The sequence below is a fragment of the Hordeum vulgare genome, chromosome 4H (genome assembly GCF_904849725.1).
Source record: "Hordeum vulgare subsp. vulgare chromosome 4H, MorexV3_pseudomolecules_assembly, whole genome shotgun sequence".
Lineage (NCBI taxonomy): Eukaryota > Viridiplantae > Streptophyta > Magnoliopsida > Poales > Poaceae > Hordeum > Hordeum vulgare.
In genome coordinates, this window is record NC_058521.1 from 210,986,578 (window position 1) to 211,130,756 (window position 144,179).

The 144,179-nt window shown below is 45.4% G+C and overlaps 3 protein-coding genes, 2 long non-coding RNA genes and 1 pseudogene across 6 annotated transcripts; 4 read left to right on the forward strand and 2 right to left on the reverse strand.

Moving 5' to 3' along the window:
• The first annotated feature begins 7,033 nt into the window (after nucleotides 1–7,033).
• Nucleotides 7,034–7,585, forward strand: LOC123450402 (protein BOLA2-like). Its single transcript, XM_045127678.1, has 3 exons — nucleotides 7,034–7,158; nucleotides 7,267–7,289; nucleotides 7,384–7,585. Exons 1-3 carry the CDS (start codon nucleotides 7,072–7,074, stop codon nucleotides 7,583–7,585), a joined length of 312 nt encoding a protein of 103 aa, XP_044983613.1. The 5' UTR covers nucleotides 7,034–7,071.
• A 13,814-nt stretch (nucleotides 7,586–21,399) lies between these two features.
• LOC123448401 lies at nucleotides 21,400–22,481 on the reverse strand. Its single transcript, XM_045125259.1, has 2 exons — nucleotides 22,389–22,481; nucleotides 21,400–22,314 (listed from the first exon to the last, which is right to left on the reverse strand). The coding sequence occupies exon 2, from the start codon at nucleotides 22,305–22,307 to the stop codon at nucleotides 21,630–21,632; it is 678 nt and encodes a 225-aa protein (XP_044981194.1). The 5' UTR covers nucleotides 22,308–22,314; nucleotides 22,389–22,481; the 3' UTR covers nucleotides 21,400–21,629.
• Nucleotides 22,482–23,103: 622 nt separating this feature from the next.
• LOC123448402 lies at nucleotides 23,104–24,553 on the reverse strand (annotated as a pseudogene).
• Nucleotides 24,554–24,957: 404 nt separating this feature from the next.
• LOC123448404 lies at nucleotides 24,958–25,846 on the forward strand. The gene is made up of 4 exons (XR_006631731.1): nucleotides 24,958–25,037; nucleotides 25,154–25,258; nucleotides 25,598–25,729; nucleotides 25,816–25,846. It is a non-coding gene; the product is annotated as an uncharacterized LOC123448404 (long non-coding RNA).
• Nucleotides 25,847–27,221: 1,375 nt separating this feature from the next.
• On the forward strand, nucleotides 27,222–72,922 carry LOC123450403. The gene is made up of 3 exons (XM_045127679.1): nucleotides 27,222–27,471; nucleotides 71,647–71,830; nucleotides 72,648–72,922. The coding sequence occupies exons 1-3, from the start codon at nucleotides 27,222–27,224 to the stop codon at nucleotides 72,781–72,783; spliced, it is 570 nt and encodes a 189-aa protein (XP_044983614.1). The 3' UTR covers nucleotides 72,784–72,922.
• Nucleotides 72,923–73,117: 195 nt separating this feature from the next.
• LOC123448405 lies at nucleotides 73,118–77,482 on the forward strand. Of its 2 annotated transcripts, none has more exons than XR_006631733.1 (4): nucleotides 73,118–73,207; nucleotides 75,849–76,014; nucleotides 76,382–76,485; nucleotides 77,441–77,482. It is a non-coding gene; the product is annotated as an uncharacterized LOC123448405 (long non-coding RNA). The 2 variants fall into 2 exon arrangements; XR_006631732.1 differs by having other exon boundaries at nucleotides 76,382–76,470.
• The last annotated feature ends 66,697 nt before the right edge of the window (nucleotides 77,483–144,179 follow it).

Sequence of the window (144,179 nt, forward strand, 5' to 3'; positions counted from 1 at the left end):
CATTATGAATCACGATGAAGATCTTAAAATGATTGGTACTTATCCTATTGAATCTTTGTTTACTTCTCTGAATATTAATGATAAAGGGACTGGAAATGAGTCAACCCTAGTTAAGAAGCGTCCCGTTTTCTTGGAGGGTGATGATTTTAATGCTAAAACTGAAAAACGTGGGTTTAGATCGGCCAAAATTTTACTCGTGATGTGCCCACTGTATTGGATTACAAGGACTTTAACTATGATAATTTCTCTTTAGTATAATGAATTTCCTTGCAGCAATCCATTATTAGCTCACCCAATGCTTATGAACAAAACAATGCTTTAGCATATAGTAGAAGTTATGGTAAAAGCTTATGATGAGAAACTTGAGCTTGAAGTTTCTATACCGAGAAAGTTGCATGATGAGTGGGAACCTACTATAAAAATTAAGACAAATAAGTCTGAATGCAATTCTTTGTGTGGCCTTGGTGCTAGTGTTTCAACTATAGCTAAATATTTATCTGATGTGCTTTGTCTCACTAACTTTGAAGAGTGTTCCCTAAACTTACATCTTGCGGATTCTACCATTAAGAAACCGTTAGCTAGATTTAATGATGTGATTATTATTACAAATAAAAATTATGTGCCTATAGATTTCATTGTTCTTGATATTAATTGCAATCCTACTTGCCCCATTATACTTGGAAGACCCTTCGTACGAACTATAGGTGCAAACATTGAGATGAAAAAGGAAACATAAGGTTCCAATTTCCATAAAAAAAGGAATGGAACACTTCCCTAGAAAGAGAATTATACAACCTTATGAATCAATCATTGGAGCCACTTATGGGTGGAATGTCAAATATGACAACACTTGAAACTATGCAATAAGCCTATCTAGGGGCCTAAAACAATAGCGCTTGTTGGGAGACAACCCAATAGTTATCTTTATTATTGTCATTTACTTCCTGTTTGTTTGTGATAACATAATTACTTCCTCAACACTTACTGTGTTTTTATGTTTTAATCAGTGTTTGTGCCAAGTAAAGCCTTTGGGATGATTTGTATGATGAGTAGAATTGGTACGGTGCAAAAATAGAAACTTTGACGTCTAGTGCAGAATTTCTCTCATTTCACTTGTTTGAGGCAGATTCTATTTTTGCTAGCATAGTTTGCTTTTTTGATGATGCGATGGATTGTATCGGGGGGTATAAGACATGGAGAAGTTAGAATACAGTACCCTATGCTAAAATAAAATAAGAATCAACCTATAACACTACCTTGAACTATTTGATATGTTGCCTATAGTAACGAATCTCACGAAGTTTTGTTGAGTTTTATGTGATTGAAGTTTTCATGTTCTTGGGTATTATCCCAATGGACAAAGGAATGAGGAGAAGCAAATGCCTAATATTGGGGATGCCCAATGGACCCCAATGTTATATTCTAGGAAGAATCAAGCGTCTAAGCTTGGGGATGCCCCGGAAGGCATCACCTCTTTCGTCTCAATCCATCAGTATGTCACTAAGAGCTACATTTTTATTCGTCACATGATATGAGTTTTGCTTGGAGCATCATTTTCTTCTGTTTACTTTTACTTTCAGTTTGTCAAAATCATCGTTTGCTGTACACACCTATTTGAGAGAGGTACACCATCATCATAATTTGTTAGAATACTTTATGTGCTTCGCTTATTTCTTTTGAGCTTAGGAGTTGCTCTATTACTTCACTTATATCTCTTTTAGCATGGTGGCGTGTAGATTTTACAGAAATACGATGCTATCGTCCTTCACTTATAATTGGTTGAGAGTTAAATAAATAGTGATGATAATTTGCATGGTTGATAATAGTAGATAAAAAATAATAGGTGTTCAATGAGTGACAATTAAAACGATCATGTACCACATATACAGAAATTATGGGTTAAGGATATTGATGTGGCGATATGAAAAAGGTGTGAGTGCATTATTATTAATTTAGAGAGGTGTCGATATTAAGAGATGTTGAACTTCTTGTTCATCTAAAAAAGTAAAAGGGCATGGTGATGATGTGTGGGCATTTCTATTCCTCGTTGAAATCCTAGTGTTGTTTCGAGTCGGAGTAGCGCGATGGTTAATTTCTACCAACCCTCTCCCTCAGGGCATGCGAGCAGTACTTTGATTTGTGATAAAACTAATACAACTTTGCAATAAGTATATGAGTTATTTATGACTAATGTGACACCATGGACACACGCAATCCCACCTCCTCATATTTGCTAGCCTCTTCGGTACCGTGCATTGCCCGCTCTCACCTCGAGGACTGGTGCACCATTCGTCGGTGCATCCAAACCCCATGACATGACACGCTCTGTTGCACATAAGCCTTATTATATGTTCCTCAAAACAGTAATCATAACTACCTATCATGGCATTTCCCTAGCCATTCTGGGATATATTGCCATGCAAATTCCATCATCACATCACATGACTAGTTTGTTCATCATCATAATAATTTGCATGATCATATAGAGATGGCATAGTATTTGTGGCAAAGCAACCGTTCATCATATTTTTGATACATGCCAAGCTAGATCTTTGCCCATCTTCGTACACTGTCAAAGGCATTCATACAGAGTCATATCGTCCTATCAGTTTTCATAATGAGTTGTAAGCTAATAAAGTTGTGATGATCATTATTATTAGAGAGAACGAGCCCAAACGATCCCACCAAACGAGCCCAAACGAGTGGTGAGGAAATAAAAATGAGGGAGGCCAAACGAGCCCACCATAAAAAATTAATAAGAGAAAAATAGAGAAGGGACTTTGCTACTAGCCTTTACCCCACTTGTGCCTCAAAGTGGCACCTTGTTCTTCATATAGAGAGTCTCTTGTTATATCATTCATATGCTAGTGGGAATCACTTTTTCATAAACTTGGATTGTATATTCCGATGACGGGCTTCCTCAAATTTCCGAGGTCTTCATGAGCAAGCAAGTTTGATGCACACCCCACTTAGTTTAAGTGGAGCTTTCATACACTTATAACTCTAGTGCATCATTTGCATGGCAATCCCTACTCCTTGCATCCATATCTATCAACGGGCATCTCCATAGCTCGTCGGTACGCCTAGTTCATGTGAGATTATGTTCTCCACTTTTTACCCCTTTGAAACCTACCACCATATTATATTCCACATATATGCTATGCAAAATTGTTTATGCTCATGTATTGCATGAAGAATACAAAGTTGACGCATATTGAAAAAGTACGAACCAGTTGCCTGACTTGGAAGCCCTCGTGCTTGACATTTGTATTAATGTGGTGAAGGTGGAGCCATGTCTTGCTAATATAATAAGATGAATGGGGTAAAACAATCTTAGAGGATTGTACACTTTGAAAGATTAATGATTTTGCTACTTACATCTATAAGTATTTCTCTATTAATGTTTTTAAGTTCAGCATCTCTCAATGAGCATAAATGCATAAGGTTACATTATGATAGCATGTCACATAAAAAAATATGTTCTTATCATTTACCTACTCGAGGACGAGCAGGAATTAAGCTTGGGGTTGCTTGATACGTTTGTGACGTATCTATAATTTTTGATTGTTCCATGCTCATATGTTCTCATTCTAGAATACTTATTGTGTATTTAGTTACCAATTTATATTATTTTTGAGAACTAACCTGTTGACCTAGTGCCGGTGCGAGTTGTTTTTTTCTTCATGATTTCACTTTTCAGGTTTACCATACCAAACGAAGTCCAATTGGCATGAAACCTTTTTGACATTTTTTCTGGACCAAAAGAAGACCAACAAGCATCGGAGGAAGGCAAGGGCCACATGAGGGCGCCACAAGCTAACCTAGTGCGACTTGGGGGTGCTTTGTTGGCTTCTGAGCCCCTCGAGGTCCTCCCAACTCTATTCTCGGGCTTATAAATTCTCAGTTAACCTAAACACTCCATAAGCAGTCCCGAGACACTTTTTACGCCGTCGCAAGACTCTGTTCCGACGGCAGTTCACCACAGACCTATGGGTCCATAGCTAGTACCTAGATGGCAATATCTCTCTCTTGATTTTCAATACAATATCCATCACATCTTCTCTTTGAACCACATGATGTAATTTCTTCTGTGCGGTACGTTTGTGGGGATCCAATGAATGTTTGATTTATGTTCAGATTATTCATGATAAATATTTGAGTTTTCTCTGAATACTAATATGATTCTTATGTGCGTGATTATTATAGCTTCGTAATTCCTGCGTTGTGCATGGTCCCACTCGCTGGGGGAGAGGAAGCGACGCGAACCACAACCGCCTACGGTCCTGGCTTGACGCGTGACATCCAACATGGCGTGGGACCCTTCTTCCCCCCTATGCTTCGGGAACCACTCTAAATGAGTTAACATGTTGCCTGTGCGCAGCGCCGATCATTATTGCTCCTTTGAATGACGCTACCCATTTCCGCCATCCGTCTCGTGGAAGATTCCCACTAGGCCTGTGGCACGCACGGGGCAGGTCAATAGTGGATTGGGGAGGCATGAGCTCCAGCTGCCCATGGGCCAGGCCTGGCACACGACACCCAACGGGGAATTCATCGCCTCCACCCTTAGTGGCGCCTCATGGGCCGTGGATGTGGTTATAAAAACCACCACACCGTAGTGGTGGATCCACCAGTGCACCGCTCCTTGGCTACATTCTTTCTCTGTTCCCTCGCCGTCCTTGAGAAAAGTCAGCCTTCACTTTTTCCATGGTGTCTAGTGGATATGCTACGAGCATCATAGTGCGGGCAGGGTGCAGGATCAGCCCCCGAGGTTAGTCCTAGCGAGCAGGCGCAGGATCGCCAGTGATGAGTAAGTCTGCCGTCGTTATTGCCTCCCCTCGCGTATCCTGTCTGATCTGATGAACCCGATCACCGTGCTTTTTAGGCCGCCTGAGTCCAAGAGGCCCAGGGGTTCCGCGCCCGGGGTACTCCTCCGTGGGCCACCGGTTGGCGCAACTTCTACTTCAGCGCCCTGCCTGGCAGGGCCCGGGGAGCCCTCATCCCTAGCCGGGGCAACGATGAAAGCCGGGGAGTGTGCGACCGTGGATGCCACGCTTTCCCTTCAGGGCCTTGTCTGCGGGGCGGATTTTACCCTGAGGGAAATGACGTCATCTAGCGGGAGGCGATCGTGTCTCATTGTGAGTGGGAGGCCACCCAGATTGCCCGTAACCAGGAGGCGCAGTGCGAGCGCCTCGAGCCCTTGGAGAGGCGCGTCCTCACCGGCAAGGCCACCCTTGTGGCTGCACGCGAGGAGGCCCTGGCCAGTTCAAACGCGAGGGTTGCTCGTGAGCGGGAGGCTGCCTTGGAAGAGTAGCACGAGGAGCTTGCCTGACAGGAGGCCTTCCTCCAGCTCCAGTACAACGCACTATAAGAGAAGGCGAGCGTGCTCAGGGCCCACCTGCGAGGGGCCCAAGATGCCCAGGAGACCACCTCCAGAAGCGACGGGGAGGCCAAGGAGGAACTTAATTCGCTCCTGGCCCAGGCTGGTGAAGCCGTTGATGCTGCGCATGCGGCCAAGGATGACGTGGCGCACGCGTGTCGCATGGAGGACCGATGCGTCCAGCGGTCCCAGGAGTTGGCCCTACGAGTGGGTGCTATTCTTCACCGCTTCATCAGGGACGCCCGTGCGCTGCCGCGAGCTTATGGTGACGGGGGCCACCCCGACTTTCTCCTCACGATGTTGGAGGCACTAGTGTCGGGCGCTTCCGAGGTGGAGGAGGACGTCGAGTCCAGAGCACACGACCTCCTGGGCAACGCGCTGACATGTGACTTCTCCAACCTGAGCCACTACAATACCGCGTTTGACCTCTCCCGTGCGTTAGATCCAGTGCCCGCGGAGTTCCGGGCCCCCCTTAGGGACGAGGTGCGCGGGCATGTGGATTCCTTGGTCGGACAGTTCGCCGAGGCGGTGCCTCCTGAGGACCATTGCGAGGACGGCGCCTCCTCCATTTGAGCTTCCTCACCCTTTATCTGCCGCACCAAAGAACCCTTGGCCATGTGACAACGTTAGATACTTTGTAACTTACTTTCATTCCGAGTAATGGTTGTCTGCTGTGCTTGGGGCGTATTTCTTCCTTCTGCAACATTCTCCCTTTTTCCCGTGCGTCACCTACATCCCGGCCGACAAGAGCCCATTGCGCACATCTCCTGAGGCCTCATTCCTGGTGTGCACCTTGGGCGCGGACCAGCAGCCCCTGAGCGCTGACCAGGTTCACGTTCCCTCAGCCAAGGTTGTTTGCGCGAATCTCCCGAGGCTGGTACCCTCACGAAGGCCCCTCCTTGGATATTGGGCGGAGGCTTTTCGGGAACTCGATTCTCCCTTCCTTCAGACGGTCTCCTCTCGTGGTTGCTTCCATGCGCCGTGGTGCCAGGTCCGAGCCCCCGAGCGCTAGAGCGAGGGCCCTTGAAGCGCAACACTCGGAGGCTCACGCCTGTGGTGGCTGCTCGTGAGACCCGTCTTGCAGGGCCCCTCATGGGATGTCCTGCACAGAGAAAAACACCAAGTATCTATGGCGCATACTTGCCTGCTCCCATTTGGGTGTCCCCGCATGCATATGGGCATGGTAAGATAACAAGAATCAAGGGAGCTCGACAAAACTAGCAAAACTAAGACCTCCGCTACAAAATCCAAAGCTAACTTCTTCAAGAGCCGAAAAATGATAGGTACACTACTAGGAAAAGGGCTATAGATAATATAGACACTAATGGCGCACCAGACAAGTGGTGAGCCACTACTGTATAGCAGTGGTGCACCATGTGCAGGTGCGCCATTAGTGTGATGGACACTAATGGCGCACCACACACACGGTGCGCCACTACTAACAAACTTTATTTTTTCCAAACGTACTAATGGCGCACCGGGGCAGAGTGCGCCATTACTAGTTTAACTAGTAATGGCGCACCACTCACCCAGTGTGCCACTACTATATATATATATATATTATTTTTTTGCAAAACTACTAATGGCGCACCACCAGCTGGTGCGCCATTAGTAACCAGGGTTACTAATGGCGCATTTGTAGGTGGTGCGCCATTAGTAACCTGGGACCAGCTAGATATTTTGGACAGAGGATGGGGAGGCAATCGCCGATAGCCATGGGTGTGACCAAGGAGGACGTCGAGGCCGCCGTCGGCGCCGTGCTCAGCCCCACCCACCTCGTAAGCCTCTCTCCCCTCTCTCCAATCCCCCTCCGCCCGCAAATCCGTCCATGGCCCATCCTCTCCGCCTTAAACCCTAACCTAACCGGTGTGCTCCTATGATTTCAGGTGGTCACCGATACATATGACGGGTAAGCAGCCCACAGTTTGTGCAGCTTCTTTTTTCACCCTGTAGTAAGCTTGTTCGATGGATTGATTGGTGGTCTTGATTGATTTGGTGCCAAGCTGCAGCGCGAGCTACGAGATCGAGGTGGTGTCGTGCAAGTTTGAGGGGAAGCGGCTGCTGGAGCGCCACCGGATGGTCAACACCGCGCTCGCGCCGCTCATGGCCGAGATCCACGCCGTCTCCATCAAGGCGCTCACCCCCGCGCAGGCCCAGGCCCATTCCCAGCCGTCGCCGCCCGCCGTCACCGCCGACAAGGCCTGACTCGCTCCCAAGGAAGCACCAGTGCCGACATCACAACAATTAGATGCTGGGAAACTTGCATCATACAATACTCTCTGCTTGAATAAATGAATGAATAAGTGAATCTGTGAATTGGAGGATATGTTCTCACCTTCTTAATGCTCACATCCTCTTCCCTTTAATTTGAATGCTACTTAACCAGCTTCCATTGCCAGCAAATGAAAAAGTCTCTGGATCATTAGACTATTCTGGGTCATTTTATAGTGTTAAATTGATTTAAAGGCAAACCTGACCAAGCAAAACTAAACCATCCGACTATTATATTAAAAGATTTTGCACTTCCGATGAGAAATGGTAGAATTTTAGCTTAGTTACTTAGTTGATGTCTTTTTCATTGGATAGGTTTGGAGCTTGCGTCTACTTTTCTCTAAGTTAGAGACTTAGCTCCAAACAATTTATAATATTCATCTCACTTATTTATAAATTTAGCATATAATTCTTCTCATTCAATGATATTTAAGCCTCTTCCATATGCCAATTAATTTGGTTATCGGCTGACCCGGTTAAAGGTTTCATTTTTCATTACGCTTTTTATGCTTGGAGCCCTTTTTATTTTCTGCTGAAGGCATCTGAATTAACCTGATTACTGTCCCAAACTGTGCAGATGTTCCACAGATGGTCCAATGGTGGATAATGAGAAGAGAATTGCATTAGGAGATCTTGTAGATTGTGATAGCTTCCAGGTTATTGAATTGGAAGTGATCAATGCTTTTGTTGCATGATTTCTTTCATATGTGGTTATTGATATATGGTTTCCATCTGCCCTTGATAGTGTTGACAATGCTCGCATGAACATAAAAACATTTTAAATCGGTTGCTGTGGGTGGCGGTGCTCTAGGGGTGCAAGGGTAGCGTGGGACACAGCTCCGACTGTTGAAGACACTACGACACAACCGCGTCGGTCTGTGTGCAGCCCAAGTTCTTCAACACCAACCTGACCTTCCATAAGTGGGCGTTCGGAGGTTTGGCGCCCTTGCCTATCCATTCTCTAATTCGGTTTGGTGTGGTGGAGATGTAAGTGTCTGATAGTCTTCAGTTTGTCAGAACAAAGGGTACGAGGTAACTACAAGATGCATTGCTTGCAGGTTTGTTACGATATTTGACCTGATGGGAGATAAGATGAATTACTTGCTGGTTTGGTATGATATTTTACCTGAGTGGAGATAAGATGAATTACTTGCTGGTTTATCTGAGTAACTGGGTTGCACTAATACTAAAAACACATGTTATCTGTTTCTCCCTTGCTATTTCTATCTAGGGAAGATTATAGTTTGGCCATGGAGTAGAAATCAAATGCTTCATATTGGAAAGTTTGTTGGATAAGAAGGTACAAAAGCTAAACAGTGTTCTCATGGCTTTTCTTCTTTATGTTTAGTGTTCAAGATACTTATGCCACCATGTAAAATATTTATCTAATAACTTCTCTCTTGGTGTGCAGCTATATCTGAACCTCTTGATAATGAAGTAGATGAGCTTTGTAATATCTTCTAACATCTTATATGAACTAGATACTCGCTAATTTAAATTGTATGGTCATACTCAAACGCCTGAAACACGAAGTATTCTGTTGTAAGGTGAAAATTTGTGATGTCACATTTCTATTTCTCGAAAAATACACTATACTGCTATCACATTTATTTGTTTATTTTGTTGTATTTGTGTATTATAACACAATGGTCTGTTGATCAGCGTGTTGGTAACCTTGCTCCCTAACACATGCCTCATCACTGATGGCAACGACATGGAACAAAACTTCTGTGCGATTAGTACTGGAACTTTGAGAACTGAAATTATTATAACCAGTGTTACAAATGTTTGCCGAGGAAAAGTCCTTCCAGCAAAAGAAGAACCAGAGGCAGGCTTCCTATCTTGACCAGTATTTCCTTTTGTTCCTAATTGTTCGCTCTTTCCTATGGAAGCTCTAAAAAAATGAAGTGGCCTAAAAGTAAGGTCTAATGCTTTTGACATCTGATTTGAGAAAACTGATTTACAGAATATAAGTAGAAGGTAGATTGTAGCATTCATCATTGCTATCTTATACATAGACAGTTGGCGTCTAGAGTGACGCCTCGACGAGCAAGTCGGCGTCTGAGAAGCTTAGCTGGGGCCATTCCAGCTCTTCCAGAGTCACAAGGAGAGCCTGAAGTCAGGGTACGTTGAGTCGAGCACACTCGCTTCTTTCAGAATTTATATATAATCATTAGAAGTTTAGAACGAGTCATGCCGTAGTTCTTAGTGGTATGTTGTACAAGGCGCAATGTCGGTTTGCTGTTGTTTAATTTTGGTTCAAGCTGATTTGTTGTTTGGTTTTTGTTCTAGCAACAAGAGAGATTTCTAGTTGTGAGTTTCCTATTTCAAACCGTTGGCTTGGTTATGCGAATAAAACTGCAGATTTGTAGAGTTTCAGTTTGTGTTGATAGTAGCAATTGATTTTAAGGCTTGCAGAGTTTCATGTGGATGCATCTCAGCCTTCTACCTTCGAGCAATTTTCTTTTGTTGCTTCATAAAATTTTACACATGGAGGGACTATAGTAGGCGTCTTAGTCTTATATATTATCTATTTGATCTTTTACCAGGTGGTATTGTTATGCTTTGGGTATCGCATACTTGACCCATTCCCATGTGTTCTGTTGTGCACAACAAAGATAATTTGGACCATGAAGAGTGACTATCTTGTTGTGAACATCTAGTCTCCTACATTTTCTAGTCATTAAATTCAAATTATATCTCTAGATTTTTACTTTTTTTTCTTCCCGTGAAATGCTTGCATACATTACATTCTTCGATAAAAGCAAGTAAAGCACAATCCTACCCAACAATGGAATTATTTTAGATTAATAATTCTATGAGTTCCTCTTGACTCTAGGTTAGTTCCTCCTTTTATAAAGGGTGTTGCTGCTGCCTCTAAGAATTTTGGCGGTGATGTCTCGTTCATGCCAAGTTCCCCCATGGAAATAATGGTTCCTAAACTTGCTATCTTCTCTATTGTACTATATATTATGACTGGAAATGGTGCACAATTCTTTTGGCCAATATTTACACTAGTTCACTCGTTTTCTAGTGTTCATCATGAGTTTCATTTTGTTCAATGGTAATGCATTTAGTTGATGTCCATAGTTGTTGTCTAGATCAAGTTAGATGTTGCAATATCCGATTCCAAACCTTGATGAAACAGGTTTTTCTATAGCTTTGAGTTTTAACCCATTGTTCTTGTCAATGAGTATGTTGAGCTTGTTGTACTGTTGTGTACATCAATATTGTTTGTACTTATAGTTTTTTTGCTCCACAGATTCTAGACAGAAATCTTTTGATATAACCAGATGCACAACATGTTGAAAACTACTCTAACGTTTGATATGCTATTTCTTTCTTTGATATAGGCAAGTAAGCCTCCAATCCTTCATGGCTGGATACTATGTCTCGACAGACTACCTCCTCCTCGGTCACCACCTCATCTTCCCATGGTAGCATGATGAGAGTGGTTCAGCAGTCGTGGCCGCCTCCGCCTTGGTTTTGGTGAGTCCCTGGTCTCCTCTTTCTTCCCATGCCTTGTAATGCATTTGCCAACGAGCCATGATTGACTGTGATGCCGTCCATTGAGTTGATGATGTTGTTTTTAAATCTTGTTATTGCGGTCTTCTTTTCAATGAACTATGCCACAATATATGTGTTTTGCAAGGTTCTATGGTTACTAAGTTATGTTATTTGCAGCTCATAGATCCTTGTTGGTCTATTATACAATCTAAAGAGCCATGCCCTTTTTCACTTGTACAGTCAGCTCCTTTGTCTTGTTTTGTGCTCATTAGAGAACATAGGGCTCATTAGAGAACATTGAGTTGATGATTGGTCTATTATACAATCTAAATACCGCACGCCCCGCGCACTCCGCCCTACACCCCTGCCCCGCCCGGCCGCTCTTTGCCACACAGGCTGCTGCTGCTGACGCGACTGGCCACCACTGGTCGTGGCTGCGCCGCAAAGAAGCTAGGTTTTCCCTCCACGCCGCCGCAAAACATGTAAGTAGAGATCATTTGACCCATTTGAAGATCAAATTTATAATTAGAGACCATTCTTGAAGATCTTCATGATTTAGAGTGTTAAATTTGAGATGTTGATGATTTCATCTTGTAGGTTGCCATGCGGATGCTCTTTGGACTACAATATGGACATGAAGGCATTTGTTTTAGTGCCAAGTATTACTTACTAATGCCCGCAAAGTATCATTGTGTACTATATTTGCTATGGAGCTATGTATGTATGGATGCTATGGAAATATATGTATATATGGATGCTATGGAATTTTCGATTTATGGATGCTATGGAATTTTGATATATGGATCATGAAATTTGTTATGCAACTTTGCATATATGTTATGTGTTGTGGATCAGTAAAACTATTGGGCACATATTATGTATTATATATTTGATATATATGTTATGTGCTGTTGAATTTGTGGTTTTGAAACAAAACATATATATGCCAGAATCTTTGATGTCATGGGGCTCTCAGCAAAGATTTTATGCTCTCAGCAAAGATTTCATACTAGTGGCGCACCAGTCAGCACTTTAGTGGTGCACTGCAAAAAGCACACTAGTGGCGCATCGTCAACTAGTGCGCCATTAGTAAGCCAGAGCACATGGGTAAATATGGCCCCCTGGGAGGCATACTAATGGCGCACCATGGGCTATACTAATGGCGCACTGCCTGGTGCGCCATTAGTATACCAGATACTAATGGCGTGATGCTAGTGGCGCACCTGTAGTGCGCCATTAGTAGCGAAAACAGGTGCGCCACTAGCATGCCTTTTCCTAGTAGTGGTAAAGCTGTCGCGCTCAATGCAGGCCAGCCCGACGAGCTCGTTCGCAAGTCAAAAACAGGGACAAACAAAAGCGGACGCTATGCCTAGAACGGGTAAACCTAAAAATTAAATGTGGACCCTATGGTGTTTCCTTCATCTTCTTCCCAAGCGCAGAACATGAGGACTGCCACTAAGATGTGGGAGGGGGCCCCATCGCAGCCACGACGCGGCTCGTCGTGGGGTTATGCACAAGAGACCCCCGGGCGTATACAACCCATTCATTATTACCTCGGAGTGTCATGGGCTTTTTCCCTAGCACAGAGCATGCGGACTGCCACTAAGATGTGGGAGGGGGCTCCTACCGCAGCCGCGACACGGCTCATTGTGGGGTTACGCACAAGATACCCCCGTGCGTATACAACCAACTCGTTATTATGTGCGAGTGTCACGTGTTGGCCTTCGGGTGCCCGGCTCCAAGCTCCCACCTCTTATCCCGAAGCAAGTGCCGCGGGGCCTGGGGACACGTACGGTCTTCTGGGCCCCCACCCTCACACCCATAAGTGTGGGTTATGGCGTGGGGATATGTGCGATGCTGATGGGGCCCCCACCCTCCGTCTCCAAGCACGCAACGTCCATCCTGGAGACATGGACGCCCCTGGGGTGTCCTTCCACATGGGCTTCTTCTACAACACTTCCCGCCACTCGGCGAGGAAGCGCATACGCTGGCTCATCGCTCCCTTGACTCTCACAAGAGAGCTGTCATGCTCCACACGACCTGAAGAGTCCAACCGCAAGATGACAACTTGGCAGTAAAGCCTAGCATTTAATTCAAACAACACCATTTCAAGTGAAAGCCAATCAAGCTCGTTACATATTCAGGAAACACTCGCTCGAGGCAGTACAAAATACTAGGGACCGTTTTAACCCGGTAGGTCCAAAAAATCACCTCACAGCCTGATCATTACGAGCGCGTCCATCCGCCGCCATCATGTAGTACGGCGGTCCACCCCGCTAGCGAGTGACAGCTGGGCCCCGAGGCTGCTGGCCTGTGGAGCTCCTCGAAACCTTGGGATCCCGACACCTCGCGAGGCGCTTACGCCCCACGTCCTTTGCACCTTGTCGAGCTCCTGAATGGTGAATTCCCATGACCTCGGCGCTCGACACCACTCCCCGGCCCACTCCACGCCGTGGCGACAGCACCTGGTGCGACACCCCTCCACTGGGGGGTCGTGGGCATGACGGCATGGCATCGTCATCCGGGTGGCGCACATCGTGGGTGAAAGCACATCAAGCACTGTCTTGGGGATGGCTGCTTCCACCGTAGTTCCGGGGTCGGCGGGCATGGTCACCGAAGTCTCCTCTACGGTCGGTGGGGATGACGCGGCCTCGACACTGAGCGGTGCACTTTATTTTGAGGATCTTGACTGCCTGGAAATCCTTTGTGTTGTGGGTGTGCATGTTGTGGTGGACGCACAACTTGTCATCGGCCCTATGAGGTGCGTCGTTGCAGGGGACCGACAGAGGTCCAAAGCAGGTCACCGAGGGGCAGGAGCACAACATGAGGCATGGCCTGCTCGGGCCCCTCGGGATGCGGGCTGAGCGAGCCGCTACGCGGGGGCGACTCATTGGTCGAGCCCCCTGCCTTTGATGATGGGGGTCGAAGTGGGGCGTACGGAAGCAAGGCCCTCCTGGGGACGGTGACGATTTTGGCGAGATGGTCCGCCCAGGCGTCGTATACTCCGTCTGTGAGGCAGCGGCGAAGCAGTTAACTTGCCATGAGCAGCGCGTCCTACGTGTTTAGGTCGCCCATGTGAAAGCAGGCCGAGGCAGAGGCCATAGGGGACGCAACAGGGCAACCTCTTTGATGCTGTGGTGCACACATGAAGCCCTGATGCAGTGCACGGCGGGGGCAAAGACGGTGGTGGACACAACGGTGGCACGCCGGTAAAGAACGTCCGGCGCCGAGCTCCCGGGGCGCGTGCAGTGAGCGCCAGCCATGGGGTCGGTGGAGCTAGGGCGAAACTAGAGTGGGAGAGCGGATGTGCACCCCTACCTGGCGCGCCAAATGTCGGCATTGGGGCTCCGGAGACCCAAGGAAAGGTTCAAACATTGGGGTGCGCTCGCTTTCCTACCCAGTTATACCTCGTGAATTCATGGCGAGTCTCCGGAGGCGCGAGCTAGGAAGATGATATGAAACACACGACAGTTGACCCAGGTTGGGGCCACCTCGCGGTGTAAGACCCTACCCCTCCTTGCGATGGATTTGCTTGAGGTGGAAGATGAGTACAAAGGTGGGTTCTTGCCCTAGCCGGGGGATGAGATTAGATCCCCTTCTACGGAGGCCGGGCCTCTCCTATATACTAGCCTTGGTCCTATTCCCACAAAAGCATTGGCGGGAAGGGTTTCCACAACGACCATTTTCAATAGGGGATAGGACTGAAGTCCGCCCTGACAAAGGTGATGTTCGCCACCAAAAGATTCACTTCATGACGCGCTGGTGGGATCGGGGACGACCTCCATCCTGGGCAACCTATGGTTTTAGTCGCCTAGCATCAAATAGGAAACTTTTGGGAGTCGCTTCGAGGGCACACCAATTGTCCGGGCTTACTCAGCACGGAAGGGGAAAGCCTCCCTGTATGCGCCCGCTCGAACCGCTCCTGCGGTACCTCCTCAGCCGTCCTCACCCACACGAAGGAGCTGGGTCATGGGTCTCTACCAAGTTGCTCTCGGCAGGCCAACTCTGCGAGGATCTCAGGGGGAAACCTCATGGCAAACGCCACCCGAGGCCCTTGGTTATGATCTTCAAGCGCTCGCCTCGCAAGGCGAGGGCCCTCGCAAGGGTCATCCTTGTCGGGCTCGTCGATGGGCCAAACCAGGATTAACCTGCTGCCACGTCCCCGGGGCCGCAGGCCCATGGGCCTGGGTACTGCCGGTTCGAGGGGCCCGACAACTACCCAACATTAAGAGTGCGACCCTATGTGTTCAATAATCACGTACACATGACCTAGACATCTCTATGATCAATAACCGATAGCATGACATAGATACCCATATTGGTTCCTACATATTCACCAAAGATCTTTATCACTTGAACCATGATGTCGATGTTTGAGTTAATCCCATATGCAATTCCCTTTGTCCGATGATATGTTACTTGCACGAGATTTGATCGTCGGTATCTCCATACGTAGTTCAATCTCCTTACTGGCAAGTCTCTTTATTTGTTCCATAATACAAGATCCCATGATTAAACCATTAGTCACATTTCTTGCGAGCTTCTTGTGATGTTGCATTACAGGGAAGTCCTAGAGATACCACTGCATCATATGGAGTGACAAATCACTAGTGCAGGCGGCACCTATACAAACGGTTTTTACCTCCTTTCCGTGACACAATTTTAAACTACCGCCTTCCCTGTGTGGGTCATAGGAGGGCCTATCCCACACGACATATAACAGTTGTTGGCGATACCTTTGTCCGGTCACACATGCTAGCAAAAAAGTTCTTATGCAATCGGAAGAGCCGTCACAAACAGACATATCGTCAAAGTCATGTGATATGTTTCTTTTTGTGTTGTACATTACACACATTTTTTTGTATAACATCGTTTGTGTTACGGGTGCCCATCACCTACAGTACCTAGAAAAATCTGTTTGGTGTAGGGTTGTCCATCACACACACTTTTTATGTGAAAACGTTCGTGAAAGGGTGGCCTAACGCGCAAAGTTGTCGACCAGAAGTCGTGTGTGTTTGTTCACTGATCCAACATGCGAACTTTCCAAAAACCATGTGATTGTTCTCATGGTGTTGTCTGAGAAACAGTCTGCAATAGAAAACCCCAATAAGCAGCATAATCGCTCTATTATTTATAATCCAGTCACTAATCAAATTGACACTTCATATCAAGCACACAATATATTTCATATTCGTACTACGGTAACCAAGATTTCATAATTGAAATACATCAAAGTACAACATCATATAGACATATACTACCTAGCTACATAATTACACGACAAGCCCAAGTTTCACATGCAACATCTAAAACCTTTGCAAAGTAGAATCATAGATGGTAAATAGACAGATGAATCTTGTCTATAAAATTATTGAAGTGGAAGGCAAATATTGAGCCTTCACTGAAGTCAATGTTCCTTGCACCACTAGGCCAGTACATGTGGATGGTTGCACGCCCATCCTTCATCGTCTTGAGAAAGACCTCAAGATTATACCATGGGTGTTTTATGAATATCTTCCTCGCCTATTGACCATACGGGTGGTTTGAGAGGTACTCATCGATGAACACCTTTGGAAAGGGTTGGAAACAAAGATATTCATAAATTTCATTTCGAATAATTGAAAAGTCACGAAGGAAAAAATACAAGGTAAAAGAGATCGTATCATCCTATAGTTGAATGATGTCTTCTTAATTATGCACAAATTTTTGTTGTTGTTTTTGGCCGCAAGTTTGTTTATCTTCATAATCTTTGTGAATTTATTGATTTGACTTATATTCATGAAGCTCTCATTTACTCACATGCAAAATGGGTCGAACAATGGGTATAAACCTCTTATAACAGGACCTACATGTCGAAGACAAAACCATTAGAAACTTAAATATTATAATGATTCCTGCAATCGCACAATAATGAGCTATTAGCCAAAGGATCGTGAATGTGCAAACCTCGATGGTAAACTTTAGTGCCTCCCATTGTTTCCTCCTGTAACATATTTAAGATAGATATTGATCAGGTTATAAGTGAGATTTGGCATGCTATCTATAAAAGATGTTAATGAAAAATAAACGCATTGCAGACCCAACATATTAATTTCAGCCACATGGAAAAGCCAAGTGTGCTAAGAACTATGAAATATAGCAATTGTATGTTTCACATGTGTTTAGTATATCCAAATATGATTTACTTATCACATGCATAACAATACAAAATTGTACCAACAACAATCGAACATCACATTGCAGATGATCACCACAAATTAACCAAACAGTTAACTAAGCATCACATTGCATAATAGAACATACTAGAAGGTCATATTGCATAGTAGCATTACATTCGATATTTCACTAGAATTTTTGATGGAAAGGAAGGAGCAACACATGTAATAGGTAAACGAAACATGCTAAACATGCGTAGCTAGATGAACATATGCCATTAGTCATTAAGCTAAAAACAAGATATTCCTTGTCATCAAAGATATCGATAACGATGAGCTTGGAAGAGGGTGAGGCCTCCACATCCTAGGTGCCCTCCTCCTAATGCTGAGTGGCCTAAGCCTATCCGGGCATGAACTTGTCGGATGTAGAGCTGTGGAAAGCACGGGCATAGCGAGAAAATAACTCGTAGTCTTCGTCGAAGGCACCAGCGGAGCCCACAAGAAAACACCATGAGCTATTGTTTAGAGGAGCAACCGCGTGGGGGCGGCCATGCGTGAGTTGTTGAAGATTGCCTCGACGGTGAGGTGCTGCTCCAAAATCTAGGGGTCGGCACTGATACGTCTCTAAAGTGTATATAATTTATGAAGTATTCATTCGAATATTCTACAACTTTCATATACTTTTGGCAACATTTTATATTATTTTTGGCACTAACGTACTTATCGAGTGTCGACTGTTAGTTCTTGTTTGTTTCTGTTTTTTGTTTCCTGGAAAATACATATCAAACAAAGTCCAAACACGAGATAAAATTATGGAGATTTCTTCTGGAATATATGCGAATATTGGAAGAAGAATCAACATAACACGGTACCCGAGGGAGGCACGAGGTAAGAAGTCATGACCAGGGGGTTGGCCGCGCCCTGTTATCTCGTGGCTCCCCCATAAGTTGGTTGGGACCCTTCTTCTTTTCCAAGAAATATATTTTTTCTATAAAACTCCCGTAAAAATTTCAGCCTGATCGGAGTTACGTATCTACAAATATTTAAGAAACATTGAAGGGGTAGAAAACAACACCGAAAACATGAGAGAAATAGAAAGAGAGATCCAATCTTGGAGGGTTGCCATGGAGGCCAATGACCATAGGGGAGAACCTCTCCCCATATAGGGAGATCCCAAGGTCGGAGAGTGTAACAGCCCCAATGCATCCTTTCCCTTTTTGTATCTTTCCTTGTATGGAAAACTATTATGTTTAAGGAGAGTGGAATAAGATTGGTCTTGACTTCATTTCTGTTGCATCATGGCATCATGCATAACATCATTTGTCTTTTGTCTTGTTCTTCTTGAGTTGCACCTTGGTGTTTCAAAGATATTGAATGTGTGAGTGTGACTTCGTGAGTGTAGTGTGATTGGGTGCAACAAGATCTCAACTCAAAACCCCCTTCTTGCACCATAGTTTGGAAATCCCTCCTTTCCAAATTATAGTGGAGGCAGCTTTAAAGTTTCTGTTTTTCCTCCATCAAAAAGTTCCTTCCCTTCAAAAAATTATCTTGTTAAATGTGGAGTGCATCCCCTCGGGTTTTATTTTATTTCCCTTTTGGTTTTAATTTAAACAGAGCCTTATTTCAAATAAAAGGGATTTATTTTTGCTCTCCTAAAAATGGCCAATGTATTTTTATAAATTGTTTTTAGCAGACCAAATGTATTTTTCTTTTCTTCAAAACATTTTCTAGTCAGCCCCAGTAATTATTCAAAAGCCTCTATTATTTTTATTTTGCAGAAAGTATTATGCAGAGAGAGAGTAGCCGGCCCAATTGCTGTTTGATTTGGCCCAAGGCCCAGCTGGCGACGCCCTTCTTCCTCGTTTTGACGTCGGCACTGTACGATGCCATGGCAGCCACATATCGTGCTTTTCCGTCGGTTAGAGAGCCCCTGGCTTGAGTCTCGAGCTATAAAGCAGCCCGTAGACTCCCCTAACCCTAGCCTCGCCGTTTCCCTCCTCCTCTCCCACTTAGCACCGTCGGGGGAGTCCCGAGCACCACCACCGATGCCATGGCCGGCTCCTGCAGCAACTCGTCACCAGCGTAGCGTTCTCTTCTTCCCAACTGGACCAGGAGCACGCGGATGTCAAGGGGGTTCCGTTCCCATGAAGATCAGACGCCAAGATCAACGTCCACTACGTCCCCGACGATCGATTCTTCTTCCACCTCTCACGACCTCTTCTTCAGCAGAATCATGCCGTCGATGCTGCCGTACCTCTCCATCGTGCGAGCCCTCTTCTTTGACATCTCTGTGAGCGCGCACCCCCGCTTCCCCTTGCCTCCTTTCTAGCCGCCACCGTGTTAGGCCGAAGGACACCGGAGTTGTACTGTTGTGTAGCCGGAGCTGCAGCCGATAGGGCACAGCGCTGCATGCATGCATGCTTCGGCTAGGTAGAACCCCTCTGCATCATGGCTGCGTAGCATGGCGTAGTAGTTCCCCACATAGCACCCGTGTGTGTGTGCCTCCGTTGCACTGACGAGTTCGTCGCCAGCTCCTCTTTTCTAAGTAGGGAAGGCACCCCCTTTATTTAAGGCAACCAGGGAAGAACCCCCTTTCTTGGGCGATCCACCCCACTAGCCCGACTAGTCGAAGCGCCGCGCAATGACCGTGAGGTCTTGGGTTCGAGTCCCACACGCCACCCTTTTAATTCTGTGCTTTTGTTTCTCCTGTGTACTAATTGGTACGTTTTTATAAGTGGAGTGGTGCCCCTGTTCTAGCAGAAACACTACCCTACCACAATGGCAGCCGAGCCACCGCAGCGTAGTAAGTCGAGGGTTCGAGCCCCTTTTTATTTGGGGATTTTTCCTTTCTTAAGCTTGCCATCATAGATAGCATAGGTACTGTTACTCCCCTGCTAAAGATGCCAACCGAGCCTAGCTTAGTGGTGCTTGCCTCTTTTGTGTACACAGAGGTGGTGGGTTCGACCCCCACTACTCCCTGGCCACTTGTCATGCACTAGGTGGCCACTGGTGGCTATGACCAGTGGGACCCCTTGTCATATTAATATGTTTGAATTTTTGTTTGTTTGTGTGGTATTTCCTATTTGGAATATATCCAGGCACACGCCTCTCTTAGAACCCTAGTATTTCTTAGAACTGGTCATATCAGACATGCATTCTATTCTATGCAAAATAAAATATAAGTGAAGACACCATATCGCACTATCCTCAAAACCCATTTCGCTAATCTGCAACCTCTGTAGTTGTGATCAGCGGATAAACATTGTACAGAACTATGGAAGCATAAGTAGTCAAACAAATATGATTACTTTTGTCATGGTCATACATAAAGTACATGGTTAGAGAACGAAGATGTACCGTGCTGCACCTAGAAGTGAAGTTTGAATCATTTTCACGGGTCAATGGTACAATCCTTAATCATATGAACATACTTCTATATAGTAACCAAAATGCAAGAGTTAACTACGGAACCTCTAAAGATTATTAAATATGAAACATGATATTTGTACTGCACTTCAAAATGAACAGCAGGGACACAACTGAAAAGAAAACCTATTGTTGCATCGTAGACCAAACTAAGATTGTCATGTTCCAAGCTTCCTAATAAATATGGTGATCAGGGGGGCTGCAGAAAATTAGGAACAATAATATATGGATTAATAGGCCCGAGACATTAATGGGAGAGCACATACAACATATAATCAGGCTGCAAACAAAGTTATAAGAAAGATGTGGAGAAATATCTTTAAGATGCTAAAGGAAAGTCTAATTACGTAGAAGAAACAATACACAATAGGAAAATGATCACAATTCACTCTCGTGCACTGAAACAACAATGCATACACATCTATTCCTCCCAAATCATAGTACCTTAATTTCAGAAAATAATTACCATTACATCTTATTTCAGAAAAGGCAATGCATACGATCCTTTTCATTACAACTATATAATTTTTACATTTTATGAATAAATCAATTAAATATTAAGCATCCTAGGCTACATGAGAAAGAGTGGCCGACACAGCTTTATACACAAGAACAAGTACACATCTTTTGAAATAAAATGAAAAGAATAACAGGCACATGTGATGAATGATAGACACATCTGTCATTTCATGTACTTACACATTATGTAAGGCAGAGGTCATGATTTGCACATATGGTAATTAACTTTAGGAACTTTATAATCCATCCATTTCTAGATCATGCACTCAGTTACACTTACCTGCCCACATTGCATTAGTAATTTTTGTAGACATATTTAGTTATCTCAGCCTTATCAGTCAAATTTAAACTGCACCATCTAACTCATCTGATTAGACTACTGACAAAAGTGATCGTCTCGACCGCTGCCCCGAGGTTGAATCCCCCAACTGCGCTCCGGTGCCAAGGTACTGGTTCATAAGTCTACTGTTCAGAGATCCATATTTCTTAGGTGTGTGCCTGATCATTGCACTCGCGCTGGGTGATGGTTCGTCTTTGTCTAGACGGACTGCTTCGATCTTGTCGATCAACGACGACGAAGACCATGACGCCGAAACCGGGGGAGATTCGGGCAGTGTGTGGTCAGCTGCCGACCTCATCTTCATTGATGGACTTGCCAAGGTTCGCTTGTTGCCGAATAGGGAGCTCACCTTGGAGTACCTCTGCCTCAGCGGTGTCGGGGTAGTCTCGACATGGCTCCATCTCTTGACGGAGTCCACCGAGGAGGTGTCATCGTCCGATTCCCTGGAGAACGAGGTCGTTCTCGTTCTCGTTCTTTCACTGACGCCTGACGCATCAATGCCCGCATGGAGGAAAATCTCAACATATGAGATTCTGAAAGAAGTCCCCGGGCTGCCCACAATGTGGTGCATCTTCAGTTGAGAAGCAATGGCGGACCTCTTCTCGTGATCCCTCGAGTTCGAGATCCCGCCGGCCAGAATCAGCTCCTTGATGAGTATCTCAGACGATGCAGTGTGCGGCTGCTTCTTCAGTAAATCCAGCGGGGTCATGCCGTTGCTGTCACGGACGTTCAGGTCAATCGATGGCATGGTCATCAGGAGCTCAACGAGGCTGGAGTGCAGATTACCAACCACTGCTAGGTGAAGCACGGTTCTTCCATCGTCGTTCTGCACGTTGATTACATCGTTGACATCCATGATCGATCCAGAGACCAGATGCTTCGTGAGCTCCATCTCACGATTAAGCCTCCGGAAGCCAAGAGTTCTGAAGCCAGTCAATGCCATATGGAGGAACGTGTCACCAACTTCATTTCTAGCTGATATAAGTGATGGTGATGTAGTCATTAGGGCTTCCACCACCGGTAAATGACCTCGGAACGCTGCTATATGCAACGCTGTATTCCCTTGCTCGTGTACATAGTTGACGATGTCGAAAGCAACAATCTGATACTTCACAACCTGCAGTAAGAATGTGTTAGTACTGTGCCCAGCAGTTGCTAAAAAGTCCATTAATAGGTTCAATGACAAATGAACGTGATGTTGCAGCAAAAGAATGATAACTCTCACGGTGAGACACCATATGTTTTAGGCTTTGTTCGGTTCCACCGAAAATAAGAGGGATTGGCATGGATTAAATCCCATCTAGTACAAATTCCACCCATTCCCCTCCAATCCACCTCAATCCACTTGGACAGTGGATTAACCGAACAAGGCCTTAGAATGATAATTCCCACGGTTAGATACCGGCACGGACTATAACTATAATAGTACTTCTAAAAACTTGTTAGCAACTAATCTCAGAGTTAAATGGATTTAGCCCTGCTCATCGCCACTTCGAGTCGATTAATGCTGTTGAACTCCCCCTTAATTCAATAGTTAAAAATTACGTATCTATATATATTCTATATCATGAATTTTAATTTGAGGCCTCTTATACAACAGAGAGACAAGTAAATGGATCACTCATAGGAGCTGTGGTTCAGCGAGTCCGGTGTGATGCTTAAGGGTTTCTGTCCAGATGGGGCTTCTTTTCAGCGTGCACCGAGCAGCGTACACGGCAGACGCTGCGAGCAGCGAGGGGCGCACGGTGACCAGCTCGTATTCCATGAGAGCCATCTCGGCAAAGAAGAATATCATGTTTGGAAGCTGCATTCATTCACAAGAACAGGAGGAAAAGAAGTTCAGCACTACGTAGGACGCAAATTCCATGTCAGACAGGGACAAGTTCAGAGATCAGAATCAAAATCCATGACCAGTTCTTCTCACCTCCTTGTCGCCCCCAGCGGCCTTGGCAAACCGCACCAGGGACGGGGTGGGCACCGTGAGGTTTCACGCCATGCTGTTCAGGATATTCTTCTCCATGGACAGGATCTGCTGCCTCGAGTAGGAGTTATCGGCGATGGATATGAAATCGCCTACCTGCAGACAACAGATACTTCAGATTCAGAGTTCGTTCACAGACAAACATGAACATATACTCGAACGAACAGGCGATCGATGGATCCAAGGGGGGTGAGAGAAAGTGTTTGGCCATACCTCGGGCGCCATATCCCCTCGTACTTGCAGGCGATGAGCATGGCCGCGATGCCGACGAGCTGCAGCTCCCGCCGGGCCACCCCTGTATCCACTCGTCGGCGGCGCTAACTCAACCTTCCCTAGATTCTCTAATTGCTTGGATGTGAAAAAATTGAAGGAGGAACGAACCTGTGGTGGTTGTTAGATCCAGGACAACACCTCCTCTGCGTCGCCCGTCAAACCACCACCCGGCCCCGGCACCACCGGCAATAGCCCGACACCGTGATGCCCCACCCAAGCCCCGGCGAGGCGGCCTCCATCCTCGGAAGCGAGCAAGCCGACCACCATGTCGTCCTCCGCCCTGACGCCTCGGCCCAAGCGAGCAAGTCGGTCGCCGTATCGTCCTCCACCGCGATGCCTCGCGCCCATTCCCCATTCCTGAGCTCCTTCGGTGCAAACTCCAAGGCCTGCCACGACGCCTCGCCCCATCCTGGGCTCGGGCGGTGCGTACGCGCGCCATCGTCCCGGCCAAGGCCACCTTCGGCGACTTCCTATTCGCTATGCTCTCCCCGGCCCACCTCACCGCGCCCCTGCACGCAGCCGAGCCACTTGATATAGGCCCCACCGCCGTAGGATCCGCGCGGGGGCTTTGCCCGGAGGACGCGATCCGGCGGCGACGAGGGGAGGAGGAGAAGGGGGCGGCGCGGTCGCTGCACAGACGAGATGACAGGGGTGTGTGGGAGTTGTGGTGCGGGATGTGGGTGGGAGTCGTGGGGCGACGGGTGAACTGATGTGCTGGTTTCCTGTTTTTTTATTTTTTCGGTGCGTTAATTTTTCGGGTTTCATTAATGATTAACGAAGGCAATTTCATTAACGGAGTTTTGACCGTTGATTATGTGATTAGACGCTTCAGATCTGTAGTTGGATATGCCCTTTCGTGCTTTTATTAGTATAGTTTAAAGTGGAACCTTGCTTATGCCATACAAACATTGATTTTCTAGGTTGAGGTTGACGAGGATCCTGCTAAAGTTAAAACAGAAGATGATGGTGAAACCAAAAAAGAGGTAACGTTGTAAACTCTAAAAAAGAAGTCATTTTGCATCTCTTTCCTTTGAGCAATATTCTTGCCCAAATTGTACTTCATTCTTACATGTAAAATTGGAGATAATTTCTATATTGCAATGTTAACAGGTTAAGAAGAAGACAAAAACCGTTGTGGAGAAGTATTGGGACTGGGAACTTACAAATGAAACACAACCTATTTGGGTGAGAACTTTGAGACTGTTTATTGTGCTGCTTGTCTTGTTGATAATTTATAAGTATGTTTTTTCATTTCCAATTTTTCTTTTGAGAGAGCCTGAAATTATTTGTGTTGTTGCCAGCTTCGGACTCCTAAGGAGGTATCAACTGAGGAGTACAATGAATTTTACAAGAAGACCTTCAATGAGTATTTGGATCCCTTGGCTTCCTCACACTTCACTACAGAGGTACATCTCTTTGCATTCGATTGGTTCCCTTTCTGTTGCTTTTTATTGATTCAACAGTCGTCACCTTTATCACATCATGGTTGGTGTATCACATAATATCTGCAGTTGCTTTTACCTAAATAATATTCAGTCTAATTTTGTATCATGGAACTGCCAAAATTCAGCTACCCGCATAGTTGTTTTTTGAAATTATAGTAGCACTGCTATTTTTGTAACATAGTCTTGCGAGAGGCAATAATAAACTCTTATGTGAAAATGGTAATTCAATTGGTAATGTGATGGATAAGGATCTTCACAACTCACATTCAAGTAAATTGTGCTTGATCAAATTTGATACAGGGTGAAGTAGAATTCAGGTCAATTCTGTATGTGCGTGCTACAAAGAAAGAGGACATAACTGATAGGAAGACTAAAAATATCAGGCTTTATGTCAAGCGCGTGTTCATATCAGACGACTTCGATGGAGAACTTGTATGCATCATACTTGCTGTCTCATCATGGTTCTTTGTAAAACTTTTAAGCTGTCAATCTAATAGCTGAGATTTGTGATTCACCAGTTCCCAAGTTACCTGAGCTTTGTGAAGGGTATTGTTGACTGCTGCTGGTCACTGTCGGATGCTCGCCGCGTGTGCAACCTGTATTTCTGCAGGAAGAGAATTGTATTTCTGGTAAATGTTCTGATGCACATGTGGTTGGAAACATGGAAAATTGTAGATTAGATTGATGAATGAACAGACAGAAGTTAATAAGAACAAACCTGCAGGTGGCTCTTGACCTCATCATTCGTGAGCCCATCCACCTTCATCATCTCCCTGATTTTCTTAGGAGTGGCGACTGCATCCATCAATAGCAAATAAAAATTTCAGCACACCAACCACGAAGGAGGAAGAACATATATTGCTCAAAGAATTCCAACAATAAATGTGATTAACAAACTGCCCAACACCCACCTTGCGGGCCCCCGAGGTGCTGGAGCGCGGCGACAAACCAGCGGTGCAGGTCTGGCGACCAGCACCGCCTGGCCTTCCGCTGCGCCCACTGCTACTGGCTTTGAGCTCCAGCGTCCGTGACAGCGCTGCTGTCGGCACTCGGGGCGGCCATGCAGGGGGCGTCGATTGCTGGAGATGAGAGGGACAGCTCCGGGACTGCCATGGCCGCCGCCGCTGGCCTCTCCGATGATTTTGCTAAGTTTGGCAAGCCATTCAGTGGCATGAACGCATTGGCCACCTGATGCAATTGAGATTGACAACACAAGTTAGAAACAAGAAACAGGTTAATATATATGGTATCTGAAATTGACTTCTTCCGAGTATGAGCCAAGGAGATTAGGATTTTTTCCTTATGAGATGGGATGCAAAATCTGGAGGATAAACTGACATCTTCTTTTTAGAAGAAAAAATGACACATCAAAACCGCCCCCAAAAAAGTATGATCTGAAGATAGCAAGACAAAGCCATCTTGGAATATCAGTGATGCAAAAAATCCCTAAATGAAAACTGCAGATGAGCTGAAAGAGCTACTTTTCCTCCTTCGTTTCTGGTTTGTACGGTGATGTACACCTTACATTGTTGCTCATTGTCAATGTGTACCAAACAGGAAGGTAAAACATGTTACTGCAAGAGAGTCAATGGGCTACTTCCAGATTTATGATTCGACAATTTTGGACAAGCGAACATCTACTTCTGCTCTGCAGTTTGGAACATCAAGAATGCTACTAAAACTGTAAAAATAAAAGGAACATCAGGCTTGAAAGAATTGTCGCCACAAGCCACTCGGAAGGAAGAACTGAAAGTTGCCATAAGAATCACAGAGCGCGCAAGCACAGGTCGCCATGCTTACATTACAGGGCATGCTTACACAGATATGCCACCGCATTTATTCAGAGGATTATTGAGAGGATGATGATGGAAACGTCCTGGCAACGAGCGCACTATGGATGAACAATCGTTTGGCCATTCCCGGCATGGATCAGTTGGGGTTGAGCTCCTGGAACACGCACTCCCACTGGACCGTCCCATCGCCTACGCCGCCGCCGCTCTCGGCGTCCCTCATGGCGTGCACCGTCGCGGCGCCCCTGCTGCCGCCGCCCGGGCGCGTGGCCCTCGTCGTGGCTCCGACAGCGGGCACCTTGGGAATGGACCTAGTCCGCTTCGGCGCCTTGCAGTGCCTGAAGCTCGAACGGCCCACGTTGACGTGGCTATCGGGCTGGCGGGGTGAGGAGGAGGCGGCGGCCCGGGGGGCGACCGGGGCGAGGAAGAGGCGGCAGCCCGGGGGGGGGGCGACCAGGAGCGGGCGAGTGTAGCCACGGGGAGGGGGGAGGGGGAGGAGGAGGAGGGCGAGTCGTGGCGGCGGGGGGGGGGGAGGAGGCGGGCGAGCATGGCCAGCGAGGGATTGACCGCGAGATGTGGGTGGGCAATTAGCGCCAACGAAAACTATCTAGTTTCGTTAACAACGTTTTTAGACCCTTGATTAAATGATTAGACGGTTTAAATTAAGAGTTGGATCTGCCCTCTCGTGCCTTTAATAGTACAGATTAATAGCACAGATAAGTGATTTAGGATTGAGAGTAGTTTTCTTTTCTATTTTGTGGTAGTTTTATGCATGCAAGTATAGTGGTGTGATATATGATTTTGGGGTAGAAGAACCTAAGGAATCCAATGGTGGCATTGGATTTCACTTTCGAGTAATTTTGCAAAAATGCCATTTTGTGATGAGGTCGCATTTTATCAGTTGTGTAGTGATGGGGTTATAGTCCTAGGGTAGGGTCATAGGCCTGCCCTGTAGGTCCTACCCAAGGACTACCCTTCACAAAGGACAAGGCCCTTAGTCAGCTCCGACTGAATTAAGGACTCCCCATCATCTAGTCGGTAACAGGTCCTCAGCTGTCCAGTCGGAGACTAGCATTCGGAGGATATCAAGCTAACCAACTGGTTACCTCTCGGTACATCGTAACCTCCCTGGAGGGAAACGGTCGTATGTTTCAAGGTGCATTTATTAGCATTTAGGGCGTACGTTACCTGTAACGTATGCATTCAATCGCCACTACTCCACCCCTATACCGGAACCGTTGTGGAGGGTAGCGCACTCTTTATAAGCCACCCTCCCCCGCTGGTAGAGGGGTTAGCAACTCATTGTATTCCATATTTCCACTTGACAACAAGCTCCCTGAGCACTAAGACGTAGGGCTATTACCTCCACCGTAGAGGGGCCTGAACTCATACAACCTCGCCGTAGCTCAGGCTCTGCCCATCCTTTTCGTACCCTACACATCTACTGTCAGGCTTATACCCACGACAGTTGGCGCCCACCTTGGGGCAGGCGTCTAAGCGACTGCCGGCGAGTTTGCGACTACTTCCTTTCGTCATGTCGTCCGGTGGGGATTCGAGCATGGGTCACCAGATCTTCTTCGGCGCTCTCTCCTTCATCGTCGATGATTCGGCGTGGCTTCAGGATGCGCCCCTCGACGTCGAGGCGCTTCCCTGTCGTGGGGCTACGCACTTCCGTGCCGGCGCCCGCGGCATTCTTCTTCTCCAGCAGTCGGTTTCGGTGTCGACCTACACCGCCATCATGCGCCGCGTCAAGCGGTCCCGCCATTCGCGGCTCCAGCGTTGGGTGCAACACACCCAGGCGCGCCAGAACGCATCTTCACAAGTGGCGGTTCTAGAGTCAGTTGTGGTTGCCCCGCCATCCCAGCGCTCGGGCTCGGTTCCGACTGAGTTTCCTTCCGAGTACGCAGGTCGCGGGCCTGCAGGAGAAGTACACATGGCCAATTCCCATGAAGACCCCCGTCAAGCTGGCCAGAACGAGCACGAGATCGGCGAAGCATCCGGCGCGCGACGTCCACCTCGCCGTTCTGCCAGTCGGCACACTCGGGGAGCAACGTGGAGCTGTTCCGCACACCCCTCCTCAACTTGGTTGCAACTGCCAAGATAGCCGATTCCCTCCAGCCGACTGATTCAGAGGCTGGTAGAGGGATCGAGCAGATCCGAGCCCTGTTGCACACGGCGCATCAGCAGAATTCGGCGGTCTCCCAGTCGCACGACAGGATCTATAATAGTTCTGTTCATGCGAATACGCATCGGTCGGTCACAGCCCAGGTTCCCATCAGCGGCACACAGGAGGCAGCGGTTCCATAAATCACGAAGATCGCCGCCGTTCACGCACCCCTCCGCGGGGTGGGCCCTACGGGCCCCGACATCATGATGATCGGCGTTCAGTCGGTGACACTTACGACCCAAGGCCCGACGCAAGAGGGCATATTGCCTAGCGGAGGGTCGACAGGGGCCGGGCCCACCGCGATGGTCGCGATATTGACCGTCCGAGTGGAAGAAGGGCCATCATTTCTGGTCCCGAGTGTTTCAGTCGAGCCATCCGTTCGGTTCACATCCCTCCCAACTTCCGATTGGCGACGGGAATTAACAAGTTTACGGGGGAGTCCAAGCCAGAAACGTGGCTGAATGATTACCGAGTGGCTGTCCAGATCGGAGGAGGAGACGACCATGTCGCCATGAAGCACCTCCCTCTGATGCTCGACGGCTCGGTGCGAGCGTGGCTGAACCAGTTGGCCCCCTCAAGCATCTACAGCTGGGCAGATCTGGCCCGGGTGTTCATCAGGACCTTCGAAGGGATGTGCAAGCGCCCTGCTGGCCTCGTGGAGCTCCAGCACTGCGTCCAGAAGCAGAATGAGCCCCTGCGCGACTTCATCCAGCGTTGGACAACTCTCTACCACATGGTGGAGAACGTCACCAAGCATCAAGCAGTCTGCGCCTTCAAGGCAGGCGTGCGGTACATGGATCTATACCTTAAGTTTGGCCGAACAGGCGACATCTCCATGAGCAAGATGATGGAGATAGCGACACGCTATGCAAATGGCGAAGAAGAGGACCGCATCCGAAGTGGCAAGCACAAAACAGTCGCTGAAGGAGACGGGGGCAACACTCGGAAGCAGAAGCAGAAAGCTCCGACCGCTCCGCAAGCAGAAGCTGCAGCCATAACCAATGCCAAGTTCAAGGGAAAAGGGAAGGCTCAGTTCACCCCCAAGAAGAAGCAGTTCAACAACCCCATCCTGGACCAGCCATGTCCGGTTCATACGAAGATGGACGAAGAGGGCAACCCCATATATGCGAAGCATACCACTCGACAGTGTCGCCTCCTGATCCAGGGGTTCAGCGAAGGGCAACCGAGTGAGAAGGACCATGAACATGATGAGGAGGATAAGGAGGATCCGTTTCCCCAAGTCCATGCAACCCTGATGATTTTTGCTGACGTCGAGAGCAAGAGTCGACTGAAGCTGGTGAACAGAGAGGTGAACATGGCCACCCCTGCCAGCCTCAAGTTCCTCAAATGGTCTCAGACTGCGATCACCTTTGACCAGTCGGATCATCCAGCACATGTACCCACCCCGGGGAGACAGGCTCTGGTCGTCGACCCGGTGGTAGAAGGAGTCCGACTGCGCAAAGTCCTCATGGATGGCGGCAGCGGCTTGAACATCATGTACGCCGACACACTCAAGGGGATGGGCATCCCGATGTCCAAACTCAGCGAGAGCAGCATGCAGTTCCATGGAGTCGTCCCTGGACGGAAGGCCAAGTCACTCGGCCAGATCGCGTTGGACGTCGTTTTCGGCTCCGACAAGAACTTCCGCAAGGAAAAGCTGACGTTTGAAGTGGTCGACTTCCAGAGCGCTTATCACGCAATTCTGGGTCGCCTAGCTTATGCGCACTTCATGGCCCGTCCATGTTACATATACCTGAAGCTGAAGATGCCAGGCCCGAAGGATGTGATCACCATCACAGGCAATCGTCAGCGGGCTGAAGAGTGTCTGCAGTAGGGATCAAGAATCGCTGACCAACAGATGGCCGTCCTCGAGCTTGACGAGTACAAGAAAACAGTCGACCTCGCCGACCTGATGCGCTCGAAGAAGCCAGCTTCAGAGTCTGCATTTCAGTCGGTGGGAGAGACGAAGAAGGTCAACATCCACCCGACGGACGCCACTGCTACCCCGATGAACATCTCCACCACCCTCGATCCTAAATAGGAAGCCGAGCTCACCCAATTCCTCCGTGAGAACTAGGACATCTTCGCATGGAAACCCTCTGACATGCCAGGTGTACCCAGGGAGTTGGCTGAGCACCGACTGCACGTGGATTCCACCGCTCGGCCCGTCCGAGAGCGCCTGCGCCGGTCCGCCGCGCACAAGAGGAAGGCAATCGGGGAAGAGGTGGCCAAGCTGCTGGCAGCCAACTTCATTCGCGAGGTTCACCACTTCGAGTGGCTCGCCAATGTTGTCAAGGTGCCAAAGAAGGACAAGTCGCTCAGAATGTGCATCGACTTCAAGCATCTCAATAAGGTCTGCCCGAAAGACCATTTTCCGCTCCCCCGCATAGATCAAATTGTCGATTCGATTGCGGGTTGCGAGCGTCTGTCATTTCTTGATGCCTACTCGGGCTATCATCAGATCCGTCTGTATGGTCCCGACGAGTTAAAAACAGCCTTCATCACCCCATTCGGGTGCTTCTGCTACATCACTATGCCATTCGGTTTGAAGAATGCAGGAGCTACCTTTATGCGCATGATCCAAAAACGTCTCCTCGACCAGATCGGTCGGAATGTGGAGGCGTATATGGATGATATCGTAGTCAAGTCACGCAAAGGTTCCGACCTGCTGACTGACTTGGCAGAAACATTCGCCAACCTTCGTAGGTACGATATCAGGCTCAACCCCGCCAAATGTTCATTTGGTGTTCCCAGCGGAAAGTTACTCGGTTTCTTCATTTCCGAACGAGGGATCGATGTCAACCCCGAAAAGATCGGGACCATTTTCCGAATGGAGAGGCCGGTCAGAATACACGATGTTCAACGGCTCACAGGTTGCCTAGCGGCTTTGAGCAGGTTCATTAGTCGACTCGGCGAGAAAGCGCTTCCTCTGTACCGACTCATGAAGAAATCAGATACCTTCGAGTGGACAGACGAAGCCCAAGTCACATTCGACGACCTCAAAGTCCTACTTTCCACCCAGCCGGTTCTTACTGCTCCGCTCAGTAAAGAGCCCCTTCTTGTGTATATCGCGGCTACAAATCAAGTCGTCAGTACTGTTCTTACAGTCGAACGAGAAGAAGAAGGCAAAGCATACAAAGTTCAGCGGCCAGTGTACTACGTCTCCGAGGTCCCGACTCCTTCCAAGCAGAGGTATCCCCACTATCAAAAACTTATCTACGGGATTTACATGACTGCGAAGAAGGTGGCCCATTATTTCCAAGACCACTCCGTGTCTGTCATTTCTGATGCTCCATTGTCGGAAATTCTCCACAATCGAGACGTGTCAGGCCGAGTGGCGAAGTGGGCGATGGAGATGCTGTACTATGATATCAAGTTCGAGGCCAAGAAAGCTATTAAGTCTCAAGCCCTGGCTGACTTCATAGCAGAATGGGTAGAACAACAGCAACCGACCCACATGTACTCGGCCCATTGGACAATGTTCTTCGATGGGTCCAAGATGTTGAATGGCTCTGGCGCTGGCGTTGTGATCATATTGCCAAAGGGCGACAAGCTCAATACGTGCTACAGATACACTTCGATTCCTCCAACAACGAGGCAGAGTATGAAGCTCTCCTCTACGGGTTGCGTATGGCCATCTCACTCGGCGTCCGTCGCGTGATGGTCTACGGCGATTCGGATTTGGTGGTCAATCAAGTGATGAAAGAGTGGGACGTCAGGAACCCCACCATGACTACATACTGCAATGCAGTGAGGAAGCTTGAGAAGAAGTTTGAAGGTCTAGAACTTCACCATGTTCCGAGACTGAAGAACCAAGCAGCGGATGAGTTGGCGAAACTCGGATCCACTCGGAGACCAGTCCCGAGTGACGTCTGCCTCGAGCACCTCCACCTTCCCTCAGTCAAAGAAGATCCTTTTACAGAGGAGCCGTACAACTGAAGAGTTCAACGGATCCATCTGAAGTCGATGTACCTACTGTGGTTGATCTGGTCATGGAGATTCTTTCTGTCGTCCCCGATTGGACTATGCCGATCATTGCATATATCCTGAGGCAGGAACTACCAGAAGACGAAGTCCAAGCCAGGCAGATAGTTCGTAGGTCGAAGTCATTCACTATCATTGATGGCCAATTGTACAAAGAAAGTATCTCAGGCGTTCTTCAACGATGCATCTCCCAGAGGAGGGGCAGCTGATTCTGGAGGATATTCACTCGGGGACCTGCGGTCATCATGCTTCTTCGAGAGCAATCATCGCCAAGGCATTCAGGGCTGGTTTCTTCTGGCTGCAAGCTAACGAGATGGCTAAAGATATGGTTGACCGATGTGAGGGCTGCCAGTTCTACTCCAACAAGTCCCACAAGCCGACGTCTGTGTTGAAGACGATCCCTCTTGTGTGGCCGTTTGCAGTGTGGGGATTAGATATAGTCGGCCCATTCAAGACAGGCCAAGGTGGATACACACATCTGTTGGTGGCAGTCGACAAGTTCACGAAATGGATCGGAGCCAAGCCCATCAAAAAGCTCGACGCCTCAACAGCCGTCAAGTTTGTCAGGGACATCATCTTCAGATTCGGTGTACCTCATAGCATAATCACGGACAACGGGACAAACTTTGATTCAGACAGATTCAAAGGATTCTGTACAAGCCAGGGTATTCGAGTGGACTTTGCTTCCGTGGCGCACCCGCAGTCCAATGGACAAGCAGAGCGGGCAAACATACTTATCTTGCAAGGTCTGAAGCCCCGACTCCTGCGAGAGATAGGACATGCCGCTGGCGCTTGGGTTACCGAGCTACCTTCAGTGCTTTGGGGACTTCGCACAACCCCGAACAGATCTACAGGGCGATCACCGTTCATCCTCGTTTATGGAGCAGAAGCGGTCCTTCCGAGTGACTTGCTTCACAATGCGCCACGAGTCGAACTCTTCTCCAAAGCTGAAGCAGAACAAGCAAGGCAAGACAGAGTGGATCTTTTAGAGGAGGAGCGTGAGATGGCACTGACTCGCTCAATCATTTATCAACAAGATCTGCGGCGTTTTCACGCGCGACACGTCAGGAGTCGTACGTTCCAAGCAGGCGACCTGGTGCTCCGAGTGGATCAGCAAAGACCTCATAAGTTGGCTCCTGCCTGGGAAGGACCCTTCATCATCTCCAAGGTGCTGAACAATGGGGCATACAGACTCTACAACGTCGTCAGGGAGACAGACGAGCCGCGAGCATGGAACGGAGATCTCCTCCAGCGCTTCTACACGAGACCGTCGACTGAAGCAATGTAAAGAACAAGTATTGGTGAAATAATATAAAGCAGATTGAGTTTTTTGCAGGTGCAAAGTTCTTTCGCGGTCGCAGACTCCGGTCTAAAAAAAACTTAGCTGCGATCCAGAATCGCCTAAGTATTAACCTTCTCCGAGTGTGCACTTCATGTCACACTCGGGGGCTTAGCTGCGATCCAGAATCGCCTAAGTATTATCCTTCTCCGAGTGTGCACTTCATGTCACACTCGGGGGCTTAGCTGCGATCCAGAATCGCCTAAGTATTAACCTTCTCCGAGTGTGCACTTCACGTCACACTCGGGGGCTTAGCTGCGATCCAGAATCGCCTAAGTATTAACCTTCTCCGAGTGTGCACTTCACGTCACACTCGGAGGCTTAGCTGCGATCCAGAATCGCCTAAGTTTTAACTTTCTCCGAGTGTGAACTTAACGTCACACTCGGGGACTTAGCTGCGATCTAGAATCGCCTAAGTATTAACCTTCTCCGAGTGTGCACTTAACGTCACACTCGGGGGCTTAGCTGCGATCCAGAATCGCCTAAGTATTAACCTTCTCCGAGTGTGCACTTCACGTCACACTCGGAGGCTTAGCTGCGATCCAGAATCGCCTAAGTATTAACTTTCTCCGAGTGTGCACTTAATGTCACACTCGGGGACTTCTCTGCGATCCAGAATCGCCTAAGTATTAACTTTCTCCGAGTGTACACTTAACGTCACACTCGGGGACTTAGCTGTGATCCAAAAATACAACTCGGTGATATTACAGATCCAATCGGAAATTCCACGGACCCTCAATGAGGCTCATGCAGATGTCAAGACAATTGACATGTTCCGAATGTTTCCCTTTGGCTTCACCAAGAAACGCCAAACCAAAACTCGAGTCAAAATTGCAACAGAAGAGCAAAAGATTCGATTCAAAGTTCAACCAAAGATAGTGGCTCGGTGTGGATCAAGCTTACCCACACCAAAACAAGAATGTGACGGCCAACAGCAGTGGCCAAAGTTTCTTACAGATAAACACTCGGCATACCGAGGATAAAAGTGTTCTTACGCATCATCTGGATTAACACCAGGACTGGAGGGCTCTATGAACGTGTCCAGATCAATACCGTCGGCGATGCGGGTGGCACTTTCAAGGAAGGATTCCATGAAGTCTTCGAATCGAAGTTTCTTCGTGTTGGCGACCTTCAACGTCTTCAGTTTCTCCTCGCGCACCTCCTTGCAATGGACTCGGACCAGGGACAGAGCAACATCTGCACCACAACGAGCTGCAGATTTCTTCCACGACTGTACTCGGTTCGGAATCTCCTCCAGTCGGGTCATCAGGTTCTCCATCTCCTGCCGCGACTCATCTTCTGGCCAAAGCTCCTTGTCGATTCGGCCGACGACTTCTCTCAGTCGACCGATGAAAGGACCAACTTTGCCCACGCGGATGTGCGCACGGACAGATCCCGATTGGCGTCCTCGCCGAGTGGAACGTTCTCGAGAATCGACCGCTCCACATCAGCCGCTTCAGCTTCAACGTTAAAGCAAAAATCTGCGACAACAGGACAAGCAGACAATAAGCACCGAGTGTGACGCGCATAACACAACCACTCAGAAGGAGCAGGACTTACCAGCCAAACGCGTCATCATCTGCCGAGCCCAGTCGGTGACGTATTTCTCCTGTGCTCTGCACCGTTTGTTCAGGACGTCCATTTGTCCCATCAGAGCAGTCCTTTGTTTCCCCATCTTTTCAACTTCCTCAGTCAACACCCTGTTGGCTTCGCGAGCCTCCTCCAATGACTTCTCTCATCCCGCCAGAGCATCCTTCATGCCAGCCATTGCAAGCAGCGCCGCATCAAGCTCACCAGCTAACTGATTCTTCTCCGCCCTGAGAGTCTCATAGGCTGTTCCCATTTCACAAGTTTTCTGCCAGCAAACACCAACAGACAATCAGAAAATTCCACAATAAAGGTCTAAGTTCTTCAGACCCCTGCCGACGCAAGCAGTCGACAGCGGTCTCGGGGACTACACCCAGTGGGTTCACTGAGAGTGACCCCACTGGCACGCAACTCAAGCAGGCCCGCCCTATTGAGATGCATGTTACCACCTACGCCTATGAGGCCAATACTACCCGACCTGAGTATGAATTACTCTCGGGGACTCTTACAATAAGTGCACTCCGAGTGCCACAACTGCTCGCAGTCGGTCATATTATTTACAGATCCGATCAAAGCAAAGACATCATGTATAAAGACAACTGCCGGTGCAAGCACTCGACAGAAGTCTCGGGGCCTACACCCAATGGGTTCACTCAGAGTGACCCCATTGCAAACAACAGATGCTCTCCAAAAACACCCAGTGGGTTACAAGAGAAAAGTAAATACTTACTAGCCCACTTACTCGGATATCATCCCGCAGCTCCAAGCTCCATTGGTACAAGAGAAAAGTAAAAGAGGGCCTCCGGAGTCGTAGGCCCTCTTGGCTTCTCCAGCCATCAGCTCCGCCTGCACCATGGCTCCCTTGGCCGCTCCCACCTGCTCCTCCGGGAGACGCTGGATGTTGAACTCGACATTCGACGAGCCTGGCATCGTCGGAAGTTCCTGAGGCATCCCAAGGTCCGCTCTAGTCGGCACCTCAACCACCAGCGCCGGTTCAGTCGGCGGCAGCGCCTCAGTCTGCGGCACGTCGGCGGCGGGAGCAGCAACATGCGGAGCAGCCTCAAGAATGGGCTCCGCAGCCTGTTCAGCTCTCCCCTGATCACCCTCGTCCATGCAAATCGCCCCTGATAGACCGAACGACGCAAGATCTCAGAAAAAGAAAGAGGCAGAACCTATGATAGAATAAAATACTCGAAGTCACTACAACGCACCTGGCTGGGACGAGACGACGTTGTCCGTGTCCATGGGGTCATCCTCCTGGCGCGCCAGAGAGGTGGCAGAAGTAGCAACTCTGTCGAGTGAAATGCATTCGACCAATGAACATGAATTCACTCGGATATCAGAAGAAATTAGAAGATCGATACACTTACGTGGAGGTGACGGGGACAACAACCCTCATCCGCGGCAGAGCCTTCCGAGGTTTGGACCCACTCGGTTTGGCCGCCTTGGAAGGCTGACCCGCAGGCTCAGCGGCAGCATCCGTGACCCTCTTGGTGCTCCGAGCACTCGGGACCACCGGGGCAGTGGGCGGAGCACTCGAAGATGCTGGAGGGGCCGAGGGAACGGCAGGCTCGTGTCGACGCTTGGTCCGATGCTCTGTTTGCGGAGGCGGCGAGTCCTGCTCTTCGTCTTCCTCCTCTTCCTCGCTAGTCTCTTCCTCCGACTCCCCGCTGTCGGAGACATATTCGGCGCTCTCCACGCTGCCTTCTTGGCTGCCTTCCTCCTCCTCGGTCGGGTTCCCGTTCGAGACGGGAGAAAACCAGTTGGTCCACTCCTGCATAAAATTCAGTCGGCGACATCAGACATCACACAGAGATTCAAGCAAACGATAAGATTAAGACAGTTAGGAGCACTCGACAAGTGCCAGTCACCTGATTCGGAGGAGGACTATCCGCACAGAAAGGCTTCACTCGCCGAGATCCTTTGGGATTCTCGCAGGGGCCTGTGATCTGGAGCACCCACGAGGTCACCTTCTCCTCAGTCACGCCCACAACGTTGGTCCGAGTGGAATCCTCGGGCCCCGTATAATTCCACATGGCATGGTCGCGAGCCTGCAGGGGTTGGATACGCCGACCGAGGAAGACCTCCAGCAAGTCTATGCCAGTGACCCCCCTCCTGACGACATCTACAAGCGGCCCGACCAGAGGCTGGATGTCGTTCTTCTCCGCCCTCGTGAGCGCGAGTTGCTTAGGTGGGGCGGGCCGATCTAAGCTAAAGGGAGGCAGCCCTGTCGAAGCATTCGGACAGGCGATATCCTGGCAGTAGAACCACGTCGACTGCTAGTTCCTGACCGACTCACTTAGCTGGAGGGCAGGATAACTGCTCCGACTCTTTTTCTGGAAACCTAGGCCCCCGCAGAGCTGGAGAAGATGTGTTTTATCATCTGACTGGCTGAGTCGTTTGATGGTTTGGGATCTAGCAGAAAATATGTGCTTGAACAGCCCCGAATGGGGAGGACAGCCAATGAAACACTCGCACAGAACTACAAAAAGCGGAGAGATGGGCAATGGCGTTCGGGGGAAAGTGGTGAAGTTGTGCCCCAAAGTGATTCATGATGCCCTTGAAGAAATGATGCGGGGGCAAGGAGAAACCTCGATAGACGTGGCTGAGCAGCAAGACGCGCTCCCCCTCGCGGGGCGCCGGCTCGACCTCGTTCTCCGTCGGCAGCCTCCAAGACTTGTGCACGATCATCCCGTGCTCAACCAACTGCAGCAGATCCCCCTCCGTCACCGTGGAGGGGAGGAAGTCACCTTGAATCCACCCCGCCGGTAGCGGCCGCTGCCGCCGCTGAGCAGGAGTCGCCGCCTTCCCCTTCTTCTTCCCCGCCTCCATCTTGCTGGTCTGACCCTTGGTCATGGCGGAAACTGCTAACCCGCGGGAGGAAGGAGGAGGGAGGAGTGTAGAGGCGCTGGAGGTGGCGAGAGAGACGGAGCAGGCGAAGGCAAGAGATTTGGCGAGCGTAACGAAGAACCCTCGCCGCCGAGATTTAAGTAGGGTTCCGACTGGGTCGCTGGCAGGTGGGCCCGAAACCTTATCCCCCGACCCACCGCGGCGATATTAGTGGAGAGGTTGAAGGCGCGAGAATCGAGGCGTCAGGCGCTACTCGAGCGCGATGGCGTCATCCCCGCTGAGCGTGCTTAAACCGAAATTTGAGATCCTGGAAAATCCGCCGCTGTTAGTTGACCGGTCGCGTCAAAAGATGCCGCAGAAGCACTCGACTTCCGACAGTCTGTTTCATGAGCACTTCCACTCGGATCGTTGGTCAGAAAAGATAATATGGATTGAGGCAAGCAACGCCCAAGCCAAGCCCGCTCCAGTCGGATCCAAACTTCAAGCATCGCTTCGTTGTTCCAACCCCAATCCATTCGGGGACTAATGATGGGGTTATAGTCCTAGGGTAGGGTCATAGGCCTGCCCTGTAGGTCCTACCCAAGGACTACCCTTCACAAAGGACAAGGCCCTTAGTCAGCTCCGACTGAATTAAGGACTCCCCATCATCCAGTCGGTAACAGGTCCTTAGCTATCCAGTCGGAGACTAGCATTCGGAGGATATCAAGCTAACCGACTGGTTACCACTCGGTACATCGTAACCTCCCTGGAGGGAAACGGTCATACGTTTCCAGGTGCATTTTTTAGCATTTAGGGCGTACGTTACCTGTAATGTATGCATTCAATCACCACTACTCCACCCCTGTACCGGAACCGTTGTGGAGGGTAGCGCACTCTTTATAAGCCACCCTCCCCCGCTGGTAGAGGGGTTAGCAACTCATTGTATTCCATATTTCTACTCGACAACAAGCTCCCTGAGCACTGAGACGTAGGGCTATTACCTCCATCGTAGAGGGGCCTGAACTCATACAACCTCTCCGTAGCTAAGGCTATGCCCATCCTTTTCGTACCCTACACATCTACTGTCAGGCTTATACCCACGACATGTAGGATTATTTATGTGCATGCTTTGAAGTTTGTGCCACACATGCATCATATTGTTTGTTGCAGTATCACTTGCTGGTGTTTATTGGATGCTTGTTTCTTTGGGGTAGCAACGTTTGCTAGGAACGAGTTCGAGGATTCCGTTGAGTACGTTCAGGAAGATCAAGAGCATTTCCGGTCTGAAGATTTCACAAGCAACATGATCAAGACCTTGACATCGTTTCTAGATTTGTTATGCCTAGTTGAATCGTTTCCATTGTTACTTATCTCTTCCTACCACATGATAGTTAAGCCTCCAAACATTGCCATGAAACCTCTAACCCTTCCCCTCCTAGTAAATATTGTTTGGCTAAGTTAGTGCTTTCTCAACCATCTTATAGAATTGCTAGTTGCAGGTGCAAGGTGGTCCATGTGATAACATGGGAAATTTGATTATCATCTTATTTAAATACTATTTAATTAATGCACATATATACTTGGTAAAAGGCGGAAGGCCTGGCCTTTTGCTAGGTGATTAGTTCCACTTTGGCCCCTTTGTTTCGGCTACTGGTGTTTTATTCCATAACTGAGCGCTCCTCACATGTTCGGGGTTGTTATGGGGAACCCCTTGGTAAATCGTTCAGTCTAAGGCTTGTCTGGCAAGACCCAACTTTGGTGTTGAATTTGCTAACAACTTAATAATAAAGCATAGGGAATTGCGACGCCGTGGAGACTTAATCAACAACCCGGGCCAGTGCTCCTCCTGAGTGTTGGTCCAAACTAGAGCCACTTGCGGGGCCACCCAGGGCAACTCGGGGGATTTCTATCCGGCCACCGTACGTAGTGCTCATCCGTCGTGTCTGAGAACGAGATACGCGGCTCTTATCGGGTTCCTCAAGATGTACGGTGGTCTTGCTCGACTTGTCTTACCTTAACAATATATCTTGTGCATTGGGATTCCGGCGAGACTTTGGGTTTTCTTAGTGTTGAGGTTTTCCACTAAGGAATCCGACGAGATCGCGAGTTTCTTGATCGAGGATTTCTATGCGGCCTTTGGTAATTTGTGACGGATTAGTGGGAGCACCGCCGCAGGCTCAATTCTTTTGGAACACCTTGCCCGGTTATGTGGCAAACATGGAAACTTTGTTAACATCTGGATCTTGATAAGTTGAAGTAACTTCATTAAAACCTGCCAACTATGTGCGTAACCGTGACTGTTTCCTTCAGAGCTCCTTCTCTGATCGAGAACATGGTGGGGTTATGTGTAACGAAAGTAGGTGTTCAGGATCACATAGTGATTATTCTTAGTTCACGAACGTCATGGGTAGACCACTATACCTTTATTTCATGTTCAACGTACGTTAGCTACCATAAATGCTTAGTCCTTCCGCAAACTAAAACATGTACCCCATCCTTACCCAACAACTTAGTTAGATTCGATACTAAGGTCATGCGATTGCTGAGTCCTTGTAGCTCACAGATTACTACAACCACCCACACATACAGGTACCGTAGATGCAGATGCTTTCGAGGATACCCAACTGAAGTGGGATTTTTACGAGGACAGTGGCCCGATGTACGTGACCTACCCTGATGACTAGAGATCCTTGATCGTGATCGTGGGCCTAGCAAGGCGGGAACATTGCTTTTGCAGTTTATCTTGTCTGTGGTCGCACCATGCCATCTGAATGATTTGAATGAATGTTGTGTAGATCTTCTAACTTAATGTGCGGCGAGTGTAAGCCAAATTTATACTCATCCCTCTTGTATGTATTGCATTGTTTACCATTCTTGCGATACACTTAGATGTGCCCTTTTCCCCTTTTGAGGCCTCACCCCCAAATAAGGAAAGAGCCACATCTTAGACGTTACACAGACTCTCTCCCCCTCTCTTCCGGTGGAGCCGGAGTGCCATCGGAGGAACCATCGCCGCGGTGATCGTCTTCATCATCACCATCGTCTTCATCACCTTCCCTCATCTATCTATGGTGATCCACTCTCGTGCACCGCACTGCAATCTCCTACTTGAACATGGTGTTTCATGCCACATATTATTAATCAATTATGTGTTGCCATCCTATGATGTGTGAGTAGATTTATGTTGTCTTTTGGTTAATTGATAATCTTGATTGATTAGAGTGTATGTTTCTTTTTGGTTATGTCCTATGGTTCCCTTGATATCTAGCACAAGTGAGGTAATTCTCATTGTAGGGTTTGAAATATTTTCATGATTCTCTTCTAGTGGGTGCCTAGAGTAATACAAGCTTACACCCGAGTAAGGGAGTTGTTTGCGTACGGGAGTAAAGAGGACTTGATGTTAAATACTATGGTTGGTTTACCTTCAGGATTTGTAGTAGTTGTGAATGCTTGTTAGAGATCCAGTCATAAGTTCATCCAAGTATAGATAGTATGTTAGCTCATCGCTCTCCCTCATATAAATTGCAAGGATGACTACCAATCTTGTTATCAATTGCCAAGGATGATTCCGCACACCATACCATCATTATTCCACACTCGCTATTTGTAATATATTGTGATATATTCAAACTTTATTTAGACACCGACTATTTTCATATTTTTTCTCTCCAATATCATGCAAAGATATTAACTTTGTACCCACAACGCAGATTTATTTCTCGTTACTAGATAGAAGCAAACATTCTGTGTATGTATAGTCGTATCGGTGGCAGATAGGACTTGAGATAATGTTTATCTTATCTTTAGCTCCTTGTGGGTTCGACACTCCATACTTATCACTTCCATCTTTGGAAAGTTTTAGGATGATTCCTTGCACAAGGGGATTATCAAGCCCTTTTCTAGCGCCGTTGCTGGGGAGTAATCTCGTGGGGTTAATATTTTTGTGTATGCTTGTTTTCTTTTATCGCTACGTAGTTTTTTTATTTTGTTTATGTTTTCTTGCTTTATTTATTTAGGTTTGGGTGAAAAAAATATATTTAAAAAATGTAAAACAATAAAAATTACTTTCCTTTTATAAGAGAATCGATTGGAAAGTTATGCATTGGGGAAGTGAGGGTTGACCTTGAACACTTGTGTTCATGATCATGGAAACAATGTATAATTTTTCATGGAAGTTTATCGTAAAAATAATATTAACTTATATTTAACATTGTACCATAAAAATAACATGCTTTTCATTTTATTCATGATGCTCTATTGCATGTTTCAACTACTATTCTTATGTGAGCATAATTGATATTACCATGCCTAACTAAAAGGCTTTAAAGAAAAGAGCTTGTTGGGAGACAACACAACACCTATACATTATGTTTTCTCTATTCACATTATTAAGAAACTTTACTAATCATGTTTTGTGTCTTTTATTTCAACAATGTGCCAAGTAAAGCCTTTGAGATGATTTGGATGATAGTAGATTTGATCATGTGCAAAAACAGAACATTTTGCGTCCACTGCAGAATTCCGCTGATGTTACACGAACGCCTTTTTGATATGATTTTTTCTACAGTATTGGTATAAAAATTCCCCAGGTTTTGTTAATTTTTCAGAATTTCTAGAGAGACAGAAATACAGTGTTTATGCTGATAATTACAGGTTGTTCTATTTTAGACACATTCTGTTTTTTGCGTGCATAGTTTGCTTGTTTTTATTCATATGGATTGTATTAGGAGGTATAACCCATGGAGAAGTTAGCATATAGTACCTTATGCAATAATTGACTATGAATAAATATATAATAGTACATAAGTTTATGATTTTTCCTATGGTACTAAGGGATCTCTGTGGCACCCTGATACGTCCATTTTGCATCATGCTTTTATGTTGATACTTATCGCTTTATGGGCTGTTATTACACTTCACGGTACAGTACTTATGCCTTTTATCTCTTATTTTACAAGGTTTACATGAAGAGGGAGAATGTCGGCAGCTGGAATTCTGTCCTGAGAAAGGAGCAAGTTTGAGATACCTATTCTGCGCGACTCCAAAATCCGTGAAAATCAACGAGGAATTATTTTGGAATTTATAAAAAATACTGGGCGGAAGAAGTACCAGAGGGGAGCCACCAGGAGGCCACAAGCCTGCTAGGCTCGACCTACCCCCTGGCCGCACCTAGGGGGCTTGTGGGCTCCCTGTTGGCCCTCGGGATCCCATCTTTTTCTATAAGGAGGGTTTCGTTCCAAAAAAAAATCGAGAGGAGGCTTTCGGGAGGAATCGCCACCGCCACGAGGCGGAACATGAGCAGAACCAATCTAGAGCTCCGGCAGGGTTGTCCTGCCGAGGAAACTTCCCTCCCGGAGGGGGAAATCATCGCCATCGTCATCACCAACACTCCTCTCATTGAAGAGGACTCATCACCATCAACATCTTCATCAGCACCATCTCATCTCCAAACCCTAGTTCATCTCTTGTAACCAATCTCCGTCTCGTGACTCCGGTTGGTACTTGTAAGGTTGCCAGTAGTGTTAATTACTCTTTGTTGTTGATGCTAGTTGGATTACTCGGTGGAAGATTATATGTTCAGATCCTTCATACTATTCAATACATCTCTGGTCATGAATTTGATTATGCTTTATGAGTAGTCACTTTTGTTCATGAGGACACGGGATAAGTCTTGCTATAAGTAGTCATGTGAATTTGGTATTCGTTCGATATTTTGATGCATTGTATGTTGTTTTTCCTCTAGTGGTGTTATGTGAACGTCGACTACATAACACTTCACCATTATTTGGGCCTAGAGGAAGGCATTGGGAAGTCATAAGTAGATGATGGGTTGCTAGAGTGACAAAACCTTAAACCCTAGTTTATGTGTTGCTTCGTAAGGGGCTGATTTGGATCCACTAGTTTAATGCTATGGTTAGATTTAGTCTTAATTCTTCTTTCATAGTTGCGGATGCTTGCGAGAGGGGTTAATCATAAGTGGCATTTTTGTCCAAGTAAGGGCAGCAGCCAAGCACCGGTCCACCGACATATCAAACTATCAAAGTAGCGAACGCGAATCATTTGAACATGATGAAAACTAGCTTGACAGAAATTCCCATGTGTCCTCGAGAGCGCTTCACCTCCTATAAGAGTTTGTCTAGGCTTGCCCCTTGCTACAAAAGTGATTGGGGCATCTTGCTGCACCTTTGTTACTATTGTTACTTTCTACTTGCTACGAATCATCTTACCACACAACTATCTGTTACCGATAATTTCAGTGCTTGCAGAGAATACCTTGCTGAAAACCACTTGTCAGATCCTTCTGCTCCTCGTTGGGTTCGACACTCTTACTTATCGAAAGGACTACGATAGATCCCCTACACTTGTGTGTCATCAAGACTCTTTTCTAGCGCCGTTACCGGGGAGTGAAGCGCCTTTGACAAGTGGAATTTGGTAAGGAAACATTTATATAGTGTGCTGAAATTTATTGTCACTTGTCACTATGGAAACTAATCCTTTGAGGAGCTTGTTCGGGGTATCTTCACCTAGAACGGAAGGACAAGGAGTTGCTCCTCATCCTGCTGCACCTACTGAATATATTTGTTATGAAATTCCTTCGGGTATGCTAGAGAAACTGTTGGCTAATCCTTTTACAGGAGATGGAACATCACATCCCGACTTGCATCTAATCTATGTAGATGAAGTTTGTGGTTTATTTAAGATTGCAGGTTTGCCCGAGGATGAGGTCAAGAAGAACGTCTTTCCCTTATCTTTGGGGGATAAATCATTGACATGGTATAGGCTATGTGATGATACTGGATCATGGAACTACAACCGATTGAAATTGGAATTTCATCAAAAGTTTTATCCTATGCATTTGGTACATCGTGATCGGAATTATATCTATAATTTTTGGCCTCGTGATAGAGAAAGTATCGCTCAAGCTTGGGGGAGGCTTAAATCAATGTTATATTCATGCCCCAACCATGAGCTCTCGAGAGAAATTATTATTCAGAACTTCTATGCTCGGCTTTCTCATGATAATCGCACCATGCTTGACACTTCTTGTACTGGTTCTTTTATGAAGAGAGATATTGACTTCAAATGGAATTTATTGGAAAGAATTAAACGCAACTCTGAAGATTGGGAGTTTGATGAAGGTAAGGAGTCAGGTATGAATCTTCAGTTCGATTGCGTTAAATCCTTTGTTGAAACAAATACTTTTTGTGATTTTAGCGCTAAATATGGACTTGACTCTGAGATAGTAGCTTCATTGTGTGAATCATTTTCTGCTCATATTGACCTCCCTAAAGAGAAGTGGTTTAAATATGATCCTCCCTTAGAAGTCAATGTAGTTAAACCCAATCCAGTTGAAGAGAAAGTCATTGCCTATAATGATCCTATTGTTCCGAGTGCTTACATTGAGAAACCACGTTTCCCTGTTAGGATAAATGATCATTCTAAAGCTTCAACTGTGATACGTAGGGGCTACATTAGAACACCTACACCCCCTGAGCAAATTAGAGTTGAACCTTGTGTTGCTATTATCAAAGTTCTCCTGTCCGATAATGTTGAGGGCCATGATATTCACTTTTGTGAAGATGCCGCTAGAATTGCTAAACCTCAATTCTAGAGACAAACATAGGTCTGTTGTTGGCACGCCTGTTGTTTCTGTTAAGATAGGAGATCATTGCTATCACGGCTTATGCGACGTGGGTGCTAGTGTTAGTGCAATTCCTAAATCTTTATATGATGAAATTAAAGACGAGATTGCACCTGTTGAGATGGAACCTATTGATGTCACTATTCAGCTTGCCAATAGAGATACTATCTGCCCTTTGGGAATTGTTAGAGATGTTGAAGTCTTGTGTGGTAAAACTAAGTATCCTGCTGATTTTCTTGTTCTTGCTACCACACAAGATAGCTTTTGTCCCATCATATTTGGCAGACCTTTTCTCAATACTGTCAATGCTCATATTGACCGTGAGAAGCAAACTGTCACTGTTGGCTTTCAAGGTGTGTCACATGAGTTCAATTTCTCCAAGTTTGGGAGACAACCTCATGAAAAAGAGTTGTCTAGTAAGGATGAAATTATTGCACTAGCTTCTTTTGCTGTGCCTCCTACTGATCCTTTAGAGAAATACTTGCTTGAGCATGAAAATGATATGCATATGGATGAAAGGAATGAGATAGATAGAGTTATCTTTGAAGAACATCCTATCCTTAAGAATAATTTGCCTGTTGAACTGCTTGGAGATCCACCCCCACCAAAGGGTGATCCTGTGTTCGAGCTTAAATAGTTGCCTGATACTCTTAAGTATGCTTATCTTGATGAAAAAGAGATATATCCTGTTATTATTAGTGCTAGCCTCTCAGAGCATGAAGAAAAGAAGTTACTAAAAACTCTGAGGAAGCACCGTTCTGCTATTATATATACTCTTGATGATCTTAAGGGCATTAGTCCCACTCTATGCCAGCACAAAATTAAAACCGATCCTGATTCGAAACGAGTTGCCGATCATCAACGCAGATTAAATCCTAAGATGAAAGAGGTAGTAAGAAAAGAAATACTAAAGCTCCTGGAAGAAGGTATTATCTATCATGTTGCTCATAGTGATTGGGTATGTCCGTGGCATTGCGTCCCTAAGAAGGGAGGTATTACCGTTGTTCCAAGTGATAAAAATGAATTGAAACCACAGAGGATTATTACTGGCTATAGGATGGTGATTGATTTTAGGAAATTGAATAAAGCCACTAGGAAAGATGATTACCCTTTGCCTTTTATCGACCAAATGCTAGAAAGACTGTCTAAACACACACACTTCTGCTTTCTAGATGGTTATTCTGGTTTCTCCCAAATACCTGTTGCACAATCTGATCAGGAGAAAACTACTTTCACCTGCCCTTTCGGTACCTTTGCTTACAGACGCATGCCTTTTGGCTTATGTAATGCACCTGCTACCTTTCAAAGATGTATGATGGCTATATTCTCTGACTTTTGTGAAAAAGCTGTTGAGGTTTTCATGGATGACTTCTCCGTTTACGGGTCTTCTTTTGATGATTGCCTCAGCAACCTTGATCGAATTTTGCAGAGATGTAAAGATACCAATCATGTCTTGAATTGGGAGAAGTGCCACTTTATGGTTAATGAAGGCATCATCTTAGGACATAAATTTTTTGAAAGAGGTATTGAAGTTGATAAAGCTAAAGTTGATGCGATCGAGAAAATGCCATGCCCTACAAATATTAGAGGTATAAGAAGTTTCCTTGGTCATGCTGGTTTCTATAGAAGGTTCACTAAAGACTTCTCTAAGATTTGTGGGCCTCTTACCAATCTCTTGCAGAAGGATATTCCTTTTGTTTTTGACGATGATTGTGAGGAAGCCTTCGAAATACTTAAGAAGGCCTTGATAACTGCGCCTATTGTTCAACCACCTGATTGGAACTTACCTTTTGAAATCATGTGTGATGCTAGTGATTATGCTGTGTGTGCTGTCCTAGGACAAAGAGTTGATAAGAAGTTGAATGTTATTCACTATGCTAGTAAAACTCTAGAGAGTGCCCAAAGAAACTATGCTACTACCGAAAAGGATTTTTTAGCAGTCGTGTTTGCATGTGAAAAGTCAGATCTAACATTCTTGATTCCAAGGTTACTATTCACACTGATCATGCTGCTATTAAGTATCTCATGGAAAAGAAAGATGCTAAACCTAGACTTATCAGATGGGTTCTCTTGCTACAAGAATTTGATTTGCATGTTGTTGATAGGAAGGGTGCTGAGAATCCCGTAGCAGATAACTTGTCTAGGTTGGAGAATGTTCTTGATGACCCACAACCTATTGATGATAGCTTTCCTGATGAGCAATTGAATGTCATCAATGCTTCACGTAATATACCGTGATATGCTGATTATGCAAGTTATATCGTTTCCAAATATATACCACCTAGTTTCACATACCAGCAAAAGAAGAAATTCTTCTTTGATTTGAGACATTAATTTTGGGATGATCCTCACCTTTATAAAGAAGGAGTAGATGGTGTCATTAGATGTGGTGTACCTAAGCATGAACAGGGACAAATCCTACAGAAGTGTCACTCTAAGGCTTACGGAGGACACCATGCGGGAGATAGAACTGCACACAAGGTATTGCAATCAGGTTTCTATTGGCCCATTGTCTTCAAGGATGCCCGTAAGTTTGTCTTGTCTTGTGACGAATGTCAAAGAATAGGTAATATCAGTAAATGTTAGGAAATGGCTATGAATTATTCACTTGTCATTGAACCATTTGATGTTTGGGGTTTTGATTATATGGGACCTTTTCCAAAATCCAACGGGTATACTCATATCCTAGTTGTTGTTGATTATGTTACTAAGTGGGTAGAAGCTATCCCAACTAGTAGTGCTGATCACAACACCTCTATCAGGATTCTTAAAGAAGTTAATTTTCCCTAGATTTGGAGTCCCTAGTTATCTAATGACTGATGGTGGTTCACATTTTATTCATGGTGCTTTTCGTAAAACGCTTGCTAAATATGATGTCAACCATAGAATTGCATCTCCCTATCACCCTCAGTCCAGTGGTCAAGTAGAGCTAAGTAATAGAGAGATTAAACTAATTCTACAAAAGACTGTCAATAGGTCTAGAAAGAATTGGTCTAAGAAGCTTGATGATGCACTGTGGGCTTATTAAACTGCTTATAAGAATCCCATGGGCATGTCTCCGTACAAAATGGTTTACGGTAAAGCATGCCATTTACCTCTTGAGCTAGAGCATAAAGCTTATTGGGCAATCAAAGAGCTCAACTTTCATTTCAAACTTGCTCGTGAGAAGAGGTTATTTGATATTAGCTCCCTTGATGAATGGAGATCTCAGGCATATGAAAATGCCAAGTTGTTAAAAAAAGGTTAAGAGGTGGCATGATAAAAAGATACAAAAATGTGAGTTCAATGTAGGTGCTTATGTCTTGCTATATAATTACCGTTTAAGATTTTTTGCACGCAAGCTTCTCTCTCAATGGGAAGGTCCTTACATTGTTGAGGAAGTATATCGTTACGGTGCCATCAAGATCAACAACAAGGAAGGTAATTTTCTGAGAGTGGTAAATGGGAAAATAATCAAGCATTATATCTCAGGTACTCCCATAAATGTTGAAAGCAATATTATCAATACCATAACTCCGGAGGAGTACATAAGGGACATTTATCAGCCTGTTTCAGACTCCGAAAACAAAGAGGTATGTGTTTTAGTAAGTAAACCGACTCCAAAACTTTTCCAGTTGGAAATTTTCTCCATTTTGGATTTTTTAGAAAATTAGAAAAATTTAAAGTAGTCCGGAAAGTGCACAAGGAGGCGACAAGACTGCTAGGCGCGACCTAGCCCCCTGGCCGCGCCTAGGGGGATTGTGGGCACGTCGTGTGCCTCCCGGGCTCCGTTTTCTTGCGGAGTACTCCTTCTGGTCGGGGAAAAATCATTATATATTCTCCCGAAAGGTCTGATCCTCGTATCACGCAATTTTCCTCTGTTTTCATAACGAGCTGTTGTGCAGACAGATCTAGATCGCTATGGCGTCCCCAAAAGCTCCGAAGGGCAAGTTCTTCGAGAATTTCATCAATCCATACCTCGCGGGATTGCTGCAACACCCTCAATCTTTCGAGATGCGTGAGGGGGTGCTGCACGTCCGTGATGTTGAGGGGCCCAAGAAGACCGGAAGCTGGAGGCGAGGCTCGAAGCAATGGAGGAGCAAGTCTTCAAGTGCCAAGGGATGGTGGAACACGGACTCAACGCCAACCACATGATGATCACGGACTTCACCAACAAGCACAAGATCGATGCCAATGACATCAGGGAGCACCTCTCCAGGCTCTATGACAGAATTGAGCACCTCCAAGCCCAGATCCATGACCTGCAGAACCAAAACTGTGAGTAGGAGTATAGATTTAAATCAATAAGGTTGGGTGCAGATCTGAGGATTCCGGAGACTGGGTCATCTTTCCATGATGGAGCACCTATGCCTTGGAAGACGCTGGATCAAACCCAGGTTGCAACAACTCCACCACCATCACCTTCAAAGGAAGACAACTAAGCAGGGGTATGGGCAATCCCCTTGGCTTATGCCAAGCATGGGGGAGTTGCCCCGGTATCGTATCACCATCACTTCTTTTGCCTTTACATTTTCTTAGTTCGATCCTTTTTGGTTTTATCTTTCTCTAGTAGAATAAAGTTCTTAGTGTTCTAGGCTTGAGTTTTGCTTTGTGTCACCCCCAAAGAGTGTTTTAGTTAAGGGCCCTACCTCATGCCATGATCTAAAGAAAAGAATGATAAAAGAACAAAAGCATGAAAGATCATATAATGATCTTATGGGAAGTGATGGCTTCACATATAAAAAGAATGTCGATTGAAACTTGTTGTGAGTGGACAAACGTAGACCTTGGTCATTGTTGCAATTAATAGGAAGTGATAAAGAAAGAGAGGTTCACATATAAATAAATCATCTTGGGCACCATCTATGATTGTGAACACTCATTAAACTATTACATGCTTAGAAGTAGATTTTTGACAAGGAAGACAACATAATGAATTATGTTTGCTTGGTTCCAAACAATGTTATATGACTAGAGATCCCTTAGCATGTGACGATTGCTTCCACCTCATATCAGCCAAAACTTCCGCACTAAGTAGAGATACTACTTGTGCATCCATAAACCTTCAACCCAGTTTTGCCACGAGAGTCCACCATACCTACCTATGGATTGAATAAGATCCCTCAAGTAAGTTGTCATCGGTGCAAGCAATAAAAAATTGCTTCCTAAATATGTATGATCTATTAGTGTGTGGAAAATAAGCTTTGTATAAACCTGTGATGAGGAAGACATAAAAGCGACGGACTGCATAATAAACTTATTTATCACAGGAGGCAATATAAAGTGACGTTCCTTCACACTAAGAGGTTGCACATCCAAATCTCAAAAGCGCATGACAACCTCTGTTTCCCTCTTCGAAGGGCCTATCTTGTACCTTAACTTTTAGTCCTCAAAAGTGTCGTGGTGATCGACACCATTTCCTTATTTCACCTTTTATCTTGGCTAATGTCATATGCTAGGGAAAGATCTATATTCATATGTCAACGTGGAAGTAAGTATTCATGTATTATTATTGTTGACATTACCCTTGAGGTAAGTAGTTGGGAGGTGAAACTATAAGCCCCTATCTTTATCTGAGTCCAATTGAAACTTTGATCTCATGAGTACCACGTGAGTTTTAGCAATTGTAGAAGACGAAAGGATGATTGAGTATGTGGATTTGCTTTACAAGCTCTTATTTGACTCTTTCGATGTTATGATAAATTGCAATTGCTTCAATGATTAAAGGCTATTGGTTGTTAATTCTCCATAAGGTTCTTGATCCATACTTTACTTTGTGATGGAATTATCACTTTAGCATAAGAGATTATATGATGTTATTGCTGTTCTAATTATGATCATGATGCCTGCATGTCCGTATCTTGTTTTGTCGACACCTCTATCTCTAAACATGTGGGCATATTTATTGATCTCGGCTTCCGCCTGAGGACAAGCGAGGTCTAAGCTTGGGGGAGTTGATACGTCCATTTTGCATCATGCTTTTATGTTGATACTTATCGCTTTATGGGCTGTTATTACACTTCATGGTACAATACTTATGCCTTTTCTCTCTTATTTTACAAGGTTTACATGAAGAGGGAGAATGCCGGCAGCTGGAATTCTGGCCTGAAAAAGGAGCAAGTTTGAGATACCTGTTCTGCGCAACTCCAAAAGCCGTGAAAATCAACGAGGAATTATGTTGGAATTTATAAAAAATACTGGGCGTAAGAAGTACCAGAGGGGAGCCACCAGGAGGCCACAAGCCTGCTAGGCGCGGCCTCCCCCCTGGCCGCGCCTAGGGGGCTTGTGGGCTCCCTGTTGGCCCTCTAGCTCCCATCTTTTGCTATAAGGAGGGTTTCGTTCCAGAAAAAATCAAGAGGAGGCTCTCGGGAGGAATCGCCGCCGCCACGAGGCGGAACTTGAGCAGAACCAATCTAGAGCTTCGGTAGGGTCGTCCTGTCGGGGAAACTTCCCTCCGGGAGGGGGAAATCGTCGCCATCGTCATCACCAACACTCCTCTCATCGGAGGGGACTCATCTCCATCAGCACCATCTCATCTCCAAACCCTAGTTCATCTCTTGTAACCAATCTCCGTCTCGCGACTCCGATTGGTACTTGTAAGGTTGCTAGTAGTGTTAATTACTCTTTGTAGTTGATGCTAGTTGGATTACTCGGTGGAAGATTATATGTTCAGATCCTTGATTCTATTCAATACCTCTCTAGTCATGAATATGATTATGCTTTGTGAGTAGTCACTTTTGTTCCTGAGGACATGGGATAAGTCTTCTATAAGTAGTTATGCGAATTTGGTATTTGTTCGATATTTTGATGCGTTGTATGTTGTTTTCACTCTAGTGGTGTTATGTGAACGTCGACTACATAACACTTCACCATTATTTGGGCCTAGAGGAAGGCATTGGGAAGTAATAAGTAGATGATGGGTTGCTAGAGTGACAAAAGCTTAAACCCTAGTTTATGTGTTGCTTCGTAAGGGGCTGATTTGGATCCACTAGTTTAATGTTATGGTTAGATTTAGGCTTAATTCTTCTTTCATAGTTGCGGATGCTTGCGAGAGGGGTTAATCATAAGTGGGATGTTTGTCCAAGTAAGGGCAGAACCCAAGCAACGGTCCACCCACATATCAAACTATCAAAGTAGCGAACGCGAATCATATGAACATGATGAAAACTAGCTTGACAGAAATTCCCATGTGTCCTCGGGAGCGCTTCACCTCCTATAAGAGTTTGTCCAGGCTTGTCCCTTGCTACAAAATGGATTGGGCCATCTTGCTACACCTTTGTTACTATTGTTACCTGGTACTTACTACGAATCATCTTACCACAAAACTATCTGTTACCGATAATTTCAGTGCTTGCAGAGAATACCTTGCAGAAAACCACTTGTCACATCCTTCTGCTCCTCGTTGGGTTCGACACTCTTACTTATAGAAAGGACTACAATAGATCCCCTACACTTGTTGGTCATCACACCCCGATAGAGGGCCGACGCACACCCATCCCCACGATAAGACCGGACGCACGCCACAGACATGATACATCAATTCCAGGCAAAAATTGCTTTGTTAATATAATGGAGTATTACAATACAGTTGCTTACAACAATATTACACAACTCCAAGGCTAACTAAGTGGCAGCAGAGGTCTTGATACAGCGGCAACAACGTCCATGGCTCGGCTCCATAACTCGCAGGACTGGTTGGGCTACGATCTAGCACGACGAGGCTTCTCTTGCACCTGGCCACGTGCAAGGCCAGGTGAGTACTTTGAATGTACTCACAAGGCAACCAAATACATAGCATCCAAACAGCAGATAACAAAGCAAGTATAATAATTAGATAATAGCTATTCTAAGCATGGCATGGAATTAATAGGAAAATGTAAATCAAGCATAGCATGACATGGAGTAAACATGTAATCTACCTCACTAGCATGGCAAAGATCACAACAAGTGCTTAACCAGCTTACTCTCACCGAATATCAACTTACTCTCTTCTGGGTTGTACCACAACCCTCGACATACTCGTAATCTGGTCTGAACGGATTCAAATCACATCACACGGTCATCTGACCATTCATCATATAGCCTTCTCTTGACCAACACATCATGTTATCAACATCCTCTGATGTTCACACGAGACGAGTTATTCCGTCATTACTAACATCAATATGGTTGACCGTTTACTGAGGTCTGGTCGGGCTTCCCATTAACGTGGACTCGGCTATTCGAATAGGTTTGACACTCTGCAGAGGTTGCACCCTTTACCCACACTATGGAGCACTGACCTTGTGATCCCATTCGGGTGGACCAGTGCTACGGCAACAGACAAGAGCGCCAAAAATTGGCACATTGATGGAGATTCGGCTTGCGTTAGTTTTTCCCTTGAAGAGGAAAGGGTGGTGCAGCACAGGAGCAGTAAGTATTTCCCTCAGTTTGAGAACCAAGGTATCAATCCAGTAAGAGAATCTCGTCAAGTCCAGAGTACCTGCGCAAACACAAACGAGCTTGCACCCAACGCTATAAAGGGGTTATCAATCCCTTCAAGAATGATTGCAAAGTGAGATCTGAAGGCGGAAAGTGCAACGAAGTAAAAGTGTAAGGCTGAAAATATGGTGTGACGTAGACCCGGGGGCCATAGTGTTCACTATAGGCTTCTCTCAAAATAGCAAATATTACGGTGGGTGAACAAATTACTGTCGAGGAATTCATAAAACCGCGCAAAGTCATGACGATATCTAAGGCAATGATCATACATATAGGCATCACGTCCGAGACAAGTAGACCGATAATTTCTGCATCTACTAGTATTACTCCACACATCAACCGCTATCCAGCATGCATCTAGTGTATTGAGTTCATGACGAACAGAGTAACGCCTTAAGCAAGATGGAATGATGTAGAGGCATAAACTCAAACCAATGATGAAAACCCCATCTTTTTACCCTTGATGGCAAGAACACGATTTGTGCTTAGCTACCCCTTCTGTCACTGGGTGAGGTCACCGCACGGTATGAACCCAAAACCAAGCACTTCTCCCATTGCAAGAATCATAGATAAAGTTGGCCAAACAAAACCCACAACTCGAAGAGAATTACAAGGATATGAAATCATGCATAAGAGAGACCAGAAGAAACTCAAATAAGATCCATAGATAATCTGATCATAAATCCACAATTCATCGGATCTCGACAAATACACCGCAAAAGAAGATTACATCGGATAGATCTCCATGAAGATCATGGAGAACGTTGTATTGAAGATCCAAGAGAGAGAAGAAGCCATCTAGCTACTAGCTATGGACCCGTAGGTCCATGGTGAACTACTCACGCATCAGCGGAGAGGTCATGGTGTTGATGAAGAAGCCCTCCGTATCCGAATCCCCCTCCGGCAGGGCACGAGAACGTGCCCCAGATGGGATCTTGCGGAGACAGAAGCTTGCGGCGGCGCAAAAGTACTTTCGATGATCTCCTGATTTTTTCAGGGATTTCAGGGAATATATAGGCAAAGGAGCTAGGGCAGAGGAGGCCCAGGCAGCCCACAAGCCTGGGAGGCGCGGGCCCCCCTGGCCGCGCCATGAGGGCTTGTGGGGTCCCTGGTGACACTCTGCCTTGGTTCTCAATTCTCCCGACCGTCTTCTGTATCAGAAAATATCTTTTCGGAAGTTTTATTCCGTTTGGACTCCGTTCAAAATCCTCCTCTAAAAATGGTCAAAAAGATGAAAAAAAACAGGAACTGGAACTTGGCACTGAGTTAATAAGTTAGTCCCAGAAAAGATAAAAAAGGAATACAAAACATCCAAAGTTTGACAAGATAATAGCATGAAACCATCAAAAATTATAGATACGTTGGAGATGTATCAAGCATCCCCAAGCTTAACTCCTACTCGTCCTCGAGTAGGGAAGTGATAAATACTGAAACTTTGACGTGGAATGCTGCCTAGCATAGTTTTCCTTTGTAACTTCTTTCATGTGACATGAATGTTCAGATCCGTAAGATTCAAAGCAATAGTTTGCTATTGACATGAAATCAATAATACTTCAATCAAACTAGCAGGGTAATCATGAACTTTCGAATTAACAAGGCCAAAGAAAGTTATCCCTACAAAATCATACAGTCTGGCTATGCTCCATGATCCCCACACAACTAATTTAAATCATGCACAACCCGGGTATTGTCCAAGTAATTGTTTTTGCACTCTTACTTTCTCAAACTTTTTATAACTATCATGGAATACATGAGCGTGAGCCATGGATATACACTACTGAAATCCAGAAATTTGCCGTCTGCCATGGCGGACGGCAAAGGGGGCAACCACTGACAGCAAAGGCTTTGCCGTCGGTCAGCGAACGACAAAGTAGACGGCAAAGAAAAATTCGTTGAAGACGTTCTTTGCCTTCTGCTTTTTTAAAACGGATGGCAAAGAATCTTTGCCATGAGGGGGCATACGGCAAATTAAATGGGACGGAACATACTCCAACGACCCCGTTAAGTGTTAACGGCAGGCCTCCTCTCTTTGCCGTCTGCCATCCCCCCTTTGCCATGTGGGGGCACATGGCGAAGGGGGGAACCAACCCCCTCTCTCTCCCCTCTTTGCCGTCTGCAATCCCCTGTTTGCAATGTGGGGGCAGACGACAAAGGGGGGAGAGAGAGGGGGCTGATTCCCTCCTTTGCCATGTGGGGGCAGATGGCAAAGGGGGGAACCAGCCCCCTCTCTCTCCTCTCTTTTTCGTCTGCCATCCCCCTTTCCCATGTGTGGGCAGACGACAAAGAGTGGAACCAGCCCCTTTTTAATTTATTTCTTATTGTATCCAGCATTTTTAACAATAATCAGGATATATATATATATATTTGACATAAATAAATTTGTTTCCATACTCATAACCATATTAAAATAACTTTCATCCATAGGTCATACATATTATGCAAGTTGCATCCGTACCAAACCATATATTACACCAGTTTCATCCACATGCATACAAACTTTCATATATATCCATATACTACAATAGTTTCAATACAATCTTCCGTGAAGCCATGGTACAAGAAATCATCTTCAAGCATTCCATCAATATAATCCAAGCTTCCCGTGAAGTGAATGTAATCTACAAAATGACAAATAAGAAAGTTAGAAGAATAATACTAGATGAAGAAGTATATATAGGTTATTTCGGAGAGAAATTAGCTAAGTATAGGCCATTTTGGAGCTAACTAAGCTAATTATGTCATTTAGGTGGAACCCTAGCTAACTATAGGCCGTTTCGGAGCTAACTTGGGTAAAATAGGTCATTCCACAACAAACTATGCTTATTAAGCCATTTTGGATCTAGCAAGGCTAATTATAGGCCATTTAATACCTAAGTTAGGGGGAATAGGTCATCTTGCAGCTACGTAAGCCTTATTATGTCATTTAGGAGAGAATTTAGCTAACTACATGTCATTTTTTATTAAATAAGTCATTTTGGAGCTAACTAAGCTAATTATGTGATTTGGTAGGATAATTAGCCAATTTAGCCTTTCTTGGATGAGTCTAAGCTACGTAGAAGAAGAGAAAGAGAATAAGAAGTAAAAGAAGGAGGAGGAGGAGGAGAATGAGAAGGAAGAGGAGAAGAAGAAGAAAAGAAGAAGGAGAAGGAGAAGGAGGAAAGAAGGAGGAAGAAGAAGGAGAATGAGGAGCTCCTTCTCCTCCTTCTTCTCCTTCTTCTTATCCTCATCCTTCTCTTCTTCTTCTTCTCTTCTTCTTCTTCTTCCTTCCTTTCATTTTCCTGTTTCTTCTCCTCTTGTCCCCTTCTTCGGGCTAAATCATCTAAGAATGCCTTTTTGGAGCTAATTATGTCATTTCGAGGATAATTAGCTAAGTATAGGTCATGTTTTACTAAATAGACAATTTTGGAGCTAACTAAGCTAATTATGTCATTTAGGTGGAACCGTAGCTAACTATAGGCCGTTTCGGAGCTAACTTGGGTAAAATAGGTCATTCCGGAGCAAACTATGCTTATTAAGCCATTTTGGATCTAGCTAGGCTAATTATAGGCCATTTAATACCTAAGTTAGGGGGAATAGGTCATCTTGCAGCTACGTAAGCCTTATTATGTCATTTAGGAGAGAATTTAGCTAACTACATGTCATTTTTTATTAAATAAGTCATTTTGGAGCTAACTAAGCTAATTATGTGATTTGGTAGGATAATTAGCCAATTTAGCCTTTCTTGGATGAGTCTAAGCTACGTAGAAGAAGAGAAAGAGAATAAGAAGTAAAAGAAGGAGGAGGAGGAGGAGAATGAGAAGGAAGAGGAGAAGAAGAAGAAAAGAAGAAGGAGAAGGAGAAGGAGGAAAGAAGGAGGAAGAAGAAGGAGAATGAGGAGCTCCTTCTCCTCCTTCTTCTCCTTCTTCTTATCCTCATCCTTCTCTTCTTCTTCTTCTCTTCTTCTTCTTCTTCCTTCCTTTCATTTTCCTGTTTCTTCTCCTCTTGTCCCCTTCTTCGGGCTAAATCATCTAAGAATGCCTTTTTGGAGCTAATTATGTCATTTCGAGGATAATTAGCTAAGTATAGGTCATGTTTTACTAAATAGACAATTTTGGAGCTAACTAAGCTAATTATGTCATTTAGGTGGAACCGTAGCTAACTATAGGCCGTTTCGGAGCTAACTTGGGTAAAATAGGTCATTCCGAAGCAAACTATGCTTATTAAGCCATTTTGGATCTAGCTAGGCTAATTATAGGCCATTTAATACCTAAGTTAGGGGGAATATGTCATCTTGCAGCTACGTAAGCCTTATTATGTCATTTAGGAGAGAACTTAGCTAACTATAGGTCATTTTTTATTAAATAGGTCATTTTGGAGCTAACTAAGCTAATTATGTCATTTTGTATGATAATTAGCCAATTTAGCTTTTCTTGGATGATCTAAGCTACGTAGAAGAAGAGAAAGAGAAGAAGAAGTAAAAGAAGGAGGAGGAGGAGGAGGAGAAGGAGAAGGAAGAGGAGAAGAAGAAGAAAAGAAGAAGGAGAAGGAGAAGGGGAAGGAGGAAAGAAGGAGGAAGAAGGAGAAGGAGGAGCTCCTTCTCCTACTTCTCCTCCTTCTTCTCCTTCTTCTTATCCTCCTCCTTCTCTTCTTCTTCTTCTCTTCTTCTTCTTCTTCCTTCTTTTCATTTTTCCTCTTTCTTCTCCTCTTGTCCCCTTCTTCGGGCTAAATTAGCTAAGAATGCCTTTTTGGAGCTAATTATGTCATTTCGAGGATAATTATCTAAGTATAAGTCATGTTTTATTAAATAGACCATTTTGGAGCTAACTAAGCTAATTATGTCATTTAGGTGGAACCCTAGCTAACTATAGGCCGTTTCGGAGCTAACTTGGGTAAAATAGGTCATTCCACAACAAACTATGCTTATTAAGCCATTTTGGATCTAGCAAGGCTAATTATAGGCCATTTAATACTTAAGTTAGGGGGAATAGGTCATCTTGCAGCTACGTAAGCCTAATTATGTCATTTAGGAGAGAAATTAGCTAACTATAGGTCATTTTTTATTAAATAGATCATTTTGGAGCTAACTAAGCTAATTATGTCATTTTGTAGGATAATTAGCCAATTTAGCCTTTCTTGGATGAGTCTAAGCTACGTAGAAGAAGAGAAAGAGAAGAAGAAGTAAAAGAAGGAGGAGGAGGAGGAGGAGGAGAAGGAGAAGGAAGAGGAGAAGAAGAAGAAAAGAAGAATGAGAAGGAGAAGGAGGAAGAAGAAGGAGAAGGAAGAGCTCCTTCTCCTTCTTCTCCTCCTTCTTCTCCTTCTTATCCTCCTCCTTCTCTTCTTCTTCTTCTCTTGTTCTTCTTCTTCCTTCCTTTCATTTTTCCTCTTTCTTCTCCTCTTGTCCCCTTCTTCGGGCTAAATTAGCTAAGAATGCCTTTCGGAGCTAATTATGTCATTTCGAGGATAATTTGCTAAGTATAGGTCATGTTTTATTAAATAGACCATTTTGGAGCTAACTAAGCTAATTATGTCATTTAGGTGGAACCCTAGCTAACTATAGGCCGTTTCGGAGCTAACTTGGGTAAAATAGGTCATTCCGGAGCAAACTATGCTTATTAAGCAATTTTGGATCTAGCTAGGCTAATTATAGGCCATTTAATACCTAAGTTAGGGGGAATAGGTCATCTTGTAGCTACGTAAGCCTTATTATGTCATTTAGGAGAGAACTTAGCTAAGTATAGGTCATTTTTATTAAATAGGTCATTTTGGAGCTAACTAAGCTAATTATGTCATTTTGTAGTATAATTAGCCAATTTAGCTTTTCTTGGATGAGTCTAAGCTACGTAGAAGAAGAGAAAGAGAAGAAGAAGTAAAAGAAGGAGGAGGAGGAGGAGGAGGAGAAGGAGAAGGAAGAGGAGAAGAAGAGGAAAAGAAGAAGGAGAAGGAGAAGGAGGAAGAAGGAGGAAGAAGAAGGAGAAGGAGGAGCTCCTTCTCCTTCTTCTCCTCCTTCTTCTCCTTCTTCTTATCCTCCTCCTTCTCTTCTTCTTCTTCTCTTCTTCTTCTTCTTCCTTCCTTTCATTTCTCCTCTTTCTTCTCCTCTTGTCCCCTTCTTCGGGCTAAATTAGCTAAGAATGCCTTTTTGGAGCTAATTATGTCATTTCGAGGATAATTAGCTAAGTATAGGTCATTTATAGGATAATTAGCTAAGAATGCCATTTTGGAGCTAACTAAGCTAATTATGTCATTTTGTAGGATAGTTAGCCAATTTAGCTATTTCGGAGCTAACTAAGCTAATTATGTTATTTAGATGGAAGTCTAGCTATTTTTTATTAAAACACTAGAAATAACATACCATTATCGTCATCGCGGCGGTGAAGCACGGTGGCTCTGGCTTGTTTCACCTGGAGAAGGCTGCCCTGGAGAAGGCTCCACTGTAGAAGGGTCATGCGATGCGTTTCGGGAGATATTTTGCACCAAACATCGTTTGCAATGTGTCGTTAGCATGAGACACTCTTAAGATCACTGCACTGAAATGAAACTCACCGTCCCCGCCACATTAATGACTGGCATCGGCGGAGGGACTTGGCCGCTCTTCTCACACATAGACTGTACATTTGGTTTCGACAAGTCAAACTTTTTATTTATTAATGAAACGGACATTCAAATGCAAGATTTCAAATAACATGAAGAAGAAACTTACCACGAAGAGCTCGTATATGGCCCTGTTAGACGCATCATTTCGTGCCCTCTCCGCCTCCACCAATGCAGTCATCCTCTCCTCCAGCTCCTTAATCTCCTTATCCTTCTCCACCATAGCTGCCTGCATTGCCTCTCTCTCTTTCTGAATAACAGCCTGCAACACAACTCATTGTTAGCAATGTAATCATATTGGTTCCAACGCACAACATAATGCGGAAAGATAGTTGAGTCCATTAAACTAACCTTGATGGCGAGCTCGACTAGTCGTGGACGACGTGTTATCTCCAGACAAGAGCTCGTTTGGCGTGCCTTTATCTGCCGGAGAGTGCTAGGACAACGTATAAGGCCGTCTCCAATGGCGATCGAGCCATGGGGCCTCCCATTGCCAGCTATCATCACCAGGTCTTGATCAATAGGCCCCTCGCTCGGGTTAAAGTCCTCCCCTTTTCTCTCCTTCCCGTGATCTCTGTACTTCACGAGCTTGTGGTGGGAGGATATGTTGGTGAAGTTTTCTGGATGCTCAAGCTCAGACTCAGAGAATGCCTTGATCTTCTTGTACGAGGCAGTATGAGCCATCGCATACAGGTCGTACATCTGGGGCACCTCCGTCTTATTGTGACACGCCTAAAAGAGAGAGAGAGGAAAATTGTATTAGTAAAGGGCTCAAGATAGCATTAAGAATGAATTGCATGAGGCATGAAGCAAACCACATACCCAGTTCTCACCAAATTTGATTAAGTTGACGCTCCCTTCATGGTGTGGCACACCAACCATTTTGCCACGCCTCTCCTTGGCGTTGTTGTGGCTGGCCTCCCACGTTTCGGAGCACCACTGATCCACCAAGGCCTCCCAACAATCCATCATATCCAAACACCATCTCGGGGGCTCCTAAGTTAATAAAGAGAAATTTGAGCACGTAAGAACCAAATCAAGGAAACTAACTACAAAGCCTTAATAATATGTAATTACCTTCATGTAATGCTCCTTCTCCACCTTAGCATCACCTGTCATGACAAAGAGTAAATGAAATTAGTACAACGTAAATACCATCATGAGTAATAAAATGTATATAATTTAAGTGTATCATCGTCATAAATACCAACATGACTAATAAAAATTGAATACCTAACATGAACTCAAAATTTATATATAGTATAATAGTTGAATACCTGACATGAACTAATAACAATCGTGCTCGTCTATATATGCTTCGGGGTCAATAAATGCATCAACTGCACTATTTGTGCTCACCAACAAATGCAAGGGCGGAACTCGTCCAGCGCACGTGGAGGTCGTCGAACAATTGCACATTGAAATTCACACGATCGACACAAATATGATGCTTTTATAATTAACATAATCGGAAAATATGTGACCTAACTCATAATTTACAAAACTATGACCCCGTGGGCCTCTAGAAGGCCGAAAAGCACCTTCTCGTTCAACTGTAAGTAGAAGAGGTGTCGAGGGTCGGGGCTTAGTGGCGTCGACGGTCGGTGGTGTCGGGTGTCGGTGGTCAGGAGTCGGGGTAAATGAGTCGATGGTCGGGGGTCAGTGTCATCGGGGGTCGAGGGTCACTAGCTCGGGGGTTGGGGTCTTTTCGATCAACAAGAGGCCAAAGAGGTGTCTGGGGCCCGAGGTTGGGGGTTAGTGGCGTCGGGGGTCGGGGGTCGAGGGTCAGTGGCGTCAGGGGTCGGGGGTCGGCGGTCAGTGGTGTCGGGCGTCGGGGGTCGGGGATCGGGGGACGGGGGTCGGGGGTCAGTGGTGTCGGGCGTCGGGCGTCGGGGGTCGGGGTCAGTGGTGTCGGGCGTCGGGGGTCGGGAGTCGGGTGTCAGGGCCGTCGGGGGTCGGGGGTTGGTGGCGTCGGGAGTCGGGGGTTGGTGGCGTCGGGCGTCGCGGGTCGGGAGTCGGGTGTCGGGGGTCGAGGGTCAGTGGTGTCGGGCGTCGGGGGTCGGGAGTCGGGTGTCAGTGGCGTCGGGGGTCGGGGGTCGAGGGTCGGGGGTTGGTGGCGTCGGGCGTCGGGGGTCGTGGGCGGGGGGTCAGGGTCCTCTGCTTTCTTCTTCTCCTCTCCCCTCTTTTTCTTCTTCTTCTTCTTCTTCTTTATCATCTTATTACTATTATTATTATTATTATTATTATTCTTTTTTCTCCTCCTAATTAACCTAAACTAACATTAACCTAATTAGTTTAAACTAATTAACGTAACCTCATTAACCTAAACTAACATTAACCTAATTAACCTAAACTAACATTCTTTTTTCTCCTCCTAATTAACCTAACCTAAGTAACCTAAACTAACAGATGCAATGAAATGAAAAAAAGAAAAAATGAAAGAAAATGAACTCACTATGTGGTGGTGGGGGAGGAGGGCCGCCTTGACGGGAGGGCCGCGGGGAGCGGGTCGGCGCGGGGAGGGGGTCGCCGCGGGGAGGGGCTCGCTGTGGGAAGGGGCTCTCGCGGGGAGGGGGTCGCCGCGGGGGTGGGTCGGCGCGGGGGTGGTTCGCCGCGGGGAGGGGCTCTCGCGGGGAGGGGCTCGCCGTGGGGGTGGGTCGGCGCGGGGGTGGTTCGCCGCGGGGAGGGGCTCTCGCGGGGAGGGGCTCGCCGCGGGGAGGGGCTCGCTGTGGGGCGGGGGGGGGGGGGGGGGGGCTCGCTGCGGAGGGGGGGGGGAGGGGCTCGCCGCGGGGAGGGGGTCGCTGTGGGGCGAGGTGAGAGAGACAGTGGCCGGGGGGGAGAGAGACAGTGAGCGAGGAGGGGGTTAACGGCCGTTATAGGGCGGCCCCTTTGCCGTCTGCCTCCAACGGCAAAGGTCCCCATGGCAGATGGCAAAGGCCCCCGGACGGCAAAGGCCCCCAGATGTCAGACACGGCACGCATGGGACCCACCCGTACTCTTCGCCGTCTGCCATGGGTCTCTTTGCCGTCCGCTGGCAGACGGCAAAGGGCCGACACATGGCAAATAGTATTTTTGCCATGTGTCAGCCCTTTGCCGTCTGCCTTGTGTCAACTGATGGGAAAGAGGTTCTTTGCCATCAGCCAGCAGACAACAAAGAACTAGCTGACAGCAAAGAACTGGATTCCAGTAGTGATAGCACTATAGGTGGAATAGAGTGTGGTGGTGGTTGTGAGACAAAAAAAGGAGAAGATGGTCACATTGACTCGACGTATCAAAGGGCTATGGAGATTCCCATTAATAGATATCAATGTGAATGAGTAGGGATTGCCATACAAAGGATGCACTAGAGCTATAAGTATGTGAAAGATCAAAAGGAGAACTTGTGGGTGTGCATCCAACTTGCTTGCTCACGAAGACCTAGGGCTATTTGAGGAAGCCCATCATTGGAATATACAAGCCAAGTTATATAATTAAGATTCCCACTAGAATATGGTGGTGACGAAACGAGAGGCTCTCAATCATGAAGAAATTGGTGCTATTATGAAGCACAAGTGTGGAAAAAGATAGTAGCATTGTCCCTTCTCTCTTTTTTGGGCTCTTTGGCCTCTTTTCATATCTTTTTTATTATTATGGGCAACTTTGGCCTCTTTTTTTATTTCCTCACATGGGACAATGCTCTAATAATGATGATCATCACACTTTTATTTACTCACACCTCAAAGCTTAGAACGATGATGACTCTGTAGAAAATGCCTCCGACAGTGTACCGGGATGTGCAACGATCTAGCTTGGCGTATGACGTTGAAACATCTCGCTAGCTATCTTACGATCATGCAATGGCAATATGAGAGTGACGGCACAAGTCATGAGATGGAATGGTGGGAGTTGCATGGTAATATATCTCGGAATGGCTATGAAAATATCATAATAGGTAGGTATGGTGGCTGTTTTGAGGAAGGTATATGGTGGGTTTGTGCACCGGCGAAAATTGCGCGGCACTAGAGAGGCTAGCAATGGTGGAAGGTGAAAGTGCATCTATACCATGGACTCACGTTAGTCATGAGGAACTCACATACTTGTTGTGAAAGTTTTTGTTAGTAATCGAAACAAAGTGCTAAACGCATACTCCTAGGGGAAGGGTTGGTAGGTGTTAACAATCGTGCGATCCCGACCGCAACACAAAGGATGACAATCAATAGATCAATTATGCTCCGACTTCCTAACATAGCGGTTCACCATACGTGCATGTTACAGGAATCACTAACTTCAACACAAGTATTTCTAGATTCACAACACCCTACTAACATAACTCTTAATATTACCAAATCCACGTCTCAAAACTAATTGAGAGGAATCAAACATTTCTTTCTACTCAATGCACATGAAGATGGAAGTTCTTGTATCCTCTTTGGTTACCTATCACCTTTGGGACTACTTTCATAGCACAAACCAACTACCAAGCCACGCACCGCCATGCTCTAAAATATCTAAGTGAAGCACATAGAGCAAAATTATCTAGCTCAAAAGATATAAGTGAAGCATAATGAGTATTCTAGCAAAATCACGATGAGTGCATGTCTCTCTGAAAAGGTGTGCAGCACGGATGATTGTGACACAACAAAAATAAAAGACTCCTACGATAGAAGACTCTCCAAGCAAAACACATATCATGTGGTGAATAAAAATATAGCTCCAAGTAATGTTACCGATGGATTGAAGACGAAAGAGGGGATGCCTTCCCGGGGCATACCCAAGCTTAGGCTTTTTGGTGTCCTTGAATTTCGCTTCGGATGCCTTGGGAATCCCCAAGCTTGATCTCTTTCCACTCTTTATCCTTTTGTCCATGAGAACATGACCCAAAACTTGAAAACTTCACAACACAAAACTTAAACATAAACTCGTGATATCATTAGCACAAGAAAACAAACTACCACCTTTTTAGGTACTGTAGAAATCTTGATTTCTATTTGTATTGGTGTTAGATTACTATATTCTCACATTTCCATGGCTAGTACCCCCCGATACTATCCATAGTTTCATCAAAACAAGAAACCAACTCAACAAAAACAGAATCTGTCAAAAACAGACCAGTCTGTAGCAATCTGTATACTTCGTATACTTCTGGTACCTCAAAAATTCTGAAACATTATGACCGCGTGGGAAAAAGGCATATCAACCAGCATTAAAATGAATCAACTCAAAATATATTTCTGAATAAAAATGAAAAATAATCTCGTGAGCAAAAAGTTACTATCTTTTTCCAGCAGGATCAAACAACATCACCAAGACTAGTCATAAAGGTTTTGCTTGGCTCAAACACAAAAAGAAAAACAAAAGACACTATCATAACAGAATTATGATGGTGTGGACGCAACTAAATAGAAAGAAAAAAGTAAATTCATTGGGTTGCCTCCCAACAAGTGCTATTGTTTAACACCCTTAGCTAGGCATAAAGCGATAGAATCATGTATCGTCGTCTTTGTTGCTCAAACCATAAGTAGCCCTCATCATGGATTCATAAGGCAATCTTATTTTATTTCTAGGAAAGTACTCCATGCCCTTATTTAAAGGAAACTGAAATCTAATATTCCCTTCCTTCATATCGATGATAGCACCGATAGTCCTTTTTAAAGGTCTACCAAGAATAATAAGGCATGTAGGATTGCAATCGATGTCAAGCACAATGAAATCCATGGGTACATTGTTACTATCTGGAATAATAAGAGCATCATTGATCCTTCCCATGGGTTTCTTGACAGTAGAATCCGCAAGATGCAAATTAAGAGAACACTCCTCAATCACAATAAAACCCAGAACATCACATAAAGACTTTGGAATCGCGGAAACACTAGCACCCAAATCACACAAGGCATTGCATTCATAGTTTTTGATTTTGATTTTGATAATAGGTTCCCACTCAACATGAAGCTTTCTAGGGATAGAGACTTCCAATTCAAGTTTCTCTTCAAGAGATTTTATCATAGCTTTGACGATATGATCGGTAAAGGCCTTGTTTTGGCTATAAGTGTGTGGAAAGTTTAGCATGGATTGCATCAAGGAAATGCATTCTATCAAGGAGCAACTATCATACTTTAATTCCTTGAAATCCAAAGTAGTAATTTCATTACTACTCAAGGTTTTAATATCTTCTACTCCACTTTCAATGCTTTTAGCATCAAGATAGATGGACTCCGAATACTTTTGGCGTTTTTCAACCAAAGTGGATTCATATCCAGCACCATCATAATTAGGTTTGACACAAGAAACCAAAGATTCAATGGGAATCACACCAAGCACATTAAGATCTTCGTGATTCTCATCACAAATTTCATGTTTAGCAGCCGTTTTATTGACTAAAGTAGCCTGTTTATCAGAAATCTGGCGTACCAATTTTTCTAGACGAGCAAACTGAGAATTTAGCGCAAGGAATTCTTTGGCCATTTCATCAACTTCTTTATTAATAAAAGCCAAAAAATAATTTTGCTCCTTTAGTTCTCTACGAAAGTAACTGTTGTATTCAAACTGTGTAGACATGAAGCCTTTAGCACTAGTTTCAATCTCTGCCAACCTCGCATAGTGAGCATCAAAATCCCTTGGTTGGGCCATACAGGTCTTAGAAGGCAGACAAGCGGACAGAAAAAAAGCGAGAGAAAAGGGCGAACGAAAAAGGCAAACAAAAAAGGCAAATATTTTTGTAAATTTTTGTTTTTTTCAGAAGTGGGGGAGAGGAAAACGAGAGGGAAAAAAAGTAAATGCAAGAGATGAGTTTGCGACACTTACTCGGATGAGTTCTTGACTTGATCCTCCCCGGCAATGGCGCCATAAATTCTTCTGCTACGACAACAGACAACAACGCCAAAAATTGGCACATTGACGGAGACTCGGCTTGCGTTGGTTTTTCCCTTGAAGAGGAAAGGGTGGTGCAGCACAGGAGCAGTAAGTATTTCCCTCAGCTTGAGAACCAAGGTATCAATCCAGTAGGAGAATCTCGTCAAGTCCAGAGTACCTGCGCAAACACAAAGAGCTTGCACCCAACGCTATAAAGGGGTTGTCAATCCCTTCAAGATTGATTGAGAAGTCAGATCTGAAGGCGGAAAGTGCAACGAAGTAAAAGTGTAAGGCTGAAAATATGGTGTGAAGTAGACCTGAGTGCCATAGTGTTCACTAGAGGCTTCTCTCAAAATAGCATATATTATGGTGGGTGGACAAATTACTGTCGAGCAATTGATAGAACCGCGCAAAGTCATGATGATATCTAAGGCAATGATCATACATATAGGCATCACATCCGAGACAAGTAGACCGATACTTTCTGCATCTACTACTATTACTCCACACATCGACCGCTATCCAACATGCATCTAGTGTATTGAGTTCATGATGAATAGAGTAACGCCTTAAGGAAGATGACATGATGTAGAGGGATAAACTCAAACCAATGATGAAAACCCCATATTTTTATCCTTGATGGAAACAACACGATGCGTGCCTCGCTACCCCTTCTGTCACTGGGTGAGGTCACCGCACGGTATGAACCCAAAACCAAGCACTTCTCCCATTGCAAGAATCATAGATAAAGTTGGCCAAACAAAACCCACAACTCGAAGAGAATTACAAGGATATGAAATCATGCATAAGAGAGATCAGAAGAAACTCAAATAAGATTCATAGATAATCTAATCATAAATCCACAATTCATCAGATCTCGACAAACACACTGGAAAAGAAGATTACATCCGATAGATCTCCATGAAGATCACGGAGAACTTTGTATTGAAGATCCAAGAGAGAGAAGAAGCCATCTAGCTACTAGCTATGGACCCCTAGGTCCATGGTGAACTACTCACGCATAATCGGAGAGGTCATGGTGTTGATGAAGAAGCCCTCCGTATCCGAATCCCCCCTCCGGCAGGGCACCAGAACGTGCCCAGATGGGATCTTGCGTAGACAGAAGCTTGCGGTAGCGGAAAAGTACTTTCGATGATCTCCTGATTTTTTCTGAGATTTTACGGAATATATAGGCAAAGGAGCTAGGGCAGAGGAGGCCCAGGGAGCCCACCAGCCTGAGAGGCGCGCCCCCTGGCCGCGCCATGAGGGCCTTTGGGGTCCCTGGTGACCCTCTGCCTTGGTTCTCAAGTCTCCCGACCGTCTTCTGTTTTGGAAAAAATCTTTTCGGAAGTTTTATTCCGTTTGGACTTCGTTCAAAATCCTCCTCTGAAAAGGGTCAAAAACACGGAAAAAACATGAACTGTCACTTGGCACTGAGTTAATAAATTAGTCCCAAAAAGATAAAATAAGGCATACAAAATATCCAAAGTTTGACAAGATAATAGCATGAAACCATCAAAAATTATAGATACGTTGGAGACGTATCAACCAGCATTGCTCCAATGGAACTTGCCTAACCCGTGACTCTTTCATCGTACCAACGGCACTCATCCTCCACCGGAGTACTGCCCTGGGTGGCCCTGTGTCCCCATGACACCTGCCACCCTTGTGGCCAAACTAAACTGTCCCATCCGGGGACGCCGGCACAAACAACTCAGCTCACTACAAGAAATATGCTCATACATGACGTTTTTAAGATGTCGTTGATGAATTAGTCATAAATCTATGATGATTTCATCCGAGATCGTTGTAAACCGTTTGAGGGTATAAAATCTACATATAAATTACGATGATGTGAGTTAAAACGTCGTAACCGCATAAGATGAGATCGTCATAACTTCTACGACGATTATAAAAATGTCGTAACATGTTCTAACTATGTTGACATGTCACTCGTGGGTCCATTCTATCCCACCTCATCCTAGTTTGTGAAGCAACCTACTATTCTGTCATTCCAAAAATTCTCTATGAATTCTCATAAATACTTTGGATCATATGTTCCTCAAATATGTGAAAACCCTTCCTTCCATAGTTCAAAAATAATTTTGCAATATTCATCACTTTGTGAAGGAAGTGTTATATCTATTTCTTCGTGTTTGTGAATTTTTCATGCCCATTTCAAAATGCGATCCAAACGGCGGGTATGACCGTTCGTAGCTAGGGCTAGATTTTTGCAAATATTTTGGAGTATCTATAAAGAAATAGATACTTTTGTACCTAGAAATGTTTTTTGAAAAAAATAAACAGCAAACTGTGAGGGAGCTGCAGTTTAAATTTGACGAGTTTCTAGCTGAATCGGCATAAATTTTCTTTTTCACGAGAGGTGGGTCAATTGTATATTAAATATGTTCAATTTTGCAACAAGTATTTGGTAGGTTCTTCACAAAAAAACCCATTATTGCCACTCAGAAAATGATTAAAAATAGCTAGAAAGATGAGAAATGCATACAAATTGGTCCTCATCCATAACATGTGGTCTAACTCTAGTGAAAATTTGTGTGATGCCCTTTTGCAAAATATTTTTGATAAATGCTTCACGAAATTCCTCTATTTTTAGTACTTGGAAACTATTTTAAATAACTGATTTTTCGAACTAATCAGAACTCTTTCCACGGATCGATGACATGGCGCGCATCCATCCATCCATCTATCTCACCATCTCACATCCATCCATCCATGTATCTATAGAAAAAAAAATTAAAACAAAAAACCCCACCCGCAGCCCAAACCCTAGCCCTCTTCCTCCCTCCCCCCTCTGCTGCGCCCGCCGCCGGCCCTCTCTCCCTAGCTTCAGCTCGTTCCCACCTCCGATCGATTTCGGTTTCGGTCCACCTCCCCGCCCGCCGACGAGGTGACCTCGTCTCCCTTGCTCCCCGCCCCTGATTCGCAAGGCCAAAGCTCGAGGACGGGGACACGCCTCTCTCTCCACCCAAACCTCCGCCACCTGGGCGCTCCCACCAAACCGGTGACGGGGACGCGCCTCTCTCTCCCCTCACACACATCCTGCTTCCGCTTCTTGAACCTTTAGCTTGGCCGACCTGAGCAGAGCAGAGCAGAGCTGCCGTCGGCCCAGTTTCTCGTCCAGATCCGGGTGAGTAACTACCGCTCTCCTTGGATCTGAGGGGTGCAGGCAGGGACAAGACCAAGCGGAGGCGGCCGTTCGTGCGCTGAGCAGCCGTGTGAGCTGCAGGAGGAGGCGTCGGCTCGCCCTGCCACGCCCACGCCGCCACTGGGAGGAGCTCGATCCCAACTGCACTGCAAGGACACCACCCACTCGGAGGTAAATATTCAACCTCGCTGCCCCTGTTGCCATATGCCACACGTGATGTCATTTTGTGCCCATGCATGTAGGCTTTATTAGCTTCCGATGGTGTGGTGTGCTATGTACATATTTTATTTCAGGATCCTGGGTTGGTGCTGTGTTTTTTCCTATGTGTACTTAGATATCTACTCCGTGATAATAGCTAGTTAGACAGCCTTGAACCTGGTTATATCGCCTAGACAATCTGGTGGTTACAAAAAACATCGTGACTGCTAAGGAACAAGCAGGTAATATCACCTCGACAACCTGATTAGTAGTTATCTTCTACAGTCTGGTAGTTACAACAATATGGCAAATCCTAGCAGACGGCCTAGTAATGGCCCTCAGCTAATCTGGTAGTTACATAAACAACATATGGCGGTTATTATTTGGTAAAAACTTGTAAGTGGGCACAAGAGCGTTTCGTATTGTGTTTGCCCACCGATCTTAATCCATTACCTGTTGCTTAATCATCATGCCTGTCTCCAAACAAGCAAGTACTATTACTATTATTTTGGAAGGATGCAACATTACTGTCACCAATTTTAAATAACCAGGTCACCAATGGTGGGCTGAGGTGATACATCTCAGGCCCGTGGACCAGCACCTGGCTGTAACATCCTCATATATGTAGTGTTGTTCTTAAATTAAATTAAATGAGCCCGAATCTTACTGTATTTTATTGGCCATAAATAGTCTGAAACAAGTTGTTACAATGCCTATGCACATAATTTGCTCTGCTTATTCTCATATCAGTAATCGTGCTTTCTTTTTTCTTTCTCTTGTGCTTCGACAGGCTGTCCAACTTGTTTCTCAATAGCTCCTTCCTCAACAATTCGTTCCGAGGCAAAACCCCTGAGGTCATCTCCAATCTCGTGAAGCTGCTTATACGCCCGACGAAAAGTGACGAGCAGCAGCAGCAGCAGCAATAACATCATGAAGATATCAGGAAGAGTTCGTTGTACCTCTTGCCGTCGAGGAAACCGCCGCTGCAACAGATTCCCGAGGACCAGAAGCCATCGAGGAAACTGTTGCTGCAGCTGGCTGTCAGGAAACTTTTTGCTCGCCGAAGGGTATGAACATATTTCCTATGTATCATCTCCTTATTTAGCTCTTTGATTTTGCTTGGTCAAACATATACACATCTGGATTCTCAGCATTTTACGTTATTTCATTCGTTTTTGTTTGCTAATGTGATAGGTAATATTGGTGTGGACCGGCTAGACATGATTAAAGGATTCTTGCAAAAGCTGTTGGCCTTTGAGAAATTTCTTGAGGAAAACGAGGAATTGGATTTTGAATACAAAGTAGTTCTACTGCAGATTGCAGTGCCAACCAGAAGTAACGTACCTGAATGTAAGAATCATTTCTATGGTTTATATTTTGTTTGTGCCTTCTATGCAAATAACTCGAATAATGGACATGCAGAATATTTAGTTACTTGAATGGGTTTATAATTTAGTACAATCTGATATAATGCTTCAGAAATAATATACCTTCTAGGCTTCTGCTAGCTGAAGTAATGGAACTCCCAAATTTGTTGCTGACACTTCTTGTGAATGAACTAGAAGATGCGGTAATGCTTGAAGTGTTGTGTCTAGAACATAAATTTCTGCATGATTGGGTTCCTTAGGCTGCCCATAATGGTAGTATCATAGGTTGTATCATGCATGCCAACTAGGCACTTTCGATGAGGTGGCATAGAATTAAATGAAGAAAGAGAGGGTTGAGTATCATATCATGATACCGTATCATATTAAATGATGTCCTACTATGTGTCTTGCATGACAATAAATGAACTACACTATGATACCAACATATGATACTATGCATTACGAATGTGGTATCATACACTAGTATCATATGCATGATACTAGTATATGATACTACCCATTACAACCAGCCTTAGAATATTTCAGAGTACTGTTTTTAGTAATCATTGAACGCATATTACTATTGGTAATTCTCTACTTTTAATTTGCAAAATAAAAATGCCTCATTAAGATTTAAGGGTCCAAGTCCCAAGAGTCTAATACCACACACACAGACGGCCATTCTTAAATTTTGCATCTGCAAGTGGAGTTTGCACTCATTGACAATTGATTAGCAGAATCCTACCAGTTCAGTATTACAAAAATTATGTGATTTCTTTACCTAATAATAAAGAGGCTATTGCTTCCGTCGGAAAACCCACCGTTGCCGTTTTCAAAAAAGCCCCTGTCTTTTAGGTAATTAAACCGGAACGACATGAACCCGTCCGACACGATGCTCCTGCCGCAACGTTCGTCCGTTAGCATCCACGTGATAAACAAAAGCCGATTTTTGGAAACAAAAGTACGTCCATCATCCGTTATTTCTTTTGGATTATTTGTATACAGAGAAAGAAAGAGAGAGTCTGGAAGACACCATCGTGGCGCCGCTATGGACCAACGCCTCCGGGCCCAACATGGAGAAACACCCTATATAACACCCTCAATCTAGGAGCTTTGGTCTGTTCTGTACATGGCCAGTCGTTGGAGTGGAGGAGGGCAGTGCTGATTCGTGTATTTCCCGGGCAAGAACAACATGGTCAATCAAGCTTTCATGTTCAGCCTGGACGCGAAATACACCGTCGTCTTTTAAACCATGTCTATCAGTAGACTGAGATTGACAGAAGAACCACCGTGATCGAGATCGAGATTGGCGAAACCATCATGCCAGCAACACATTGACAATGCCACACCAAACCGTTCCAATCCACGTCCGCGTCCGGCGTCATCAACTCCTCGAATCAGCGATGGTCCAACCTCACCATGGAGTGCAGTTGTTGTTGTCGCGGTCGAAAGATCGAACAAACTCGAGCTAACGGTTCCATCTCGACTAGGCATGGAGCACGCAGCATGAGCACCAAATCAGGAGGTCCGCTGACATTTGGGTCAATGGCTAGCAGAAGAGGGACTCGTCTTCTGACGGCCTCAAGTTTAGGGACTAAACAGGACGTGCAACTCGAGATCTATTGGCGCCTGTCAGGTCATCATATACTTGGATCAGAAGAGTCCCTACTGTGTTCGAGACTCGCCCTCCCAGCGTGCAATGGCAATCGCACAGCTCGTGCAGCCCTACGCCCGGATCGTGCCCACGTATGCTCCAGTGCTTTTTTCCTGAGAATCCTTATGCTCCAGTGCTTCTACCTTGTTCCGTTACATGCCTTGATCCTACCCACGACATTCCTCGATGCCGTCTCTTGCAACCCCCCCCCTTTCCTTCCGAGTTAAAGTTTCTACGCCGTTGGCACACTTCCAAATTGAAATATAACTCAGGTCAGTTCTGGATGTTTTGAATTTTTTTGTATTATAAAGAATTTAAATATGATAGCTGATAATTCACTACTCCCACTAATATAATATGCGTCCTCACTTACATATATCTTCACTTATCATAGACCATAGTTGGATCTTATGAAGTGACTTTGCCTTGTGAATACCCGTACAGTAAAAGAAAAGCAGCACATGCATCTACTTGCTGAGCTGGACCATTAGCTTAAATACATAGCCATCTTGCATATTTTGTTTGACCAAATGATATGTCCCCTTAAATTAGTAGATTAAGTTTATGCAAGATGATAATATCATTTGTATAGGTCTCGGCTGACGGTGTCTACATATATACCATAAATATTCAAGGATTTTATCTCAAAAGCATCTAGCAATCTTATTCTTAAGAATGACCGAGCCTGTTATTTTGATTTTAAGTTGCCCAACTCATCATATGGTATTTAAGATTGGCAGATAAAATTTCAAACATGACTTCATTTTCTTTGAATTTCTTAGAAAGTTTTGCTACTGGCATTGCCATGCTAGCTAGGAGAGATAATAAACTATTGTATATTTCATAGTCAATATAGTAAAGCCATAGTGCAGAATTAATACATAAGAAAATAATATTACTGCTGTATATCTTATAATATTACATTCTAATTATACTCATGTATATATTAATGGAGACATGTCGTCTTCAGAATTACAAGTCTGTGCAGAAAGCGGCTCGTGAATGCGGCGTGCTATAGTATAATGACCAAGAAACATGACCACCATCTATGACAGTGGTGAACGGACGAAGTGGCAACATGGATGCGTCACTATATATGTGCACAAAATTTCATCATGCATGGGCACATTTATTAGGTGAAGAAATATTTCGCCCGTTGCAACGTACGGCCATATTTATTTGATGTGTGCAAAAAACTGTTTCATCCGTTGCAACGCACGGGCACATTTACTAGTAACATTTAGGCATATGATGGTCTATATAGGTAGTTTCTAGTAATAAGATTTAACTTTTGCTAGCATGTACGAACCATTAGGTGATTACAAGAAACCGTTTGTGTCGAGAACATTCAGGGAGTCATGGTATCCAATCCTTAATGAGATAACATATTTTATTGATAGTAATTCATATGTTAACATTTAAAAAAAAACCTATAGTCGACTAGCTATCTTAAGCTAATGATATTTTCAGGTATGTTAATGTTTTATGTACTCACATGAGCAGATCGGAAGCTAGCAAGTCAAGTGCATGAACTGGTTGCACGCGTAAATGGTCGATTCGGAACACTGAAAGCAACTCCGATTCTACATTTGGTTCGCCCCCCTCCCGTATGCACCCACATTTTCTATTTGGGTTATATAGGACTAGTGTTCATATATTTTTTGTAGCGGGCTAGTAATAATGAATGTTTCTACCGAAATGCCCCAGTGGATCTTGTATTATGTTAAGATGTAAAGGTGGGTAGCACTAAGAGCTCGGTTTTCTGCTATTATTGGGTAGCACTAAGAGCTCGGTTTTCTGCTGACCAGTTTGCTGCTCGTGCTTGAAATGTTCATGGTTATAGAGGGGAATTCAGTTGTAGTAGCATATTCTAGGAAGTCCACAGGTTTAGCTTGTATCCAGTTTCTTTATAGCATACTCTGTCAAGTGTGTGCTCAATATGTTCAAACTAGTAATTTCATATATTCAGATAGGGACCTTTCTTCCTGTTATTTTATCGTCAAAGCCCAAAAAGAGTGATGCTAATTTGCTGAAGGTCCATTTGTTCATCAGGCTCTATGATCTCAATCTCCTGGCCAGACAGAGTATTTTTCTCATGCAAAATTGCATAGTTGTAGAATCTGTAGCTGTTCTGCAACATGCGTTGGTCAGCTTAAAACGATGCTACCTAATGCATATCATGATTTTCATACCTTGGATCAATCTACTCTTTAGGTGTACTTTAGAGTCTTGTCTTATTTTTTTGTATTTGAGATGAACCAGTGCTCTCATGTTCCACTAATTCTTAGCTGGTCGTCCGAACATGTTTTTTCAGTTTATACTTGGTGCCACTTGAAGCAGACAACCTACTTTTCTTGTATATGAACAAATTTCTTGTATATTTTAACTGTCGCAGACAGTAGTCGATGCAATTTTAGCTTTTGAAGTCGACCTCATCTGAACTTGAACAACCTACTATTTTTGTATATGACAACCTGTAGTGTTAGTTCACACTTTTTTGTAAATGCTGTTATTTAAATACCTACAGTGTTAGTTCACATCTTATTCTTATTTTTTGCACAGGTGAAGTACAAAGCCAAGTGTGAAGCTATGAAGCGTATCAACAAAGAGTAGTATATGTATTGTAATAGTAGGCAGTAGTAGGTATATCTGGGTTGTGGTGTAGTGTAAAGATTGTAATAGACAAAATCAATGTTGGTTTGGATGAATTTCATTTGCTCCCTACCCTGTTTGAAATATTGATTCTGAATGTGATTTGAATACCTATGAAATGGCAACTTGACAAGGGGACCAAGTTATGATATTTATTTGACAAAATGTGAAATTTCTGACGTGTGGGACTAATTTTGAGATCAACATGACATGTGGGACCAGTACAAAAATAAAATGGCCAAAAAATAAAATCAATAGAAAGTAAAAGGCCATAAACCAAAATTTGAAAACAAAATACTAAAGTGGATGTAAATAGGCTAAGGCCCAAAAAGAAGCCCGATAAGAAAAAGCCCAAAAAAATAAACCAGCCCATGTGATCAATTAAAATGGGTTGGGCTGATTTCAACCATGATGTTTTGATTTCATCGTAATTTTGCCACGTAGGACTGGGTTTGATTGCCAACGACGATTTAGGATCGTCATAAAGGTTATGACAATCCAGGAATCATCATAAAAGTTACGACGATTTTGATCAAAACTTCGCTGCTGTTCATTTGTGACGCTCCGTTTTTGACGCTTGGGTTTTTGTCGTGAGATCGTCGTAAATTAAAAACCGTGACGATGTAGCGACGAAAAAATAGCGTCGTGTTATAGCATATTCCTTGTAGTGACTGGCTCACGGGGTTATCACCGCCTACCTGATCAGGGTAGCCCGCATGCATAACCCTCCCTCTTTGGAGGTACCGGTGAAAGAGCATGCGATCGGACCAAGTCAAGGCTGTTCCAGAACGACAAATGCGATTGCACCGATGAGCTCGGACATGTGACTCTGATCCACCAACTAGGAATCTTATCCCGAATATTATCTGTCATAGCTGACGCTATGATGTCATAACAATCCGATAATTAATAAGATCAAGCCACTACTGTTAAAACATATTCATAAACTGTCGGATGAAACACAAAGTAATCATAGACAGTAATCTCAACTGTATAATGTAAATGGCAAACTATTACTTTTATAGATTCTAGCTATACGGTAGACCTTCGGAACCCTCGCACAAAATCGGCAAATAAATCGGTAGCCACCAGAACGATCGTTACAACACAGATCTGGGACATTACCGGAATAACTCAACCCCGACTCAAGACGGCAGGAAAGCAGCTCAGAGCATGAGGCGGTGTTGATAAGAAGAATGTAGCAGTTCCCTAAGAAGGCTGAAGCACAGCTCAGAGCATAGGGTCACCGCCACGGTAAGAAATACAACAGTTGCCCCCGATGACCGAAAAGTAGTGGAGAACACGAGACAACTGCTGACAAAAGAAATATAAAATTGGCATCCACCCCGCACGGCCAAAAACAGCTCAGACTCAGGCATGGTGCCATTATTGAACAGAATGTGAGCAAGGATTCGTCAGAGTCACACACATCACATCACTATACATTCGGACACAAGCATTATAAATTAAATATGCAAGAGCATCACAGAGCAAAGTTTGGGAGCATATATTAGATGAAAAGTAGTACTAGGAACTATTACTAATGTCATGAGAGTTATATGCAAATGTAGGATAACAGGTGATACAGATAAACACACATATTGCAAGCAAAGTTATCACGTAGGTCCGGAGCTCATGGTAAGAGGTTGGCTTTCCTGGGGGTCGACGAATACTCCGGGCAGAAACGCAATAAAACACCTGGAAGATTTGTCGGAGAGGTTTCCCTCTCGGAGGGCCCAATCAAAAGGGCAAGGGCAAAACATTCATTTCTACTATGCAAACAAGCTATGCAAATGATACCGTCGAAACAGGCTCGAGGATACGAAGATGTGAGCGCTTGTTTTACCTCAATCGAAGCTACGAGCGAAAAATTTAAGGGTGTTAGATCACCGGCGCTAGTCTATAAAAAGAAATATGGCAACCAGGTCCCTGGGGCTGAAGTAGATAGAGCCTTTGGTCAGAATATGTTTTCCCAACAGGGAAACATATTTTTGGAAATGCGTTTCAACTAACTCCCCTAGGCCCGGGTTATATCTCTCTTACAGCTGGGCCCCACTCTATCACTCCTCTCTCTCTCTCCTCCCTCTCTCTCTCTCCTCCCTCGCTCATCTCCTACCTCCCTCCCACCGCGACAGAGAGCAGGGGGGTGGCACCGGCCGCCGCGGCTGCCGCCCCACCGCCGCATGGGTCGGAGGGCGTAGAGGGTGCGCCGCCCCTCGCCACGCTTAGGGGATAGTCGCGGGGTCGCTCGAGGCGCCCTGCAGCGCTACCGCCGCGACGCAGGCCGTGCTAGCGCCGTCCGGGCTTGCTGCCACCATGCACGGCCACGGGTGCGCCTGGGGAGGGTCGGGACCGACTGGTGGGGGGTCGAGGAGCTCACGGGAGAGGCTCAGGGATGGCTTAAATAGCCCCGAGGGAAGGTTCTCGCCACGCCGGGAGAAGCTCCGATAGTCCATGGCGAGATTCCTTCGGCACTCACATCCATGAGCAACAAAACAGAGGGGAGATTGCTCTAGAGGGTGCGGAAAGACAGTGGGGAGCTTGCCGACACTACCAGACGAGCTGGAGCTTGTTGGATACATGCTCCCGTCGCCTCAAATGCACAAAGCTTGGATTTGGCACTCTCTGCCCATGGTCACCACGTGGCCATGGCCTTGCCACGTCCCTTGGGTTGTCAAAACATGTCTAGGGTGTTCTCCAAGCAACACTGAGCTGAACTATGCATCTGGATACCACTTGAGAGCAATGGTGTGACCTCTCCTTCCTGAACAAGAATCTAACAACAAGGTGTTTGATCTGGACGGTGGCCACCACAATGCTCGTCTTGGCATGATATTTTTGCTGAGGTTGACCAGTCACTAACGTCAGTATCCTGGCCAAAATTCAGCACAATACAATGAGTCTAGAGGGTAATTCCTTTGTAACTTGGCATACGGACCACAAATATAGAAGAAGATGCTGGGGTTAATTGGCTAAATGGAATTGGCTGAAACTTGGAGGAGACTCATGACTTAGGCATGTGAAGTCAGTGTAAAAGTTCCATACCATTTGCATAAGAATAAATGGTACTTCCTTCATAGTGCTCCAATGTGGACAGAATTTTAAATAATTTACTGAGGAAGAATGGATTGATGGAATGGGCTAAATTTTGGTGGACAACAATGACTTATCATAATGAACCACTGTGCAAAATTTCAGCTCAAGGGAAACAAGGATTCAAGCACTTCCTTTGCAAATAGAAAAGCTGGACAGAATCTGCAAAGGGATGTTGTGCTCAATTTTTGAATTGGGGAACTTGATATTTTGATGGAAATGATGAATTTATGGATATGAGAAACTCCACAAATTATTTGGGATTTTTCCTAGCTACAAAAATGGTAGTTCCTTTGGAAAGGCCCCAAATTGGAATATTGGCTTTAAATAGGAAAAAGGCATTTTTCCCTACTTAGTGATGACTAATATTTTATGAGAGCTTCATAGGATCACAAAGGATACCTCCACCAGTTTTCATGACATTGGGAGATGGATAGATATTTTTTTGGATTTAATTCCTCACGAGGGCAGAAGTAGGAATTAATTCTAGAAGAGAAATACTGTATATGGCTTGGCAATATTTTTGCACATCTAGGGTCTATGACGGAATAATGATCTCTGGGAATAATTAGAGAATCAACAGAGCAAGGGACATGATGGCTCCTTTGTAAACACAAAAGCAGGATTCCCAGTTCCAATATTTCGGAGCTAGGATTTCAAAGAGGTTCGGGGTTTACTCAACAAGGGCAAGCTCGCACAAGGACATGGGAGAAGCACGGAGAGGTTGAGGATAGACTGGGTTCACCTGGTCATTTGCCAAATTCTAGAGGAAAAATCTGGGAGAGAAAAGCTAGGAAGAAATAACAGCACAAAAATTGATAATTGATTTTTTGGATAATACAAACCTTCCCCCCTTAGAAGAATCTCGTCCTCGAGATTCCAGCGTGAGCTTAGCACAACAACTATTACTACTACGCCTCGTATGAAAACTTCTAGGCTTGGTCTTAACCCTGTGGTTGAAAACAACCGAGTTAAGAGCACCAAAATTGGTACACCCAGATCGAGACACAAATATCGCGAGATCTATTCTATACATGGAGATCACTGGGTAGCCCTATCATTTTTAGAAAAAGTAGAGTTTCCTTTTTCCGAAAATGCTTGGGGCACTACGATGAACTGTGGCCTCCTTCGCTGGCAAGTGGGACCAGGGCCCACTGGCAGCCTTCTTCTTCTTCTTTCTCCAGCCAACGACTCTCACTCTCTCTCGCTCCTGCGCTGCTCGGAGTACGTCTAGGCACTACGCACGCCTAGCTCCTAGGGCGTAAAGCACCCTACAATTGTAGTGTGCAGCATGCACAAGGACGACGCAGAGAGAACTCCCATCACTGGCCAACGCCGGTCGGCACTGCTCTCGGATTCCCTCCTGGACGCCGGTGATCGAGCAGCGCGAGGCCACCTGGACCTCGCTCACCGTACGCCGGACTCGGGCTATAAAAGCGTCCGTGGTACCTTCCTCTTCTACCTCGCATCCTACCTCACCTCTTCCTCCTCTTCTCCTCCTCTTTCTGGTGGCAGGAGCGCGAGGCAAGGCGCTAATGGCGGGCGTGGGGTCGGAGCTGCTCACCCTCCTCCTGGCTGGTCTACTAGCGGCATTGGTAGGCGGCTCGGTGCTACTAGCGTGATGATCCTTGATGGTCGTCGCGACGCCGTGGCTAAAGGGATGGCTGAGGGCCAACCGCACCATCTCAGGCCGGCAAAATAAGCGCTGGCGGGGGCGGCAAAGGCGACCTGTCAACATCACACCAGGCGGTGACAGAGGCGCTGTTGGGTCTGGGGTTAGTGTGGTGCAGTCAGCAGAGTTCTAGCAGTTTGGAGCCCACGCGGCTGGTTGGTCCTTGCTGAACAACGTCCACAACTAGTGGGTACTAGGGTTAAAATCTAGTTTTAGGTCTTGGTCTGGAAGGGTTGTAACGACTTATGCTGCAATAAAACCTCTCAGAATTTCTCCGGGATGGCAACTAGTACGCAGACATTGCTCACACGATGCGCACGCAATCTATTCAGACTAACATGCAAAATGCACATGATGGCCAAATGTAGGCAAAGAAAGAATCATATCAAGCAGATTACACTAAGGTGTTTTAATGCTAGTGGGTGTATGTACTCCTGGTATACATACACCTATACTAGCTCGCATTTTATTAGGGACTCTAGGCGAGTCCGATGTTTTTAGGTGTAAGTGCTCTACTGACCAGAATCTTGTTCATAAATCCAATGCCAGCTCTGTTAAACATTTCTGCTTAACAGGGTGGCAAACGAACCAAGCACACAGGGCAAGTAAGCATACATGACATCACAATAGCACACATGCACATGCAATGCAAGCAGTACAACAACACACGGCTCTACTGGGCGGCTAACAACAACTCATTGTAAGTACAACGTCCTAATCCTAGACGCGAGCGAAGAAACAGTCTTCAAAGCACACCTGCTTGCAACATCTCCTGGCTCCGCTCACTGTTGAAGCAACAAAATGGGCTTACTCTTGCTGGGGCTCTCCTGGGGGACGAAGGCTGAGCTAACTCTTTTCTTGGTCTTCGGGCACTTCTATGGGTTGGGGCTCAACTCCTGGTGCTGCAAGGGGAACTTTACGGAACACATCCCGACGACGAAGTCGCCTCATAGATCCCATAATGGAGTTACGGTGGATGTCTCTAGGCTAATATGGGTCCACGGGTTGCGAAGGCAGTACCAGGTGCGAGGGTGGCACTGAGCTTAGAATAGGGACTGGGTTGATTGGGGCTCAACTTGATGCGCTGCACGGTATGCTTCCGTAACAACCCGCGTGGTGTCATGGTCCACGACCTTGAGCTCTTTAAGAATGCCGAAGAGAAATAATCCTTGGGCAGCAGCAAACTAGATCAGACGAGCTATTGCTAGGTCCGCATTTTCGATTGTGATGGAGGGGGACAATAGCGAAGCCCCTGCATCCCTGCCACTTGCAGAAACTGAAGCTGAAGTCGGGTAATAGCTTCCGAAGTGGCTATCTAGACAACCAACTCAAGAGTGGGCATGGGATGGCCATGAATATTCGTGGGCTTCCCATCCGCCGCTGGACCTGGGTGGATATGCACCTTTTCATAGAACCGGCAAAGATGGGGAACGGGTTCCGACTGGAACACCAAATACACTTGGGGCTTACTAAGGCCAAAGGCTCGGGAGAGTATACTAGAAAGGATGGGCAGGAAGCCAAAATGACCATTGGCTAGGGTTCGGCTGTGGAAAGTGGGTGTCTTGGAAGGACTGGCCATGGCTGCTAGTTTGGGGATACTAGTCTGGGTTCCCTTGCAAGGCTCTAGCTTACTGGGTGGGAAGAGCTACGACTCACTAGTGGGAAGGGTTTAAATAGGCAGTCGGGCTGGAACACACCAGGATGGCGTAGATCCTTCTCGTGCCGGGTAGAAGATACGCTCGCACGACCGTCAACTGGGTAGGGTCACAGTCCAATCTAGAGTGGCTGGGTGGATGGACAACTGGATATGGATACGTCCATTCCGACTGCGCCATCTATTGGTCAATAGTAGCCATGTCGGATGGCAGAGACGGGTGAAATCTATCGGGCTCACGACTGGTTGAACCTAAGGTGGTCTGGGTGCTAGGTAACCTATAGCCAGCCTAGCCCTCATACCACGTCTTGTGGCACCCCGATAGAGGGTCGACGCACGCCCGTCCCCAGGATAAGACCAGACGCACACCACAGACATGATACAGCAATTCCAAGCAAAAATGGCTTTATTAATATAATGGAGTATTACAATACTGTTGCTTCCAACAATATTACACAACTCCAAGGCAAACTAAGTGACAGCAGAGGTCTTGATACAGCGGCAACGACGTCCCTGGCTGGGCTCCATAACTCGCAGGTCTGGCTGGGCTACGATCTAGCACGACGAGGCTTCTCCTGCAACTGGCCACGTGCAAGGCCAGGTGGGTACTTTGAATGTACTCGCAAGACAACCAAATACATAGCATCCAAACAGCAGATAACAAAGCAAGCATAATAATTATATAATAGCTATTCTAAGCATGGCATGGAATTAACAGGAAAATATAAATCAAGCATAGCATGACATGGACTAAACATGTAATCTACCTCACTAGCATGGCAAAGATCACAACAAGTGCTTAACCATCTTAATGTCACAGAATATCAACGTACTCTCTACTGGGTTGTACCACAACCCTCGACATAATCGCAATCCGGTCTGAATGGATTCAAATCACATCACACGGTCATCTGACCATTCATCATATAGCCTTCTCTTGACCAACACATCATGTTAGCAACATCCTCTGATATTCACACGAGACGAGTTCTTCCATCATTAGTAACATTGATATGGTTGACCGTTTACTGAGGTCTGGTCGGGCTGTCCATTACCGTGGACTCGGCTATTCGAATAGGTTTGACACTCTTCAGAGGTTGCACACTTTACCCACACTATGGAGCACTGACCTCGTGATCGCATTCGGGTGGACCAACATTGCCCCAATGAAACTTTCCTAACCCATGACTCTTTCATCGTACCACCGGCATTCATCCTCCCCCGGAGTTTTGCCTTGGGTAGCCCTATGTCCTCATGACACCTTCCACCCTTGTGGCCAAACTAAACTGTCCCATCCGGGGAAGCCGGAACAAACAACTCAACTGGCTCACAGGGTTATCACCGCCTACCTGATCAGGGTAGCCCGCGTGCAAAACCCTCCCTCTTTGGAGGTACCGGTGAAAGAGCACGCATTCAGACCAAGTCAAGGCCGTCCCACAACGGAAAATGTGGTTGCACTGATGAGCCCAGACAGGTGACTCTGATCAACCAACTAGGAATCTTATCCCGAATATTATCTGTCAGAGCTCACACTACGATGTCATAGCAATCCGATAATTAATAAGATCAAGCCACTACTGTTAAACCATATTCATAAACTGTCGGATGAAACACAAAGTAATCATAGACAGTAATCTCAACAGTATAATGTAAATGGCAAACTATTACTTTTATAGATTCTAGCTATACGGTAGACCTTCGGAACCCTCGCATAAAATCAGCAAATAAATTGGTAGCCACCAGAATGGTTGTTACAACACAGATCTGGGATATTATCGGAATAACTCAACCCCGACCCAAGACGGCTGGAAAGTAGCTCAGATCATGAGACAATGTTGATAAGAAAGATGTAGCAGTTCCCTAAGATGGCCGAAGCACAACTTAGAGCAAAGGGTCACCGCCACGGAAAGAAATACAACAGTTGGCCGCGATAGCCTAAAAGCAGCGCAAAACATGGGACAGGTGCTGACAAAAGAAATATAAAATTGGTATCCACCCAGGACGGCCGGAAATAGCTCAGACTCGGGCATGGTGCCATTCTTGAAGAGAATGCGAGCAAGGGTTCGTCAGAGTCACACACATCACATCACTATACATTCGGACACAAGCATTATAAATTAAATATGCAAGAGCATCACAGAGCAAAGTTTCAAAGCATATATTAGATGAAAAGTAGTACTAGGAACTATTACTAATGTCATCATAGTTATATGCAAATGAAGGCTAACAGGTCATACAGATGAAGACACAGAGTGTAAACAAAGTTATCATGTAGGTCCGGAGCTCATGGTAAGAGGTTGGCTTGCGTGGGGGTCGATGAATACTCCGGGCAGAAACGCGATAAAACACCGGGAAGATTTGTCGGAGAGGTTTCCCTCTCGGAGGGCCGAGTCATTTCTTTTGTGCAAACATGCTATGAAAATGAAACTATCAAAACGGGCTCGACTAGACGAAGAGGCGGGCGCTGGTTTTACCTCAATCGGAGCTACGAGCGAAAAGTTATGGGTGTTAGATCACCAGGGGCTAGTATGTAAAAAGAAATATCAGAACCAAGTCCCTGGGGCTGAAGTAGATAGCGCCTTTGTTCAGAATACGTTTTCCCAACAGGGAAAACATATTTTTGGAAATGGGTTTCCACTTACTCCCCTGGGCCCGGGCTATCTCTCTCTTACAGTTGGGCCCCTCCCTATCTCTCCTCTCTCTCTCCTCCCTCTCTCTCTCCTCCCTGGCTCATCTCCTACCTCCCTCCCACCGCGACAGAGAGCAGGGGCGTGGCGCCGGCCGCCGCGGCTGCCGCCCCACCGCCGCGCGGGCGGGCTGGTCAGAGGGCGCAGAGGGGCGTCGCCTCGCACCACGCCTAGGGGTTTGCCGCGGGGTCGCCCGAGGCGCCCTGCAGCGCTACTGCCGCGACGCAGGCCCCGCCGGCACCAGACTGGCTTGCTGCCGCCGTGCACAGCCACGGGTGCGCCTGGGGAGGGTCCGGACCGACTGTTGGGGGGTCGAGGCGATCACGGGAGAGGCTCGGGGACGCCTTAAATAGGCCCGGGGGAAGGTTCTCGCGACGCCGGGAGAAGCTCCGATAGTCCATGGCAAGATTCCTTTGGCACTCACCTCCAGGAGCAAGGAAACAGAGGGGAGATTGCTCTAGAGGGTGCGGGGAGACAGTGGGTTGCTTGCCGACACTGCTAGACGAGCTGGAGCTTTTTGGAGACATGCTCCCGTCGCCTCAAATGCACAGAGCTTGGATTTCGGACTCTGTGCCCATGGTCACCACGTGCCCTTGGCAATTCCATGTCCCTTGGGTTGTCAAAACATGTCTAGGGTGTTCTTCAAGCCACACTGAGTTGAACAATGCATCTGGATTGCACTGGGGAGCAATGGTGTGACCTGTCCTTGCTCAACAAGAATCCAACATCAAGGTGTTTGATCTGCACGGTGGCCACGAGATTGCTCCTCTTGGCATGATATTTGGCTGAGGTTGACCACTCACTAAGGTCACTATCCTGGCCAAAATTCAGCACAATATAATGAGTCTAGAGGGTACTTTGTAACTTGGCATATTGACCAAAAATAAAGAAGATGATGCTGGGGTTAATTGGCTAAATGGAATTAGGTGAAACTTGGAGGAAACTCATGATTTAGGCATGTGAAGTCTTTGTAAAAGTTCCATACCATTTGCACAAATATAAAAGGTACTTCCTTCAGAGTGCTCCAATCTAGACATAATTTTAAATAATTTACTGAGGAAGAATGGTTTGATGGAATGGGTTAAATTTTGGTGGACAAGGATAATTTATCATAATGAATCACTCTACAAAATTTCAGCTCAAGGGAAACAAGGAATCAAGCACTTCCTTTACAAATAGAAAATCTAGATAGAATCTGCAAAGGGATGTTGTGCTCAATTTTTGAATTGGGGAACTTGATATTATAATGGAAATGATGAATATATGGATATGAGAAGCTCCACAAATTATTTGGGATTTTTCCTAGCTACCAAAATGGTAGTTCCTTTGGAAACGCCCCAATTGGATTATTGGCTTTAAATAGGAAAAAGGCATTTTTCCCTACTTAATGATGGCCAATATTTTATGAGAGCTTCATAGGATCACAAAGGATATCTCCACGACTTTTCATGACTTTGGAAGATGGATAGATATTTTTTTGGATTTAATTCCTCAGAAGGACAGAAACATAAATTAATTCTAGAAGAGAAATACTGCATATGACTTGGCGATATTTTTGCACATCTGGGGTCTATGAGGGAATAATGATCTCTAGGAATAATTGGAGAATCAACAGAGCAAGGGAAATGATGGCTACTTTGTAAACACAAAGGCAGGATTCCCAGTTCCAATATTTCGGAGTTAGGATTTCAAAGAGGTTCGGGGTTTAATCAACAAGGGAAATCTCGCACAAGGACATGGGAAAAGCATGGATAGGTTGATGATAGACTGGGTTCACCTGGTCATTTGCCAAATTCCAGAGGAAAAATCTAGGAGAGAAAAGCTAGGAAGGAATAACAACACAAAAATCGATAACCCGATTTTTGTGGTGTTACAATCTCACGAGGTTTCTCTTAAGTTTTGTGTGATTGAAGTTTACAAGTTCGGGGTGAGATATTGATATGAATAGAATAAGGAGCTTCAACACCCTAAGATTGGGAATTTCCAAGGCAACCCCAAGGTAATATCCAAGGAATACTCAAGCGTCTAAGCTTGGGGAAGCCCCGGATGACATCACCTCTTTCCCCTTCAACACTAGTGGTATACCTTACTTAGAGCTATATTTTTATTCGTCACAAATACTTGCTTTTCTTGGAATGTTATTTTGTTTTGTTAGTATTTTCTTGCTGTTATTTATAATCTCGTTTCTTAATAAAAACTTCCAAGAATTGCCTTTAGAATGCTTGATATGCATGTGTGAGGTGTGTTGTATAAAAACAGAAACGTTTTCTATAGTATTTGAATTATGAAATTTACTGGAACGTGGAAAGTTTTTATAGTTTTTATACAGTACTGTCATACCAACTATTTAGCTTTCAAATTCTTTTAGAATTTTTTGAGATACGAAAGTACACTGTTTTAATTGATTACTATAGAATGTTCTGTTTGGACAAATTGTTGTCATAGATTTGTTACCCTAGAGTTTTAATGGCTTATATGGAAAAGTATAAATTGTGGAAATGATTGTATACAGTACTTAATGTTTCAAGATTATTATGCAATTTCTCTTTGTATTACATGAAGTGTTGATTTATTCTTATCTGTACTAACATATCTCACCAGTTCTTTTCAAGATTTGTGTGGATCAAAGTTTTGAGACTTAGGTGAAACCTGGATATGAGAGGATTGAATGGGATAAAAAAACTCAAGCTCGTGGATGGCCAAGGCTCCCCAGTGAAATATTACAAGAAGTATCAAGCATCTAAGCTAGGGGATGCTACGCATCCCACCTCTCTCTGATGTTGATCCTAAGTTTTCGTTCGTACAGAAGTGATATTCTTGGAACATATTTTGTGTTTATCATTACCTTTTATTTTATTCACCTTGCTCGTATGAGATAATCCTTGGTTAATTTATAGAATGCTTCATGTGCCTCACTTAAATTTTTTTAGTATGATTTCATAGGATGCTTTGTGTGCTTCACTTATATATTTTGAACGTGGATATAGGTCTCTGTATATTCATTGAAGAATGCTCTATGAACTTCACTTATACCTTTTTGAGAGTAATTTTATGATCACTATTGTGCTTCACTTATATCCTAAGAGAAAATGTTGAACGAATTAAAGTGATGAAATGTGTAATTATATATGCTTCATATGCTTGTCCCATGGGGAGTAATGACTTCACATACTAAAATTATAAGCACTAAAATTTATAGGGGGTTAGCAAACATAGCATTGGTCACTTGAGAAATTCAAAAAATAATATTGAAGGAAGAGATAGTTTTCACATGTAAATATACTATCTCATACATCTTCTATGATTGCGAGCCCCCATTAATTATTTTAAAACTTGATCAAGTAGTTGGCGTTGGACAAGGAAGTCAATGTAATACAGATCTCTACCACCGAAGTTTTCCGGAACCTTGAATATGACTTCCCATATGTAAATCTTTACCTCCGGACCATTCCAGAGCTCCTCGTAATGTACAAGATCCCATATGGGACTACGAACTACTTTTAGAATTTCCACTATTTATATCTCAACATTACCCTACCGCTACCTAATGTTAAGCGTGCGACCCTACGGGTTCAAGATTCATGTACACATGACCTAGACATCTCTCTAATCGATAACCAATAGCAGGACCAAGATGCCCATTTGGTTCGTACATATTCCATGAAGATCTTTATTGGTTGAACCATGATGTCCAGGGTTCAGTTAACCCCGTATGCAATTCCCTTTGTCCGATGATATGTTACTTGCTCGAGATTCGATCGTCTATATGCATACCTAGTTAAATATCGTTAGTGGCAAGTCTATTTACTCATTTGGTAATAAAAGATCCCATGATTAAACCATTAGTCATATTGCTTACAAGATTCATGTTACGTTGCTTTATCGAGAGAGCCCAGAGATACCTATCTATCATATGTAGTGACAAATCAGTAGTGCAGGCGGCTCCTATACAAACTGTTTTTACACATTTTCCATGACGTAGGCTTAAACCATCGCATTGCTAGTGTGAGCGATAGGGGGGCCTATCCCACACGACACAGATAAATTATTGGGGGTGCCTCATTCTGATCACACACGCTGGGCAAAAAGAGACCATGTGCGATTGGAAGGGTCATCACAAATAGACATATTGTAATAGTCGTGTGAGATGTGCTTAACATTCCACACATGGAATCCCAAAGATATGTTTCTATTCATGTTGTACATCACACACATTTTTTTGCATAGCATCTTTTGTGTTAGGTGTGGCCATCACGCACGGTATCTAGAAGAAATAGTTTGACATAGGGTTGTCCATCACACACACTTTTATGTGAAAACGTTTTTAAAAGGGTGGCCTAACACAGACTGTTGTCGACCAGAAGTCATGTGCGATTGTTCACTGATCTAGCATGCCAACTTTCTCGAAATAGTGTGGGTCCCCTGATATCATCTCTCGTTGTGTTCTCGAGAAACTATCTGCAACAAGAAACCCGAATAATCAGCCTAATTGCCCTATTATTTTAATCGAGTGACTAATCAAATTCACACTTCATATCAAGCGCACAATAAATTTCATATTCTTATTCGGGGAACCAAGATTTCATAATTGAAATAAATTAGAGTACAACATCATATAGGCATATACTACCTAGCTACCTAATTACAGGACACGACAAAGTTTCACATGCAACATCTAAGACCTTTGGAAACTAGCATCATATATGGTAAATAGACAGATAAATCTTGTCTAGAAAACTATTGAAGGGGAAGGCAAATATTGAGCATTCACTGATGTCAAAGGTCCTTGCAACTTTTCGCCAGTGCCAATGGATGGTTGACCACCCAACCTTCATCCTCTTGTCGAAAAGTTCAATATTATACTCTCGATGCTTTATGAATACCTCCCCTGCCTCTTGATCATACAGGTGGTTTGAGACGTACTCATCAATGCACTGCTTTGGAAAGGACAAGAAACAAAGATATGCATAAATTTCATTTCGAATAATTGAAATGTGGGAAAGGAAAAAAGACAAGCTAAAAGAGGTAGTGCCATCCTATACTTGACTGATGTCTTCTTCATTATGCGCACAAACATTTTGTTGCTTTTTGCCGGTTATCTTAACATTTTTTTGGAGTTTCTTTATTTGACTCATATTCATCAACACCTCATTTCCCCACATGGAAAATGGGTCGAACAATGGGTCTAAACCGCTTATACAAGGACCTACATTTGCAAGACCAAATCATTAGAAACCTAAATATTATAATGGTTCCTGCAATTGCACAATAATGTGCTATGAGCTAAAGGATTTTGAATGTGCAAACCTCCATGGTAAACATTAGTGCCTCCCACTATTTCCTCCTATAACATATTTAAGTTAGATATTGATCATGTGATAAATGAGATTTGGCATGCTACCATTAAAATATGTTAATGAAAAATAAACGCATTGTATATCCAACATATTAATTTGAGCCACATGGAAAAGCAAAGCGTGCTAAGAACTATGAAATATAGAAATTGTATGTTTCACATATATTTAGTATATCCAAATTCTATTTACTTTTCACATGCATGACAATACAAAATTGTACCAACAACAGTCGAACATCACATTGCAGATGATCACCAGAAATTAACCAAACAGTTAACTATGCATCACATTGCATAATAGAACATACTAGAAGGTCTTATTGCATAGTAACATTACATTGGATATTTCACTAGAATTTTATAAGGAAAGGCAGGAGCAGCACATGCAATAGGTAAATGAAACATGCTTAATAGGCATAGATTGCTAACAAAAGTCATTAGTAATTAAGCTAAAAATCAAGCTATACCTTGTCATCGAAGATATCAATAACGATGGGCTCGGAAGAGGGTGAGGCCTCCACATCCGGGGTGCCCTCCTTATAGTGGTGAGTGGCCTGACCTTGTTCGGGCACCAACCTGCCAGATCTGGAGCTGAGGAAAGCATGGGCACGCTGAGAAAACAACTCATAGTCTTTCTAGAAGGCACCAATGGAGCCGACGAGAAAACTCCATGAGCTATTGTTTAAAGAAGCCAACCGCATGGGGGCGGCCAAACGCGACGATGGCCTCGACGACGAGTTTCTCCTCGAAGACCTAGGGGTTGGGACTGATACATCTCCTGTGTATCAACGATTTATGAAGTATTCATTCCAATATTCCATAACTTTCTTATACTTTTGGCAACATTTTATATTATTTTTGGGGCTAACTTACTTATCCAGTGCCTAGTGCCAGTTCTTGTTTTTTGTGTGTTTTTTGTTTCGCAGAAAATACATATCAAACAAAGCCCAAAAACCATAAGAATTTATGGAGATTTTATAGTAATATACGTGAATTTTGGGAAGAAGAGTCAATGCAACACGGTGCCTGTCGTGGGTATAAGTCTGACAGTAGATGTATAGGGTACGAAAGGATGGGCAGAGCCTTAGCTACGACGAGGTTGTATGAGTTCAGGCCCTACGTCTCAGTGCTCTCTGGGAGCTTGTTGTCGAGTGGAATATGGATTAGAGTGAATTGCTAACCCCTGCACCAGTGGGGAAGGCCGGCTTATATAGAGTGTGCTACCCTTCACAACGGTTCGGTGCGCAGGGGTGGAGTAGTGGTGAATAACTGCATACCTTACAGGTAACGTATGTCTTTAATGCTAATAAAGGTATATGGAAACGTATGACCGTTGCCCTCCAGGGGGGTTATGATGTACAGAGTGGAATCCAGTCGGTAAGCTTGATACGCTCCGAATGCTCATCTCCGACTGGATGATAGAGGAATCGTCACCGACTGGATGATGGGAAGTCCTTAATCCAGTCGGAACTGACTAAGGGTCTTATCCTTCATGAAGGGTAGTTCTTGGGTAGGCCCCACAGGGCAGGCCTATGACCCTACCCTAGGACTATAACCCCATCATTAGTCCCTGAATGGATTGGGCTTGGAACGATGAAGCGATGCTTGGAGTATAGATCCGACTGGTACGGATGCGACTTTGGCGTTGTTTGCCTCGATCCATTTATCTTCTTGACCAGTGATTTGAGTGGATGTATTTCTGAAACGAACCGTCAGGGACCGAGTGCTTCCGTGGTATCTTTTGACGTGACCAGTCAACTGACAGCGGCGGATTTTCCGGGATCCTCAAATTTCGGTTGGCGCGCGCTCGGCGGGGGTGACGACATCGTAATCGAGTAGTATCTGCCGCCTCGATTTCCGCGCCTTCATCTCTTCCACTAATATCGCAGCGACCGGTCGGGGGATAAGGTTTCGGGGCCGCCTGCTAGTGACCCAGTCGGAACCTTATTTAAACCTCTACAGCGAGGGTTTTTCGTTGCGCTCGCGTGATAGCTCGCACTTGCCCCGCTTCTCTCGCCATCTCTTGCGCATCTCAAGCTCTTTCCTTCTCCTTCTCCCCCGCGGGTCTGCAGCCTCCACCATGACAAAGGGGCGGATGAGCAAGCTTGAGGCGCAGAAGAAGAAGGGGAAGGCGGCGGCTCCTGCTCAGCGGCGGCAGCGAGCACTGCCAGCGGGTTGGATCCAGGGGGACTTCCTCCCCTCCACGGTGACGGAGGAGGACATGCTAGAGCTGGTGGAGCACGGCATGATCGAGCACAAGACGTGGAGGTTGCCGGCGGAGGGCGAGACCGAGCCGGTGCCCCAGGAGGGGGAGCGCGTCTTGTTGCTCAGTCACGTGCACCGAGGCTTCTCTCTGCCTCCTCATCCCTTTTTCAGAGGTATCTTGAACCACTACGGGGCGCAGCTCCACCATTTTCCTCCCAACGCGATAGCTCATCTCTCTGCTTTCCTCGTGCTGTGTGAGTGCTTTATCGACTGTCCTCCCCATTGGGGGCTTTTTAAGCACATCTTCTCTGCTAGATCTCAAACCATAAAAAGGCTAAGCCAGTCGGATGAAAAAACTCACCTCCTCCAGCTCTGCGGAGGCTTAGGCTTCCAAAAGAAAAGTAATAGTAGCTATCCCGCTCTCCAGCTGTCGGAATCCGATAGGAACTTGCAGTCGACTTGGTTTTACTGCCAGGACGTTGCTAGCCCGAATGCCACCACTGGACTACCACCCTTTAGCTTAGACCGACCGGCTCCGCCTAGGCAACTCGCGCTCACGAAGATGGAGAATATCCAGATCCAGCCTCTGGTCGATGAGCTTGTAGAGGTCGTCCGAAAGGGAGTCACTAGCATACACTTGCTGGAGGTTTTTCTGGGTCGGCGTATCCAGCCTCTGCAAGCTCGACACCACGCCATGTGGCACTACACGGGGCCTGAGGACTCCACTCGGACTAACCCCGAGTGCGTGAACGGGGAGCTGGTGGCGTCGTGGGTCCTCAACATCACAGGCGCCTGCGATAATCCCAAAGGAGCCCGACGAGTGAAGCCCTTCCGCGCGGACAACCCTCCTCCGAATGAGGTGAGTATAACTTGTCGAGTGCATCCAATTGTCTTAGATTTATCGCTTTTTCTTGTATTACTGACTGACGTCTGATGTTGTCGACTGTATCTCGTGCAGGCGTGGACCAACTGGTTCTCTCCTGTCTCGAACGGGAACCCGGCCGAGGAGGAGGAAGGCAGCCAGGAGGGCAGCGTGGAGAGTGTCGAGTACGTCTCCGACAGTGGGGAGACGGAGGAGGAGTCCGAAGAAGAAAAGGGGGAAGATGAGGAGCAGAACTCGCCACATCCACCTCCAGAGCCTCGAACCAAACGCCGCCACGAACCTGTGGCTCCGTCGGCTCCTCCAGCGGCCTCGAGTGCTCTGCCAGCCGCTCCTGTGGTTCCGAGTGCCTCGCCAGCTGCTCCCGTGGTGCCGAGTGCTCGAAGCACAAAGAGGACCAGGGAATCTGCTGCTGAGCCTGCGGGCCAGCCCTCTAAGGCAGCCAAACCGAGTGGATCCAAGCCTCGGAAGGCTTTGCCGCGGATGAGGATCGCCGTTCCTGTCGCCTCAGCATAAGTGCATTGTTCTTCCATCTTCTTCCAGTATTTGATTGAACTCATGCTTATCGGTCGAATGAATTTAACTTGACAGAGCTGCCACCTCTGCCACTTCTGTGCCACGCCAGGAAGACGATCCCATGGATACGGACAATGTTGTCATGTCCCAGCAAGGTACGTCGTGGCGACTCCGAGAGCTTACATTATTGTTTCACAAATTCTATCTTTGGTCTTGTCCTTTTTCCTGTGGTCTCACGTTGTTTGGTCGGGTTTCCTTCAGAGGTGATCCATGTGGAGGATGACGATCAGAAGAGGTCCGAGCAAGCCACGGTGCCCGTCATTGAGGTCGTTCCGTCTGTTACCACTCCTGCCATGGAAGCGCCGCCAACTGAGACGATGCCGTCGACTGACACGGCGCTCATCGTTGCTGAACCGACTGGGGCGGGACTTGGCATGCCCAAGGAGTCTCTTGGGGTGCCAGGTCCGTCGATTGTCTAGTACGACGCCCGGCGCCTCCCAGAGGATCAGGTGGGAGATGCTAAGGAAGCCATGGTGCAGGCGGAGTTGATGGCGGGTGATGCCAAGAGAGCGTACGACTCCATCGTGTCTGTGTACAAGAGAAGCTTGGAACTCCGGGACAATATCCGAGTAAGTGGGCTAGTAAGTATTTGCTTTCCCCTTGTAACCCACTGGGTGTTTAAGCCAGATACTCGGATACCGAATGTTTAGTTTGCGGTGGGTTCACTCTTAGTGAACCCAGTGGGTGTAGTCCCCGAGACTTCTGTCGAGTACTTGCACCGGCAGTTGTCTTTATATAAATTCTCTTTTAACTTGATCAGATCAAAACTAATCTGTTTGAATGTTACCGGTGGGGGCATTCCGAGTGCACCTACTGGATTAGTCCCCGAGAGTAATTTTACTCAGGTCGGGTAGTAGTAGCCTCATAGGCTTGTTTTTTGTTATGTATCTCAATAGGGCGGACCTGTTTGAGTGTCATGTCAGTGGGGTCACTCTTAGTGAACCCACTGGGTGTAGTCCCCGAGACCCCTGTCGACTGCTTCGTCAGCAGGGGTCTGAAGAACCTGGAGTTTATATTGTTGTCCTTGTTGAATTTGTCTGACCGTCTCTTCGCGCTGACTTGTAGAAGACTTGCGAGATGGGATCAACGTACGAAACTCTGAGAGCTGAAAAGATTCAGTTTGCTGCAGAACTGGATGCATCAATGCTTGCCTTGGATAGTATGAAGGGTGTTCTGGCTGAACGAGAGAAGTCCTTGGAAGAATCCCGTGAAGCAAACAAGGCATTGGTGGCCGAAGTGGAGAAAATGGGGAAACAAAGGACTGAACTGATGGGACAGATGCAGGTGCTGAACAGGCGGTGCATAGCACAGGAGAAGTACGTCAGTGACTGGGCAAGGGAGATGATTGCACTTCTCGGTGGTAAGTTCTGCTTTTCCGAGTGTTTGTTGACTGTGTAGTTCATTCTGCGCTGACTTGCTGCTCGTGTTGTGTTTGCAGATTTTTGTATGGACGCTGAGGCTGAAGCCGCTGACATGGAGCGGTCGGTTATTCCGAACGTTCCACTCGGCGACGACGCCAATCGAGATATGCTCCGAGCGCACATTCGCCTGGGTAAAGTTGGACCTTTCATCGGGCGACTGAGAGAGGTCGTCGGCCGAATCGACAAGGAGCTATGGCCCGAAGACGAGTCTCGGCAAGAGATGGAAGGTTTGATGAGTTGGCTGGAGGAGGTCCCGAACCGAGTGCAGGCGTGGAAGAAGTCTGCGACTCACTGTGGTGCGGACGTGGCGCTGTCGCTGGTCCGAGTGCACTGCAAGGAGTCTCGCGAAGAGAAGCTAGAGGCGTTGCAGGTCGCAAACACAAAGAAGCTTCGATTCGAATATTTCATGGAGATCTTCCTTGAGAGCGCCACTCGCATCGCAGACGGGATCGACCTCGACACTTTCGTGGAGCCTGCCAGTCCCAGTGCCAGTCCTGATGAGTCTTGAGAAAACTTTTTACCTCGGTATGCCGAGTGTTAGCTCTATGAAACTTTGGCCACTGCTGTTGGCCGTCACATTTGTGGTTCGGTGTGGATAAGCTTGATCTACACCTGCCAACTATCTTTAGACAAACTTTGAATTTGAATCGAATCGTTTGCTCTTCCTTTGCCAAAGAGTTGTTGACACGATTTTGGCTCATGGTTTTTGTTTGGCGTTTCTTGATGAAGACAATGGCAAACATGCGGAGCATGTAATTGTCAGTTGTCTTGACATCTGCATGAGCCTCACTGAGGGTCAGCTGTGTCTCCGAGTGGATCTGTAGGATACACTCAAAGGCAATTGTGTACTTAGGCGATTCGTGATCGCGGCTAAGTCTTCGAGTGCGACTGTAAGGTCGTACTCGGAGCGAGTTGTTACTCATGTAATTGTCAGTTGTCTTGATATCTGCATGAGCCTCACTGAGGGTCTGCTGAGTCTCCGAGTGGATCTGTAGGATACACTCGAAGGCAATTGTGTACTTAGGCGATTCGTGATCCTGGCTAAGTCTTCGAGTGCGACTGTAAGGTCGTACTCGGAGCGAGTTGTTACTCATGTAACTGTCAGTTGTCTTGACATCTACATGAGCCTCAATGAGGTTCTGCTACTCATGTAATTGTCAGTTTTCTTGACATCTACATGAGCTTCAATGAGGGTCTGGTAAGTATCCGAGTGTGTACACTCGGAGAAAGTTTGTACTTAGGCGATTCTTGATCGTAGCTAAGTCTCCGAGTGCGACGTTTAGTGCACACTCGGAGAAAGTTTGTACTTAGGCGATTCTTGATCGCAGCTAAGTCCGTGAGTGCGACGTTGAGTGCACACTCGGAGAAAGTTTGTACTTAGGCGATTCTTGATCGCAGCTAAGTCCCTGAGTGCGACGTTTAGTGCACACTCGGAGAAAGTTTGTACTTAGGAGATTCTTGATCGCAGCTAAGTCCCCGAGTGCGACGTTTAGTGCATACTCGGAGAAAGTTTGTACTTAGGCGATTCTTGATCGCAGCTAAGTCCCCGAGTGCGACGTTTAGTGCACACTCGGAGAAAGTTTGTACTAAGGCGATTCTTGATCACAGCTAAGTCCCCGAGTGCGACGTTTAGTGCACACTCGGAGAAAGTTTGTACTTAGGCGATTCTTGATCGCAGCTAAGTCCCCGAGTGCGACGTTTAGTGCACATTCGGAGAAAGTTTGTACTTAGGCGATTCTTGATCGCAGCTAAGTCCCCGAGTGCGACGTTTAGTGCACACTCGGAGAAAGTTTGTACTTAGGCGATTCTTGATCGCAGCTAAGTCCCCGAGTGCGACGTTTAGTGCACACTCGGAGAAAGTTTGTACTTAGGCAATTCTGGATCGCAACTAAGTTTTTTTTGAGACAGGAGTCTGCCTCCGCGGAAGAATTTTGAATCTGCAAAAACTCAATCTGCTTTGTATTGCTTCAACGATACTTGTTCTTTACATTGCTTCAATTGACGGTCACGTGTAGAAGCGCTTCAGGAGATCTCCGTTCCATGCTCGCGGCTCGTCCGTTTCCCTGCCGAGGTTGTAGAGTTGATATGCTCCGTTGTTCAGCACCTTGGAGATGATGAAGGGTCCTTCCCAGGCGGGGGCCAACTTGTGAGGTCTCTGCTGATCCACTCGGAGCACCAGGTCGCCTGCTTGGAATGTACGACTCCTGACATGTCGCGCGTGAAAATGCCGCAGATCTTGTTGATAAATGGTTGAGTGAGTCAGTGCCATCTCGCGCTCCTCCTCTAGAAGATCCACTCCGTCTTGCCTTGCTTGCTCTGCTTCAGCTTCGGAGAAGAGTTCAACTCGTGGAGCGTTGTGAAGCAAGTCACTCGGAAGGACTGCCTCTGCTCCGTAAACAAGGAAGAACGGGGATCGCCCTGTAGATCTGTTTGGGGTTGTGTGGAGACCCCAAAGCACCAAAGGCAGCTCGGTGACCCATGCGCCGGCGGCATGCCCTACTTCTCATAGGAGTCGAGGCTTCAAACCTTGCAGAATAAGTCCATTCGCCCGCTCTGCTTGCCCATTTGTTTGGGGATGCGCCACAGATGCAAAATCCACTCGGGTACCTTGGCCTGTACAGAAACTTTTGAATCTGTCCGAGTCAAAGTTTGTTCCATTGTCAGTGATTATCCTGTGAGGTACCCCGAATCTGGAGATGATGTCCCTAACAAACTTGATGGCCGTAAGGGCGTCGAGCTTTTTGATGGGCTTGGCTTCAATCCGCTTTGTGAATTTGTCGACTCCCACCAACAGATGTGTGAATCCCCCTTGGCCTGTCCTGAATGGACCGACTGTATCTAATCCCCACACTGCAAACGGCCAAACAAGAGGGATTGTCTTCAACGCAGATGTTGGTTTGTGGGACTTGTTAGAGTAGAACTGACAGCCTTCACATCGGTCGACCATATCTTTCGCCATTTCATACGCGTGCAGCCAAAAGAAGCCAGCTCTGAATGCATTGGCGACGATTGCTCTTGAGGAGGCGTGATGACGGCAGGTTCCCGAGTGAATTTCTTCCAGGATCAACTGTCCCTCCTCAGGGGAGATGCATTGTTGAAGGACACCTGAAACGCTTTCTTTGTACAACTGGCCATCAATGACAGTGAACGACTTTGACTTGCGGACGATCTGTCTTGCTTGGACTTCGTCTTCTGGTAATTCTTACCTCAGGATGTATGCAATAAACGACACAGTCCAATCAGGGATAATAGCAAGAATCTCCATGATCAAATCAACCACAACAGGGACTTCGACTTCAGTCGGATCTGTCGAGCTCTTTGGTTGTACTGGTTCCTCTGTGAAAGGATCTTCTTTAACTGAGGGAAGGTGAAGGTTCTCGAGGCAGACGTCACTCGGGACTGGTCTCCGAGTGGATCCGAGTTTTGCCAACTCATCAGCTGCTTGGTTTTTCAGTCGCGGAACATGGTGGAGTTCCAGACCTTCAAACTTTTTTCTCGAGCTTCCTCACTGCATTGCAGTATGTGGTCATGGTTGGGTTCCTGACGTCCCACTCCTTCATCACTTGATTGACTACCAAATCCGAATCGCCATAGACCATCAGGCGACGGATACAGAGTGAGATGGCCATGCGCAGTCCATAAAGGAGAGCTTCATACTCTGCCTCGTTGTTGGAGGAATCAAAGTGTATCTGCAACACATACTTGAGTTTGTCACCCTTTGTCGATATGATCACGACGCCAGCGTCGGAGCCATTCAACATCTTGGACCCATCGAAGAACATTGTCCAATGAGCCGAGTAGATGTGGGTCGGTTGCTGTTGTTCTACCCATTCTGCTATGAAGTCAGCCAGAGCTTGAGACTTTATAGCTTTCTTGGCCTCGAACTTGATGTTGCAGTATAACATCTCCATTGCCCACTTCGCCACTCGGCCTGATGCGTCCCGATTGTGTAGGATTTCCGACAACGGGGCATCAGAAACGACGGACACCGAGTGGTCTTGAAAATAATGAGCCACCTTCTTCATAGTCATGTATATCCCGTAGATGAGTGTTTGATAATGGGGATACCTCTGCTTGGAAGGAGTCCGGACTTCGGAGACATAATACACTGGCCGCTGAACCTTGTATGCTTTGCCTTCTTCTTCTCGTTCGACTGTGAGAATAGTGCTGACGACTTGATTTGTAGCCGCAATGTACAGAAGAAGGTGTTCTTTACTGAGCGGAGCAGTAAGAACCGGCTAGGTGGAAAGTAGGACTTTGAGGTCGTCGAATGCGATTTGGGCTTCGTCTGACCACTCGAAAGTATCTGACTTCTTCGTGAGTCGGTACAGAGGAAGTGCCTTCATGGCGAGTCGACTGATAAACCTACTCAAAGCCGCTAGGCAACCTGTGAGTCTTTGAACATCGTGTATTCTCACAGGCCGCTCCATTCGGACGATGGTCCCGATATTTTCGGGGCTGACATCGATCCCTCGTTCGGAAATGAAGAAACCGAGTAACTTTCCGCTGGGAACGCCGAATGAACACTTGGATGGATTGAGCTTGATATCGTACCTACGAAGGTTGGCGAATGTTTCTGCCAAGTCAGTCACCAGGTCGAAACCTTTGCGTGACTGGACTACGATATCATCCATATACACCTCCACATTCCGACCGATCTGGTCGAGGAGGCATTTTTGGATCATGCGCATAAAGGTTGCTCCTGCATTCTTCAAACCAAATGGCATAGTGATGTAGCAGAAGCACCCGAATGGGGTGAAGAAGGCTGTTTTTAATTCACCGGGGCCATACAGACGGATCTGATGATAGCCCGTGTAGGCATCAAGGAATGACAATTGAAAGTGCGTTATATCGACTAGAGGGGGGGTGAATAGGAGATTTTCAGAATTTCATCACTGAGGAAATTCCTTTTGAGGAAATTCCTCACTGATGACTAACTTACAGCGGAAACAGTTAAGGATCAGTTGTGCAATTGTTCACAACAGCAGTATTACATAGTGAAGATTATGAAAACCGATTGCACAGCAAGCAGGCACGCAGAATACAGATGATGATTAACTCAAGTGAAGAATATGGGGTTCAGGAAATTCAGAGAAAGTATTCAGCAAATTCTTCAAACAGTCACAGTGAATGTCATCAACACATAATGCAGAGAATGTAAAGAGTTGAGGAATTAGAACCCGATTCTTGAAGAAGACTGTTGTTGATGACCCAGTTCCAACTGCTGTGACAGTTGTACATTTGGTTTGGAGCGGCTTGGTATTTAAACCAAAGGACACCCAGTCCCGGGACACACAGTCCCTACCGTATTCTCCTTGAGCTAAGGACACATAGTCCTCGCCCAACACTCGTGGTAAGTCTTCAGGGCAGACTTCCAAACCCTCACAAACTCGGTCACCCGGCGATCCACAATTGACTGCTGGATTGCTCTAGACCATGACGCCTAACCGTCTGGAGGACGCACAGTCCTCAAAGGTAAAAGGCTTCAGTCCCACACAGGAACAACTTCTTCAGTGATGCTCAATCACTAGGTTTGGTTTGTGGTTTCGGTGGATGGTGTATTTCCTCACCGATGATTTTCTCTCGAAGGCTCTGAGGAATTGGGTTGCTCTTATGACAAGTGTCAGTTTCTAACGGAGCAGCCAACCGACTAGTGGTCGTGGGGGGCGGCTATTTGTAGCCTGGGAGCATCCCGACATGATTTGACATTAATGCCCTTAAATAATATGACCGTTGGAGTGGATAAGATCAGTGACTTGGCATGGCTTATCGAAACGGTCGGGACTCTCAACTGTGAGAGTCCTCATGTCACTCATATTCCTCACTTGAGGCTTTTGATAGGATTTGGCTTGGGTTGAGCATCATGAGGAAATTCATTCCGAAGTGTAACTTATACCCCCTTTAACAGTACGGTGTTCCTATTACTCAAGTGTGAAGAAAACAAAACAAAAAGAGTAAATCTTCATGCTTCAAAGTCTTCAGAATGATTTTCTTCAGGACACACCGAATTCCTCAATTTCAATATCTTCATGAGGAATATCAATTTCATCGCAGATTCTTCGCGATTCAATTCTTCAGCTTCAGACCAATTTCTTCAACCGAAGATATACATTTTTAGGGGTCGATATTCATCAAATATTTCAAACACCTCACTGACTTATAGATCCTGTGTACACTTATAAACACATTAGATACTTAACCTATAAGTCTTCAAACCACCAAAATCACTAAGGGGCACTAGATGCACTTACAATCTCCCCCTTTTTGGTGGTTGATGACAATTAGGTTAAGTCTTCAACATGGATAAAAAATATGAAGTGTAAATACTCAATTGAGGAATTTGAAAACAAGATTCACAGAGACTCCCCCTGAAGATGTGCATACCTTGAGGATTTTGCTTTTATAGCATATGCACATTGATGATTTATATCATGGAGATCTCCCCCTGAATCTTGTAAATCATGCATACATATAACATATTATAAGAAAAATATGAAGATGCATGATGGCAAATGGTATCTGACGAATTCCAGCATGCGTGCATTAAAACTTGAGGAATAAGCATGCGAAGAAAAACGTTCAAAAGCGTCAGAGTACCATCGGGCTTAAGTTACAACTCATTACATAAAAACTTCAGAAGAGCCAAGAGTTTGTAACTTAAATATAGTTCATAAGCCCAAAAAATAACTCCCGTTTGAAGACTAACTCTCAAGTTTCTCCCCCTTTGTCATCAAGTGACAAAAAGGGACAAACTGAGGACTAACGCCCGTGAAGACTTCATTTCTTGGCGGTTGATGAAGATCCTTGGCGCTTCTTGGGTGTAGTCTTCTTCCTTGGGCCTCTTGCGGTGTCGAGCTGTTCCTCATCAGATTCGGCGGTGCGGAAGGACGAGAAGGAGTTGTCTTCAAGATCTGGCACTGGAATGGGCCTGAACTTCTTCTTGGGAGGCCACGACCAGTCAAAGTCCTGCTCAAAGTTCAATTCTTCAAGCTCAGTCTGGGTCTTCAGATGTGCAAGGGTAGCCCAGGTGCGATCAAAAACCTCATGCAGATAGTCATGATTGAGCTTCACACTGTTCTGTGTCTCAGTGAGGGTTTTCACAATGGCACCAAACTGGCGTTTGACCCATTTGTGGTTATGATCCACCTTCTGATGAAGACTGAGAAGAAGCTCTCTGGTGTTTAGCACGTGAGGAGGAACTGGGCTTGGTGGACGAGTCTCAGTATCGTCCCATGAGGAATATGCATCTGGCTCTTTAAATTGACCATCAAGAGGCCTGCTTCCTTCATCAATTGCGGACTTTCCTTTTCCCTCAATGGGCTCGAAAGTCTTCTTGTTGACCCGGATAGGAGGCATATAACCAACATGGTTCTGGAAATCTGCGTGAAAGTTGATGCCTGTCCGTGTCCTGAGGAATCTCATGATCCATGGTGCATAAATTTTGTGATCATATGGGCACATTGCATTGTCAGCCAAAGTCCTCAAGAAGAAATCATGGATATTCATGGGGATACCGTGAATGATGTTGAAGAGGATATTCTTCATGAGGCCGACGACATCTTCGTCATCATCATGGCCTTTGATTGGCGCTAGCACACTACAGAGAATGTGGTAGACAGACCGGGGTGTGTACTTTAGCTCATGGACGAGGAATGTGGTTCTTGAGGGTTTTCCTGCAGCCAAAGGCTTCATGAGGACTTCCATCATTCCATTTGGCAGCTCACGCTCACCATAAAGCTTCACTGCCCCTTCTGAAGGAATTGGTACGGGCAGTTCTCTGAGGAGTTCAGACGCTGGAGCCTTGTAGTGAGTATTTTGGGTCATCCAGTCGAACACCCAACTGTTGATGTCATCAGCATTGCCCGAGATGAGCAGAGTTGAATAGAACTGAAGAATTAGCTCACTATTCCAATCTGATATGTCGGAGCACATAGGGAGCAAACCTGCATCATGTAGTACACTGAGAACTGGTTCCATGCAGGGAATCTCTTCAAGTTCAGCATGAGGAATGTGCCTGTGCTGGAATATCTTGTTGCGGCCACAGAGCACAGAAGCATAGTAGTTCATCTGCGTCCTTGTCCAAAACTTCAGATGCCTCATTTGATGCTTGTCATAAGGATTCTCTCCGATGAAATACATGCGTTCCTCAAAGAAATTCTCTTTCTGAAACTTTGGCCTCTTCGAGAATGGCATGCGCTGAACTGGTTTGAGATTGTGCTGAGGAATGGGAGGGGAAACAACCAGGGCAGATTCTGGGTTGAGGACAATGAATTCATTGTCAGGGGCGGGAACATTTTCTTCAGCAGTTTCCTCAGGGTGAGGAATTTCTTGCTCTGGCTGAGCATCAGGCTGAGGAATTTCTTCTTCCTTCTCAGCTTGAGGAGTTTGGTCAGCCTGTTCAGTGGGAGGAGCCTGCTCAGACTGGACATTTGCTTCAGCTTGATTTTCATCAGCTGACTTTGTGGCAGAAGCAGATTCATCAGCTGCTGCAGCTGAGGCTTCAGTAGTCTCTTTCTGAGGAATATGAGGTTGAGGACTGTCATCAATTTGTATTTCCTCATCAGTATGCTCCTCCGAGGCAGGATCCTTCATTTCCTCATCTTCCCTCGTAGTGTGGTCACCAACGACGACCATTTCAAATGAGGGTGCAACATTAAGAGGCACCGGGTCCAGTGGGGCAGATTCTTCAGTTTCCTTGAGACGTTTTGCCTCAACCTTTTCTTCTGCTGAGGAAACTTTTCTCTTCTTCGCTTCCTTCTCAGCAGCCCTTGTCTTTTTCGCGTCTGATGCAGACGGGATTAACTTCTTCACCTTTGAAGTTTTTGGTGAAGGTGTTTTCGTAACAGATTCTTCAGCTGACACTGAGGAACCAGCTGGAACATAGTCATCAGCCTGCTTTGGTGAAGCAGCTGGATCAGTAGCAGTTTCATCAGGGTTTGCAGTTTCATCAGGAGCGGTCTCAGTGATGATTTCTTCAATGGCCGGCTCATCAGCATGGCGCTCTTGGTGTTGTTCCTCAGCTTGAGGAATTTCCTCCTCAACAGGAGATGCATCTTTTGGCTGTTCAACCAGGGGCTGAGGAGTTGGTGCTGGTCGGGGGTGACGTCTGTTGTAGTCATCAACAACACTAGTGGCTAGCTTGATGAAATTGCTTTTGATGCTTGTGCGATCTGACAGTTTCTCACACTTGTTAGTCAAGACTTGCAGCTCTTCTTGGGTGGACACCAATGCTTCAGGCGTCAGCTTGAGAACATTTTGCCTGAGGAATTTCTCCTTTCTGGCCTTTGCAATCTTTGCCTGCTTGGCCTTCCGTTCCTTCCACTTGGCTTCGTTTATGAAGGTAGCCACCATGTGGCTGACACCAGGAGGAAGTTTCAAATCATCAATGGGTGTGTTTGGGTCTTCATACCACACATTGATGAAATCGAGGAGGACCTTGGGGTCCATCGCCAGAGGAATAGCACTGCCTGATGCTTGTGCTACCCTTTCTTGCTTGTTCCTGATGATGGCTTCCAGAGTTTCATCATCATATTCTTCACTGCCCTCTGATGCAGACGGGACTGTGCAGATTTTGCTGGGGCTGGGCAGAGGTGCAGGTTCAGTTGTTGTCAAAGTATTCAAAAGAGGTGTTGAAGACTTTGTCTCCCAGCTAGTTGCAGCTGGGAGTGAGGATCTAGAGCTGGCAGTCGTAGTCTTCACGACTTTCTTCTGTACTGGCTTTGGAGGTGGAGCTGAGGACTTTGATGTAGATGCGATTGGTGCTGAAGGTTTTGGCGCTGATGGTTTTGGTGTTGACGGTTTTGGAACCGAGGGTTTTGGAGCTGAGGGTTTGGTGACAGAAGTCTGTGCAAACTTCTCTTGAGGTTTTGAAGCTTTTGGCTTTGTTGGCACAGACTTTGGTTGAGGAATCTCGGAGCCTGAGGTTTCTGCTGCTAAGGAATGAGCAGCACCGGAGGCAGCAGCTGAGGATTCATGAAATTTCTTCACTATTGTTTCTGCTTGCTTCTTGAGCTTGGCCAGATGCCTTTCCTTTTCATCTGGGTAGTAATCAAGTGTCATAAGACTTGAGGGATGAGCTACTTGATGATCCTCAAGCGGAGCCCTTCTGCCAGGAGGCTTCAAAGCGAATTTCTTCGCATATTTTGGAGTCACAAACCTGTACTCCTTCCACTCCTTTGCCCATCTGCGTTCAATTTTCTGCAGCCTAATCTTTCTTTTAGGCATAGTCTCACGTTCATCATCAGGCGTGCAGTAGTCCAGGTATATGTCATCAGGAATATCAATAACTCTGTTCTGCTCCAGTTTCTTTCCTCCCCTCTGTTTCCTTTCTTCCTCCATTTTCTTCAGACGAGGAACTTTCTGAGGATTTTGAACTCTTGAGGATTCTGATGAGCCTTGAAGAGTTTCTTCCAGAAACGATGCAAATGAGTTAATGTGATGAGAACCGAGAGATTCATCACCTGACATGTGTGTACCTGTGAACAGAGTATAGTTGCGAGGAATTTGGAGAGGTCATATGCGTTCTCAGATTTGAAGAAAATGGAAAAGTTTGACAGTTTGAGGAATATAACCAGTGGTTGAGGAATTTGCTTAAGCATTATGTTCTTGGGTTCCAGAGTTGTACAGATCCGAAAATTCGCACAATTGAGGAATCTCGTGAAAATCTTAGATGCTTAGCTAGTTCATCAATGATTGTGGTGATGGATAGTGTTTGAGGAATCATGTGCGCATCGTATCTTGAGGAAAAACAGATTTCACAAGGGAGAGGTAAAATTTTAGATCTAATCTGTTGTAAAAATGGGATATAATTACCCTGGAAGGTGCGAACGAAGAACACAAAAAGGTGGTGTTGGAGAGGCTCTTCGGTCAAATGTCCAATGCACCCTAACTTGGCAGCAGAGGACGTCTACGGCGGCGGCGGACGTAGATGTTCCGACTCCGGCGTGATCCTGGCAGCGAGAAGGTTGAGGCAGTGAAGCTCTTCCTTCCTGGTGACAAGACTACCAGCGGTGGCGCTAGGGTTCGGTGTGCTGTGGCAGGAGAGCGATGAGGCGAAGAAGATGATACCGAGGGGGTTAAGGACATATTTATAGCCCGAAAGTTACTGTTTGGCGCGAAAGTTTCGGACCGAATAGCTCTTGCCTCTACGTCTCCGCAGGACACGTGTAGCTCCCGTACGATGCAGTGGAGATAGTGGAGATCGTGGCTATCCAATCGTGGGAAGTGGGGGTTCAGTTACTGTTCCTTTGAAGAAAACAATTTTTCGAAGATTTGAGGATTTTCGTTACAAAATCATTAGCTGACAAGGATGCAGTGAGGATTTTGAACAAAGTTTCAAGTAGAACGCATATGAGAATTGAATAGACTGGATAAGTATAGCATAGAGGGAAAATAGGGTCCGATCACATTCACTTAGCGTAAACATCAACTTGAAGAAATAGCAATAAGTGAATGCTGTTGAGGACTAGAAATCACAGTCTTCCTAGGAAAATGAAAGTCATCAAGTGTTTTTGAAGATTTTGCATTAGATCATCACAATGAAGAACAACTGTTTTGAAATAAAATGCATTGTGAGGAAATTGATGATTTGAAGAAAATCAACTTGAGGAATTTCACATTGGGCGGTGGCGTTGCCCACCATATAAGAATGTTGATTACAGACGCCGCGTACAATTGTCGTAGGGCCCTGAGAATCAATTTCTTCGTTAATTTCTTCACATTCAGAGTGACTTTCTTCATTAGTTGAAGAAAATCGTTTCATCATGTGTTGCACATCTAAGTCATCAACTTTGCATATGTGTTAGGATGTGTGCATGTTTTTACAAAACATTTGAAGACTCTAAGATATTTAGATCACACCGCAACTTGCAAAACCTTTTCTCATCCAAGGGCTTAGTGAAGATATCAGCCAGTTGATCATCAGTATTCACATGGTCGATGAGGATATTGCCCTTGAGGACATGATCCCTAAGAAAATGATGACGAATCTGGATGTGCTTGGTCTTCGAGTGTTGTACTGGATTATAGGCAATCTTGATAGCACTCTCATTGTCACAGTAGAGAGGCACATTCTTCATGTTGATGCCGTAGTCCTTGAGGGTTTGCTTCATCCATAGTAATTGAGCACAGCAAGAACCACCAGCAATGTACTCAGCTTCGGCAGTGGAGAGTGATACGCAGTTCTGCTTCTTTGAGGACCAGCAAACCAGTGATCTTCCGAGGAAATGGCATGTTCCAGAAGTTGACTTGCGATCCACACGGTCACCAGCATAGTCTGAATCAGAATACCCTACCAGATGAAGATTGGAGCCCTTGGGATACCATAATCCTAGTGTTGGTGTGTGAGCTAAGTATCGAAGAATATGTTTCACAGCCTTATGGTGTGATTCCTTCGGTTTTGCTTGAAAACGTGCACACATGCAAACACTAAGTATTATGTCTGGCCTAGATGCACATAGATACAATAAAGAACCAATCATAGAATGGTATACCTGCTGATCGAAATCTTTACCATTTTCATCAGTGCCGAGGTGACCGTTGGTAGGCATTGGAGTCTTGGCACCTTTGCATTCATGCATGTCGAATTTCCTCAGAACATCCTTGAGGTATTTCTCCTGTGATATGAAGATTCCATTGCTTTGTTGACGAATTTGAAGACCTAAGAAGAATTTCAGCTCCCCCATCATAGACATCTGATATTCTTCACTCATCATATAGGCAAATTCATCACTGTATCTTTTGTCAGTACAGCCAAATATGATATCATCAACATATATTTGACATACAAACAGTTCATTATCATAAGATTTTGTGAAAAGAGTTGGATCGAGTGAACCAGGTTTGAAGCCTTTCTTCATGAGGAATTCCTTCAATGTATCATACCATGCCCGAGGGGCTTGCTTGAGGCCATACAGAGCCTTTTTGAGTCTGAAGACTTTGTCTGGATTCTTTGGATCCTCAAAACCTGGGGGCTGAGCAACATATACTTCTTCCTCAAGCTTACCATTGAGGAATGCACTTTTCACATCCATTTGATATAAGATGATGTTATGATGATTAGCATAAGCAAGTAGGATTCGAATAGCTTCAAGTCTAGCAACAGGTGCAAAAGTTTCATCGAAATCTATTCCTTCAACCTGGGTGTAGCCTTGGGCTACAAGTCGTGCCTTGTTCCTCACCACTTGACCGTCCTCATCTTGCTTGTTTCGGAAAATCCACTTGGTGCCGATTATGTTATGCTTGCGAGGATCTGGTCGTTTGACGAGCTCCCATACGTCATTCAGCCTGAATTGAAGAAGTTCGTCTTGCATGGCTTGGATCCACTCCGGTTCCAGAAAAGCCTCAGCTACTTTTGAGGGTGCTGGCGCGTTGATGTCGTTGAGGATTTTGTCAAATTCTACTTCATTTGCAATCCTCGGATGAGCTGGTTGAGGATTTTGTCTGGGCTGAGGAAGTGGTGCTGTTGCAATTTCCTTAGGAGCATCTTCTTGGTTTTCATCAGCGATGGGGATTGTTTCTTCACCAATTTCCTCAGTGGGGACAATGTCTTCAGTAGGCTTAAGCTTTATTGCTTCCTCAGGAGACAGCTTATCTGGATCAGAAGGCAATTGCTCTCTTTGCGAGCCATTAGTTTCATCGAACCGCACATCTATAGTCTCAACAACTTTGTTGTGATAGTTGTTGAAGACTCTGTAGGTGTGCGAGTCCTTTCCATAACCGAGCATAAAACCTTCATGTGCCTTAGGTGCAAATTTCGAGCTATGATGAGGATCTTTAATCCAGCATTTTGCACCGAAGACTTTGAAATAACTTACATTGGGTTTCTTGTCAGTGAGGAGTTCATATGAGGTTTTCTTGAGGAATTTGTGAAGATATACCCTGTTGATGATATGACATGCAGTGTTGATAGCTTCAGGCCAGAAGCGACGAGGAGTCTGATATTCTTCAAGCATAGTTCTTGCCATTTCAACCAGAGTCCTGTTCTTTCTTTCGACGACACCATTCTGCTGAGGAGTATAAGGAGCAGACAATTCGTGAGTAATACCAAGTTCATCAAGATAATCATCAAGAGCAGTGTTTTTGAACTCGGTTCCATTATCACTCCTAATATGTTTGATCTTGATGCCGAAGTTCGTCGAGGCCCTTGAAGAAAATCGTTTGAAGATTTCCTGCACTTCAGTTTTATACACTATGATATGCACCCAAGTGTATCTGGAATAATCATCAACTATGACAAAGCCATATAGAGATGCTGCATTGGTTAGTGTTGCATAGTGAGTAGGTCCAAATAAATCCATATGAAGCAATTTGAATGGACGTGTAGTGGTCATGATGGTTTTGGAGGGATGCTTGGATCTGGTCATTTTCCCAGATTCACAAGCACCGCAGAGATGATCCTTGAGGAATTTGACTGATTCGATGCCAATGACATGCTTCTTCTTTGCAAGTGTGTGCAAATTCCTCATGCCTGCATGACCTAGTCATCTGTGCCACAGCCATCCTTCTGAGGTTTTTGCTAGTAAGCAAGTGGCTGGTTGAGGACCTGTACAGAAGTCAACAATGTACAAATCCCCTCTTCTTACACCTTCGAAGACTTTGGATCTGTCAGATTCCATGATGACTACACATCTATATCTACCAAAGATAACAATCATATCAAGATCACAAAGCATCGAGACTGACATGAGGTTAAAACCAAGGGATTCAACAAGCATCATTTTGTCCATATGCCTATCCTTGGAAATAGCTACTTTGCCAAGTCCCAATACCTTGCTTTTACCTTTATCAGCATATGTGATTTGCTTCAGAGGTGATGGAGTTAGTGGCATATTCATCAGTAGGCTTTTATCACCAGTCATGTGATGTGTGCAGCCACTATCGAGAACCCACTCAGTATTTTTGGGTTTGTCATCCTGCAGATGAATTAGTACAGCTTACCATCTCATATGCTTCAAGTTTGAAGAATATGATACTAATTTCATCATAACAGAAATGTAAGGACGTGTGAAATATTTCTATTTCATCAATCATTAGCTTGCGTCCTATCTATTTCTTCAGATGATGATTTTCATCTGGAGACCTGACGTGCAGAAGTGATTAGTTTGATTTCTTCACCACCCACATTTGAAGGGGTGGCAAAGCGTTCATCATCCTGCGAGTACCATATGAAAAAGGTGGCATTGACGCTAATGCACTTCTCTTAACAGTAGGGAGGTTAAAGTACTCATATGAGTATGCAGAGAACTGGTTTGAGGATTTATGAACATAATGATTTGAAGAATAGCGCTCATAATCATATTCCTTGTAGTTTCCCTGCATGTTAGACGCATAAGCACGGGTATGAGCATAGTTTTGACCAGTTGAGGATTTTGATCCTCTTGAAGACTTTGGTCCTCCTGAGGAATTTGATCTGGGGTTCAGATTCTTCAGAGGTGATGTCATGAGGACATTTACTTGAAGATTTTCAAGACAATTTTTGGGAACCCAAATTTTCCTCAGAGGAGGGCAATTCCTGCAGTTAGTTCCAACATATCGAGCAAATACTTCACCAGATTGTTTTTTGAACAGTTTATAGTTGGAATCAAAGGACTCATCCGAGGAATAGGATAATTCACATGAGAAGCCAGTTAGATTAGATGGATCAAAAGGAGGCCCAGTAGCAGCAACCCATGAGGTTTTGGGATACTGCTCAGGTTTCCAATAAGATCCATCAGCATTCAATTTCCTCTCAAAGGCAATTCCTTCTTTCCTCGGGTTCGTGTTCAAGATCTGCTTTTTGAGCACATCACAAAGGATTTGATGTCCTTTGAGGCTTTTGTACATGCCTGTCAAGTACAATTCCTTCAACCCTGCATTTTCATCAGTGACATTTGTGTTTTCCTCAAGTGAGGAAATAGACACAACAGGTGCAGTTGAAGAATTTGTAGCAGTGGTAGCATTTGAAGATTCTGGTGAAGAATTAGCAGTTTGACGATCAATGCATTTAAGACATGGAGGAATAAATTCATCTTGACTAGCGCTAATCTGTTGAGCTAGTAATGAATCATTTTCCGAACGAAGATCATCATACGACATCCTCAGCTTCTCAAGATCAAGCTTCCTTTGAAGAAATTCGTAGGAAAGCTTCTCATGATCAGTGAGGAGTGTATCATAACGATCCTGAAGAATATCAAATCTAGACTGAAGATTTTTCATGTCATCAGCGAGGATTTGATTAAGATTCATTTCATCATTCAACAGATCATCACTTTTGTCTAGCAATTTTTGAAGCTTTTCCAGAGCAGTTTGTTGTTTAGTGGCAATGATGGCAAGTTTACTGTAACTGGGTTTTTTGTAATCATCATGTTCACAGTCACTTGAATCAGATGAGGAGGCATTATGTGATACCTTTGAACCTTTCGCCATGAAGCAATAGGTTGGAGCGAAGTCATCAGCATAGTCATCAGTATGGATGGTGCACTCATTTTCTTCAAGATTGAAGATTGACTTGGTGACGAAATTGGTTGCTAGTGCAAGACTAGCCTGTCCGGATTCTGAATCTTCTCCAGAGCCTTCTTCATCATCACATTCTTCTGATTCTGCCTCGGAATCCATTTCCTTGCCAATAAGTGCCCGAGCCTTTCTGAAGCTAGTCTTCTTGTGTGAGGAGGACTTTGAGGATGAGGATTTTGAAGATTTCTTCTTCTTCTTTGAGTCATCAGAACTGTCATCCTTGTATTTCTTCTTCTTTGATTCCTTTCCCCAACGAGGACAATCAGCAATGTAATGGCCTGATTTCTTGCAGTTGTGACAGGTCTGTTTCTTATAGTCCTCAGATGCAGATTCTGATTTCCTCATGTCTCTTCTTGATGATTTACCGAACTGGCCTCGTCGTGTAAATCTCTGGAATTTCCTCACAAGCATTGCAAGTTCGTGACCAAATTCTTCAGGGTCACAATTGCTGTCATCTGTGTCTTCTTCTTCAGATGAGGAAATTGCTCTTGCCTTCAGGGCGCGTGGTCTGGAATAGCTTTGTCCATATAGATCTCTCTTTTCTTCTAGCTGGAATTCATGAGTATTTAGCCTTTCAAGGATATCAGCAGGATCTAGCATCTTGTAGTCTGGTCTTTCTTGGATCATCAGAACTAAAGTGTCAAATGAAGAATCCAAAGATCTCAGCAGTTTCTTCACAACTTCGTGATAAGTGATGTCTCGAGCTCCCAGTGCTTGCAGTTCATTTGATATGTCAGTGAGGCGATCAAAGGTGTCTTGGCAGCTTTCATTTTCATGTCTCTTGAAGCGATTGAAGAGATTGCGAAGAATATCAACACGAGAGTCGCGTTGGGTTGATACTCCTTCATTTACCTTGCACAGTCTCTCCCAGATCAGTGTTGCAGAGCCTAAGGCAGTTACTCTTCCAAACTGGCCAGGGCTCAGATGACCAGAGATGATGTTCGTCGCTTGAGAATCGAGTTGCTTGAATTTCTTCACATCAGCTGCAGTGACACTAGCAGAAATGATGGGGACACCATTTTCCACAATATACCAGAGATCATTGTCTATAGCTTGTAAATGCATTTGCATTTTGTTCTTCCAGAAGGGAAAATTCTTTCCCTCGTAGGTAGGACATGCTGCAGTCACTTTAAACATGACTGCAGTCGACATAACTAAAACTCCAGGTGGTTAAACCAAAATCACACAGAACAAGGGAGTACCTTGCTCTGATACCAATTGAAAGTGCGTTATATCGACTAGAGGGGGGGGTGAATAGGAGATTTTTAGAATTTCATCATTGAGGACATTCCTTTTGAGGAAATTCCTCACTGATGACTAACTTACAGCGGAAACAGTTAAGGATCAGTTGTGCAATTGTTCACAACAGCAGTATTACAGAGTGAAGATTATGAAAACCGATTGCACAACAAGCAGGCACGCAGAATACAGATGATGATTAAATCAAGTGAAGAATTTGGGGTTGAGGAAATTCACAGAAAGTCTTCAGCAAATTCTTCAAACAGTCACAGTGAATGTCATCAACACATAATACAGAGAATGTAAAGAGTTGAGGAATTAGAACCCGATTCTTGAAGAAGACTGTTGTTGATGACCCAGTTCAAACTGCTGTGACAGTTGTACATTTGGTTTGGAGCGTCTTGGTATTTAAACCAAAGGACACCCAGTCCCGGGACACACAGTCCCTACCATATTCTCCTTGAGCTAAGGACACACAGTCCTCGCCCAACACTCGTGGTAAGTCTTCAGGGCAGACTTCCAAACCCTCACAAACTCGGTCACCCGGCGATCCACAATTGACTGCTGGATTGCTCTAGACCATGACGCCTAACCGTCTGGAGGATGCACAGTCCTCAAAGGTAAAAGGCTTCAGTCCCACATAGGAACGACTTCTTCAGTGATGCTCAATCACTAGGTTTGGTTTGTGGTTTCGGTGGATGGTGTATTTCCTCACTGATGATTTTCTCTCGAAGGCTCTGAGGAATTGGGTTGCTCTTATGACAAGTGTCAGTTTCTAACTGAGCAGCAAACCAGCTAGTGGTCGTGGGGGCGGCTATTTATAGCCTGGGAGCATCCCGACATGATTTGACATTAATGCCCTTAAATAATATGACCGTTGGAGTGGATAAGATCAGTGACTTGGCGTGGCTTATCGAAACGGTCGGGACTCTCAACTGTGAGAGTCCTCATGTCACTCATATTCCTCACTTGAGGCTTTTGATAGGATTTGGCTTGGGTTGAGCATCATGAGGAAATTCATTCCAAAGTGTAACTTAGACCCCCTTTAACAGTACGGTGTTCCTATTACTCAAGTGTGAAGAAAACAAAACAGAAAGAGTAAATCTTCATGCTTCAAAGTCTTCAGAATGATTTTCTTCAGGACACACCGAATTCCTCAATTTCAATATCTTCATGAGGAATATCAATTTCATCGCAGATTCTTCGCGATTCAATTCTTCAGCTTCAGACCAATTTCTTCAACCGAAGATATACATTTTTAGGGGTCGATATTCATCAAATATTTCAAACTCCTCAGTGACTTATAGATCCTGTGTACACTTATAAACACATTAGATACTTAACCTATAAGTCTTCAAACCACCAAAATCACTAAGGGGCACTAGATGCACTTACAACAACCGCTCGCAACCCGCAGTCGAATCGACAATTCGATCGATGCGGGGGAGCGGAAAATGGTCTTTCGGGCAGACCTTATTGAGATGCTTGAAGTCGATGCACATTCGGAGCGACTTGTCTTTCTTGGGCACCATGACAACATTGGCGAGCCACTCGGAGTGGTGTACCTCGTGAATGAAGTTGGCTGCCAAAAGTTTAGCCACCTCTTCTCTGATTGCCTTCCTCTTGTGCGCAGCAGACCGACGTAGGCGTTCTCGGACGGGCCGAGCGGCGGGATCCACATGCAGTCGGTGCTCAGCCAACTCCCTGGGTACACCTGGCATGTCAGCGGGCTTCCATGCGAAGATATCCGAGTTCTCACGGAGGAATTGGGTGAGCTCGGCTTCCTATTTAGGATCGAGGGTGGTGGAGATGTTCGTCGGGGCAGCGGTGTCGTCCGTCGGGTGGATGCTGACCTTCTTCGTCTCTCCCGCCGACTGGAACGCGAACTCCGAAGCTGGCTTCTTTGAACGCATCAAGTCAGCGGGGTCGACTATTTTCTTGTACTGGTCAAGCTCGAGGACAGCCATCTGCTGATCGGCGATCCTCGATCCCTGCTGCAGACACTCCTCAGCCCGCTGTTGATTGCCTGTGATAGTGATCACACCTTTTGGGCCTGGCATCTTCAACTTCAGGTACACGTAACATGGACGGGCCATGAAACGCGCATACGCCGGGCGGCCCAGAATTGCATGGTACACACTCTGGAAGTCCACCACCTCGAACGTCAGCTTTTCCTTGCGGAAGTTCTTGTCGGAGCCGAAGACGACGTCCAACACGATCTGGCCGAGTGACTTGGCCTTTCGTCCAGGGACGACTCCATGGAACTGCATGCTGCTCTCGCTAAGTTTGGACATCAGAATGCCCATCCCCTTGAGAGTGTCAGCATACATGATGTTCAAGCCACTGCCGCCGTCCATGAGGACTTTGCGCAGTCGGACTCCTTCCACCAACGGGTCGACGACCAGAGCCTGCCTCCCTGGGGTGGGTACGTGTGCTGGATGATCCGACTGGTCAAAGGTGATCGCAGTCTGAGACCATTTGAGGAACGTGGGGTTGGTCGGCGCGGCCATGTTCACCTCCCTGTTCACCAGCTTCAGTTGACTTTTGCTCTCAACGTCAGCAAAAATCATCAGTGTTGCATGGACTTGGGGGAACGGATCCTCCTTGTCCTCCTCATCCTGTTCATTGCCCTTTTCACTCGACTGTCCTTCGCTGAACCCCTGGATCAGGAGGCGACATTGCCGAGTGGTATGTTTTGGATATATGCCGTTGCCCTCTTAATCCATCTTCGTGTAAATTGGACAGGGCTTGTCCAGGATGGGGTTTCCGAACTGCTTCTTCTTGGGGGTGAACTGATCCTTCCCCTTGCCCTTGAACTTGGCATTGGTAACGGCTGCGGCCTCTGCCTGTGGAGTGGACGGAGTTTTCTGCTTCTGCTTCCGAGTGCCGTTCCCATCTCCGTCGGCGACTGCTTTGTGCTTGCCGCTACGAATGCGGTCCTCTTCTTCGCCATTTGCATAGCGTGCCGCTATCTCCATCATCTTACTCATGGAGATGTCGCCTGTTCGACCGAACTTCAGGTACAAATCTCTGTGCCGCACGCCTGCCTCGAAGGCGCAGACTGCTTGGTGCTCTGTGACGTTCTCCACCGTGTGGTAGAGGGTCGTCCAACGCTGAATGAAATCGCGCAGGGGCTCATTCTGCTTCTGGACACAGTGCTGGAGTTCCACGAGGCCAGCAGGGCGTTTGCACATCCCTTCGAAGGTCCTAATGAAGACTCGGGCCAGATCTGCCCAATTGTAGATGCTTGAGGGAGCCAACTAGTTCAGCCATGCTCGTGCCGAGCCCTCGAGCATCAGAGGGAGGTGTTTCATGGTGACGTGGTCGTCCCCTCCTCCGATCTGGACTGCCACTCGGTAGTCGTCCAGCCACGTTTCTGGCTTGGATTCTCCTGTAAACTTGCTGATCCCCGTCGCCAATCGGAAGTTGGGAGGGATGTTAGCCGAACGGATGGCTCGACTAAAACACTCGGGGCCAGAGACGATGGTCCTGCTTCCACTCGGACGGTCCATATCGAGACCATCGCGGTGGGCTCGGCCCCTGTCGACCCTCCTCTGGGCGATGTGCCCTCTCGCGTCGGGCATTGGATCATAAGTGTCACCGACTGAACGCCGATCATCATGATGTCGGGCCCATAGGGCCCACCCCACGGAGGGGTGCATGAGCGGCGACGATCTTCAGGATTCATGGAACGGCTGCCTCCCTTATGTCGCTGATGAGAACCGGGGCTGTGAACGGACCGATGCGTGTTCGCGTGAACAGAACTATTGTGAATCCTGTTGTGCGACTGGGAGACCACTGAATTTTGCTGCTGCGCCGTGTCTAGCAGGGCACGGATTTGCTCGATCCCTCTGCCAGCCTCTGAATCAGTCGGCTGGAGATAATCGACTATCTTGGCGGCGGCAGCCAGGTTGAGGACGGGTGTGCGGTACACCTCCACATTGCTCCGCCGAGTGTGCCGACTGGCAGAACGGCGGGGCTGACGGCGAGCGCCGGATGTTTCGCCGACCTCGTGCTCGTTCCGGCCAGTTTGGCGGGGACTTTCATGGGAGTTGGCCATGTGCACTTCAGCTGCAGGCCCGCGACCCAAGTACTCGAAAGGAAACTCAGTCGGAACTGAGTCCGAGCGCTGGGACGGCGGTGCGACCACAACCGACTCTAGGACCGCCACTTGTGAGGACGCGTTCTAGCGCGCCTTAGCGTGTTGCACCCAACGCTGGAGCCGCGGACGACGGGACCGCTTGTTGCGGCGCGCGATGGCGGCGCAGGTCGACAGCGGAGCCGACTGCTGGAGAAGAAGAATACCGCGGGCGCCGGCACGGAAGTGTGTAGCCCCGCGGCTGGGGAGCGCCTCGACGTCGAGAGGGGCATCCCGAAGCCATGCCAAATCGTCGACGATGAAGGAGAGAGCGCCGAAGAGGATCTCGTGACCCATGCTCAGATCTCCACTGGATGACATGATGAAAATATGTAGTCACAAACTCGCCGGAAGTCTCTTAGACGCCTGCCCCACGGTGGGCGCCAACTGTCGTGGGTATAAGTCTGACAGTAGATGTATAGGGTACGAAAGGATGGGCAGAGCCTTAGCTACGACGAGGTTGTATGAGTTCAGGCCCCTCTACGGTGGAGGTAAAAGCCCTACGTCTCAGTGCTCTCTGGGAGCTTGTTGTCGAGTGGAATATGGATTAGAGTGAATTGCTAAACCCTGCACCAGTGGGGAAGGGCGGCTTATATAAAGTGCGCTACCCTTCACAACGGTTCGGTGCGCAGGGGTGGAGTAGTGGTGAATAACTGCATACGTTACAGGTAACGTATGTATTTAATGCTAATAAAGGTATATGGAAATGTATGACCGTTGCCCTCCAGGGGGGTTACGATGTACAGAGTGGAATCCAGTCCGTAAGCTTGATACGCTCCGAATGCTCATCTCCGACTGGATGATAGAGGAATCGTCACCGACTGGATGATGGGAAGTCCTTAATCCAGTCGGAACCGACTAAGGGCCTTATCCTTCATGAAGGGTAGTCCTTGGGTAGGCCCCACAGGGCAGGCCTATGACCCTACCCTAGGACTATAGCCCCATCAGTGCCCGAGGGAGGCAACAGGGCATGACAAGGGGGGTTGGCCACGCCCTGTTATATTGTGGCTCCCCCTTAAGTCGGTTGGGCCCTTCTTTTGGTGTAAGAAAGATATTTTTTTGAAAAAATACCGTCAAAATTTCAGCCCCATCGGATTTTCGGATTTACGGATCTACAGATATTTAAGAAATGGTTAAGGGCAGAAAACAACAGCAAAAACTAAGAGAAACAGAGAGAGACCCAATTTGGGATGGGCTTTCGCCCCTTCGGGTGCCATGGAGGCCAAGGACCAGAGGGGAGAACCTCTCCCAACCTAGGGGGAGGCCATGTAGGAGGAAGCCTATTTTTGAAATATGCCCTAGAGGCAATAATAATGTGGTTATTATTATATTTACTTGTTCATTATAATCGTTTATTATCCATGCTATAATTGTATTGATCGGAAACTGAAATACATGTGTGGATACATTGACAACAAAGTGTCCCTAGTAAGCCTTTACTCGACTACCTTCTTGATCCAAGATGGTTAAAGTTTCCTAAACATAGACACGAATTTTCATTTGATAATGGGATCAGATCATTAGGAGAATGATGTGATGATAAAGACCCAAGCCGTAAGCATAGCGTTTGATCGTATGAAGTTTACTATTGTTGATTTCTGCATGTCAGTGTACCTGTTCCTATGACCATGAGATCATGTAACTCCCGGAAACTGGAGGAATGCCTTGTGTGGATCAAATGTCACAACATAACTAGGTGATTATAAAGATTCTCTACGGATATCTCTGAGGGTGTCTGTTGAGTTGGCACGGATCAAGATTGGGATTTGTCACTCCAGATGACAGAGGGGTATCTCAGGGCCCACTCACTACTGGAAATCAGTATTTTGCCATCAGCCTAGTCTTTGCCGTCTGCTAGCTGATGGCAAAGATTGTCTTTGCCGTCAGCTTCAGCAAAACAGACGGCAAAGCACAGGCTGATGGCATACAGTCTTTTTTCCATCTGTCACCTCTTTGCCGTCTGCTAGCGGACGGCAAATAGTCTAGAGGCAGACGACAAAGATGTAGATAGGCCCACCTGACCACGGGGTGGCTAGGTCAAACAGGAGTCGGACCTTTGCCGTCTGCTAGCGGACGACAAAGAGTCCGGAGGGAGATGACAAAGTGTCTAGACTCTTTGCCGTCTGCCGGCAGACGACAAAGCGCTAACTCCGTTAACGGCTCCTTCCCCCCCACCCCGCCCCTCTCTCTATCTCTGTAACGGCTAATCCCCGCGCGCCCCTCGCTCTCTCTCCCCACCCTGCGCGCTCCACTCTCTGTAACGGCCGCCAGGACCACCGTCGCGCCGCCGCCCCCGTCGGGTCGCCGCCCTAGCCGCCGCCCCTGTCGCGCCCCACTGCCGCCCCTTTCAGCCCTATCACCCCTACCGCCGCACCTCTCTCTCTCTCCCCACCTCGCCCCCGTTGCCGCTGCTGCTGCCCCACCACCGTCGCGCCGCTGCACCTGGCGCCCCCGGCGCCGCGCCGCCACCCCCACCACCCCGGCCCCTCCACAGCCGTCCCTCTCGGTGAGCCCCACACCCCCACCCCCACCCCCAACCCGCATTATTTTTTACTAGTTTTATTTTTTTTAGTAGTTTTAGTAGTTGTTATTGTTAGTAGTTTTAGTGGTAGATTTAGTTAGGTTAGTAGTTTTAGTTAGGTTAGTAGATTTAGTTAGGTTAGTAGTTTTAGTTAGGTTAGTAGATTTAGTTAGGAGGAGAAGAGGAGAAGAGGAGGAGGAGGAGGACAAGAAGAGGAGAAGAAGAAGAGGAGTAGGAGGAGGAGGAGTAGGAGAAGAAAAAGAAGAAGAAGAGGAGAAGAAAAAAATAAGAAGGAGAAGAAGAAGAAAAAGAAGAAGAAGAGAAGAAAAAAATAAGAAGGAGAAGAAGTAAAGAAGAAGAGATGAAGAAGAGAAGAAGAAGAGAAGAAGAGAATAAGAAAAAAATAAGAAGGAGAAGAAGAGAAAAAAGAAGAAGAAGTTGATTTTTTATTGTTTGGTATTTAGTGGTAGCTAGATTATTTTTTAGTTACTTAGTGGTAGATTCTGTTTTTGTTATTTTTTTATTGTTTAGTGCTATCTAGGTTTAGCGATAGGTTTAGTTAGCTTGGTTAGTTAGGTTAGTTAGTTAGTTAGCTTACTAGAAAGAATAGGAAGAAGAAGAAGAGGAGGAGGAGGAGAAGAGGAGAAGAGGAGGAGGAGGAGGAGAAGAAGAAGAATAGGAGGAGGAGAAGACAAAAAGAAGATCACATGTTTGGTATTTAGTTTTTTGGAATTAATTAGTAGTTTTAGTGGTAGATTCTGTTAGTTAATTAGTAGATTTAGTGGTAGATTCTGTTAGTTTATTCGCCCATCATTATTGCTTAGCTTCAAGACTATTTCAAAGAAGATCACATGTTCTTTTGTTGAAATCAAGTCAGTCAAAATAGTGTATCGTCTATATTTATTGGTACCGGAGCAAAACAGGACAACTTAATTAATATTGCCATCCTCAAATGTAGAAAATATCGAAAAGATTTATATAAACTGAAAAGTAGTATAGGTAACCTGAAAAGTCCTCTGGACCAAAAGGGCAACTTCTGGACCTGCGAACTTTGTGTGGTAGGTGCATGTCCATGCAGCAGGGTAATTTCCCCAACAATGACATAATTAGTCCATTTAGCTCCAAAATACTATAATAAGCTCAAAATGGCATAAGAACCTTGGTTAGCTCATTAATATTATATACTTAGCTTGTTTTCCTCTAAAATGGGATAATTAGCCCATTTAGCTCAAAAAAGACATAATTAGGTAATTTAGCTCCAACAAGAGGAGAAGAGGAGAAGAAATAGGAAAAATGAAAAGAAAGAAGAAGAAGAAGAATAAGAGAAGAAGGAGAAGGAGGAGGAGGAGGAGGAGGAGGAGGAGGAGGAGAAGGCCAAGGACCTTCTATCCTTCTCCTCCTCCTCCTCCTTCTTCTTGATTTCTTCTTCATCTCCTCCTCCTCCTCTTTCTTCTCCTCTTTCATATTATCCTTGCTTTAATTAACCCAACAATGACATAATTAGCCCATTTAGCTCCAAAATACCATAATAAGCTCAAAATGGCACAAGAACCTTGGTTAGCTCATGAATATTATATACTTAGCTTGTTTTCCTCTAAAATGACATAATTGGAATATTTGTGTTGATCGGGTGGATTTACATGTGATAGTTGTCTCGTCGCTGTGAGGTCTGCTGTGCGAAGACCTGCCCGTGCGTTGTACGAGCTCTGCCTCTGCATTCGTGGGTCAGTACAAATTTCATCTCCTCCCCGCCCCTTCATTTACTGTGGCTCGGTTTCCGGATGAAACTTTCTAGATTTAGGTAATTCAATTAATTTATCAATATGTGTGAACAGTATGCGTCTCCCGTTCGAAAGGGCGACATCTATAAATATGCATGTCTTTGCATATTTATAACCGCCATCCTTTCGAATTGTCCAACATTATCCATGGACAGCCCGAGTATGTGTAGATTGGGTTCGTTTTCCCGTATGCTGTGCTCTGGATCCGATGCGGAATTTCGTCAGTGCCTCCCTGTTGTTCTCCGGATGCACATCCTCTCTGTTTATTTCGGAGACGTGTATCACGAGAACAGCGGGGAGCTGCTGTCGAAATTTTGCGTTGGATCCGGAGGAGAGCATGGGAAAACGAACCCAATCTACACATACTCGGGTGGGATTCGGACCTATCTTTACCTATTAGCGTGTAGGTTGTCTGGACGTAATAAAAATGACAAACCTGATTAACCGATGAATATAAATGCTAAATTATATATAAATATATTTCTTCTGTCTTTAGTAGCTACGCAAGATGAGTGATCGTGCGTGGATGTATACCGGTCACCCTAGTCAGAAAGAGATGACGAAAGAATGGTTTTTAAAAACAAAGGAATTTGTGAAAGCCGCATTCGGAAATGGCCAGGAAAGAAACTATTGCCCCTGTCCTGGATGCGACAACTATAAAAAGACGACAGAGGTTGTAATGATTAGACACCTGGAGAGGAGGGGTTTTAAGCCTAATTCTACGGTGTGGACATTTCATGGTGAGTCTATACAACGCACAAGAGCTGAGGTGGTCCGTCGTCGCACGGACGAGCATGGTACTGGGATCGAAGACATGGTGCAAGACTTTGATGATGCTCGGGATTCGGAAGATGAGATGGAGGAATCTGCAAAGGCCTTTTATGAAATGTTGGAGTCTTCAAAACGTCCTCTCCATGAGCACACTGAGCTTTGTCAGCTGGATGCAATTGCACAAGTAATGGCTCTGAAGGATCAGTTCAACTTGGGAAGAGAATGCTACGACGCGATGATGACACTATTTGGACGTTTCCTACCCAAAGGCCATGTCATGCCTGCAAACCTGTACCAGTCAGACAAAATACTTCTTGTACTTAAGATGCCCTATGAGAAGATAGATGCATGTGAGAAAGGATGTGTCTTATTTAGGAAGGAGTATGCACACTTGGACTATTGTCCCAATTGCGAGTCTTGCAGGTATCTTCTGGTAGACAACGATATGGGTGAGAAGAGGCAGACCAAAATCGCAGTTAGTGTTCTTCGGTATATGCCAATCGTACCAAGACTTCAACGTCTTTTCATGGTCGAAGAGACAACCAGACAGATGACATGGCACAAATTGGGCAAAAGAACCGAACTAGATGCGGATGGGAATAAGATGATGGTACACACATTGGATGGGGAAGCGTGGAAACATTTCGATGGATTGCATCAGGATAAAGCGGCAGATCCAAGGAATCCTCGAGTCTGCGCCGCCACGGATGGTTTTAATCCCTTCGGCATGACGGCAACCCAATACAGTTGTTGGCCTGTTTTTGTCATTCCACTCAATCTCCCCCCCGGGCAGATTATGCAAAGAAAGAACATATTTCTGACGTTGATAATTCCAGGGCCCCATTATCCGGGGAAGAATATGAATGTGTACCTGCAACAGCTTAAGGATGAATTGGAAGAAGCTTGGGAAAATGGGGTCAAGACATACGATGCCGCTAGAAAATAAAACTTCAAAATGCATGTGTGGTACATGTACTCTATGCATGACTTGCCAGCGTATGCGCTATTCTCTCGATGGTTTGTGCATGGAAGGTTCCCGTGCCCCCAATGCAAGGCAGCTCTTCAGTTTCATTGGTTGCAGGAGGGTAGGAAGTATTCTTGCTTTGACTTGCATAGACAGTTCCTGGATCCTGACCATCATTTCAGAAAAGACAAGAAGAACTTTACCAAAGGTAAAGTTGTAAAAAACATGGCACCACCTGCGTTCATAGGCCAACAAATCCTGGATCAGTTAAACGCCCACGAGCCTGATCCAGAGCGTCCAGGGTATTTCAAGGGGTATAATTCAAAACATGCAAGGACTCACAAGCCATGCTTCTGGGATCTGCCTTACTTCAAAGACCTCCTTCTTCCATACAATATCGACATGATGCACACTGAAAAGAATATCGGAGAGGCTATTTTTGGTACATTGTTCGACATATATGGGAAGACAAAGGATAATATTAAGGCTAGAGTCGATCAAGAGACACTATGTCATAGACCGTTACAAAACATGCGAGAAGGCAAAGGAAAGCAGAAGTGGTCGAAGCCAAAGGCCTGGTTCAATCTTGGAAGGCCAGCTATGAGGGAAATTATCTTGTGGGTCAAAATGCACTTGATGTTCCCCGATGGGTATGCAGCGAATCTAAAGAGGGGAGCGAGTCTTGAAAAATTAAAAATCTTTGGTCTCAAGAGTCATGATTGGCACATATGGCTAGAGCGGGTAATGCCGGTGATGTTACGTGGCTTTACTCCTGAGGATGAATGGCTAGTACTGGCAGAGCTGACCTATTTCTTCCGTGTTCTTTGTGCGAAAGAATTGTTGCCTGGCGTGGTAGAAGACATGGAGGAGTTTGCACCAGAGTTGTTGTGCAAGTTAGAGAAGATCTTTCCACCGGGCTTCTTTAATCCAATGCAGCATTTGATTTTACATCTACCGACCGAGGCAAGATTGGGTGGGCCCGTGCAAGATCGTTGGTGCTATGCAACTGAGAGGATGCAGAAGACCCTTCGAGCTAAATGTAAAAATAAGCGTAGAATTGAAGCATTGATGGCTGAGGCATTCATTACTGAGGAGGCGGCAAACTTTGTGACAGCACACTACGAAGCCAAAAATCATCATTTGCATAATCCGAAGCCTCGGGACAATGATGGAGACCCTAAAAAAGGTGGGTCCAACCTCAGCCTATTCAAAGGGAAGCTCGCACCAGCCGGTGCTTCGAAACCAATAACGTTGGATATCGAAGAATGGCGGAACATTTCCTTGTATATCTTCAACAACCTAACAGAAGTGCGGCCGTACATCGAGTGAGTTCTCGGCACATTTTCCCGTAACTTCTAATTCATTTGAACTGCTCTTATTCCCGGATATTTCAAACAGCCGTTACGTCGTCAAATTCCCGGATGGAGCGGTGATCGAAAATGACACCGTCGAAGAGTATGAGCTTCTGTCAAAGACACGAGGCAGCTATCCCGGTTTCATCTCTTGATTCAAACAAACGGTAATTATCAATAATGGACCATTTCATTCTTGGTCTAACTTGCGGCTAATGCAACAACCGTTTCGTATTAAACTTGTAGGCTAATTCAGAGTCTATGGACGCCGAATTGCGACAAGTCGCTAATGGTTCTGACTATAATGTCCGTTCATTTGAGAAATACAACATCGACGGGTATCTCTTTCGTACCTTTGGCAAAGAGCTATCTATGCCCGACCGGAAATCTACAAATTGTGGTGTCTCTGTTATCGGCGAAGGTGTTATCGAGTATTATGGAAGAGTTGAAGCAATTTATGAACTTCAATTCTATGGTGAAAACCCACCGAACGTCGTAGTCTTCAAATGTTATTGGTTCCAGCCAAAAAAGACTAGAAGGACTCATGAACATATAGGACTAGTCGAAATCAATCCAAACACCCATTTAGATGTTCCCGATGTCTATATTACGGCTCAACGGGCGACCCAAGTTTTCTATCTACCATGGGCATGCCAAACGGATAAGAATCTGGAAGGTTGGTGTGTTGTTTATGAAGTGCCGCCACATGTCAGACCACCTCTCCCAAATGAACATGATTATGAACCTCACATTAACCCAGACACATATGATGGAGAATTCTTCCAAGAAGCACGTCTTTCCAAGAAACGTTTCAAGAACCGCCATGCTTCATCCAAGAACATGGAAGTAGACAGCGACAATGAATCCGACTCCAGCCCTGAGCCGGAACCAGAAGACCTGGAACTCGTAGAGGTTACTGATGCGGATGACCTGTCAATGCTTCAATGATTAAAGGAAGGCCTTTCACAACTTCACGCCGTTGAACCCGATGAGCACGTCATTCATCCAGACATGCGTGATAGTGATGATGATGGTGCATTTATTGATGATGATTATTAGTTTGTAAGATTCACAACTTAAATTATATATATTTTAATCTTTATTATTCATGTACATATTATTATTCATGTCACTCATTCAATTTTTTTATGTTGTACTAATTTCTTTTAATCTTTATCATGGCAGGTGTTGAAAGATGGTGGGCGCAGGTCCACAGCGCTCGACGGGTTCTTCCCAGGCACCCCGCACGAGGGGTGGTACTTACCTTCCACCCCTATCTCTCCATAGAGTCTTGGCAGACAGTCTTTCGACACCAGCCGGGGGTTCTTCTTCGTCGGCGGCATTGCCCACTAGGAGAGGTGCTGGTCTGGTAGGGAGGAAGGGGAAGGGTACAGGGAGAGGTGGTGGCCGCAGAAGATCCAGGAGGACTGTTGAGCCGTCCTCGCCACCACCACCAGCTCATTCATGCGAGCATAGGACTAGTATGGTCGACCCGTTTGCGGAGGAGGCTACGGGGACTCCGGTCCAGGAGCCTGGTGTTCACGGGCATTCGTCCCATGAGACTCCGGTCCAGGAGCAGCCTCGGGTCTAGGTGCATTCGGCCCAGGAGCAGCCGGAGGAGACTACGGTTCCGGAGGCTTCACCCGACGTGGAGAGGCCCGGATGGGAGCCTTGGCCGGATCGTACCGAGTTGCCGGATTGGACCGAGGGTCCGGGTGGCTCAGGGGGCGGGGATGGCAGGGATGAGCTTACGGATAGTGAGGGCGATGTGCAGGTGGACGGGGCCACCGTGTACAAGCATGGTAGTACACGTCTCCCGGTCGCCCCGGCTACCCACGAGCAGAGGCTGGTGATTAAACCTGAAGGAGATAGGTAAGTACATTTACCCTTTTTTTAGCTTTTGCCTTCAAGTTTGTTCAAATATCTAATGTGCTGACCTTATCATACTGCAGGGGATGGGTACACCCTCTTGGAGTCTGCAGGCCGAACTCCGTCCTTGGTGTGCTTTGCCGGACAAATTTCCCGGGGTTTGTCACGTTGCCTGGTGAGGGTCAGGTTCCTACACTAGGATTTACCTGGGAGCACTACTAGGCTGCGCAGGCCCCGCCGGAGGAGATTATAGATGGTGTCTTGTGCCACACGAGGGCCGAGATGGTGATCAAGAGCTTTTGGGTAAATTATCCTTTTACAAAATCTAAAATTATCAATATACCTAATTATTGTACTAATCGGTGTTTTCACGTTTGATTGCAGACCTTCTATAGGTGTGAGGATGGATATGAGGAGGAGGCGGCCAGGGTTCTCGAGGTCGAGTGTAGGCGGTTACTACAGAACTTGCGCCACGAGGCTCGGCCGCAGGCTATTCGAGATTACTACGCCACGCGTGGTATTAAGAAGGAGAAGAAGGATTGCCACGGAAAGTTTCTTAAGAAGGAGCAATACATGAAGGTAATTACCTATTCTTAAGTCCTTCTACGTAGTTTTCTTGATTTCATTCATAGGCGTAGCGCTGAAAATTCTTTCTAATAACTTACCGGTGCCCCCGAGATGGTGTGCGGATAAGATGGATTGTTGGGAGGCGTTGGTTGATGAGTGGTGCACAGGCAGCTGGCGAGCCGTCCACGAGAATGCGAAGGATCGGCGTAGCCAAATGGTTGGTGTGCCACACCATCAAGTCAACGCCAACTTACTTTAGTTTGGACGAAACTGGGTATGTGATTTTCTTCATGATTCATGCAATTCATTCTTGATGCTAATATTTTGTTCCTCTCTTTTAGGCGCATCACAATAAGACTGAGATGCCACAGTTGTATGACCTTTATGGCATGGCCCATACTGCCTCGTACAAGAAGGCGAAGGCATTCTCTGAGTCTGACCTGGATGATCCCAGTAACTTCACCAACATATCATCCCACCAGACGCTCGTGGCATACAGGGACGCAGGGAAGGCTACGAAAGGGGATGACTTTAACCCTAGCCAGGAACCTTTGGATCAAGAGCTGGTGATGATATCTGGTGGCGGGAGGCCCCATGGCTCGATAGCCATTGGAGATGGGATAATACGCTGTCCACTCACTCTTCCGAAGATCAAGGCGTGCCAGTCGAGCAGATGTCCTGAGATAACGCCTCGTCCACGGCCAGTCGAACTTGCCATCGAGGTTAGTTGTACGAACTAAGAACACTTTCATCCATTTCATTATGTGTGTCACCATAGATCATTACTGTGGTAACGAGGAATGGTTTTTCAGGCTGCTCTTCAAAAAGAGAGAGCGGCAAACCAGACTGCTCTTGAGAAAGAGAGATTGGCAAGCCAGGCTGCTCTTCAGGCTGCTCTTGATGAGAGGGACCAGACCACGGCATGATTGCTTGAGGAGGAGAGGGCCTGAAATGAGGCGGGTCAACGGGCCCTGTACGAGCTTTTTGTGGTATATTTTTTTTCACATTAGCCAAATCATGCGTGTAATGTCTGTTTCAATACTAACTAATACGACCCACTCTTCAGGGTTTGTGCAAGAAGAGCGGTCAAGTCCCTCCGCCGATGCCCGTCTTCTCTTCGATTGGCACGGTGAGTTTCATTATAAACTAGTATTAATAATTGAGTTTCATCATGCTAACTGAGACACTGCAAAATATCTTTTCTGCAGAATAACTCCCGAGCGGCATCGCACGACCCTTCTCTAGGGCAACCGTCTCCAAACGAAGCCGGCGCGAGCAACCTGGTGTTTCTCCTCCTTGATGACCACTACGGTAAGTTTCTCCTCCAAACTTAGCTTGTTTTGCTCTAACATGAGATAATTAGCCCATTTAGCTCCAAGAAGACATAATTAGGTAATTTAGCTCCAACAAGAGGAGAATAAATAGGAAAAATGAAAAGAAAGAAGAAGAAGAAGAAGAGAAGAAGGAGAAGGAGGAGAAGGAGGAGGAGGAGGAGGAGGAGGAGGAGGAGAAGGCCAAGGACCTTCTAGTCCTTCTCCTCCGCCTCCTTCTCCTCCTTGATTTCTTCTTCTTCTCCTCCTCCTCCTCTTTCTTCTCCTCTTTCATACTATCCTTGCTTTAATTTCCCCAACAATGACATAATTAGTCCATTTAGCTCCAAAATACCATAATAAGCTCAAAATGGCATAAGAACCTTGGTTAGCTCATTAATATTATATACTTAGCTTGTTTTCCCTCTAAAATGGGATAATTAGCCCATTTAGCTCAAAAAAGACATAATTAGGTAATTTAACTCCAACAAGAGGAGAAGAGGAGAAGAAATATGCAAAATGAAAAGAAAGAAGAAGAAGAATAAGAAGAAGAGAAGGAGAAGGAGGAGGAGGAGGAGGAGGAGGAGGAGAAGGCCAAGGACCTTCTATCCTTCTCCTCCTCCTCCTTTTCCTCCTCCTCCTCCTTCTTGATTTCTTCTTCTTCTCCTCCTCCTCCTCTTTCTTCTCCTCTTTCATATTATCCTTGCTTTAATTAACCCAACAATGACATAATTAGCCCATTTAGCTCCAAAATACCATAATAAGCTCAAAATGGCACAAGAACCTTGGTTAGCTCATGAATATTATATACTTAGCTTGTTTTCCTCTAAAATGACATAATTGGAACATTTAGCTCAAAAAAGACATAATTAGGTAATTTAGCTCCAACAAGAGGAGAAGAGGAGAAGAAATAGGCAAAATGAAAAGATAGAAGAAGAAGAAGAAGAGAAGAAGAAGAAGAGAAGGAGAACGAGGAGGAGGAGGAGGAGGATGAGGAGGAGAAGGCCAAGGACCTTCTATCCTTCTCCTCCTCCTCCTCCTTCTTCTTGATTTCTTCTTCTTCTCCTCCTCCTCCTCTTTCTTCTCCTCTTTCATATTATCCTTGCTTTAATTAACCCAACAATGACATAATTAGCCCATTTAGCTCCAAAATACCATAATAAGCTCAAAATGGCACAAGAACCTTGGTTAGCTCATGAATACTATATACTTAGCTTGTTTTCCTCTAAAATGACATAATTGGAACATTTAGCTCAAAAAAGACATAATTAGGTAATTTAGCTCCAACAAGAGGAGAAGAGGAGAAGAAATAGGCAAAAAGAAAAGATAGAAGAAGAAGAAGAAGAGAAGAAGAAGAAGAGAAGAAGGAGAAGGAGGAGGAGGAGGAGGAGGAGGAGGAGGAGGCCAAGGACCTTCTAGTCCTTCTCCTCCTCCTTCTCCTCCTCCTCCTCCTTCTTCTTGATTTCTTCTTCTTCTCCTCCTCCTCCTCTTTCTTCTCCTCTTTCATATTATCCTTGCTTTAATTAACCCAACAATGACATAATTAGCCCATTTATCTCAAAAATACCATAATAAGCTGAAAATGGCATAAGAACCTTGGTTAGCTCATGAATATTATATATGTAGCTTGTTTTCCTCTAAAATGACATAATTAGCCCATTTAGCTCAAAAAGAAGGAGAAGGAAGAAGAAGAAGAAGAAGAGAAGAAGAAGAGAAGGAGAAGGAGAAGAAGAAGAAGGAGGAGGAGAAGAAGAGAAGAAGAAGGAGAAGGAGGAGAAGAAGGAGAAGGAGCCCTCCTTCTTCTTCTCTCCTTCTTATCCTCCTTATTCTCCTTCTTCTTCTTTTCTTTTTCTTCTTCTCCTCCTCCTTCTCCTTCTCCTTCCCCTTCCCCTCCTCCTCCTCCTCCTCCTCCTCCTTCTTGTTTTTCTTCTCCTTGTTCTCTTCTTGCTTCTTCTCTTTCGTCTTCAATTTAGCTTATTTATCATATATATGTTGTTGTTCTTCTTCTTCTAACTTTCTTATTCCCATTTTGCAGATTGGATGTACTACATGCATGGAAGCTGGCGTTGGAGTGCTTTAGTTTTCGTTTTTATTTGAGTTGATGAACAATGTGGAACTATATGCATATGTATATATGGATGAACAATATATGTGCAACTATATGTATGTATATATGGATGAAACTTTGTATGTGTTGGTTCTTTTGATATATGGGATGTACGTTGATGAACAAATGGCATTGATGAGCTTTATATGTATATCATATATGTGTTGTGACCTATCTATGATATATGTGCTATGAATTATATGTATATGTGCTGTGAAATAGAAAAAATAAATAAATATGTGACAATATAGGCTCTTTCCTGTGTGCCAGCTGATGGCAAAGGCCTTTGTCGTCAGCTGACCGACGACAAAGGTGCCACGTGGCGCCCAGCTGTGCAACCTGGGCAGTAGCAGCTGGCCATATAGTCTCTTTGCCGTCTGCTTCCTGGGGGGCAGACGGCAGAGAAGAGGGCATAGAGGAGGGGGGAGGAGGAGACAGACGACAAAGAGTGGAAAGAGGGGGGAGGGGAGGACCCGGCAGACGGCAAAGATGGACGGGGAGGCAGACGGCAAAGATGGAGGGGGAGGGGAGGGGAGGAGAAGGCAGACGACAAAGATGGGCGGGGAGGCAGACGGCAAAGATGGAGGAGGAGGCAGACGACAAAGCCTCCGTTAACCCCTAACGGAGGCAACGCCTGTCGGCTGTCGTCTCAAGCGCTTTGTCGACTGCTCCTAAGGAAAGCTAACGGCAAAGAGCTTTGCCGTCCGCTTTGGGGGTGCAGACGGCAAAGAAGGTCCTATGCCGTCGTAGGCTGACGCAGAAATTTTGCCGGCCGTGACAATCTTTGCCGTCTGTGGTATTGTCTTTGCCGTCCGGGATATTGTCTTTGCCGTCTATGATGGCAGACGGCAAAGAAGGTGATTCCTGTACAGTAATGCAACATCACGATGAGCTTGCGAGCAATGTGATTAATGTGTTAGTCACATGATCTTGTATTATGGAACGAGTAAAGAGACTTGCAATGATATTGAACTTGGTATGGAGATACCGATGATCGAATCTCAGGCAAGTAACAAACCGATGGACAAAGGGAACTACATACGGGATTAACTGAATCGTTGACATCGTGGTTTGAATGATATAGATCTTCATATAATATGTAGGAACCAATATGGTCATCCAAGTCTAGCTATTGATTATTGACCATAGATGTGTCTCAGTCATGTCTGCATAGTTCTCGAAACCGCAGGGTCTGCACACTTAACATTTAGTGACGATATAATATAGTTGAGTTTTGTGTTGGTGACCGAAGGTTGTTCGTAGTCCCACATGACATCATGTACATGACTAGGAGGTTCGTAGTCCCCTGGTGGGCTAGCCACCCCTCCCACGCGAGGCCCATGCGGCCAAGGACATGTGCTGGCCAAGAGGTGGCCGCCTCCCCACCTAACTTGTGGGCCAAGACACCTTGGTGGCGGCCGCCCCACACTAGGAAAAACCATAGGGCACCACCCCTCCTACCTTCCTACTATATATACTAGAGGAGAGCGAGGGAAGCCACACACGAATAGACATGGCACATCCCACCCCCTCTCTCTATCTCTCTCTCATAGTCCCTCTCTCTCCTTCTGTCGCGGCATCGCTTGGCGATGTCCTGTCGGGACAGCTCCACCACCACCGCCACCACATCGTCATGCTTCCAGTGAACTCAAGCTGCTACTTCACCTATGCTCGCTGGATTGAGGTGGTCAAGGCGTCATCGAGCCGTATGTGTGCTGAACGTGGAGGTGTCGTCCTTTCGGCACTTGATCGGAACGTTCGTGATTCGATCGTGAAGACGTTAGACTACATCAACCACTTCTCTTAATGCTTTCTCTTAGTGATCTACAAGGGTATGTAGATTCACTCCCCCCTCGTACCTGTTGATCTGCATAGATTGATCTTGGGAGTTCATAGGAACTTTTTTGTTTCCCATGCAACATTCCCCAGCAGTGGTCTCAGAGCTAGGTTTATGCATAGATGACATGCACGAGTAGAACACAAAGTGTTTGTGGGCATTGATGTTCATATTTCTTAATTCCTTAGTCTTATTTTGATTCGACAATATTGTGGGATGAAGTGGCCCATACCAACCTTGCTCGTCCACGTACGAGAGACAGGTTCCATCGATTGATATGCAAATTGTTGCATAAAGATGCCTGACGGGTGTCTGTCTCTCCCACTTTAGTTGAATTGGACTCTACAGAGGCGGTCGTTGTCGAATGTTAAATAACAAATTGAATATCATCGTTGTGGCTTTGCGTAGTAAGAAAGGTTCTTGCTAGTTTCCCCTAAAGCCGCGTGAAACATTCAACAATAAAGTAGACAATGTCTAACTTGTTTTTGCACGGCATGTTGTGATGTGATATGGCGAAAGACAGGATGTGATGTATGAGATGATCATGTTTTGTATAGATTATCATGACTTGCATGTCGATGAGTACAACAACCGACATAAAACATAGTGTTGTCTTTATTTAATTTGTGCCTTTTGCTTTACTTTATCGCTATGAGTTTGCAATAGTTGTAGAAGCATAGTTGGCGCGACAACCCCAATGGCAACATGATGATGGAGATCATGATGTTGGAGATCATGGTGTCATGCGAGTGATGATGGAGATCATGCCGGTGCTTTGGAGATGGAGATCAAAAGCACAAGATGATGCTGGCCATATCATGTCACTTTTATGATTTGCATGTGATGTTAATCCTTTTATGCATCTTATTTTCTTAGGACGACTGTAGCATTATAAGATGATCCCTCACTAAAATTTCATGATAAAATTGTTTTCTCGCCAAGTTGCACCACGTAATGATCTGGTGTGATAGACTCTACGTTCGCATACAACGGGTGTAATCTAGTTTTGCACATGCATAACACTTGGGTTAAACTTGACAAGCCTAGCACGAATAGACATGGCCTCGGAACACAAGAGACCGAAAGTTCAAACATGAGTCATATAGTAGATATGATCAACATGCAGATGTTCACCATTGAAACCACCTCATCTCACGTGATGATAGGACTTGGGTTGGTGGATTTGGATCATGTTACACTTAGACAATCTGAGGGATGTTGATTTGAGTGGGAGTTCTTAAGTAATTTGATTAGTTGATCCCATTATCATGAAAAATATTCTAAGTTGTCTTTTCAAATTATGTTGTAGATCAATGGCTCACGCAGTAGATCCCCTGAATTTTAATATATTCCTAGAGAAACCTAAGATGAAATATGATGGAACTAACTTTACGGACTAGGTCTGTAATGTGAGGATTATCCTCACAGTTTTGCAAAAGGCTGATGTCCTTGATGCACCACTTTGTGCGCCACCCCCTCTATTGTCGTCTATGGACGTTGTGAATGGCTGGCAGGCACTAGCTGATGACTACTCGATAGTTCAATGCGCCATGATGTATGGCTTAGAATCGGGACTTTGAAGGCATTTTGAACATCATTGAGCATATGAGGTGTTCCTGGAGTTGAACTTTGTTTTCCAAGCAAATGCCCGGATCGAGAGGTATGAGACCTCCATAAATTATTTACCTGTAAGATGGAGGAGAACAGTTCTGTCAGTGAGCACATACTCAAAATGTCAGGGTACTACAACCGTTTGACTCAACTCGGAGTTGAGCTTCCGCCTGAGATGATCACTGATAGAGTTCTTAAGTCAGTGCTACGCAGCTACAATAGCTTTGCGATGAAATATAATATGCAATGGATCAGCAAGTCCATGTCCAAGCTGTTTACGATGCTGAAAGTCATGGAAGTAGAAATCAAGAAGGAGCATCATTTTCTGATGGTGAATAAAGCCACTAGTTTCAAGAAGGGCAAGGGAAAGAAGGGTAACTTCAAGAAGAACGACGAAGCAGTTGTTGCTCCTCTGAAGAAACCCAAGGGTAGACCCAAGCCTGAGACTGAGTGTTTTTATTGCAAGGAACTGGTCACAAATAGCAGAATTGCCCCAAGTATTTGGCTGATAAGAAGGCTGGCAATGTCAACAAATCTATATAGGATATACATGCTATTGATGTGTACCTTAATTGCTCTCGTAGTAGTACCTAGGTATTTGATACAAGTTCGGTTGCTCATATTTGTAACTTGAAACAGGAACAATAGAATAAACGGAGGCTGGCAAAGGACAAAGTGATGATGCGCGTGGGAAATGGTTCCAAGGTAGATGCAATCTTCATCGACAAGATCGCTCTTCGATTACAATGGGGATTAGTTTGAACCTAATAATTGTTATTTGGTGCCTACGTCGAGCATGAACATTATACGTGGATCTTGTTTAATGCAACATGGTTATTCATTTAAATCGGAGAATTATGGTTGTTCTATTTATATGAGTAATATATTTTATAGTCATGCAGCCAATGTGAATGGTTTATTCTTGTTGAATCTCGATAGAGATGATACACATATTTATAACATTGATGCCAAAAGATGTACCACTTTCCTGTGGCAGTGCCGCTTAGGTCATATAGGTGTAAAATACATGAAGAAGCTCCATGTCGATGGACTTTTGGAGTCACTTGATTTTGAATTACTTGACACATGCGAAACATGCCTCATGGACAAGTTAACTAAAACCCTGTTTTGTCGTACAATGGAACGAGGAAGTGACTTGTTGGAGATCATAGAATGATGTGTGCGGTCCAATGAGTGTGGAGGCGCGCGGTGGATATCGTTACTTTTTCACCTTCACCAATTATTTGAGTAGATATGGGTATATTTATTTGATGAAGCACAAGTCTGAAATGTTTGAAAAGTTCAAGCAATTTAAGAGTGAAGTTGAGAATCTTCATAACAAGAAGATTAAATTCCTGTGATCTGATCAAGGAGGAGAATATCCGAGTTATGAGTTTGGCATGCACTTAAGTCAGTGTGGAATTATTTCACAGCTAATGCACGTGGAACACCACAGCTTAATGGTGTATCCGAATGTTTCAATCATACTTTATTAGATATGGTGTGATCTTTGATCTCTCTTACCAATTTTCCACTATCATTTGGGGTTATGCATTAGAGGCAGATGCATTTTCTATAAATAGGTCTCCATCTAAATCCGTTGAGACAACATCGTATGAATAATGGTTTGGCAAGAAACCTAAGCTATCGTTTCTTAAAGTTTGGGGCTGTAACGCTGATGTGAACATGCTTCAGTGTGATAAGCTCGAACCCGAAGTACGTAAATGCGTCTTCTTAGGATACCAAAAGGAAATAGTTGGGTATGCCTTCGATCTCAGATCCTAGGGAAAAGTGTTTGTTGCTAAGAACGGTTCCTTTCTCGAGAAAGAGTTTCTCTCGAAATAATTGAGTGGGAGGAATATAAAAATTGATGAAGTTATTGAACCATCATTTCAACCGAAGAGTATCACGGCGCAGGAAAACATTCTTCTGGAGCCTACATCAGTTGAAGAGGAAGCTAATGATGGTGATCATGAAGCCTACATCAGTTGAAAATATTCTTCTGGAGCCTACATCAGATCAAGTTACTACCGAACCTCGTGGGTTGACAAGGACACATACTGCTCTAGAGTGATACGATAAACCTGTCTTAGAGTTCATGTTGTTGGAGAACGATGAACCTACTACCTATGGAGAAGTGATGGTGGGCCCGGATTCTAACTAATGGTTACAGGCTGTAAAATACAATATGGGATCCATGTATGAAAACAAAATGTGGACTTTGGAAGTATTACCTGATGGTCGAAAGACTATTAAGAACAAATGGATCTTTAAGAGGAAGATGGATGCCGACGATAATGTCACTACCTATAAACACCGACTTGTGGCAAAGGGGTTTTCACAAGTTCAATTAGCTGACTACAATGAGACTTTATCACCCGTAGTGATGCATAAGTCCATCAGAATCATGTTAGCAATAGCTGCATTTTTTGATTAGGAAATATGGCAGATGTATGTCAAAACAATGTTCCTTAACGGTTTACTTAAGGAAGAGTTGTATATGAGCCAACCGGGAGGTTTTGTCAATCCTGAGAATGCTGACAAAGTATGCAAGCTCCAACGATCCATTTATGGACTGGTGCAGGCATCTCAGAGTTGGAATCTGCACTTTCATGAGGTGATCAAAGCATTTGGGTTTATACAAGTTTATGGAGAAGCTTATATTTACAATACTGAGTGGGAGTTCTATAACATTTCTAATATTATGTGGATGACATATTGCTGATTGGAAACAATATAGAACTTTTGGAAACCGTGAAGATATATTTGAACAATAGTTTTCGAATGAAAGACCTCGGAGAAGCTGGAAATATATTAAGAATAAATATCTATAGAGATAGATAAAAACATTTAATAGGACTTACATAAAGCACATACCTTTATAAGGTTTTGAAAAAGTTCAAAATGGATTAGTCCAAGAAGGGGTTCCTGCCTGTCCTACAAGGTTTGGCATTGAGTAAGACTCAATGCAGAGCGACTACATAGGATAGAGAGAAGATGAGTTTCATCCCCTATGCTTCAGCCATAGGCTCTATTATGTATGCGATGTTGTGCACAAGACCAGATGATAGACTTTCCATCAGTATGGCCGAAAGGTTTCACAGTGATCTAGGAGTGGAACACTGGTCATCAGTCAAGAATATCCTTAAGTACATGAAAAGGACTAAGCAAATGTTTCTCGTTTATGGAGGTGATCAAGTGCTCGTTGTAAAGGGTTATGTCGATCCTAGCTTTGACACGGATCCGTATGACTCTAAGTCTCAATCTGGATATGTATTTATTCTAAATGGTGGAGTGGTAAGCTGGGGAAGTTCCAAGCAAAGCATGGTAGTTGATTCTACATGTGAAGTGGAGTACATGGCTGCTTCAAAAGCAGCGAAGGAAGGTGTCTGGATGAGGTAGTTCATGGCAGATCTTGGAGTTGTGCCAAGCGCACTGGATCTAATGACCTAGTTTTGCGACAACACTGGTGCTATTGCTCGAGCCGAGGAACCAAGGTTTCCCAAAAGGACCAAACACATAAAGAGTCGCTTCATATCCATCGACGATTATATCAACGAAGAGGACATAAACATTTGCAAAGTCCATACGGATGTGAATGTTTGAGATCCATTGACTAAACCTCTTCCACGTGCAAAACATGATCAATACCAAAACTCTATGGATAAATTCATTACCTTGTAATACTACATTATTGATTCTAGTGAAAGTATGAGACTGTTGGAAATATGCCCCAGAGGCAATAATAAAGTGGTTATTATTAGATTTCATTGTTCATGATAATCATTTATTATCCATGATATAATTGTATTGACCGCCAACTCAAATACATGTCTGGATACATAGAAAACAAAGTGTCCCTAGTAAGCTTCTACTGGACTATCTCGTTGATCAAAGATGGTTAAGGGATCCTAGCCATAGACATGAGTTGTCATTTGATAACAGGATCACATCATTACGAGAATGATGTGATGGACAAGACCCAAACCGTAAGCACATCGTTTGATCGTATCAAGTTTACTGCTATTGCTTTTTGCATGTCAATGAATCTCTTCCTATAACCATGACATCATGCAACTCCGTGACACTAGAGGAATGCCTTGTGTGTATCAAAAATCACAACATAACTGGGTAATTTTAAGGATTCTCTACATCATCACAATGAGCTAGCATAGATAAAGATTGGGATTTGTCACTTTGTGTGACGAAGAGGTATCACGGGGCCCACTCGGAAATACAACATCACAATGAGCTTGCACGCAATGTGACTAAGGAGTTAGTCACGAGATCTTGTATTTCGTAGTGAGTAAAGAGACTTGTGTGTAACGAGATTGAACTAGGTATGAAGATACCGATGATTGAATCTCACACCCTGTGTTTGTACCACTTTTCCGCATGTTATTTTTAGTAAAAATTGGAACCAATTAAATTTTTTGCATGTTTGTGATGATTGATTTTGTTGTAGCTCGCTTGTGTGACTGATTGAGTTTTTGAATCACTATAGTTTTTCTCCTCTCTAAGACCTACGTCCTTGACCCCAAGCTCTTGCCCAATGATCCTGCAATGTGAATAGGTCCAGAAAACATTTTTTGAAATTATTATTTTAACACATGGAATTTAATCATTTCAAGATCTCCAAATCCCCAAATTAGGATTTGCACTGCAAGTCCCCAATTAAGAGGGGTGTTTTAAACAAGAAACTTTATTTGAATCCTATTATTCAAAAGACTTCCCGAAAACACAAAATAAAGTTATTTTCCTATTTTATTTAAGTACATATTTCTGAGGCCACTAATGGTATTTCATAAGGGGGAATTATTTTCTTGCTTCAAAAATATTTTAGAAAATTTAGGGAAACTCGATGGACATATATTTTCCATACGTAAGAGTTTCAACACATGGTCATGTTCAAAATATTGTACAAAACCCCTCAAAACTATTTCTTCCTACTTAAGGCTTTTGAAATATTTCGATAGGAAATATTCTCAATAAATTCGAGAATTTTTTTAGCAAGTCACATATGATAAATGTGGTGATGATGCAAAGTTTGATCTCAATCCAAGTTGATTTGATCCACCTATTAATACCAAAACCCTTTCTATCTAGAACCAAATTTGAGCAAATTTACATTACCAAGTATTCTCAATTGATGCCAAACTTTACAAGAGTGATCTAGCCCTCAAAAAAGGATGCCACACCAAGTAGTGCATTTGCGGGAGTTGATTTGTTCACCTTGGTCCACAGAAATCCGATTCTATCCATTTCTAGGGTTTTTCATGTTTACATTCTCAACCTTGCTCAAATGAGCTCAAACTTGGCGAATCCTACTGATTTTGCCCATCATTTAATCATGTAAATCCCACTACAAGTGGTGAGGTTTATCTTGCTTAAACCAGCATCAAACCCCTTCTGGTGATTTGGTAAAAATGCTACTTTCACCCCTTACACCATTCTTCTTCTCACCATGCTTTTACCACAAGCCCACAGAGTTACTCTTCACATGCAGCAGAGAGATCCAGCTATGGTTCCATGTTAGGAGTTGACAAAAACCACAATTACGCCTCTCGTTCACCCTAGCAGAAGCCTTCTTCCGCTCTTCCTTTGACCTCAACCTCCCTCCTCGGATCCAAACCATCCAAGGGGCATCTTCACATCCCCCACACACTACTCGACAAGGTGGGATGTGCGAGAGCGCGCCAGCATGGCATGGCATGCCAAAACTGCACTCCAGACGTGCTACAATGCACACCTGCATTATGGGAGGCCAGCCCCGACCAGCTTTGGCGCCCTTCGGCTGTCCCCCGAGGCAGACATGATGCGCCAAGTCGTGCCCCTCCTTTCTCCCCTTTTCCTCCCCCTACTACCCGTGCCCCCAGCCGGCTGAATTAGTCAGATGCCGCCCGCCACAGCGGCATGCCAGGAGCTAGCTCCCGCTCTTCCTCATCCTTTCCCTAACCCCATACAATATGAATGATGATCGCAGATGCACCCCCAAGTCGCCTCTCCTTCCCGGGCCATCCCCACGGCCTCGCCGGTGCACTAGCTTTCGGTGAACCATGCCCCTCTATAAAACGCCACCCAGGGCATCTCTCTCCCTCCCTTCGACCTCCTGCAATTCCTAATCGGACCCCTGAATCACCCACTCATCATCAGATCTCCCGAGCTCGAGATCGAGCTCCGGATCCCCGGCATCGGGATTCCGGCAACCTTGGGTACTAGGCCACTCCAGGTCTCATTTGTTCCCCATTGGAACCAGAGCAGCTTCCTGATGCTTCTCCGTCTCTCCCATGTTCTTTTGGTGTAGGATTCGGACCTTACGACCACCCTCCCGAAATGTCTCCACAACGTGACCTCGTCGCAGGTGACTCCCTACACCCCTACTCCTCCTTCCACCACCAGTCGAACAATGGCTTGCCCTTGACCCATTTCCAAACCTAGTTGCCCTCACCATGCCCTCTACCATCACTAGTGAGCTCGCCGCCCTCTTTGTCCCAAGGTTCAAGATGACAAGTGGGGGCCACCTATCATCCTCACTACTCACTCGCCTCCCCTTGCTGCCACTGGCGGCTGGGTCCCGCTTGTCTGGTTTAAACCCTGACGGGTGCGCGCGTCTGGCCTGCCTGGGCTGGTTTCACTTGTTGGGCCTATTCGGCCAGCAACTTCTAGCCCAGGAACTGTGGCCTTTTTCTTTTCCTTTTTATTTCTGTTTTTCAAAAGTCCCACTGGGGTGAATATTTGTCCAAATTCAAATATCATTCCACCACAAATGTTGTAATATTATGTAGTATTTTAGGGTGCCACTTCTCAAATTTTTACAAAAGGTTGCATGCATTGTTTTATGTTAAAACCCTATTTTAGGTTTTTTAACACTTTGTTGAAATAGTTTCTCCATCTTTTTACAGTTGAAAAACAAGACCCAATAGTTTTTACAGAACCTATACTCATCCTAGTATTTTACAAAAATGGTGTGATATTTTTCTAAGTAGATTACTTTCTCTGTTTTTTGTTGAGTGGTTATTTTTGCCCATTTATATTGCGGCGAGAGATTGCGTTGCTGATGAGGGTCTTGGACCAGAAGACTTTGAATACCCTGGAGACTTTGTTGATGAAGGGAAGGATCTAAGAGAATACTTTCATGCATGTCATATTTAACATTTTATTTCGATGCATAAGGCCGTGATGAATCAGGAACTACCTCGGTGGGGTGTTCCCGATAGTTCCACGATGACAGTTGCACTTGTCATAACCCTACCTACCTATGAGATTTGTGCAGGTGGGTGTACTTAGGTTGCTAGTAGTGCTACGCATGGGATTGGGTACATGCATGGTGGTGGTAATAGGAGATAATTTCAAAGGTTTTGTGAAACCCCCGTCGGTTGGTACTAATTCCCGAAGGTGATGGGTTGATCTAGGTAACCACTTGATAAAGGTGTGGTATACCGAGGCCTGTTGTGTGACTGGTTTCTAAAAACCGAATTATATTTAAGATTTGACGACCGTCCCAAGCTTACATGTACAACCATAAAACCCCTTATGGGACGGAGCTTTGCTGATTACTATGGTCGGTGCTAGTAGAGAGCATGTATTACCAGTGTCAGGAGTGACGTGGTCACTCTCAAGATGGGGTCGTGCCAAGAAAAGGGCGACCATGGGCTCTTTCCACAAACACCGGGCACACCATTGCGTGCCCGAGGGCCCCACTGGACACCGTTGCATGCCCCGTGGATGATGCGTAGATGTACATCATGGGGGATTGACACCAACGTGTGATTTCTCTGCTAGTGCAATCATGGGAAATGTGATGTTCGACTACTTACCCCGGGTATGATAAATGTCACGAGTCTTGTCTTGACACGGAAGTTTCCCGAGTCTTGTGTGTAAATTGTGCAACCTCTGTAGAGTCTAAAACTATTCGAATAGCCATGTCGACGGTCAAGGACATTTGGGTGGTGCTGCTTAAACTATGTCCAGGAGTTTTCGCTTCAACTAAGTGTGTGTGTTTGTCTGTGTGTGGGGGAATGGTAGTAGTACGAATGTTGAGTTAAGTCAGATGACTTGGCATGATGGGTGAAGATGGGTTGTTCAGTCCTCAATTGATATTGATATTTGTAACCTATTCACATCGTTGCTGCTTACCTTACGATGGTTGACTGTATAAGAAGTTGACCATGTTATTGCATTAGGGAAAAATCTGCTTTCCACAAAATAGCATACTATTTTTATATCATGCTTCATTATTGCCTTGTTCCATATCATGGGTTGCTTGCGAGTACATTCAAAGTACTCATTGGTTTGCCACTAGTTATTTAATTGGCCAGGCCTGGAAGAGCAGGAATTTGGAGAAGGGTTCGTCGGTGATGAACATGCGAACTAGGACGCTTCCCAGTTAGAATGCTTGTAGGTTAAGGCAGATGGCATCGGTTCACGCTTTCATTCAAGATCTCCGATGTTAGTAACATTTGGTGTGTCGGCTTGGAGGCCCTATCTATGTAATGCTTGGCCTTAATGTCACTTATCTCTATCAAACTGTATGTGTGTATGTAAAAC

Coding starts and splice junctions, on each gene's coding strand:
- LOC123450402 (XM_045127678.1), top strand. CDS start 7,072: ATGGGGAGGCAATCGCCGATAGCCATGGGTGTGACCAAGGAGGACGTC. Junction 7,159..7,266: donor TGCTCAGCCCCACCCACCTC/GTAAGCCTCTCT, acceptor CTATGATTTCAG/GTGGTCACCGATACATATGA. Junction 7,290..7,383: donor GTCACCGATACATATGACGG/GTAAGCAGCCCA, acceptor TTTGGTGCCAAG/CTGCAGCGCGAGCTACGAGA.
- LOC123450403 (XM_045127679.1), top strand. CDS start 27,222: ATGGATCAGTTGGGGTTGAGCTCCTGGAACACGCACTCCCACTGGACC. Junction 27,472..71,646: donor GTGGCTATCGGGCTGGCGGG/GTGAGGAGGAGG, acceptor GATCCGGGTGAG/TAACTACCGCTCTCCTTGGA. Junction 71,831..72,647: donor AGGACACCACCCACTCGGAG/GTAAATATTCAA, acceptor GTGCTTCGACAG/GCTGTCCAACTTGTTTCTCA.
- LOC123448401 (XM_045125259.1), bottom strand. CDS start 22,307: ATGACCCCGCTGGATTTACTGAAGAAGCAGCCGCACACTGCATCGTCT.